At 39.1% G+C, this 144,179-nt stretch overlaps 1 protein-coding gene and 3 long non-coding RNA genes across 5 annotated transcripts; 2 read left to right on the top strand and 2 right to left on the bottom strand.

The window, feature by feature from the left end:
- Nucleotides 1-14,138: 14,138 nt before the first annotated feature.
- Nucleotides 14,139-18,889, bottom strand: LOC127076841 (uncharacterized). 2 transcript variants are annotated; one of them, XR_007786897.1, is made up of 5 exons: nucleotides 18,347-18,889; nucleotides 15,841-15,882; nucleotides 15,693-15,760; nucleotides 14,959-15,035; nucleotides 14,139-14,609 (listed from the first exon to the last, which is right to left on the bottom strand). It is a non-coding gene; the product is annotated as an uncharacterized LOC127076841 (long non-coding RNA). The 2 variants fall into 2 exon arrangements; XR_007786896.1 differs by lacking the exon at nucleotides 14,139-14,609 and having other exon boundaries at nucleotides 14,803-15,035.
- Nucleotides 18,890-50,947: 32,058 nt separating this feature from the next.
- LOC127076840 (uncharacterized) lies at nucleotides 50,948-52,239 on the top strand. Its single transcript, XR_007786895.1, has 5 exons — nucleotides 50,948-51,099; nucleotides 51,168-51,641; nucleotides 51,711-51,773; nucleotides 51,860-51,946; nucleotides 52,033-52,239. It is a non-coding gene; the product is annotated as an uncharacterized LOC127076840 (long non-coding RNA).
- A 903-nt stretch (nucleotides 52,240-53,142) lies between these two features.
- LOC127138221 (ras-related protein RABE1c) lies at nucleotides 53,143-53,981 on the top strand. Its single transcript, XM_051064611.1, has 2 exons — nucleotides 53,143-53,386; nucleotides 53,512-53,981. The coding sequence occupies exons 1-2, from the start codon at nucleotides 53,143-53,145 to the stop codon at nucleotides 53,979-53,981; spliced, it is 714 nt and encodes a 237-aa protein (XP_050920568.1).
- Nucleotides 53,982-54,412: 431 nt separating this feature from the next.
- LOC127076839 (uncharacterized) lies at nucleotides 54,413-114,138 on the bottom strand. The gene is made up of 3 exons (XR_007786894.1): nucleotides 113,859-114,138; nucleotides 113,601-113,733; nucleotides 54,413-54,723 (listed from the first exon to the last, which is right to left on the bottom strand). It is a non-coding gene; the product is annotated as an uncharacterized LOC127076839 (long non-coding RNA).
- Between the last annotated feature and the right edge of the window lie 30,041 nt (nucleotides 114,139-144,179).

Genomic DNA, 144,179 nt, shown 5'->3' with positions numbered 1-144,179 from the left:
TGTCGTGGAACCAAGGTTTCTCCTGTACCTTCTCAGTGTTAAGTCCATAACAGTACGCTGGTTCATCTAACCGTCCAATGGTAATCATGGGAGCCTCACTGCCCCATCTGACTCTGAACATAGATGACATGGTAGCTAATGCGTCCGCCAACTGATTCTCCTCTCGTGGGATATGTTCAAATGTTATCTCTTCAAAGTATGGGATCAATGTCATCACCTGCTCTCGATAAGGGATGAGATTTGGATGTTTAGTATCCCATTCCCCTTTGATCTGACTGATTACCAAGGCCGAATCTCCGTACACACTCAAAAGCTTGATTCGCCAGTCTATAGCAGCCTCGAGTCCAAAAATACAGGCTTCATACTCAGCCATATTATTGGTGCAATGAAAACATAGTCTAGCAGTGAGAGGTGTATGGTAACCTCCGGGAGAAATGAGTACAACCCCAACACCATGGCCCAATGCATTAGAAGATCCATCAAAGACCATAGTCCATCGGGATCCCCATTCGGGTCCTTCATCTGGTTTAGGTTTTTCATTATCCGTAACAAACATGACATCCTCATCTGGGAACTCAAAATTCATAGATTGGTAATCATCCACCGCTTGATGAGCCAAATGATCAGCCAGCACGCTTCCTTTGATTGCTTTCTGGGTAGTACATTGGATATCATACTCTGTTAAGATCATCTGCCATCTCGCTATTCTTCCGGAGAGGGCAGGCTTCTCGAACATGTATTTGATGGGATCCATCCTAGAAATCAACAAAGTGGTGTGATTCAACATATACTGTCTTAGTCGGCGAGCGGCCCAGGCCAAAGCACAGCAAGTTCTCTCGAGCAGTGAGTATCTTGTCTCACAGTCGGTAAACTTTTTGCTCAGGTAGTATATGGCATGCTCTTTTCGACCAGACTCGTCATGTTGCCCCAATACGCACCCCATTGAATTTTCTAACACGGCCAAATACATGATTAGAGGTCTTCCTTCGACTGGTGGTATCAGAATTGGAGGTTCCTGGAGATATTTCTTGATTTTGTCAAAGGCTTCTTGGCATTCGTCATTCCATATCATTTCTTGATTTTTCCTCAGTAATTTGAAGATGGGTTTGCAGGTAGCGGTCAAGTGGGAGATAAATCGGGCAATGTAGTTCAAGCGTCCCAAGAAACCTCTGACCTCTTTCTCCGTACGGGGAACTGGCATTTCTTGAATAGCTCTCACTTTAGCCGGGTCAACCTCAATTCCTTTACCACTGACAATAAAACCCAAGAGTTTACCGGATCTTACTCCGAAAGTGCATTTGTTCGGGTTCAATCTCAACTTGTATTTCTTCAACCTCTCAAACAGTTTGTATAAATGACCGAGATGTTCCTCTTCAGTATGAGATCTGGCTATCATGTCATCCACATATACTTCTATCTCATGATGAATCATATCATGGAACAAAACCACCATAGCACGCTGGTATGTTGCCCCGGCGTTCTTTAGACCGAATGGCATTACTTTGTAACAGAAGGTGCCCCATTGCGTCACAAACGTAGTTTTCTCCATGTCCTCAGGTGCCATCTTAATCTGGTTATAACCCGAGAATCCATCCATGAATGAGAATACTTTGTGTTGAGCGGTGTTATCTACCAGAACATCAATGTGTGGGAGTGGAAAGTCGTCTTTGGGACTTGCTTTATTCAGGTCTCGGTAATCTACGCACATTCGCACCTTACCATCCTTCTTTGGCACAGGCACCACATTAGCAACCCATTGAGGATAAGAAGTAACAGCTAGGAAACCGGTCATTGAATTGCTTCATAACCTCGGCTTTGATTTTCTCAGACATTTCAGGACGCATGCGGCGAACCTTTTGCTTGACAGGACGGCAATCTTCCTTCGTAGGCAGCCGATGCACCACTATATCAGTATCCAACCCAGGCATGTCTTCATAAGACCAAGCGAAAACCTCTACATAGTCATGTAACATCCGAATCAATCTTTCCTTGACACTGCTTTCCAATCCTGCTCCTATTTTGACTTCTTTTCTGTCTACCTCAGTACCCAGATTTACAATTTCGAGGGATTCTTCATGTGGCTGTATAGTCCTTTCCTTTTGCAGTAATAGTCTGGCAAGCTCTCCAGGGACTTCACAATCTTCCTCACTTCCATCTTCGGCTTGGTAGATTGGATTTTCAAAGTCATAATGAACAGTAGAGGAATTATTATCAATAGGATCCAGAGTGAGTACGGATCTGCAATTTGTTACGTGAGTGTGTGTAAGAATGCATAGCTTGTTTGAAAGACGACAGGAAAAATAAAGAGCGCAATATTTGAATGCGAAATGTCCATTGAGTTATTGAATATGACAATATGCTTATGAAATGACAAAACCCTTAACAAATTAGCTATTGTGCCCCGGGTATAGACACAATGCTTTACGAAGTTCAATTAAAATTTGCAATGCTAAATAGACAATAACAATTACTCCTGACTAAAGGAGATCGGGATGATGTCTTCAGCCTTCCAATTATTGAGTCCGTTGCCAATTGTTGGGTAGATCCAGCTATCCAGGTCGCAATCACTGTCAGCATCTTCTACAACATTGATTTGATCTTTGACCATCTTTTCAGAGTTGAATCCCAGACCAGCTTTGTCAGACTTGTGGGGTATGCTGATCAGTTGACCCCAGCCAGTACAACCACCATCTTCAACCACAGCTTGAGCGTCCTTCAGGGAAACCATGGCAGGAGGAGCTCGAATAACCTCGGGCCCAAGGGGAGTTGGCTTAAGGACAGGACTAGGCGGAGGAACCACTTCAAATGACTGAGTCGGAGTCTCGAAGAATTCACCATCCATCTCAACGTATCTGAAGGTATGCACACTACTGACAATGTATTCTTCTTCCCCACACACAGTGACGATCTTTCCCTCTACTGGATATCTCAGCTTTTGATGGAGAGACGAAGCTACAGCACCTGCCCCATGAATCCAGGGGCGTCCCAGCAAGCAGGAATAGGCGGGGCGAATGTTCATTACATGAAAGGTAGTGTTGAAGACTTGAGGTCCTATCTTGATAGGGAGAACAACTTCACCGTGGACAACACTCTTTGAACCATCGTAAGCACGCACCACAATGTCACTAGGATTCAATTCAATGCCCTTACAGTCAAGTTTATCAAGCACGACTTTCGGTAGCACATTCAAAGAAGAGCCATTATCAATCAACACATGAGCCAAAGTGATCCCCTTACACTCAATAGAAATATGCAGGGCCTTGTTGTGGTCTTTTCCTGCTGGTGTCAGGTCAGCATTGGAAAAACCTAGGCCACCGTCGACAGTCAGATTGGCAACATAATTTTCGAACTGATCGACGGAGGTCTCCTGAGGTACATGGGCAGTCTTCAGGAATTTCATCAAGGCATTGGCATGAGATTCAGAAGACAACAACAAGGACAACATCGAGATTTTGGAAGGGGTATGCCCCAACTGTTCTACCACATCAAAATCACTCTTGCGGATGATTTTCAGCACTTCTTCCATTTCTCGTTTGGCAACGTCTTCGGTAGTAGCTTCGATCGGTGTCTCTGACGGAGAAGGGTTGACTGGTTCCTTTCCTCGGCTTTCGGGAACTGGAGGTGAGATCTCTGGAGAGAAGATCCTTCCGCTTCGGGTAACCTTACTAGCCCCAACAATATCATTAGGATTAGCAGAATTGCCAACTTGCTTTACACCATGGATGTAAACATCACCTCCATAATTCCACGGAATAGCTTTGCTTGAGGAATACGGGATCGGGCCAGGTGCAGTAATGATCAGGGGAGCTACTCTGGGCTCAGCAATAATCTTCACAGGTATTCTGGGAGCAGTAATCTTCACTGGAACCTTGGACCTTGCAATCACAGATACTTCTTCAACAGGGTTTTCCGTCTTAGAAACCCTTTCAAAGAGAATTGTACGATCGTCTATCAGCTGTTGAATACCATTCTTCAATTTCAAACAGTCCTCGGGCCGGAGTATGCAGAGATTGCAATCTTCAGTACAACCTGGAAATAAACCAGCTTGCAATAAATTCCTCTTTATAATTGGGAGAGGAGATGTTAAGTCTGCTACAGTAGTGATGAGAGGATTGCCATCGAGAGCATTAACAGCCTTGTCATGATTAGGCATAGGAGCGGTGATGACATTAGGAGTCTCCGGAGGCTCGAACTCAATTTCCCCAGCGTCGATCATGTCCTGAATTTTATTCTTTAACAGCCAACAATCGTTTGTATCGTGCCCGGGGCTATCGGAGTGATATGCACACCTGGCATTGGGATTATAACGAGGCGAAGCAGTGTTGACATTTGCAGGAGGACCTCTGAGAGTGATTAAATTTACCTTCAGCATACTTTGCAGTGCTTGTGCTAAAGTCATATTGAGCTTGGTAAACTGCCTTCTTGGTCTGTCTTGTCTTTGCTGGAAGTTTTGAGCTGGCGGGGCTGCAATTGTCACTGCTCCAACGGCATGGTCACCATTTTTCTTACTATGATTCTTCTGACCATACACAGCATTCGATTCATTCTTCCCATGATAGGATTTCTTACTGCTTGTAGAAGTAGCTGCCTGTAACTTTCCACTCCGAATGCCGCTCTCCACCCGTTCACCTGTCAGTATAAGTTCAGTGAAACCTGATGAAGAACTCCCCAGTAGATGGCTGTAGAATGGGCCAGTCAGGGTACCCATGAACAGGTCTACTAATTCTCGGTCAGTCATAGGGGGTTTGACTCTGCCAGCCAAATCTCTCCATTTCTGAGCATACTCTTTGAAGCTTTCTTTAGATCCCATGGCCATATTCTGCAACTGTAGCCGAGTAGGCGCTAATTCAGAATTGTACTGGTACTGCTTATAGAAAGCTGTTGCTAAATCAGTCCAGGTGCGGATGTCAGAGCTCTCGAGCTGATAATACCACTCCAACTGAGTGCCAGACAGACTTTCTTGGAAGAAATGAATCCACAGTTTCTTATCAGTGGTATGCGGCTGAATCTTTCTCGCATAAGCCCTTAAATGCATCTGAGGACAGGATGCACCATCGTACTTAGTGAAAGTGGGGATTTTGAATTTGCGAGGAATGGTCACATCGGAGACCAGACCCAAACTTTCGAAATCCAGACCAGGTGTCTTCTGACCCTCCATGGCTAGCAGGCGTTCTTCCAGCAGTTTGTACTTATCATCTCTTGGAGAGTACTGTTCACTTTCATACTCCTCATCATCATCCTCAGGGTTAGAGAGATCAACATTCTCCTCCTCTGAATCATCTTCCGCCCCCTCTTCTGGACCATTCGGGATTCCAAATTTGATTCCCGTAGCCTGTCCTTTACGCTTTCTGCCCGGGTTAATGAAGCTCACAACTTTCTTGTCCTTCTTCTTTTCGGCCAAAAGAGCCTTCAGTTCCTCCTGCCCCTTGGATAAGCTTAGCATCATCTCCTTGAATTGAGCATTCTGAGTCTGGAGATCTTTGACAGTCTGTTCGAGATCCATTTTTCTGTTTAAGAGGCGGACCGTGAGAATATGGTCCTGTTATGCAATGTTGTGTTATGCGATGCAATGCATGAAATGTTTTCAAGGACTTTTGGAATTTAACTTTGCATAAATCAACAACAAGAGAGAAATGTTTATTGCTACTTTTTTTCAATGTTCATTACAAAAGGAATAATGATAAAATACAATGAAAGTTCAAGTCTCCCAGGGGCGACTTCTTTTTGGGCGAAGATATGCATTGAGTCTTCGTTCCTCATTAAGCTGACTGGTGAGCTCTAATACTTTCTTCCTTTCTGCATTGAACTGAGCTTCGAAAGTATCTCTCTCCTCTCTCAACTGGGTCCAGGATCTTTTCAATTCTTCAGCATCAGTAGGCATATCTGGGTAAGAGATGACCTCTGATTCAACAATCAATGGTCCGACTGCAAGATATGGCATGACAAGTTCACGAGCTCTGGCGCGTACCCATCTGAGATAAGGCTCCATAGGAATAGAATTTCTCTTGCCTAAATTGCTTCTTTTCACCATGCCCCAAGCTCGTACAAACTTTTGACGGAGATTTTGAGAGTCGTTGTCATAGTCAAACACTATACCTTGAATAATCATTTCATGTGGACCATCTCTTCGGGCATACCCAAACTGACGTAGGGCTAAGGCAGGATTATAAGTAATACCCCCTCTTATCCCCATGAGGGGTACATTAGGGAATTCTCCACAACGGTCGATGATGATAACATTTTCTCTGAGGTTAGAACACCACCGGATGTCTGAATGGGAGAGTGCCATTATCCTTTGAGACCATTTCAGATTTTTATCATTCTTCAAGACTGATTGAGGAAGGTGCGAAATAAACCACCTAGACAACAAAGGTACACAGCACATGAGAGTCCCTTGCTTCTTCATAGTACGAGTGTGAAGGGAATGCAAGACATCTCCAAGCAAGGTAGGCACAGGGTTATGAGTGAGGAACACCTTAATAGCATTCATGTCTATGAATTGGTCTGGATTAGGGAATAGCACCAAACCATAGATTATCAATGCTAAAATGTCTTCAAAAGCATGGACATTCATAACTTTTAGGAATTCTCGGGCCTTACTTATCAGAAATTTGGCAAGTAAACCTTTTGTTCCACTCCTTGTTACCCAATTGGTCTCAATGTCAGACTTTGTCATGTGTAAAGCTGCGGCAACTTCTTCAGACTTTGGCATCTTTTCTAAACCACTGAAGGGTATTTGATCCAGGATAGGTATCCCAAGTAGCTGGGAGAATTCTTCTAATGTGGGTACCAGCTGATAATCTGGGAAGGTGAAGCAATGATGTTTAGGATCGAAGAACTGGAATAGAACTCTCATCATATCTTCTTTGAAACCAGTGGTAACCAAATTGAGGAGATAACCATGTTTCTTGATGAACTGAACCTGATCGGGAAGTTCTGACACCAAATCCTTGAGTTGAGGAGAGATTGCTACAAGATTGATCCGGATAGTCTTCCTGGAAGCCATAACCTGTTTAACAGAGCAAAGCTAAATTCCTAAGTCCTTGAAATGGTTAGTATGATGATGTTATGATGTTATGATGTTATGATGTTGTGATGTTATGCAAGCACAAACATGTCACACAACAATTATTCCTAGGTTTTAAGGCTTGCATGAGTTCCATAGGTAAGTACCCTCCCCACTGAAGTTTAGTTGGTTCAACCTGTCCTAGAATAGTAACCGGGTTCTAGAAGGATCTCAGATCATCGACCTTTCTTTAGGTCCACTTCAGTGCAACACCAAGTGGTTGACCGAAGCTTTCCTAAAGTCCAATCTCAAAGAGTGTAGCATCGAGTATCAACCAACCTCAGTCGGAACCGAAGTCAGTTATCTCACTACTTTCTCATGGCTAGGATGAGTCAATTAGGGTTCTAAAGGTCTGGTTAATGCTTTGATGACACCACGCGGAAGCCAAATTTTTCCTCAAGTAACATGAGGAACATCAGGACAACCAAAGTGTCACATTAACCGTAGCTATCATTTTAACCATTCCAGTATACGCCGGATAGTCGCGATGATCCATTGCTACTTACCTAAGGTACACTAGATCCGGGTGTAGGATCTTTCACTCGAAGCCCCCCTTAAAACGGAAGAACACATTAAAACATAAATGATTTTTTTTTTTTTTTTTTTTTTTTTTAAGATGGACCTCTCTTTGTAGTCCCCAGCAGAGTCGCCAGTTCTGTCATACGGTGAACTGACTTGGGGTATTTTGCTTTTTATCGCAATGTCGCGGATAGCAAGAGTCGCCACCGACTTTTCTTTTATCCCATAAGGAAAGGTGGAAAAGAACAGGAAAGACCTTAATTTTAAATTCTTAGGTTCGGGAGGTACTTTATACGAAGGGAAGGTGTTAGGCACCCCTCGTATCCATGGTTATCCATGGGCTCTTAATTGCTCAATCATTTATGTTTTCTTTGTTTGAAAAAAAAGGTGGTTGAGAAATGTATGAAAAATGTTTTGAAAAGGAGAATTTAACTTTGTAATGATTCTTGCATGAATGTATACAAAGTGGTTATCTCATTTAGTTTTTTGAAAGTAGTTTAGAAAAATATAACTTGGCAATGATCCTAGTACGGATGTATGCTAAGTGGTGATTTTCCAAAAAGATGTTTGAAAGGTGTGAGGTGAAAAGTATATTTTTTGGTTATGAATGAGCAATTAAGGTTATACCTGTCCGAGGTCTTTCTGGGCATTTCCCATCCTTATGAGGGTAAAACTGTCCTTACTATTGAGAAGCAAGTAGTTTATCCTTGGGATGTATAAGGGTCATCGTAGGGTCATCGATAGGTCATTGAAGGCAACAGTTGTGAGGATACCTTAGCATTCGAAGGGACTACCATCATTTAACCGTAGGCTACACCGAAGGGTCATCGAGGGACAAAATGGTATTTTCGAAGGCAACATCCGAGGGACTATGATGATTTTACCGAAGGGTCTTTGCTAAGGATATCCCCATATTCGCGGGACATGACCGTATTACGTAATCGTGGGATAATAAAGAGAGGTCCGACGTCATTTATTCAAAGTCCATGTTTTAAGTCCATTAGGTAATTATGGTGCATTTCCACATTAAAACCAATTAAAACCAACACATTACAGTCAATCAATACATTAAAAATAGATATATTAAAATCAATAATCAATAGGAATCTTCGCATTGAGGTGAAGTAATTTGGAATCCATCTCCACGAAAGTCTCTCACACGTAAGGGTACCTAGCCGGCCACTTCATGGAAGCTTTTACATCATTCAACGCACGGGTTAGAGCATAAGGATAAAATATGATTTGATTAATACCATAGAATGCCATAAAATGCACATAACAGTTAGAGTTCAGGCCAAATGATGCAACAATAATGAAACGCACATAAAATGGAACAGCAAAGGGACAAAGCAGCCACTGTCCCGTTCGCTTCTGCCTCGCCTAGCGAAGGCTCAGCGAAGGCTCGCTGCAGGCTCGCCTAGCGATGAGCTGGCGAGCGACTACGGGTTTGGAATTTCAGAACAGTATGACTCCAGCATGTTACATATTTTATCACCTTCAATCACAGAAATAACATGGTCCAATATTCATGATGTTCAGGCACATTTGAGCTTGCATGCAAAGTATGATCTCATATCCAAAAATTCAATATGTCATGAGGTGTTATGCATTTGGAACTTATGGAATGAAGACATAAAACGGTAATGATACACAAACCTGTTTGCAATCTAGTGATGATGCTGAATGGACGGATCCTTGTTGGTGTCGGGTTGAGTTGGGCAGCGGTAACTCCGGTGCGGATACGTGGCCGTCAAAATTCCCGTGCTAGGGTTCCCGTCCGCCTTTCTCTGCTTTTTCCGTGTTGTTTCTCCGTTTTCGTCCGTCTGTCCGTCTGTGTGTGTCCCTTTTTCGTGGCAGAAGAGCATGTATTTATAGTAGTGGCAATGGTGACCTAATGGGCTTGAAATGAGGTCCAAAATTTCCAATTTTCGCAAGCTTCGCTAGGCGAAGGAATTACTCGCCTAGCGAGCAAATTAGGTTTGGGCTTTTTCTGGACCTGACGCTTCGCTGGGCGAGTGGCATGTTGAGATACTCGCTAGGCGAAGGAGCTGCTCGCCTAGCGAGCAAGCTACTTTGGACCGCCTGTGGATTGGGCCTGTAGTGAGCTGGGCTTTTGTCCGTTTGGCATCAGTGCCTTGCGGAACCAGTCAGAGGGTCTTGGAAAATGCTTTGTAACACCAATGGGCAAATTTTGGGGTATGACACTTGTCTAGGAATCTAACATTATAGGAAATTCTCTTTCGTGTTGAAAGGGGAGTGAAGTACTCTCGATCTGTGAGGGGAACCACTATACATCGTGGTGTTCTTTACTTTCCGCACTTTACCGCTTTTCATCACATAAGCATCTCAAGAAAGTAAAAATCAATAAACCGTAAAAATTCCGGACCCCCCCCCCTCTAAGGCACTCCTTAAACTTACAAGGGTATCCATAGTTTGTTTCTCCTCCAGCTATTGCTCAGGCAGCTCCTCAGGGTATTCAACTCCCCAATCATCAAGATAATCCTCAAACTGCTAATCAGATTGTTTTTGGTACAGATCAGAACAGATAAGCAGACTATCAGTTACTAGATGAAAGGATCAGAGCCATTGGAGGTTTCTCTGCTTATGGTATGGATGCTAAGGACTTGTGCCTAGTTCCTAATATGGTTCTTCCTCCTAAGTTCAAAACACCAGACCTGCCAAAATACAAGGGGTTAAGTTGTCCAAGAAGTGATGTCATAATGTATTATAGAACGATGGCATCCTACATTGATAATGATGAACTCCTTATCCATTACTTCCAAAACAGTTTATTTGGGGCATCCTTGAACTGGTACATGAGCTTAGAACGCAATATAATCAGATCTTGGAAGGACTTGTTTAAAGCCTTTCTCAAGCAATAAAAATATAACATCGACATGACTCCCACGAAGTTACAACTGCAAAATCAAGCCTGCAAGCACAACGAAACTTTTAAGGAATACACTCAAAGATGGCGTAAGATGGCTTCTAGAGTTAGACCTGCGTTAACAGATGTTGAATTAATTGATATCTTCATGAGCATACTCCAAGGTTTATACTATGAGAAGATGGTGGGTAGCTCGTCATCCAACTTTTCCGACATAGTAACCATTGGAAAACATATTGAGAATGGGCTGAAAACAAGGAAGATTGCTAGTGTTGACAACCAAACAATGGTCAAGAAATCTCAGGGCTTTTCTAAGAAGAAAGAGGTTGAGGCAAGTGCTGTGATAGTAAATGTTTGCCCTCAAGTTCAAGCACTTGTGGCATCTGTGCCATACTACCATTATCCATACACTACCACTGCTCAATATCAATCGCCTACATACCAACCGCAGTATCAGCAACCTCCAAAGGCTCTAGTTTCACAGAATCAGCAACCTCCACAAGATAACTGAAACCAGAGTCAAGGTTAGGGAAGACGATATGATAAGAAGCGTCCTAAGTATGACTAGATCCCTGTATCATATACTTAGTTGCTACCGTATCTTGTTTAGCAAGGGGCAATTGTGCCAAAAGAAACAACACTAGTTGTTTATCCGTATGCCCCGAAGTACAATCCTAACGTTTCTTGTGCGCTTCACACCGACTATATAGGACACTCAACCGAAGATTGTGGGTTGTTCAAGAGCAGAGTACAAGAGTTGATTGATCAGAAGGTCTTATCTTTCTCTGAGGCAGGGCCCAATATCATAAACAATTCATTGCCAAATCAATGTGGACAAATAGTGAATGCAATTAGTGGTGAAGATTGCTCAAATTTAGTTGCTTCTTCAGAAGAGTATCAAGGCTAGTAATATCATACTGATTCAATTATGTCTCATTTGTAATCTTTTATTGTTTGTTATATGTGGTTCATCTGTAAAACCTGTATGGCTTTAGATGATAATAATAATGAAATAAACATGCATGTTTTGCTTAAATTCATTCGTGTTCACTCATATTTTATTTTATCAGTATCAAACTGTTTGTCAAATAAAATCAAAAGAGCATGATGCAATTAAAATGCGCAAGATCGTTGCATGTATGCTTTTGAATAAGACCGCACTGATGATGTAAGGCATTGTTCAAATCCCTAAACACCTGAGATATAAGGGAGATAATCCCTAGTCAACCCCTTTGGGCCTCGAAGTAGGAGTTTCTTTCTTTACACATAAAACCCTCATGTTTAACTAGGGGCAGGGTAGTCTTTAGTTAGTTTGAACTTGCATTCAAATTTCAGAAGGAAAATATCTCATCAAGTGATCAATCATATCATATCCCTCTCAAGAGGATGAAATCACAAATTCAAAAATGGTTATCCCTGACCTACAAAAGGAGTGAGACATTCACAAACCTTGCAACAAATCCAAATCAATAAAGCAAAATGTCACGGGATTTGCTCTAATACAAAAAGAAAAGATGAAATGAAATGAAAAAAAATCAAAGCAAATCAAAAGGCCGCTAAGTCAAAAGCTTGAAAACAAGAATGACTTAGGCAAAAGTTAGGGCGTTCCGGTGGGATGCAAACCCAAAGGATCATCCCAGGCAAAAATAAGGTAAAGTAAAACAAAAGAAACAAATGGGTCAATATCAAAATCCTCATCAAGAGCAATCTCTGTGACTGCAAACAAAAGCAGTAGGCAGGTGGTTATCACTCTAAACTCTCATAGGTTCCTTAACCGTCATTGATATTCAAAATCATTTTCTGAAAGATGAACGCTTGTTTTAAGCTAATTGAATGTAGGACTGGAGAACAACACGGAGAACGGGTGAGTTAGAATAGGTTTTGAGCATTATACCCTTTCTTTCCGAAACCGTGAATCAGACCGCGTTACAACCCTCAAGAGACCTAATTAAAGCAGAGTTTATTTCAAAATCATAATCGCGTCAAAGCTGACTCCTAAAGATTTTCTTGTCATTTGTATTGGTACTGATATGGCATTCTAATCAGTGATTCATTCACTATATATCGTAATCTTAGTGAACACACTTGAGTTTCAAAACTTGCATGAGTATGAAATTACAATTATCATTTTTAAAATGAGCATTTTACATGAGAACATTCATTTGACATCTAGGAAGCTCGCACAATGTGAAAGTTGATCAGTTTCATGATATTCCATAGCTCAGATCTCTTCAAGAGTCAGTCAATCTGGGACAAGCACGTCGAGATTCTACAAATCTCTTTGAATCAGCTGTATACGGGTAAAATTACTTCAAAGCTCATATTGCGGAAAGCCACCCCAAGAGAATGAGAAGTCAATCATTCCTAAGATGGTTAATCAAGAGAATACAGTTTCAAGCGCTGGGGCAAGCTAGTTGAGATCTCCAGTTGATGAGACTACTTCATAGCTCGTAAGTGGGGCAGTTGGTGCAGATATTCAGTATATTGGGGCAGAGGTAGGCTACACAGGTACAAACTCTTTCCATGTTTCAGACATAATCCAAAGGTATTACAACAACTGTTCAGCTTGAAGTAGGTGTCGGAGAATCACGTCTGGATGATCCCATATCCTAGCCCAAAATTCTCACCTCCCTCTATATGAGCATCTGACTTAACCATTACCTAAATCATCATTATATATCACGTCACTTGACTTATGCATATCATTCATCTAGCATAACATGAAGTTGTGTGTGCAAATCTGAAGAATTAAAGCCCAATATTTTTTTGGCACCTTCAAATTCCAAACTTGTCTGATACCTTTTAAAATCAGCTGGTTTGGTACTTCTTCCAAAATCCAACTTGCTTGGCAACTTTTAAAGCCCATTTTTCTTGGTATCTTTTTCCAACCTTTAAGTTTGATAACCTTTTGTTTCCAGCCTTCGTCGTTGGTAAACCCTTTTTCAACCTTTATGGTTTATAACCCTTTTCTTCCAACCTTTAGGATTGATGATCCTTTGTTTCCAACCTTCGTGGATGTTGAATCTTTTTCCAACCTTCGTGATTGATGAATCTTTTTCAATCTACATGATTGATAGAATTTTTCTAACCTTTAAGGTTGATGATATTTTCTTCTTTTCTAAACCTCCGTGGTTGACTTTGTTTCTAGTCTTTGAACTGATGACTCATTATTGAAACCCATTGTCTACAATGGTATTCTGGACCTTTCATGCTTAAGCTTATATGTTCCCTATTCTCATACCAGGCCCAAAGCCTTCCTCCAATAGTGTTTATTTAGCATACATGGCTTCACGTGTCATAAAAAATAAAACATACAAATGACATGCATATCATGACTTAGGCTTGCAGTAAATATCCCCGCAGTACATCAAAAATCCCCAGCAGATAAATCCGAAAGTCTACCTACCATTCCATATTCCATAACCGTACTCTACAGGATTTTTTTTGGATACTTTTGTATTTAATCCTCTTCTACCTTGAATACTCGAAAAACTTTCGCAATTCATACATTCAGGTTTAAGTTAATTAAATAGGGGCAGTTGTCATATCCCAAAATTTGCCCTATCTTTTTTTTAAATTCAATTCACATAGTTTATAGCGACTCTGTTGTATATTTTAGCGTGCGATACGTTCGGGTATAATTCCGCTAGCTTCACTCATCTTCTAACATTTCTATATGGCTCCTCTCCACATACGTTACACTCTTGGAGAGTGTCATTCTCGTTATAATACAACATAATCCTTTCACACAATATTCAATTTTTAAACTCACTAATCCTAGTTCTAACAATCGATTTATCTTCTTGATAAAAACTTTTAGGCATACAATTACTCTATGGCAAAGCATTTCCCATAAATTGCATCCATCCATTAAAACAGCCTTGAGAAAACCCATAGTCGGCTTTCAAACTTAATGTTGTTAAAGAACCCAACAACACAAAATATCTATCACATCCATCCCATAAAGGTGATTGTGAGGCTTTCAACATTGCAAAGAACTTTTGTGCTTCTTCATTAGGACATTCTTCCATTATATCTTCTTCGTCTTAACCTTCTTGCTTTACATAGTTTCCAATTTCTGGTTCTGCAATTCTTACATGGGCATCTAATATTCCCTCCTCCAATGTTTTTTTTTATCTTATGCCAAAGCAAACATAATAAACGCATGAACTCCAATATTAAATTCTGCAGTGATATTCTTATGATAATCAACTTTATTATTCACCCACTTTCTATTTTCAGGTATTTCAATTTCTGAGCATTATTTACACAATGAAGAATTAATCATTGGTCATGTATCACTTCAAAATTTAACATCAAACGATATAAATAACTAAAAGCTATAAGTTGTAGAATATATGATAAGGTTCAAAAGGACAAAATTTAACATCACTTAACAAGCAATAACATATCATATCATAAGATGAATCGAGGAATTTATTTTACAATCACAGTATCCAAATTACAAATAAACTATCAAACATACCTTCCTTCAGAAACAATCGAATCTAATATAGCATCAGGAATTACTTCGATAGTTTGTTCAAAATATGACTTTATTGCCTACATAGTTCAAAAGTTCAATTAGCACTTGAATCAATTTGTGGAATAAAATGAATTATAAAATAACATTTTTAGCATATATAGCATGCACACCTTAAACATATTCTTATAAATAATTATATTTGTATGTATTTGATTTGTTAGGAGCCATTTAAACATACAGTCGTATTAATATAGTCAGTGAGTTTGGCCAGGTGAGCATATCTGTGAAATTTGTTTATTATCTTTTGGGGAAATTTCTACTAATTTTTTTCTTTTAGCTATATGCAAGTAAGGTATCTCACCTTCTATCGACCAAATGCCAATGATTATATGTAAAACAAGTTACATTCTAATTTACAGTTTTGTAGCAACTACCCTTCTCAATTGATGTGATTGTTTTCTCCGGTTACATAGTCTCTATTATATGTGGTAAATGATACAAAATTAATAGTAAGGGGAAATCATTGACAATACTTGATACCATCATTGACAACTCCATGATATTATCTTCAAATTTATCAAGACTACTACTAGCGTAACTTATAATATCAATTAACAAATCAATTACTGAATCATTTACGAAATCATTTAATCCTTTGCCAATAGGACCACCATTTTAAAACATATTTTCACTTAAACATAACCTAAAAGAAAAGAAAATCAAGAAATTCATACCTCTAATGTTATTACTCTTAAAAATGTCTCTCATTATTTTTCTTCTTTATCTTTTTTTTATATCCAAGCTGGAAAAAAACATTAATACCATCGAATTAAAGAAATCATGAAATTGAAAAAAGTCAGAAGAAAAAGGGGAAATTGCTACCTTGAAATCGCAGGAGTGTTACTTCTGAGTGGTGGAAGCTTTCTGAGTGAGAGAGAAAACGAAATCGAAATTAAAAGGTGTGGTGCCGCAAAAAAATACCTAAGTCCATGGCACGCTTGAAATATAAGAGAGTCGCCACTGAATTTTATTTATTCTAAAAGAAAGAGAAAATATCAATAAAATTCAAGGGGAAGAGAAAAAAGGTAAGAGAGTCGGTTATGCAAAGGGAAGATATTAGCATCCCTAACATTTTTTGCGCAAATAGGTGTTATTATCTAAAGTTACTCGTGACTGGTCTAATTAAGGGGAAAATATGTTTTTAATTAATGTGTTCGCCAAAGATTTAAACCCTCGTGCCTACATATTCTCATAGTGCAATGAAAAAATCAGAGTTTCGTAGTTCATGGTAGAAAACTATGTATTTGTTGGTTGTTTTTAGGGAACGGTGTTATAATCCTATCCTATAAGTATTTTGATGTTAGCTGATTATGATCTTTCTTTGAATGCTTTAAGCTTTTAATCTAACTTCTAAGGAATAAAATATAACAATTGTTTTTTGAAAATTTGTTTTGAAAAGGTGATGATTGAATTGAATTGAAAAAAAGGTTTGTGTATGAATTGGATTAAAATAGAGTTTGTGAATGAATTGGATTAAGAAAGAGTTTCTTAATGAATTGGAAAATATTTGTGAAATGGTGAAGGTATTATTTGGACCAAGATTGTATTGTTTGAACCCATAGAGTGGTGTCTAAACCAGAAGTGTGGAACTGAAAGTGCTTCTTAAACCAAAGGGGAAAATGGTGTTTAAACCAAAGAGTGTGGCATTTATCCAATAACGGGTGATTAGCCAAAGAGGAAATAAAAGTGGTCTTTGAACCAAATGGGAAATAAAGTGTTGTTTAAACCAAAGAGAAAATAAGAGTGGTGTTTAAACCAAAGAGAAAAATAAGAGTGATATTTAAACCAAAGAGAAAAGTAACAGTGATGTTTAAACCAAAGAGAAAATAAGAGTGATGTTTAAACCAAAGAGAAAAATAAGATTGGTGTTTAAACTAAAGAGAAAAATAAGAGTGGTCTTTAAACCAAAGATAAAAATAACAGTGGTATTTAAACCAAAGGGTGTGGCGTTCAACCAATAAGTGGTGATTAGCCAGTGTAGAGTTGTAGGATTTTGCCTAGATCCGGAGATCAAGACCTACAAAGAGGGAGCATGTCTAAGCTTGACTCTCACAAGGCAGATATGCATGAAAAGGGTTTTAACCAAGAGAAGTTTATTAACCCATGAATGAGGTGTTTAACCAGAGAATGTGATTAACCTCAAGAGTTGTATATGGTTCAGAGATGGGTGCTTAATCTAGAGAAGGTCATTAATCCATGTAGAAGGTGATTAACTTCAAAATTGTATGGGTATCAAGAGAATATTGTGTTTGGTCCAAAGAGAAAAGTATTATTGATAGGGGGTTGTTTAAGTGTTGTCTGAGATTGAAAGTTGACAATTGTTTGATTTCAATTGCACTAAAGTCTAGAGGAACTCTAGACAAGGATATGAATGATTCCTCTCATCATTCTTCGTTGATTAAGGCTCGTTGCTTAATCAATCGGGGGTAGGATCAAATTATAAATTACAAGCACATGAGTTTTTAAGCCTAAAAATCCAAGGAAATCAAAACAATATCATGCATCAAAAGTCTAGATATAAGGTGAACATGTACATTATCGGCTAAAACCTAATTAGAAATCAATTTTAACAATTAGTGATTAATTTCTAACTAAGGAATTATTTTTATTATTTATTAAAATGGATTAACAAATCAAAATCTAAAATCTAAGTATGTGATCATTTTTTTATGACTTAAAGGTGTTAAAATGCATATTAAAATCAAAGAAGAAAAATCTTAAAAATAAATAACAAAACGACTGATCCGACCAGGGGGCATAAAGCGCAATAAAGAGTGTGAATGTAAATGGGCGCATGCCCATGTGGTTAAGGCCTAAGATCAATGGTTGTTGATTGTTTTTATTTTTAGAATGGGGGATTGTGCTTGTAGGTGGAGTGCAAATAGCGAATTGCTTTGGGCTTGAGGCCCAACCGAGCAAGGCCAAATGAGAGGGGGAGATTTCCGACATCTCAAATTCAAATCACTCATGTGCGTTCTTCACTCACTTTTAATGCCTGGGCACTAAACACGAGTCAACAAATCCGCCGTGCCGAAAATCGCCTCCTGCGGAGGTCAAAACAAGCTCAAACATACACCAATTTAACTGTCCCCATCTCTTCTATCTCAATCCTCCATCAACTTTTCCCAATGCTTACTCTAAAACTCATACCGTAGCGAAAACACAATGAAACCTAACTCAAAGATCATAAGTTAAACGCTGAAAAATGAGGAATTGAAGCCTCCTATGCTAGGGATTTGATTCCTTAAATAAAACCATACATGGTGGTAGACGTTTGGAGGCACGCATAAGGAAGAAAATACAACTAACCTATAAGGATGAGGCTTACCGGTGGTGATGAGAAGCGTTCCGGCGAATTTCGGAGTGAGGAGAAAAAGATGACACAAGCAGTACAAGAACACCCTCCAGCTACCAGGTAAACTAATACCTGACTCGATGTTTCCTCAATCCTCTTCTTTCCTTTCCTTTTATGTTCAATTTTTACCTTGTGTACTTTTGTGTTTTTGTTATGGTTATGAGTCTTGAGCGAAGCGAGAGTGTTGAGAACTTTGTAGAGATGTCTGATCCTGTTGTAGGGAGAAGAAATGGTTGAAGGTGTGAATGGTGGCGTGAGGCTGAGCTCGGTTGTTTAGAGTTTCAGATGTTGAAACACTAACAATAATGGTGATTAAGAGCCTTTTTTATCGGTGAGGGAGATGAAGATGGAAGTTGAGATAAAAGAGTGTGGGAATGAGTGTATGAAGGGTAATAGAAGGAGAATGAGTTTCAGAAAAGTCACACGTCACTTGTGGATGCTCTAATGTCAACTTTTTCAGAGGTTTATATTGTTCAAAACCAATTTTGCAAGATGTTTGGCCTTGTAGAGGGTTGTAGGTATAAACTCTTGGAGTGACATAATATATATATATATATATATATATATATATATATATATATATATATATATATAAAATTTATTTTATTATCCTCTATTAAACATTTATTAAAACAAAACAAATATGCAAATTCAAAAAATCAAGAACGTAAGTTCAATTAACTCTTTGATACAAGATAGAATGCAACAAAAATGACAAAAAGAAGCAAGTGAACCTTGAATCAATTGTACATGAATTAGTAACAAAAGTCAACCGAGTCAACTGATGGATGTTAATATTTTAATAAATGGTGATTGAATAAGGGTAGAGGAATGTAGCAATAAGCCAATGTATGTATGTAGCAATAAGCCAGATAAAAATAGAAGGGTAGAGCAAATTTTGGGGTATGATAGTTGCCATATTCAATCGTCTTAGACCCGAATGTACGAAAGGCGACAGCTTTTCAGGCATTCAAGGTAGAAGATGATTAAATACCAAAATATCCAAAAATTTGTCCGTTTGGAATGTATTAATATGAGGAAGGTAAGTGTATTATTGGGAATTTGTTTATTGGCAGACAAACTTTTGTAGGTTTATCTGCTAAGGATTGACTATAATGTTCTGTTGGGGAAATAGATTGACACAGACGAGCTTCGGAAAAGGGATTAACACATACGAGTGTCGGAAGTCAATATGGGTGAGTATTGGAAAGGTAAAAATAACACGAGTGAATGTTATGGATCAACACGGATGAGTATTGAGAGAGTAATCTTAACACAATCGAGTGTTGGATGAGTATTGCAAAATGAGTGTCAATACAAACGAGTGTTGGAAATCAATTGGAGGAGTACTGAAAAGTGATTGTCAACACGGATGAGTATTAGAAATCAATATAGACAAGTACTGAAAACACAGACGAGTGTCTGAAAGCAATACAAACAAGTTCTTAAGAGATAAGGTCAACACTGACGAGCGTTGGGAAGAAATACATACGAGTTTTAAAAATGTGATGTCAACACGAACGAGTGTTGGAAATCAATACGTATGGGTATTGAAGAGATAAAACCAGAACAGACGAGCGTTGGAAATAAATACAAACGAATATTAAAAAAAAGGATCAACACCGACAAGTGTTAAACGTTAATACGGACGGGTATTAAAAAAAGTGATGTCAATACGGACGAGTGTTGGAGATTAATACAGATGAGTATTGAAAAAAGATATCAACATGAAATGGGTGTTAGAGATCATTACGGACGAGTATTGAAAAAGTGATATCAATACAGATGAATGTTAAAGATCAATACGGACGAGTATTGAAAAAAGGGATCTCAACACAAACGAGTGTTGGAGATCAATACAAACAAGTATTGAAAAAAAAGATCAACACACACGAGTGTTAGAAATCAATACGAACGAGTATTGAAAAGGCTTTAACACAAACGAGTGTTGGAGATTAATACATATGAGTATTGAAAAAAGATATCAATACAGACGAGTGTTAGAGGTCAATACATAAGAGTATTGAAAAAAAAGGATATCAACACGGACAGGTGTTGGAGATCAATACGGACAAGTATTGAAAAAAGAGATCTCAAGGCAGATGAGTATTGGAGATCAATACGAACAAGTATTGAAAAAAGGGATCAATACAGGCGAGTGTTGGAAATCAATACAGACGAATATTGAAAAGGCTTCAGGAAAAACACAAATGAGTGTTTAAAGAAAGATGTGGTCAACACATATGAGTGTTAAAAAAAATGTGGTCAACACAAATGAGTGTTAAAAAAGGTCAACATATAATAGTATTGGAAAGAAATAGGGTCAACACGAACATGTGTCTGACTTATACTTCAGATGCATGCCTGAATTTACATGGCGTAATGCTCTATCTTGATGGATATGCTACGCATTCGAGGATGCAATGCTACGTAATGATGATTACTACATGAAGAATGCAAGTATAGTTAAGCTTTGTGGGATTCCAAGCAAGTTGGGCTTTAAGGGAGGTGCCAAGTATTATTGAGCTTTGAGGGAGGTGCTAAGTATGATTGGGCTTTGAAGGTGCCAATAAGAATTGGGATTTGGATGTGCTAATAGGGATTGGGCTTTGGAAGTGCCAAACGAAGTTAGGCTTTGGCTTTTTTATTTTGTTTTTTAAGGTTTCATGATATGCATGAGTGAAGCGACATGATTAACGCATGGTGATGATTTACGCAATGATTCATCAAATACTCACGTGGTGGGAGGTGGAACATTTGAGGTTATGATAAGGGTTATGAAGACATGATTTTGTGACACCTACTTCAGACTCAACAATTGTTAACTCACCTCTGCATTTGATTTGAAACATGGAAAGAACTTATACCTTCATAATCTGTCTCTGCCCCTGTCTTGAAATTGTATGCCCCTGATTAATTGTTCCTTGGAACGATTGACTTCTTGTGCTTTTGAGGTGGTTTGCCTCGGTACGATCCTTAAAGTAATTTTGCACACGAATGGCTAATCTTTGAGAGATTTATAGAAACTCGACGTGATTATCCCAAATTGACTTTATGACTTAGTGAAATTGACTTTTAAACCTTGATCACGTAACTGAATAATGCTGATGAGATTTGCAGTCAGTACTTTCACAGCAGAATATCATTTAGTATAAGAAGACCAGTGTAACTTATCTTTCCTATACCTTTGACTTCACCTTTATCTCCATCACCAATCGTGACAAAACTAGAGGAATAAGAATTAATGTCCACCAAATACTTCTTGAACCCTGTCATGTGTCTTGAACAACCACTATCAAAGTACCAGTATTGTCTAGTTGAATATCTAAGAGAAGTATGGGTTATGAGACTAGAGACAACAACCTTAGGTTTCCACTCCTTTCTAGTTTTAATCATTACATAGTCTTCAACCGGCACTCTGCAGCCAAGTGACCACCTTTGCCACACTTGAAACACTTCTTCTCAGCACTGGTACACTCATGGATACGATGTCCAGCCTGACCACATCTGTAACACTTAGCAGGGGCACTGGAGTCTCCCCCACTAGGTCTCCTCATCCCACTCTGTCTCTGGAAACCTTTGCCAGCTGCATACGGTTTCCCACGATCATTCTGATTCTTGACTTTCCTATCAACCCTCTGCTGATAGCTCTCCGCTCTGGCCTTGGTATCCTGTTCAAAAATCCTGCAACAGTCAACCAAGTCAGAAAACACTCTAATCCGCTGATACCCAATGGCCTGCTTGATCTCGGGACGTAACCCGTTCTCAAACTTCACACATTTTGAAAATTCCCCAGTAGCCTCATCATAAGGAGTGTAATACTTCGACAACTCTGAGAACTTAGCAGCATACTCAGTAACAGACCGGTTGCCCTGCTTCAATTCTAAGAACTCTATCTCTTTCTTTCCTCTGACATCCTCTGGAAAGTACTTCCTCAGGAATCTCTTTCTGAACACCGCCCAAGTGATCTCAGCACTCCCAGCAGCTTCCAACTCAGTGCGGGCAGCAACCCACCAATCATCTGCTTCCTCTGACAGCATATGCGTACCGAACCTGACCTTCTGGTTATCGGCACACTCAGTCACTCGGAAGATCCTCTCGATCTCCTTCACCCACTTCTAAGCACCATCTGGATCGTATGCTCCCTTGAACATTGGAGGATTGTTCTTCTGGAACTCACTCAGTTGACGAGCAGCTCCCATTCCCACAACATTCGGATTCCCTCCAAGTACTCCAGCTAGCATACCCAGAGCCTCAGCAATTGCAGCATCATCTCTACCTCTTCCAGCCATCTTTATTCTGAAAGCCCAACAAGCTAAAACAATAAGTACTGATAGGGTTACACAACACCTATCCCGTACAGGGAAACAGAATAATTACGACTCGACTCGACCGACTATGCTCTGATACCACTAATGTAACACCCTTCTAAAATACCCCAATAATTAATTAATTCAACCAAATATAAATCAGAGTAGATATGCAATTTAAGGGCGTCACACTTAACACTTCACACCATTCATCAAAATAGTTTGTCATGCTCATTTATTAATCAAAACAAGGCATTGCACAATCCGCAGCGGATAGAAATCTAATCAATCATGCAAACCATGTAACACATTACATGTAAAACTGTTCAACAACCAACAAATGAAACAAGGTAAAACATCCCGTCCCGATGTTACATCTACCAGAGCATGACCCACTAAGGAACTACACTAGACTCCAAGCACTAGCTTCTACTCAATCACTGCTCGTTACCTGAAACATAGTTGTAAGGGTGAGTTCCTCAATCGATATAATAAGCATTATAAAATATCATGTAATGCTAAGTAAATTAACACATTTCATCACCCTAATCATATCACACATTCAGCAACGGCAACATCAACTCATAATCATACTCAACACAACACAACACAAACACACGTATAATATTGGAATACATCCATTCATATTATACGCCACACATACATTATGCAATGAGACTCCATGCATGCGGTACCGACTATTCGTGAACACATAGTTCAACCTCACCGATCAAATCCAGATACGGCTACCAAGCTCACTAGTCCCACTCATTTGAGACCTAGTGACTCACTCACTAATTCCTCACCATGGGAATTAGCTACCACCCCAAGGGCTATGCTATGCACGCTAAATCACCTAGCATGCAAACATCAACAACAATCCACAATAACTCACTCACTAATTCCTCACCATGGGAATTAGCTACCACCATAAAGGCCATACTATGCACGCTAAATCACCTAGCATGCAACCATCAACAACAATCTACAATGGACATATGCTCACACTCTAAGCCATAAACAGTCCATTCATAATTTGCATACATAACAGATACATTCACAGTATTATGCATACCATCATACATCATCAGCATATTTATCACAAAATCATATTCATATCATGCCAAATAATAAATCACAGTATTAGCACACTCTACTAATACCTATACTGCTCAAAACAACGGGAAATGATCCCTACTATATCATACACCAATATAGGCCAATCATCAAATATGTCCACAACATTTAAATATCAAATTTTCACTTTTCCAACAGTGTTAACCGGTTAACGCCCTGGGTTAACCGGTTAACGCAAAACAGAACACGCTTCCTGACACATTTTAACAGTGTTAACCGGTTAACGCCCTGGGTTAACCGGTTAACGCAAGACAGACAACAATATTTCACAATTCATAACAGTGTTAACCGGTTAACACCCTGGGTTAACCGGTTAACGCAAGACAGAAAGCTGTTCCTGCGCTAACACGAAGCAGAATGCAGAATTCTCCGCATTTTCCGCCGTTGGAGGACTTCCGGACCTCCGATTCCAATTCCGTAAAAAGCTACACGTTCGGAAAATCACAACTCACCCAAATATAGATTCAATTACAGCCTTAACATAACTTATTCATCACAATTTTTCAGCACTCATCATCCCAATTAGGGTCAATTCAACGGCTTATTACTACCCATTACATGTTAACCTATAATACCCATTAAACGACGATAAACCCCCCTTACTTGAGTTAATCCGGCAAATCCTTTAGCTTCAAGCTCTTCCTTCTTCAACCTTCTTCTCCTGCTCTTCCTCTTTGCCCTTTTTTCACTTTCTGTCGCTTCTCTGGTTTTCACGTGAAAAAACCCTTTTTACCAAATGGAACTCTTTATATATATATATTCCAACTTTATTATTCCAATTTATATTATTCCAATAATAATAATAATTCCAATAATAATCCAATTATTTAATTAAATTAATAAATATACTATTAACTTAATTTAAATAATTATCATATTTTATCGGGGTGTTACAACTCTCCCCCACTAAAAGAGTTTTCGTCCTCGAAAACATACCTCAAGCGAATAACTCCGGATAAGACTCCTTCATCTGACTCTCAAGTTCCCAAGTCACATTCCACCTGCTGGTCCTCCCCAAGCTACCTTTACCAAAGCAATCTCTTTACCCCGCAACTGCTTCAACTCTCGATCCTCGATCCTCATAGGTGATGTTTCAACAGTCAGGTTATCTCTCACCTGTACATCATCTACTTGGACTACATGCGACGGATCAGGAATGTACCTCCTCAACTGAGACACATGAAAAACCTCATGCAAATTCGCAAGTGACGGCGGTAAAGCGATACGATAGGCTACCTCCCCTATCCTCTCCAAAATCTGATAAGGACCAATAAATCGAGGTGTCAACTTCTTCGACTTCAAAGCTCGACCAACCCCAGTTATCGGAGTAACACGAAGAAACACATGATCTCCCTCTTGAAACTCAAGTGACTTCCTCCTCTTGTCGTGATAACTCTTCTGACGACTCTGAGCAATCCTCATCTTCTCCTGAATCATCTTAATCTTTTCCGTAGTTTGTTGAACAATCTCCGGTCCAACCACAGCACTCTCACCGGACTCATACCAACATAAAGGTGTCCGATATCTCCTACCATACAAAGCTTCAAACGGTGCCATACCAATGCTCGAATGAAAACTATTGTTGTAGGTAAACTCAATCAAAGGTAAATAACAATCCCAAGCACCTCCCTTTTCCAAAACACACGCCCTCAAAAGATCCTCCAGTGACTGAATCGTCCTCTCAGTCTGACCATCAGTCTGCGGATGATATGCAGAACTCAATCTCAGCTTAGTTCCCAAAGCCCTCTGCAAACCTTCCCAGAACTTCGATGTAAATCTAGGATCTCTGTCCGAAACAATACTCGACGGAATACCATGCAAACTTACAATTTTCTCAATATACAACTCAGTTAATCTCTCTAACGGATAATCCATTCTGATCGGAATGAAATGAGCCGATTTTGTCAATCTGTCAACAATCACCCAAATAGCTTCAAAATTCTTAATTGTCCTCGGTAAACCAGAAACAAAATCCATACTGATACTATCCCCCTTCCACTCTGGAATAGCCAACGGTTGCATTAGCCCAGACGGCTTCTGATGCTCAATCTTCGACTTCTGACAAGTCAAACAAGAATAAACAAAACTCGCAATTTCTCTTTTCATTCCCGGCCACCAAAATAACTTTTTCAAATCATGATACATCTTCGTAGCCCCAGGATGAATACTCAGGCCACTACGATGTCCTTCCTCAAGAATACTCTTCTTAAGTTCGGTAACATCCGGAATACACACCCGATTACCAAATTTCAAAACACCATTCTCATCAACTCTGAATTCACCACCTTGACCTTGATTCACTAGAGTCAACTTATCAACCAAAAGCACATCGGATTTCTGACCCTCTCTAATCTCATCCAGAATACCACTCGTTAACTTCAACATTCCCAATTTAACACTATTGTGAGTACTCTCACACACCAAACTCAAGTCTCTAAACTGCTCAATTAAATCCAATTCCTTAACCATTAACATAGACATATGCAATGATTTCCGACTCAATGCATCAGCCACTACGTTTGCTTTACCCGGATGGTAATTCAAACCAAAGTCATAATCCTTCAGAAACTCTAACCATCTCCTCTGTCTCATATTCAGCTCTTTCTGATCAAACAAATACTTTAAACTTTTATGGTCACTGAAAACCTCAAATCTTGACCCGTACAAGTAATGCCTCCATAACTTCAGAACAAATACCACAGCTGCCAACTCTAAATCGTGTGTCGGATAGTTCCCCTCATGAACCTTCAGTTGTCTCGAAGCATAAGCTACAACCTGCTTATTCTGCATCAAAACACCACCCAAACCCAACAATGAAGCATCACAGTAAACCTCAAATGGTTCCGATGGACTCGGTAATATCAGAATAGGAGCAGTAGTTAACCTTCTCTTTAACTCTTGGAAACCTTCTTCACATTTTGAGTCCCAAACAAACGCTGCCCCTTTCTAGTCAACATCGTCAACGGTAACGCCAACTTAGAAAATCCCTCAATGAATTTCCTATAATAACCTGCAAGTCCAAGAAAACTCCTTATCTCAGAAACTGACTTCGGAGCTTCCCACTTAGATACCGCTTCTATCTTAGAAGGATCAACAGCAACACCACCTCTTGAAACCACATGACCAAGAAAACTAACCTCTTCTAACCAAAATTCACACTTGGACAGTTTAGCAAATAACTTCTTTTCTCGTAGAACTCCTAAAACCACTCTCAAATGTTCAGCATGCTCTTCTTCAAATTTCGAATACACCAAAATATCGTCAATAAACTCCACAACAAACTTGTCTAGGTACGGATGGAAAATCCTATTCATATACTCCATAAATACCCCAGGCGCATTAGTCACACCAAAAGGCATTACAGAATACTCATAATGTCCATACCTTGTTCTGAAAGCAGTCTTCTGAATATCCTCAGTTTTCACACGTATCTGATGATACCCCGATCTCAAATCTATTTTGCTGAACACACTCGCACCAACCAACTGATCCATCAAATCATCAATCCTCGGCAACGGATACCGATTCTTGATCGTCACTTTATTCAGTTGCCTGTAGTCCACACACAACCTCATAGTACCTTCTTTCTTCTTAACCAATAACACTGGTGCGCCCCACGGTGACACACTCGGACGAATAAATTTCTTATCCAACAGATCTTCCAACTGACTCTTCAATTCAGCTAACTCAACAGCAGACATACGGTACGGAGCCATCGACATCGGCCTAGTACCAGGTGCTAAATCAATCGAGAACTCAACTTCACGCTCTGGCGGTAATTCATTCACTTCTTCAGGAAACACATCAGGAAAATCACACACCACTGCTAGATCGCAAATCACCAGTTTATCTTTAGCCTCCAAAGTCGCTAACAGCATAAACAACTCTGCCCCCTCTGCTACTGCCTCATTCACCTGCCTTGCTGATAGAAACAAACTCTTTCCTTCCTCAATCTCAGGAAAGATCACAGTCTTATCAAAACAGTTGATATAAACTCGGTTAAACACCAACCAGTTCATACCCAGGATAACATCAATTTGCACTAGTGGAAGACACACAAGGTCCATCCCAAAGTCTCTACCAAAAATACTCAAAGGGCAATTTAAACAAACTGAAGTAGTAGTCACTGAACCCTTCGCAGGAGTATCAATCACCATACTCCCATGCATCTCAGATATCTCTAATTTAAGTTTCACAGCACAATCCAAAGATATAAAGGAATGAGTCGCACCTGTGTCAATAATAGCTACAAGAGGAAAGCCATTAACATAACACGTACCTCAGATCAAACGATCATCTGCAGAAGTCTCAGAACCCGATAAAGCAAAGACCTTGCCTCCCGATTGGTTCTCTTTCTTCGGCTTAGGACACTGTGGACTGATATGACCCACCTCTCCACAGTTGAAACAAGTCATAGTCTTCAACCGGCACTCTGCAGCCAAGTGACCACCTTTGCCACACTTGAAACACTTCTTCTCAGCACTGGTACACTCATGGATACGATGTCCAGCCTGACCACATCTGTAACACTTAGCAGGGGCACTGGAGTCTCCCCCACTAGGTCTCCTCATCCCACTCTGTCTCTGGAAACCTTTGCCAGCTGCATACGGTTTCCCACGATCATTCTGATTCTTGACTTTCCTATCAACCCTCTGCTGATAGCTCTCCGCTCTGGCCTTGGTATCCTGTTCAAAAATCCTGCAATAGTCAACCAAGTCAGAAAACACTCTAATCCGCTGATACCCAATGGCCTGCTTGATCTCGGGACGTAACCCGTTCTCAAACTTCACACATTTTGAAAATTCCCCAGTAGCCTCATCATAAGAAGTGTAATACTTCGACAGCTCTGAGAACTTAGCAGCATACTCAGTAACAGACCGGTTGCCCTGCTTCAATTCTAAGAACTCTATCTCTTTCTTTCCTCTGACATCCTCTGGAAAGTACTTCCTCAGGAATCTCTCTCTGTCATACGGTGAACTGACTTTTGGGTGTTTTGCTTTTTATCGCAATGTCGCGGATAGCAAGAGTCGCCACCGACTTTTCTTTTATCCAATAAGGAAAGGTGGAAAAGAACAGGAAAGACCTCAATAGATTTTGGGTTCGGGAGGTACATTATACAAAGGGAAGGTGTTAGCACCCTTTGTATCCATGGTTATCCATGGGCTCTTAATTACTGGATCACTTATATTTTTGTCTGAAAAGTGTCGGTGAATTGCTTAAAAAATGTTTGAAAGAGAGTTTAACTTTGTAATGATTCTCGTATGAATGTATACAAAGTATTTATCTCATTTGATTTTGAAAATGGTTTAGAAAAATATAACTCGGTAATGATTCTAGTACGAATGTATACCAAGTGGTGATTTTCTAGGATTTGTAAAGTGTAAAGTGTGAGGGGTGGAAAATGTTGTAGGTTATGATCCAGTAATTGAGAGTTATACCTTCCCGAGGTCGTTATGGGCATTTCCTATCCTTATGAGGGTAAAACTGTCCTTACTATTGAGAAGTAAGTAATTTTACCCTTTGGATGTTTAAGGGTCATCGTAGGGTCATCGATAGGTCATTGAAGGCAACAGTTGTAAGGATACCTTAGCATTCGAAGGGACGATCATCATTTAACCGTAGGCTACACCGAAGGGTCATCGAGGGACAAAATCGTAATTTCGAAGGCAACATCCGAGGGACCATGATTTATTTTATGATGATTTAACCGAAGGGTCTTTGCTAAGTGTATCCCTACATTCGCGGGACATGACCGTTATACCGTAATATCATAAGGCAAAAGAGGGGTCCAAGATCACATATTTAAAGGCCACATTTTAAAGTTAATTAGGTGATTATGATGAATCTCCACATTAAAATCAATACATTAAAAATAATACATTAAAATTAATACATTAAAATTAATTATTAAAATTAACACATTAAAATTAATTAAGCAATTTAGGGTGAGCCTCCACAAGGGTATCCCACAAATAAAGTGGAAGACCTAACGGCGGTCTTTTTTTCTGGGACATATGAACCTTTGCAAAATTCAACAAACGGGTTAGCATACCAAATCAGGGTGCAATCGAGGATTACACCGCAAAAGAAATCACAACAGTAATAGGATCAAATAAACAATGCCTGGTTATGATAAAACATGAATGAAAAGTCAGAACAGAAAAGCTGGCTACTGTCGGATTCGCGCCTGCCTCGCCTAGCGAAGGCTTAGCGAATACTCGCTGCATGCTCGCTTAGCGATGTGCTAGCGAGCGGCTGCGGATTCCGGTTTTAATAACGATATGATGGCAGCAAGCTTCACACTTTATAGCATTCATTACAGAGATTATGTGGTTAGACATTCAACGGTTCATGCATACTTAAATTCATATGTAAAACTTAAGATAGTTTCATAAATTCAATCATGATACCATGTGCAAATTAAGAACATAGGGTAGTAATAGCAATGCCAACCTGTTTGTAATCGAATTGTAACCTTGAATTGGCTGATCGGATCGAATTGAGCGGAAGTGACCTGGCCGCCGCCGGCTTTTCCCTCAGGGCTTCCTTTAGGGTTTTCCGTCTGTGAGCGCTAGGGTTTGCTTGCTAGAGTTCTCCCCTCTCCTTTTTCGTTCCCTTTTCATTACTGAAGTGCTGGTATTTATAATGCCCTTTTTCATGACCTAATGGGCTCAGAACGAAGCCCGAATTTTTTTGTTGTCTGTCAGCTTCGCTAGGCGAGCTGGTAGCGAACGTTTGCTTCGCTAGGCGAGCGTGTAGCGAACGTTCGCTAGGCGAGCGTGTAGCGAACGTAACGTTCGCTAGGCGAGCGTGTAGCGAACAGGCCAGTTTGGGCCATTTTTTGGATTGGGCCATTCGTGAGCTGGGCCTTCGTTCCTTTGGGATCAGTGTCATAAAAATGAGTCAGAGTGCCCTGACAAATGTCTTGAAATATTAATGGGCAAATTTTGGGGTATGACAGCTGCCCCTGTTCAATATTCTTGAACCGAGAGAGTAGAATGGTATGTGCCGTTCGTGGTCTGGAGGTGAAAGATTATTGAACACTAGAATGCCCCAAAAATTTGTGCTTGTCAATCAGGAGCTAGTCTTGATGGAGATGGGCTTAGAGATGCCATCCAGGAAGTTTGATGACGAGCTTCCGATTGTGTCGTACGTTAGACGATGTCTGAAGACATGGATGTCATACCGGGTCATACGCTAGACCGTATAGTGGATCCTCCATCATGCTGTTGACTTCGCTGGGGAGTCAGAGTATGCTATATACTGCTGGGGATAAGGGATCAGAATGGATCATACACTAGATCATATCTGAGTACCAGAGTGAGCTGTTCGTTAGGCGGATGACTTTGATGGGGATGAAAGATCAGAATGGATCGTACGCTAGATCGTCTCTGAGTTGCAGAATGAGCCGTCCGTTAGGCTGAATCTGCTGAAGAGGGAGTAGTCGTATACCAGACTACCATTCAGAAATGTACCTGTCCGAAGGTAGCATCTGAGTAACAGAACGAGCCGTCCGTTAGGTTGAATCTGCTTAAAAGGGAGTAGTCGCATACTAGACTACCATTCAGAAATGTACCTGTCCGAAGGTAGCATCTGAGGGGATGAAGGTCTAACTTGGTCGTACATTAAACCATATCTGAGCAGAATGAGCCGTCCATTAGGCTGTGTTTACTTTAAAGGGAGTAGTCGTGTACTAGACTACCATTCAGAAATGTACCTGTCCGAAGGTAGCATCTGAGGAGATGAAGGTTTAACTTGGTCGTACATTAAACCATATCTGAGCCGAACGAGCCGTCCGTTAGGCTGAATCTGCTGAAAAGGGAGTAGTCGTATACTAGACTACCATTCAGAAATGTACCTGTCCGAAGGTAGCATCTGAGTAAGGGAGTAGCCGTATACTAGACTACCATTCAGAAATGTACCTGTCCGAAGGTAGCATCTGAGTAAGGGAGTAGCCGTATACTAGACTACCATTCAGAAATGTACCTGTCCGAAGGTAGCATCTGAGTAAGGGAGTAGCCGTATACTAGACTACCATTCAGAAATGTACCTGTCCGAAGGTAGCATCTGAGTAAGGGAGTAGCCGTATACTAGACTACCATTCAGAAATGTACCTGTCCGAAGGTAGCATCTGAGTAAGGGAGTAGCCGTATACTAGACTACCATTCAGAAATGTACCTGTCCGAAGGTAGCATCTGAGTAAGGGAGTAGCCGTATACTAGACTACCATTCATAAATGTACCTGTCCGAAGGTAGCATCTGAGTAAGGGATGAAGGTTTAACTTGGTCGTACATTAAACCATACTTGAGTTGTTGAAGATCAGAATGGATCGTACGTTAGATCGTATCTGAGCTGAAGATCCAAATGGGTCGTACGTTAGACCGTATTGGAGTTGCAGAATGAGCCGTACGTTAGGCCGTATCTGAGGATTTGAGTATCCAAATGGGTCGTACGTTAGACCGTATTGGAGTTGCAGAATGAACCGTACGTTAGGTTGTATCTGAAGAAGAAAGCAGTCGTACGCTAGACTACACCCCGGAATATACCGTACGCTAGGCAGTATCTGGGGATTTGAAGGTCCAAATGGGTCGTACGTTAGACCGTGTTGGAGTTGGTTGAAAGTCAGAATGGATCGTACGTTAGACCGTATTTGAGCTAAAAGAGTCATATGTTGGGCTGAATCAGAATGAACCGTACGTTAGGCTGTATCTGATAATATTTGTTGTATTTGCAGCGAATATCTGAGGTGGGCTTAGAGATGCCACCATTGGGAGGACGTCAGAATGAATGTTGACATGGGGTATATCTGAAGGCCGTATTTGTAATTGAGAAGGATGTCCGTCTGAATGGATCTTTATTTTGACTGTATCAGGAGGATAATTAACCTGAAACATGAAATTAGTTTCATGCAATGTCATGATGCATGAGATGCAAATGTTGTATGCATGCGTGTGCTGTGAAACGATGTGACGAGTGAATTATGCGTCTGGAATAAATGCGAGCATTGTGTGCATGTATATGAAATGATGTAATGTATATGATGCGGAATGAAAATTGTATATAGGTATGTGATGTGAAATGATGTAATGAATGCATTAGGCGTCTGAAACATTCTTCCAGGGGACACTACTGGGGAGATAAATCTCAGTCTGCTGGTCGGAGACATTGGTATTGATGACCCTGTCTCGGCTGGGGGATACTTGATTTCTGTCTGATGGTGGAAACACTCAACAGAGCCTGGCTGGGGATGGAAGAGATGACCTTTCGGTATGGTGGTGCCGACCTCTTCTGGGGAATAATTGGCGTTGCCGGGGAATCGAATTAGCAACGGATTCATTGGAAAGCATGGTTAGACCTTCTCCTTGGTCCTGAAGTCTTGTAGTAATCGCTATTTCTATTTTAGGCATGTATTTTTGTAAACATTGATCATATTCAAATGCATATATCAATTCAAATTAAATCAATGGACGTTTATGCAATCAAAACAGAAAAAGTGAAAACAAAAGCATCTTTTTTGGGGATAAAATTGTATTGATTTTTGAAAGAGGGCCTATAAACAGGCAATTTGTGTACAAGGAGACAGAAATCCTAGTAAGAGGAAATTGTCAAGACAACAAAGAGAAAGCCATGCAGAGAAAGTCCTATTTATTTTAATTCCACTACTGTCATCATGTCTTCAAGCATCTCATCTCCTGCTGTCGGATAGAGGTGATTGGCTTGTTCAGTCCCTTGGAACATGGTTGAAGCTGACAGAGAACGGGACATAGTTATACGCTTTAATCCCTAATTTTTGCCTGGACCGCCTTTTCAGGTTTTCAGTCCACCGGGATACCCTTTTTTTTGCCCAAGCCGCCTTTTCAGGTTTTCGACTTGCCGGGTGTACATTTTTATAGGTTTATCCCTAATTTTTGCCCGAACCCTTTTGGTTCGCCGGGATGCCCTTACTTTTGCCTAGGTACGTCGCCCTAGCGGGTCTCTGTTATGCGTAGTATTTTTTAACTACGTCCGCGTTCACAGGATGCGGGAAGTCTTCGCCATCCATTGTAGCAAGTATCATGGCTCCACCGGAGAATACCTTCTTAACCACAAATGGCCCTTCGTATGTGGGAGTCCACTTGCCTCTGGGATCCCCTTGTGGTAGAATGATACGCTTGATCACTAAGTCGCCAATTTGATACACCTGTCTCTTGACTCTTTTGTTAAACGCCTGGGTCATGCGTTTCTGATATATCTGCCCGTGACAAACAGCCGCAAGTCTCTTCTCATCAATCAAATTTATCTGATCGAGCCGAGTCTGAATCCATTCATCCTCGCCTAAACCCGCCTCTTTCATGATCCTTAGGGAGGGAATCTGAACTTCCACTGGTAAAACGGCTTCCATTCCGTAGACTAAAGAGAAAGGAGTTGCCCCTGTCGAAGTGCGTACTGAAGTGCGATAACCGTGAAGAGCAAACGGTAACATCTCATGCCAGTCTTTGTACGTTACTGTCATCTTTTGTATGATCTTCTTGATGTTCTTATTAGCAGCCTCTACGGCGCCATTCATCTTTGGTCGGTACGGAGAGGAGTTATGGTGCTTAATTTTGAACTGCGTGCAGAGTTCAGTAATCATCTTGTTGTTCAAATTAGTACCATTATCAGTGATAATTCTTTCAGGGATGCCATATCGACAAATAAGACTATTCTTGATGAACCGTGCCACCACATTCTTGGTGACAGAAGCGAATGAGGCCGCCTCTACCCACTTTGTGAAGTAATCAATAGCGACGAGAATGAAGCGATGTCCATTAGAAGCCGTAGGTTTAATCTCTCCGATCATATCGATGCCCCACATTGCAAAGGGCCAAGGAGCTGTCAACACGTTCAATGGAGCAGGAGGCACATGTACTTTGTCCGCATAGATCTGACACTTGTGACAGGTTCTGGAGTGATGGTGGCAATCCGCTTCCATGGTAGACCAATAATACCCTGATCTCAGAATCTTCTTGGCCATTGTATGTCCATTAGAATGAGTCCCAAAAATACCGTCATGCATGTCTTCCATAATCCTTTCTGCTTCCTTTTTATCCACACAGCGAAGCAGAGTCGAATCATGATTACGTTTGTATAATACTCCGTTACTCAGAAAGAATTTAGCGGAGAACTTCCTCAGGAATTTTCTGTCATTGATGGATGCCCCTTCAGGGTATTCCTGAGCTTCTAAATATCTTCTTACGTCGTGGAACCAAGGTTTCTCCGGTACCTTCTCAGTGTTAAGTTCATAACAGTATGCTGGTTCATCTAACCGTCCAATGGTGATCCTGGGAGCTTCATTATCCCATCTGACTCTGAACATAGATGACATGGTAGCTAATGCGTCTGCCAACTGGTTCTCTTCTCGTGGGATATGTTCGAATGTTATCTCTTCAAAGTATGGGATTAATGTCATCACCAGTTCTCGGTAAGGGATGAGATTCGGATGCTTAGTGTCCCATTCTCCTTTGATCTGACTGATTACTAATGCTGAGTCTCCGTACACACTCAAAAATCTGACCCGTCGGTCTATAGCAGCCTTGAGTCCCAAAATACATGCTTCATACTCAGCCATATTATTGGTACAATGAAAACATAGTCTAGCAGTGAAAGGCGTATGGTAACCCTCGGGAGAAATGATTACCACACCAACACCATTGCCCAATGCATTAGAAGACCCATCAAAAACCATAGTCCATCGGGATCCCCATTCGGGTCCTTCATCCGGTCTAGGTTTTTCATAATCAGTGACAAGCATGACATCCTCATCTGGAAACTCAAAATTCATAGATTGGTAATCGTCCACCGCTTGATGAGCCAGATGATCAGCTAGCACGCTTCCTTTGATTGCTTTCTGGGTAGTATACTGGATATCGTACTCTGTTAAGATCATCTGCCATCTCGCTATTCTTCCGGAGAGGGCAGGTTTCTCGAATATGTATTTGATGGGATCCATCTTAGAAATCAACAAAGTGGTATGATTCAACATATACTGTCTTAGTCGGCGAGCAACCCAGGCCAAAGCACAGCAAGTTCTCTCGAGCAATGAGTATCTTGTTTCACAGTCGGTAAACTTTTTGCTAAGGTAGTATATGGCATGCTCTTTTCGACCAGACTCGTCATGTTGCCCCAACACACACCCCATTGAATTTTCTAACACGGTCAAATACATGATTAGAGGTCTTCCTTCAACGGGCGGTACCAGAATTGGAGGTTCTTGGAGATATTTCTTGATTTTGTCAAAAGCTTCTTGACATTCCTCATTCCATATCATCTCTTGATTTTTCCTCAGTAGCTTGAAGATGGGTTTGCAAGTAGCGGTCAAGTGGGAGATAAATCGAGCAATGTAGTTCAAGCGTCCCAAGAAACCTCTGACTTCTTTCTCCGTACGGGGAACTGGCATTTCTTGAATAGCTCTCACTTTAGCCGGGTCAACCTCAATTCCTTTACCGCTGACAATAAAGCCCAAGAGTTTACCGGATCTTACTCCAAAAGTGCATTTGTTTGGATTCAATCTCAACTTGTACTTCTTCAACCTCTCGAACAGTTTGTATAAATGATCGAGATGTTCTTCTTCAGTATGATATCTAGCTATCATGTCATCCACATATACTTCTATCTCATGATGAATCATATCATGGAACAAAACCACCATAGCACGCTGGTACGTTGCCCCTGCATTCTTTAAACCAAATGGCATTACTTTATAACAGAACGTGCCCCATTGCGTCACAAACGTAGTTTTCTCCATGTCCTCAGGCGCCATCTTAATCTGGTTGTAACCTGAGAATCCATCCATGAATGAGAACACTTCGTGTTGAGCGGTGTTATCTACCAGAACATCAATGTGCGGGAGTGGAAAGTCATCTTTGGGACTCGCTTTATTCAAATCTCTGTAATCTACGCACATTCGCACCTTACCATCCTTCTTTGGCACTGGCACCACATTAGCAACCCATTGAGGATAAGAAGTAACGGCTAGGAAACCGGCATTGAATTGTTTCATAACCTCGGCTTTGATTTTCTCAGACATTTCGGGACGCATGCGGCGAACCTTTTGCTTGACAGGACGGCAGTTTTCCTTCGTAGGCAGCCGATGCACCACTATATCAGTATCCAACCCGGGCATGTCTTCATAAGACCAGGCGAAAACCTCTACATAGTCGTGCAACATCTGAATCAATCTTTCTTTTACACTGTTTTCCAAATCTGCTCCTATTTTGACTTCTTTTCTGTCTACCTCAGTACCCAGATTTACAATTTCGAGGGACTCTTCATGCGGCTGTATAGTCCTTTCCTCTTGCAGTAATAGTCTGGCAAGCTCTCCAGGGACTTCACAATCTTCCTCACTTCCATCTTCGGCTTGGTAGATTGGATTTTCAAAGTCATAATGAACAGTAGCGGAATTATTATCAATAGGATCCAGAGTGGATACGGATCTGCAATTTGTTACGTGAGTGTGTGTAAGAAAGCATAACTTGTTTGAAAGACGACAGGAAAAATAAAGAGCGCAATATTCGAATGCGAAAAAGTCCATTGATTTATTGAATATGAATATGCTTATGAAATGACAAAACCCTTAACAAATTAGCTATTGTGCCCCGGGCGTAGACACAATGCTTTAAGAAGTTCACTTGAAAAATTAAAGATTTGCAATACTAAATGGACAATAACAATTACTCCTGACTAAAGGAGATCGGGATAGTGTCTTCAGCCTTCCAATTATTGAGTTCGTCGCCAATTGTTGGGTAGATCCAGCTATCCAGGTCGCAATCACTGTCAGCATCTTCTACAGCATTGATTTGATCTTTGACCATCTTTTCAGAGCTAAATCCCAGACCAGATTTATCAGACTTGTAGGGTATGCTGATCAGTTGACCCCAGCCAGTACAGCCACCATCTTCAACCACAGCTTGAGCGTCCTTCAGGGAAACCATGGCAGGAGGAGCTCGAATAACCTCGGGCACAAGGGGAGTTGGCTTAAGGACAGGACTAGGCGGAGGAACCACTTCAAATGACTGAGTCGGAGTCTCGAAGAATTCACCATCCATCTCAACGTATCTGAAGGTATGCACACTACTGACAATGTATTCTTCTTCCCCACACACAGTGACGATCTTACCCTCTATTGGATACCTCAGCTTTTGATGGAGAGACGAAGCTACAACACCTGCCTCATGAATCCAAGGGCGTCCCAGTAAGCAGGAATAAGCGGGGCGAATGTTCATTACGTGAAAAGTAGTGTCGAAAACCTGAGGTCCTATCTTGATAGGGAGAACCACTTCACCATGGACAACACTCTTTGCACCATCGTAAGCACGTACCACAATGTCACTAGGCTTCAATTCAATGCTCTTGCGGTCAAGTTTATCGAGCACGGCTTTCGGTAACACATTCAAAGAGGATCCATTATCGATCAACACATGAGACAGGGTGATCCCTTTACACTCAATGGAGATATGCAGGGCTTTATTGTGGTTCTTTCCCGCCGGCGTCAGGTCAGCATTGGAAAAACCTAGGCCACCGTCGACAGTCAGATTAGCAACATAGTTTTCGAACTGATCGACGGAGGTCTCCTGAGGTACATGGGCAGTCTTCAGGAATTTTATCAAGGCATTGGCATGAGATTCGGAAGATAACCACAAGGACAACATTGAGATTTTGGAAGGAGTATGCCCCAACTGTTCTACCACATCGAAATCACTCTTGCGGATGATTTTCAGCATTTCTTCCATTTCTCGTTTGGCAACATCTTCAGTAGTAGCTTTGATCGGTATCTCTGACTGAGAAGGGTTGACTGGTTCCTTTCCTCGGTTTTCGGGAACCGGAGGTGAGATTTCTGGAGAGAAGATCCTTCCGCTTCGAGTAACTTTACTAGTCCCAACAATATCATTAGGATTAGCAGAATTGCCAACTTGCTTTACACCATGGATGTAAACATCACCTCCATAATTCCACGGAATGGCTTTGCTCGAGGAATATGGTACTGGGCCAGGTGTAGTAATGATCAGGGGGGCTACCTTGGGCTCAGCAATGATCTTCACAGGTACTCTGGGAGCAGTAATCTTTACTGGACCTTTGGACCTTGCAATCACAGATACTTCTTCAATAGGGTTTTCCGCCTTAGAAACCCTTTCAAAGAGGATTGTACGATCGTCCATCAGTCGTTGGATACCATTCTTCAATTTCAAACAGTCTTCGGGCCGGAGTATGCAGAGATTGCAATCTTCAGTACAACCTGGAAATAAACCAGCTTGCAATAAATTCCTCTTTATGATCGGGAGAGGAGATGTTAAGTCCGCTACAGTAGTGATGAGAGGATTGTCATCGAGAGCATTAACAGCCTTGTCATGATTAGGCATAGGAGCAGTGATGACATTAGGAGTCTCCGGAGGCTCGAACTCAATTTCCCCAGCGTCGATCATGTCCTGAATTTTATTCTTTAACAGCCAACAATCGTTTGTATCGTGCCCGGGGCTATCGGAGTGATATGCACACCTGGCATTGGGATTATAACGAGGCGAAGCAGTGTTGACATTTGCTGGAGGGCCTTTGAGAGTGATTAAGTTTACCTTTAGCATACTTTGCAGTGCTTGTGCTAAAGTCATATTGAGCTTGGTAAACTGCCTTCTTGGTCTGTCTTGTCTTTGCTGGAAGTTTTGAGCCGGCGGGGCTGCGATCGTCACTACTCCAATGGCATGGTCACCATTTTTCTTATTATGATTCTTCTGACCATACACAGCATTCGATTCATTCTTCCCATGGTAGGACTTTTTGCTGCTTGTAGAAGTAGCTGCCTATAACTTCCCACTCCGAATGCCGCTCTCCACCCGTTCACCCGTCAGTATAAGTTCAGTGAAACCTGATGAAGAACTCCCCAGTAGGTGGCTGTAGAATGGGCCAGTCAGGGTACCCATGAACAGGTCTACTAATTCTCGGTCAGTCATAGGGGGTTTGACCCTGCCGGCCAAATCTCTCCATTTCTGAGCATACTCTTTGAAGCTTTCTTTAGATCCCATGGCCATACTCTGCAACTGCAGCCGAGTAGGCGCTAGCTCAGAATTGTACTGGTACTGCTTATAGAAGGCTGTTGCTAAATCAGTCCAGGTGCGGATGTCAGAGCTCTCGAGCTGATAATACCATTCCAACTGAGCGCCAGACAAACTTTCTTGGAAGAAATGGATCCATAGTTTCTTATCAGTGGTATGCGGCTGGATCTTTCTCACATAAGCCCTTAGATGCATCTGAGGACAAGACGCACCATCGTACTTAGTGAAAGTGGGGATTTTGAATTTGCGAGGAATGGTCACATCGGAGACCAGACCCAAACTTTCGAAATCCAGACCAGGCGCCTTCTGACCCTCCATGGCTAGCATGCGTTCTTCCAGCAATTTGTACTTATCATCTCTTGGAGAGTACTGTTCATTTTCATAGTTCTCATCGTCATCCTCAGGGTTGGAGAAATCAGCATTCTCTTCCTCTGAGTCATTCTCCGCCCCCTCTTCTGGACCATTCGGGATTCCAAATTTGATTCCCGTAGCCTGTCCTTTACGCCTTCTTCCCGGGTTAATGAAACTCACAGCTTTCTTGTCTTTCTTCTTTTCAACCAAAAGAGCCTTCAGTTCCTCCTGCCCCTTGGATAAGCTTAGCATCATCTCCTTGAACTGAGCATTCTGAGTCTGGAGATCTTTGACAGTTTGTTCGAGATCCATTTTTCTGTTTAAGAGGCAGACCGTGAGAATATGGTCCTTTAGAACACCTGTTATGCAATGTTATGTTATGCGATGCAATGTATGAAATGTTTTCAAGGACTTTTGGAATTTAACTTTGCGTAAATCACCAACAAGGGAGAAATGTTTATTGCTAATTTTTTTTTTGACCAATATTCATTACAAAAAGAAAAATAATAAAAATACAATGAAAGCTCAAGTCTCCCAGGGGCGACTTCTTTTTGGGCGAAGATATGCATTGAGTCTTCGTTCCTCATTGAGCTGACTGGTAAGTTCTAACACTTTCTTCCTTTCTGCGACGAACTGAGTCTCGAAAGTATCCCTTTCTTCTCTCAACTGGATCCAGGTTCTCTTTAGTTCCTCAACGTTGGTAGGCATATCTGGATAAGGAATGATCTGAGGAGCATCTCCTTCAGCTTCAGGTTCGACAATCTGAGGTCCGATTGCAAGATATGGCATGACAAGTTCACGAGCTCTGGCGCGTACCCATCTGAGATAAGGTTCCATAGGAATAAAGTTTTTCTGTCCTAAAGTGCTTCTTTTCACCATGCCCCAAGCTCGTACAAACCTTTGACGGAGACCTTGAGAATCGTTGTCATAGTCGAACACAATGCCTTCGATGATCATTTCATGTGGACCATCTCTTCGAGCATGCCCGAACTGACGTAGGGCTAAGGCAGGATTATAAGTAATACCTCCCCTTATCCCCAGGAGTGGTACATTAGGGAATTCTCCACAACGGTCGATGATGATAACATTTTCTCTGAGGTTAGAACACCAACGGATGTCTGAATGGGAGAGTGCCATTATCCTTTGAGACCACTTCAGATTTTGATCATTCTTTAAAACTGATTGAGGAAGGTGCGAAATAAACCACCTAGACAATAGAGGTATGCAGCACATGAGAGTCCCTTGCCTCTTCATGGTACGAGTGTGGAGGGAATACAAAATGTCTCCCAGCAAGGTAGGTACAGGGTTATGAGTGAGAAATATCTTAATAGCATTCATGTCTATGAATTGGTCTGGATTAGGGAATAACACCAAGCCATAGATTAGCAATGCCAGGATGTCTTTGAAAGCACGGACATTCATAACTTTTAAGAATTCTCGGGCCTTATTTGTCAGGAATTTGGCAAGTAAACCCTTAACTCCACTCCTTGTTACCCAATTAGCTTCAATGTCGGACTTCGTCATGTGTAAAGCTGCGGCAACTTCTTCAGACTTCGGAACCTTTTCTAAACCACTGAAAGGTATTTGATCAAGGATAGGTATCCCAAGCAGCTGGGAAAATTCTTCTAATGTGGGTACCAACTGATAATCTGGGAAAGTGAAGCAATGATGTTTAGGATCGAAGAACTGGAATAGGACTCTCATCATATCTTCCTTGAAACCAGTGGTAACTAAGTTGAGAAGATGACCATGTTTCTTGTTGAACTGAGCATGATCGGGGAGTTCTGACACCAAATCCTTGAGTTGAGGAGAGATTGCTACAAGATTGACCCGGATAGTCTTCCTGGAAGCCATAACCTGTTTAACAGAGCAAAGCTAAATTCCTAAGTCCTTGAAATGGTTAGTATAATGCCATGATGTTATGATGTTATGATGTGATGCTGTTATGCAAGCAAAGACATGTCACACAACAATCAATCCTAGGTTTTAAGGCTTGCATGAGTTCCATAGGTAAGTACCCTCCCCACTGAAGTTTGGTTGGTTCAACCTGTCCTAGAATAGTAACCGGGTTCTAGAAGGATCTCAGATCATCGACCTTTCTTTCAGTCCACTTCAGTGCAACGCCAAGTGGTTGACCGAAGCTTCCCTAAAGTCCAATCTCAAAGAGTGTAGTATCGAGTATCAACCAACCCCAGTCGGAACCGAAGTCAGTTATCTCACTACTTTCTAATGGCCAGGATGAGTCAATTAGGGTTCTAAAGGTCTGGTTAATGCTTTAATGACACCACGCGGAAGCCAAATTTTTCCTCAAGTAACATGAGGAACATCAGGACAACCAAAGTGTCACATTAACCGTAGCCACCATTTTAACCATTCCAGTATACGCCGGATAGTCGCGATGATCTATTGCTACTTACCTAAGGTACACTAGATCCGGGTGTAGGATCTTTCACTCAAGAATACCCAAGCAATCCCTTAAAAGTAAATCAGACAATTTTAAATAAGTGATCTTGTTTTTTAAGGTAACCTCTCTTTTTAAAGTGTCCCCAGCAGAGTCGCCAGTTCTGTCATACGGTGAACTGACTTTTGGGGTGTTTTGCTTTTTATCGCAATGTCGCGGATAGCAAGAGTCGCCACCGACTTTTCTTTTATCCAATAAGGAAAGGTGGAAAAGAACAGGAAAGACCTCAATAGATTTTGGGTTCGGGAGGTACATTATACAAAGGGAAGGTGTTAGCACCCTTTGTATCCATGGTTATCCATGGGCTCTTAATTACTGGATCACTTATATTTTTGTCTGAAAAGTGTCGGTGAATTGCTTAAAAAATGTTTGAAAGAGAGTTTAACTTTGTAATGATTCTCGTATGAATGTATACAAAGTATTTATCTCATTTGATTTTGAAAATGGTTTAGAAAAATATAACTCGGTAATGATTCTAGTATGAATGTATACCAAGTGGTGATTTTCTAGGATTTGTAAAGTGTAAAGTGTGAGGGGTGGAAAATGTTGTAGGTTATGATCCAGTAATTGAGAGTTATACCTTCCTGAGGTCGTTATGGGCATTTCCTATCCTTATGAGGGTAAAACTGTCCTTACTATTGAGAAGTAAGTAATTTTACCCTTTGGATGTTTAAGGGTCATCGTAGGGTCATCGATAGGTCATTGAAGGCAACAGTTGTAAGGATACCTTAGCATTCGAAGGGACGATCATCATTTAACCGTAGGCTACACCGAAGGGTCATCGAGGGACAAAATCATAATTTCGAAGACAACATCCGAGGGACCATGATTTATTTTATGATGATTTAACCGAAGGGTCTTTGCTAAGTGTATCCCTACATTCGCGGGACATGACCGTTATACCGTAATATCATAAGGCAAAAGAGGGGTCCAAGATCACATATTTAAAGGCCACATTTTAAAGTTAATTAGGTGATTATGATGAATCTCCACATTAAAATCAATACATTAAAAATAATACATTAAAATTAATACATTAAAATTAATTATTAAAATTAACACATTAAAATTAATTAAGCAATTTAGGGTGAGCCTCCACAAGGGTATCCCACAAATAAAGTGGAAGACCTAACGGCGGTCTTTTTTTCTGGGACATATGAACCTTTGCAAAATTCAACAAACGGGTTAGCATACCAAATCAGGGTGCAATCGAGGATTACACCGCAAAAGAAATCACAACAGTAATAGGATCAAATAAACAATGCCTGGTTATGATAAAACATGAATGAAAAGTCAGAACAGAAAAGCTGGCTACTGTCGGATTCGCGCCTGCCTCGCCTAGCGAAGGCTTAGCGAATACTCGCTGCATGCTCGCTTAGCGATGTGCTAGCGAGCGGCTGCGGATTCCGGTTTTAATAACGATATGATGGCAGCAAGCTTCACACTTTATAGCATTCATTACAGAGATTATGTGGTTAGACATTCAACGGTTCATGCATACTTAAATTCATATGTAAAACTTAAGATAGTTTCATAAATTCAATCATGATACCATGTGCAAATTAAGAACATAGGGTAGTAATAGCAATGCCAACCTGTTTGTAATCGAATTGTAACCTTGAATTGGCTGATCGGATCGAATTGAGCGGAAGTGACCTGGCCGCCGCCGGCTTTTCCCTCAGGGCTTCCTTTAGGGTTTTCCGTCTGTGAGCGCTAGGGTTTGCTTGCTAGAGTTCTCCCCTCTCCTTTTTCGTTCCCTTTTCATTACTGAAGTGCTGGTATTTATAATGCCCTTTTTCATGACCTAATGGGCTCAGAACGAAGCCCGAAATTTTTTGTTGTCTGTCAGCTTCGCTAGGCGAGCTGGTAGCGAACGTTTGCTTCGCTAGGCGAGCGTGTAGCGAACGTTCGCTAGGCGAGCGTGTAGCGAACGTAACGTTCGCTAGGCGAGCGTGTAGCGAACAGGCCAGTTTGGGCCATTTTCTGGATTGGGCCATTCGTGAGCTGGGCCTTCGTTCCTTTGGGATCAGTGTCATAAAAATGAGTCAGAGTGCCCTGACAAATGTCTTGAAATATTAATGGGCAAATTTTGGGGTATGACACTCTCTGAACACCGCCCAAGTGATCTCAGCACTCCCAGCAACTTCCAACTCAGTGCGGGCAGCAACCCACCAATCATCTGCTTCCTCTGACAGCATATGCGTACCGAACCTGACCTTCTGGTTATCGGCACACTCAGTCACTCGGAAGATCCTCTCGATCTCCTTCACCCACTTCTAAGCACCATCTGGATCGTATGCTCCCTTGAACATTGGAGGATTGTTCTTCTGGAACTCACTCAGTTGACGAGCAGCTCCCATTCCCACAACATTCGGATTCCCTCCAAGTACTCCAGCTAGCATACCCAGAGCCTCAGCAATTGCAGCATCATCTCTACCTCTTCCAGCCATCTTTATTCTGAAAGCCCAACAAGCTAAAACAATAAGTACTGATAGGGTTACACAACACCTATCCCGTACAGGGAAACAGAATAATTACGACTCGACTCGACCGACTATGCTCTGATACCACTAATGTAACACCCTTCTAAAATACCCCAATAATTAATTAATTCAACCAAATATAAATCAGAGTAGATATGCAATTTAAGGGCGTCACACTTAACACTTCACACCATTCATCAAAATAGTTTGTCATGCTCATTTATTAATCAAAACAAGGCATTGCACAATCCGCAGCGGATAGAAATCTAATCAATCATGCAAACCATGTAACACATTACATGTAAAACTGTTCAACAACCAACAAATGAAACAAGGTAAAACATCCCGTCCCGATGTTACATCTACCAGAGCATGACTCACTAAGGAACTACACTAGACTCCAAGCACTAGCTTCTACTCAATCACTGCTCGTTACCTGAAACATAGTTGTAAAGGTGAGTTCCTCAATCGATATAATAAGCATTATAAAATATCATGTAATGCTAAGTAAATTAACACATTTCGTCACCCTAATCATATCACACATTCAGCAACGGCAACATCAACTCATAATCATACTCAACACAACACAACACAAACACACGTATAATATTGGAATACATCCATTCATATTATACGCCACACATACATTATGCAATGAGACTCCATGCATGCGGTACCGACTATTCGTGAACACATAGTTCAACCTCACCGATCAAATCCAGATACGGCTACCAAGCTCACTAGTCCCACTCATTTGAGACCTAGTGACTCACTCACTAATTCCTCACCATGGGAATTAGCTACCACCCTAAGGGCTATGCTATGCACGCTAAATCACCTAGCATGCAAACATCAACAACAATCCACAATAACTCACTCACTAATTCCTCACCATGGGAATTAGCTACCACCATAAAGGCCATACTATGCACGCTAAATCACCTAGCATGCAACCATCAACAACAATCTACAATGGACATATGCTCACACTCTAAGCCATAAACAGTCCATTCACAATTTGCATACATAACAGATACATTCACAGTATTATGCATACCATCATACATCATCAGCATATTTATCACATAATCATATTCATATCATGCCAAATAATAAATCACAGTATTAGCACACTCTACTAATACCTATACTGCTCAAAACAACGGGAAATGATCCCTACTATATCATACACCAATATAGGCCAATCATCAAATATGTCCACAACATTTAAATATCAAATTTTCACTTTTCCAACAGTGTTAACCGGTTAACGCCCTGGGTTAACCGGTTAACGCAAAACAGAACACGCTTCCTGACACATTTTAACAGTGTTAACCGGTTAACGCCCTGGGTTAACCGGTTAACGCAAGACAGACAGCAATATTTCACAATTCATAACAGTGTTAACCGATTAACACCCTGGGTTAACCGGTTAACGCAAGACAGAAAGCTGTTCCTGCGCTAACACGAAGCAGAATGCAGAATTCTCCGCATTTTCCGCCGTTGGAGGACTTCCGGACCTCCGATTCCAATTCCGTAAAAAGCTACACGTTCGGAAAATCACAACTCACCCAAATATAGATTCAATTACAGCCTTAACATAACTTATTCATCACAATTTTTCAGCACTCATCATCCCAATTAGGGTCAATTCAACGGCTTATTACTACCCATTACATGTTAACCCATAATACCCATTAAACGACGATAAACCCCCCTTACTTGAGTTAATCCGGCAAATCCTTTAGCTTCAAGCTCTTCCTTCTTCAACCTTCTTCTCCTGCTCTTCCTCTTTGCCCTTTTTTCACTTTCTGTCGCTTCTCTGGTTTTCACGTGAAAAAACCCTTTTTACCAAATGGAACTCTTTATATATATATTCCAACTTTATTATTCCAATTTATATTATTCCAATAATAATAATAATTCCAATAATAATCCAATTATTTAATTAAATTAATAAATATACTATTAACTTAATTTAAATAATTATCATATTTTATCGGGGCGTTACAAACATCATGGGCTCATACTTCCTTTCTGGAGGAATAAATTTTGTCACTGGGGTTTTTCCTTGTTTATTTTGATATTGGTAATTAAAATACCTTTTAAGTTTCCAGCCCATTTTCCAACTTGAAGAATTTCATCTAGCATATTACACCCATTGTCTAACATTCCTATGGATTCAGTCATGTTTTCAAGTTTAGAAGACAATAGAGTTACCTCATTTTCAAGATCAGTGATAGTAGATAAAAGTTTCTCTTTTTCAGTCTGTAGTTGAGCTATGACTCTCTTCTAGGGCGTTACAGTATCCATAAATAGCAATTGTCTTTAGACTTAATTCCTCTCATCGGAACATCATTCTTCTCATTTGTAACCAAACATTCTGACTTGTGAAATTGACTTTTAAACCTTGATCACATAACTGACTAATGCTGATGAGATTTGCAGTCAGTCCTTTCACAAGCAGAATATCATTTAGTCTAGGAAGACCAGTCCAACCTATCTTTCCTATACCATTGATTTCACCTTTATCTCCATCACCAATTGTGACAAAACTAGAGGAATACGAATTAATGTCCACCAAATACTTCTTGAAACCTGTCATGTGTCTTGAACAATCATTTTCGAAGTACCATTCTTGTCTAGATGAAGATCTAAGAGAAGTATGGGTTATGAGACTAGAAACACAACCTTAGGTTTCCACTCCTTTCTAGTTTTAATCATTACATGATTAGCCCTAAGATATGTTAGATGTTTTGGATAACCATATAGTATGTAGCAGAACGACTTTATATGTCCATATTTACCATAATAATGAATATCCAAGGCAAAAAAATTACTTTAGTTTGAGTTTCCTGATGTCTGGTAGAATGTTGTAACATTAGGTCAGACATCATGGGCTCATACTTCCTTTCTGGAGGAATAAATTTTGTCATTGGGGTTTTTCCTTGTTTATTTTGATATTGGTAATTAAACATATTGTCGCACCTCGAAAAATTGAGAACACGACCTAGCGAGGCGCGATCGCACGCTCGCATTGATGGACTGAACAGAGTCGCCACCGAACTTTATTTATTCCTAAAAAGGAAAGGGGAAATATCGATAAAACCCAAGACAAAACGACAATGATTATGGTCGTCGCAACCAATATCAGGGTTCGGGAGTCGGTTACGTAAGGGGAAGGTATTAGCACCCCTCACGTCCGTTATATTCAACGGGAACCGTTTAGTTAGTTTCGTTTTGAATGTTAGCTTATGTTAGTCTTCTCAAGTTATTATGAGGGAGACAATAAATAGAATCAAAAGAAAAGAGAATATGTTTTTGGATTTTTGCAATAAAGGGGACTAAACCTAAGTTTTTTATTAATGGGTCTGACAAGATTTACAAATCCTGCTCCTACGTATCTCAAAAGAGAAATCAAGGCTTACGTAGTTCTGGGTAGAAAAATGTTTGTTTGTTGGTCGACTTTAGCGAAAGCTATATTGTATTAATCAACGAAAACATTGTTTTACCCAAAACAGATGAGGAGTGGACGTATACCACACATCAAATGGATTTACAAATCATCATTCGGAAAAACGTCACTTATCTTGACTCAACAATCGTGGTCGGAACATTATTTTGCATCACCTTAAGACAATATATCTTTCGTTTATGAAAAAAGGTTTTAAAGACCGCATTGCAGCGAGAAAGAGTTTGATTGGTTGGATTTATTTTGAGTAATGGCGAGAACTTGGATGGGCGAGATATCCATCTCGAATCCTAGTCTCAGGAGTGCACGGCATACACCATGTTCCATTTCCATCTTTATTGGCAAAAATGTTTAATAAAGATTAAGTATTTTGAATTTGATTGAGAAAGGGGTTTGAAGAAACCGCATTGACAAATTTAGACGATGGCGAGAGCTAAGATAGGTAAGGCATCCACCTTGAATCTTAATCTCAGGAGTGCACGGTATACACCATATTCCATTCCCATCTTTATTGAAAAAAGTGTTAAGGTAGGAATCAAGTATTTTTTGAGTTTGAAAGACGAATATTTAAGAACGAGACATAAGCCCCGAGATTAATAATTCAGGGTTCCACCAGAATGCTAGATTCCAATGGTCCTTTTTCATTCGAATTATTTAAGAAAATTATTTAATGGACAACGAACACTTGATAAGAATCAATTGTTCAACGAGTTACACCAGAACGCTTGATCCCAACGGCCCTTATTTTGTCCACGTTAATTAAAGTGTTTTATGGACGAAAGAAAAGAATGAATGGTTAACCCAAAACGCGTGGCTCATAATCAATCATTCGAGAGTTCCCACCAGAATGCTAGATTCTAATGGGAGGAAATGAAATAAAATGTTGAAACTATGGAAAGTTAGTGAAATTTAACTCGAAAATTTTGTGAATTTGAATGTGATTATTTACATGTGTAAAGGTATGAACATAGATACCAATAACCTAATTAAATTAACTAACACATGGAAATCAATTAACCGTACAAAATCACATATAAAAAACAAGTCAATAATTAAGAAAATCTAAAAAAAACTAAACATTTAAAATCTAAACAACTAATTAACGATTAAATTAAATTAATCAAATAAAAATATAAAAGTAAAATAAATAGTAATAAGTTATAAAAAATTTAAATGAAATAGTAAGCATAAAAAATAAAAATATGAAGATATGCTATTCCCAAGTATCAAACTCATCCCATTAAAGAAAGTGAAATTGCTTCCTCTCCACTCAGCCACTTGTGTTCATTTGTTACCTTAATAACAACTTGAATATATAAACAAGAATAGATTAAAATAAAAGTTAAAAAAAAACTAGAATGAGATGGTCCGTTGGACTAATCAAAGCCCATAAAAAATGGTGAGAGGGATCCCAAAGATCAACCCTAGCCGCCTGGCTGTTGGGTGGGAATAACAACACTTCAATTAACATTAATACCAGCAGACAAAAGTTAATAACAAATTGCAAGAAAAAACTAAACGACAGGTAGACTTTAATGAGATTTTAAATGCTCGTTTAAAATAAATAAAAGAAAAGGAAATGAATGAATACGTAGCAAAACCAGAATCCTCATTCGTCTTCCTCACGAAGACGGCTCCCATTCCCTCAATCTCACTCGTCTTCTCAACCTCTCGCACCAAACCAAACTCTCGCACCCTACTCTCCCTCTAAATGCAAAAATCCATGGCTTTAAAGAAATTAACAAAAAGCACTCACCTTTGTCACTTGTTCTTCACCTCTCCGCTTCGTCAATCGCCGGTGGAAGGAGGAAACGAATTTCGGTGGAAGATTACTAGCTTTCGCTACAGTAGCCGTCCAGATTCTTAGGGTTCTTTCCTGGTCGCCGCTCTCTAACCTTTTTCTCTTTTCTAGGGTTTTTCCGCCGTTATCTCCTCTCCGCTGAATCGTGGTCGCTCCTCTTTTTATACTCAACTTGCTAGGGTTTTAGATTCGGCTTATGGAGATCAAAAAGGCATCTCTTGGAAGTGCTTTAAGGTGCTTCAGCTTTGTCTTCCTCATTTGACGTTTGATTTGGAAAAGGTAACATGAGCTCTATGCTTTCTTTCTTTGAATTTGTCTCAATTCCTTTTTTTGGACTTTTATTTGTTGAATCTTAACGCCTTGCTAATTTATTTGTTTTTACTGTAGTGAAAATCGGTGAAAATTAAAACTTCAATTATCACAAAGTCTTTCGATCATGATTTGGGTTGAGTGATGTGATTTCATTATGGATTTGTTGCAGGGTTCTTGTGTATCAACTGAAAGTTGAACAAATTGATTTGAAATCTGGTTAGAAGTAATGACACCGTTATTTATAATAGCACGTTGAGATGACTGTGGTTGTTTCTGCGGTTGCCGTCCCAGCTGCTGAGTCACCTGGATTGGTGGAATAACTGGTCATGTTAAGGTTATGGTTGCAACTTCCATTTAGTTTTGGTTTTGTACTGTGTTTGATCTTGGCTTTGATTTTTACAGGGTTGCGGTTGTTCTGCTGCAATGACATTCGTGTGATAACACTTGCCATTGGTGTCGGCAGTCGTGAAGTTTTGGACTTGCTAATGAGTTTGTTACCGCTGTAAATGCTCACATGCCGTGATGGGAAGTCCGTTTTTACCTTTAGGCAAAACTCACTTTTACTTATGTATTTGAAAATGCTCAATTTAAACACTTCTTGACTCCTTGTTTTCAAACACTTGAGTTGAGTTTCTATTTTGATTCTTTTTGTTTTGGGTATTGACTTTTGTGACATTTGCTATTGCTTTCACCAAACAAATTGCATCAAAACCAACTGGAATGGGAGCAACAACAATCACAGTTCAAATCTCAGTAATTCATCAAGTCCCACATGGAAAACCTTTCCACCTTGATTTCGTCGCCAGCAATCATGCGTTATTGATTTCAATTTCAACGGAAAGAGGTAAACAGCAGAGCCAGCTTTTGATTCCTCAGGTAATTTCAGTCTTCACTTTTTCTATAACACTGCTTCTCATTTTTGAACATGGTGCTCTTTGGTAATAGGCAAGAGATGCATATTACAAAGGAGAGCCTTTGATTGTTGATGACATGTTTGATAGAGTTGAGGTATCTTTCTTTCCCAATTCATATATGCTTCTTAACTTGTTATATTTACACTGCTCTTATGAATCTTACTCATATTATGGAAACAGTTGAAGCTTAAGTGGTATGGTTCCAAGTCAGTTGTTAAGTATCCTTGATGCAGTATCAAAAGGCAATCGACCTATGCGGATGCTGAGGTAATTTCTTCACAAGTTTAGATTAATAACTTCTTATTTACTCTACTTATGACATCATAATATTCATGAAAATTCAACAATTTCAGTTGTTGATACTTTAAGTTGTGGTCGGAGAGGCGGATATTTTGGCATCCTGGTTTTCAATCCTGGAAGCCCTTGCAGCAAGAAGCATAACAGGCAACCATTGAGCTTGGTAACTATCATACCCCGATTTTGGTCCTAAATTTTTTCCATTTTTTCATTTTTATTTGGCACTTGTCCTAAAGTTCATTTGCATACATTCAGGACCAAAGGCAACCATCCATTCCCAAATCCATATTTTGTGATAAACATTGGTTATTATTTAGCTTTTTGATCATGGTGCTTTGTGATTACAAAATGGATTTTAGTTATTTGATTTTAATTTTCAATTTTAATTTAATTTCAAAGTAAATCTAATTCCAAATTTCAAGTTAATTTTAATTGTGTTTTACTAATGATTCAAACTCTAATTGATTTTAATTTCCAAATAAATGTTAGAGTTGATATCAAAGTAATTTTAACAAATTATAGATTAATTTGATTTTAATTGGTTTTATTTGATTTTTTTGATTTTAAATTTACATTTTGATTAGTCTCAGATTATTTCTAAAATCCATATCCATTTCTACAACCACAAATTCATTTCATTCAAACCAAATTCAAACATTCATTACACCATTCAAATGTCCAAATAATCATTTCATTCATTAACAATCCAATTACCTTAGAATAACCATGTCAAAAAAAAAAATAATAATAACAAAGCAAAATCTCACAAACATGATCCATTTTCCATCCATAGCTCTTTTCAAATTAAAATAGTACATACACACATTTCATAACATTCAATAATATTTAGCTTTCAAACATTTCCAAACTCATTTTCATACATACATTTTCATGTCCAATTACATTTAATTACCATTGCATATCCATTTCCATATCCTACAACTAACTTCTACATTACAACCAATTCCCAAATTTCACCAAAAAATCACAACAAAATTCCATAATAGTTCAACTTGATATGATAGCCAAACTCCTAGCTCATTAGCAATAATCCCAAGATAGGAAGATTCCGAGCATCCATGAGCGGACGGTGTGTCTCCAAATGTGATCACGGTCCAAACTCTTTGACCAATACCTTTCCACAAAACCAACGGTTCAGAACTGTTATGACTTGTTTTCTGCAACAAATAACAAACTGCTTGCACAATATTAACCACAACGGTATCAGTAACAAGCAAGCAATTCTTCAACAGAGAGCTTTAGGTAGAGAACTTGGTTTAGTGGTTGATCTAACAAATACTACTCGTTACTATCCATTATCAGATTGGACAAAGGAAGGGATTGGCCATGTCAAGATAAGATGCAAGGGAAGAGATTTTGTACCTGATGATGAATCTGTACAAAAGCTTTGCAACGAGGTTCTGAACTTTTGCTCCCAGAGACCAAACACAAAGAAATATATACTCGTACACTGCATTCACAATCATATTACACAGAGATAAATGAGAAAGAATAAGAAAAACGAAAACATAAAGTTGATTTCAAGATAATAACCATTGAATTTGATGGCAAACGCATTAAGTTGCAAACCTGGGATACAGCTGGCCAGGAGAGATTCAGAACTATTACTACAGCTTATTACCGTGGAGCCATGGGTATCTTGCTGGTTTATGATGTTACTGATAAAGCATCTTTCAATAATATTAGGAATTGGGTTCGCAATATTGAACAACATGCTTCTGACAATGTAAACAAGATACTTGTGGGAAACAAGGCTGATATGGATGAAAGTAAAAGGGCTGTACCTACCTCCAAAGGTCAAGCTCTTGCTGATGAGTATGGTATCAAGTTCTTTGAAACCAGTGCAAAAACAAACATGAACGTGGAGGAGGTTTTCTTTTCAATAGCAAGAGACATCAAGCAAAGGCTTGCAGACACAGATTCAGGATCCGAACCACCGGCAGCCTTTCCAAATGCAACAATAGGATTGCAATGCGCCCCTTGACACCTCAACAGAAGAGAAGATAGTAGCAATTTCATTAGATGATCCAAAAGCTTCATTTGTGAACAACGTTGATGAGGTTAAGAAGCACTCTCCAATTTTCTCCAATTCGAAAATACTCAACAGAAATTCCAATACATGTTGAACTTAACCAAACAACTCACAAAACAATCTCAACTGAATCCCCAACAGACATTAACCACTTCTCAACTTCTAACTGAATGAACAATTGAATTTCTAACCAATTCACAACTCAACCTCCGTTCAAAACCTGCAAAGATTCACTACGACAATCAAGAAAATATCCAACCTCAAGCTGCTGTTGCTGTTGCAGCAACCAGTTCGCCTAATGAAACCGTCAAACTCGCAAGAGAAAATTAGAGGAAATTTCGGAGCATGTTTTAGAGAAAAAACAGAAATTGAAGTTACTCTGCAATTGCCGAATCCTGTCAACAGCGGTTCAGTGAACTTCTCTTCTGTTTGAATCTTGATGCGTAAGTTCAGTCCAACTCCCTCAATTGGAATTTTGATGCGACAGCAGACGAGGTTTTTGAAAGGATTTCTCAATGTTTTCAAATGCAACCCTTGGCCTATTACGCATTCTTTGCAACTGCATCACAACTTCTAAGCATTGCATGCTCTACCTATCTGTCACGGGCCTGATATGGGAAGCTTTCTGGCGCCAAGGTATCTGCCTCTCCGACCTGAACCAATCCGCAATCCGATCATTTAACAGACCTCAAACCTGTAGCGGAAACGTGTTACAAAAATATAATCAACCATCGACCAAAAGCCACAAATTAACAAAATTCATAACTAGCTAACCACTTCCCTAATCGTTGGTCAAGGAGCTCCATGACAGTTTAACCACTATTGTTGTCGCAGCTTATGTCATCTTGCTTTGCAACAGCATCACACCATCATTATCCTGCAGGAAATGGCCATGTATTAGTCCTGCATCCATTAGTACCTGTCATAGCACAACCAAGCTTAGTCGTTTCAAACAAGTTTTCAAACCGAGGCACATCAGTTAAGCATACCGAATGCAGCCACAACACAACAGAAGCAACAGAGAATAACGAGTCGGTTATATACAAAGATGTGTCTATGGAAAGAGTTTCTTTCTTAGTACAACAGGCCATGAGGGCATTCCATGCTCAGAATTTAGGAAGTGCCAAATCAAGACTCAACCTATGTGCAGAAGACATTCGTAGTTAGATAGAAAAAGTTGGTAACAATTCAGAGTTATGTTCACAACTTGGAGCAGTCTTGGGTATGCTCGGCGACTGCTGCCGAGCAATGGGTAATAGCAGTTCTGCCAAACTTATTTTGAATGTTCATGTTGGAAGAGGATTCGTGGGCTTGCAATCCGGAAGAATTCTGCACAAACATCAGATGCAACAATTATTCATAAGCTCACCGACTCGGCGATAAACGTGAAAGGCGGGGTTAAAGACAAGTGATAAGAAACAGATACTAACCAAAGAAAGAAGTTTGATCCACGGAGTCTCGTACCGTATAAGCCGTAATGTGAGAGCATTGAGCACCATAAACAGACCAAAATCCCAAACTAATCCAATTGTTACTCGAACAAGGCAACTTCATCACTTCAACATAAAATTACAGCATTAACACAAGGAAAGTCAAAGCTAAGCTCGACCAAGGACTTGCACTCGTCATAAAGCAACACCAACCTCAATGCATTGCAAAGAACCCCTCTCCATTCATTTGATCGTGTTTCACTGCAGTAAAAGGACACATTAACTCAGCAAGGCAGTAAAATTCAGAAGATTACCCAAAATAGAGTTGAGACAAAAGCGAAGAAGAAAGCTTGAGTTCAGAATACCGTTTTCGGTTTTAGCATTAAACAGGTCAATCCAAACTGAGCAGATAAAAGAGGATTTTACAGAGATACGCTTTTGAACACAAGGGTACCAATTGAAACCCTAATTCACAGAGCATAAATAGGAGAAAGAAATCAGTGAAAAAAAAGGAGATTGGGGGAGGCGGAAAGGAAAAATTTCAAAGCAAATCAAAACCCTAATCCTAAAGTAAAAGAAATCCAGTACTTGAAGAGGCGAAGAAAAAGGTTCGATTGTTACCTGAGCTATCGTCGCCATCGAAGGTCCGAAGGTGAGCTCCCTCTTTTGTCTCAACCATGGGTTTGCTCTCTCTGGTTAACGAGGGTAATCGATGAGGGCGAGAGATAGACATTGAGAGCGATTGAGAGCGATGAGAGACGAGAGAGAGACGTTGAGAGACGTGGAGAGCGAGTCTGAAGCGAGGAAGAGCGATTTTTTTTGTGTGAAGTAGAGTGAGAGACAACGAAGATGATGAATGTCTGTTACTTTTCTTTTTTCTTTTTTTCTCTAATTTATTTTAGATAGAATAAGTCATTTTTTTAAAAACTATTAAAATTCATTTAATTTTCCTAGGTATTAGTTAATAAATGTTTTTTATATTTTCAATTTATACCCCATTGAAAAATCCAACAGCCAAGCGGCTCGGTTTAATTAGGGTAGTCCACCGGATTTCTCTTTTATTAGTTTTTTATTTTAATTCTATTTTTTTAATTTATCTTGGTGTATATATCCAAACTAGCATTAAAATAATAACTAGTCATGAGTGGTCTGGTGGAGAGGGGTGATTTTTATGGTCTTTAGTGTAGTGGGTTCGATACCCGTATTGAACATTTTATTTTCTTTTAGCATTTTATTTTTATAGCATTTTATTATATGTTTGTGTTTTTATTATACTCATGGTTGATCTGCTTTCTTTTAATTTCATCATTCATTCAAAACCATTTTAAAACTATATTTCTCTCGATTCAATGTCGAGCCCATTTCCACACCCTTGTAAGTCGATTGCTTTTAAGCATCGCCATCAACCTCACATAGCTTACTCTTGGGCTTTCTTACAATGAGCCGGTTCTCTTGCACTTACACTCATGCATTGCATTATTTGTTGTTTGGGCCCGATTTAATTATTTCATGATTTTGAATCCCCCATTCGACAAAATGTACCCCACTCCCCCGATGTGTAATAATCTTGTACTATTTTATTTCTTTATTGCTTGGTTGTTTAGTTAGATACTAACACAAGAATAAAATCAACAATTTCAAAAAATGCAAAAAATATGACTCGACCCAACGTCGAGTATTTTCTCAATAAACAAATCAATTCATTTCTCCCTCCAATTCTATCCCATTTCTTTCAAACTTTCATCAAACGCTTGATTCAACGTCAAGCCATTTTTTCTAATAAAAAATCAAAAAATATTAATTCATATTCAAGACCTTTTCAATAAAGATGGAAATGGAACGTGGTGTATACCGCGCACTCCTGAGACTAGGATTCGAGATGTATATCTCGCCAATCCTAGCTCTCGTCATCATCCAAATTTATCCACTTTGTTTTCCCTCAAACACTCATTCAAATTCCTTTTAAACGTCCATCAACACTTGATCTAGGTCAAGTCATTTTCACAACAAAACTCAAGATACATAATTCTTATTTAACACTTTTCCAATAAAGGTGGAAATGGAACATGGTGTATACCATGCACTCCTGAGGTTAAGATTCGAGACGTATGCCTCGCCAATCTTAACTCTCGCCATCGTCTAAAATTGTCAATGTGGTTTCGTCAAACCCTTTCTCAATCAAATCTAAGATACCTAAATCTTATTTAACACTTTTTCAATAAAGGTGGAAATGGAACATGGTGTATACCATGCACTCCTGAGGTTAAGATTCGAGACGTATGCCTCGCCAATCTTAACTCTCGCCATCGTCTAAAATTGTCAATGCGGTTTCTTCAAACCCTTTCTCAATCAAATTCCAAAATACTTAATTCCTATCTTAACCTCTTTCAATAAAGATGGAAATGGAACATGGTGTATACCATGCACTCCTGAGGCTAGGATTCGAGATGTATATCTCGCTCATCCAAGTTCTCGCCATCACTCAAAATACCTCCAACTGATCAAACTCTTTTCTCGCCGCCATGCGATTAATCAAAAACCTTTTTCATAAATGAAAGATATATTGTCTTAAGTGATATAAAACAATGTTTCGGCCACGATTGTTGAGTAGAGATAAATGACGCTTTTCCGAATGTAGATTTATAAATCCGTTCGATGTGTGGTATGCGTCCACTCCTCATCTGTTTTGGGTAAAACAATGTTTTCGTCGATTAATACAGTATAGCTTTCGCTAAAATCGACCAACAAACAAACATTTTTCTACCCAGAACTACGTAAGCCTTGATTTCTCTGTTGAGATACGTAGGAGCAGGATTTGTAAATCTTGTCAGGCCCATTAATAAAAAACTTAGGTTTAGTCCTTCGTCAAAAATCCAAAAACATTCTTTTCTCATCCTTTTTTCTTTCTTTCCCACTTAATAACTTGAAAAGCCTAACATTTCAAACTAACACTAACGCACACAACTAACCTAATGGTTCCCGTTGAGTACAACGGACGTGAGGGGTGCTAATACCTTCCCCTTGCGTAATCGACTCCCGAACCCTGATATTGGTTGCGATGACCATATCTTATCCTTTCCTTTGTCTTGGGTTTTATCGATATTTCCCCTTTCCTTTTTAGGAATAAATAAAGTTCGGTCGTGACTCTGTTCAGTCCATCATTGCGAGCGTGCGATCGCGCTTCGCTTTGAAGTCGTATCCCCATTTTTTCGAGGTGCGACAGATGGCGACTCTGCTGGGGACTACATCCAATCCCTAAGTGAGTCAAGCCTAGTTAGGACGTTTGTGTGCCTTTGTTTGTTTAATTATGTGGCTTTTCTTTATTGTTTTTACTATCTCTATTGTCATATTGATACGAATATGTTGTATTGGTTCAATTATGGTTTGGTATTTGGATACTCTGATTGCAAACAATGTGGGAAAGACTCTACACCCGAGTAGAGAGTGAAAAAACATAAGATAGGACGATGGTTGAGTAGTACAGACTCCCGAGGTGTATACTTCGTAAGAGTCGGTACGAGAACCTCACTTAGAGTAGATCCTTTTGCAAATATTGTCGCCCGAGGTGTATACCTTGTAAGCTTCGATGTTTCAAAGGGGTCCATGACTCTAAGAACCTTTTAGAACATTGAAACTTTGGCCAACTAGAAATGATGGTTGCGTAGTATGGATTCCCGAGGTGAATACTTCGTAAGAATCGATACGAGAACCTCGCTCAGAATAGATTCCCTAGATGGAGTTGATGACCGGAAAGTATTTTCCGTAAGCGTCAAATAGTCTTTTGAATCCATGACTCTGAGTACCCTGTCTAGAACCCAGTCGATGGTTGCGTAGTACGGACTCCCGAGGTGAATACTTCGTAAGGGTCGGTACGAGAACCTCACCCAGAATAGATTCCCTTGATGGAGTTGACGACCGGAAAGTATTTCCCGTAAGCGTCAAACATTCTTGTGAATCAATGACACTAGGGATCCTTTGTAACAAAGCCCTAGACCATACCCGGTGAGAACCCCGTTTTGGAAAAGCAATCAAATTTATCAGTACCTCGGACTTTTGAACCCGTGTATTGAAGAAAAAACACAAATATGCATGGCTTGTGTAACACCCCGATAAAATATGATAATTATTTAATTTAAGTTTAATAGTATATTATGATGATAATATGAATGAGAGGGTATTATTTTTCAAAATAAAAGATAAACCATTCATATATATTATTATTAGTATATTTATTAATTTAATTAAATAATTGGAATATTATTATTGGAATAATAAAGTTGGAATTGGAACGATTTTTGGAATCAGTAAAGAGTCCCATTTAGTAAAAAGGTTTTTACACGTGAAAACGGAGAAGCGACTAAAAAGTGGAAAAAGGGCAAAAAGGAAGAGCAAGAGAAAAAGGGTTGAAGAAGGGAAAAGCTTGAAGTTAAAGGATTTTCCGGATTAACTCAGGTAAGGGGGGAAATCCTTATTATTATGGGTTAGTATGATTGGGTCAATGGGTAGGAACATGTTTTAGGTTGAAATCCTTAATTGGCTTGAATTGGAATTATTAGGTTTTGATAAATACCCTTGAATTGTGATGAATAAATTACGTTAAAACTGTGAATGAATCTATATTTGGATGAGTCGTAATTTTCTGGACGTGTAGCTTTTTACGGAATCGAAATCGGAGGTCCGGAAGTCCTCCAACGGCGAAAAATACGGGTAATTATGCATTCTGTTCGTTGTTAGCGCATGAACAGCTTTCTGTCTTGCGTTAACCGGTTAACCCAGGGCGTTAACCGGTTAACACTGTTATGATAATTAAAAAAAATTAATTTCTGTCTTGCGTTAACAGGTTAACCCAGAGCGTTAACCGGTTAACACTGTTGAAATACTGTTAGAATTGTATTCTGTCTTGCGTTAACAGGTTAACCAATTGCGTTAACAGGTTAACACTGTTTGAAAAGTGAAAAATTGATATTTAAATATTGTGTACGTTTTGGAATTGAATTATGTGTACATATTGTATGGGCTTGGCTAGGAAATGTGCCATACGCGTATGGGCATGAGGCATACGTGTATGGGCAGAAGTTTGATTTTTCTGAGCTGTTGTTGTGCAGTTTTGGTCGTTTCAGCTGAGTGATGTAATTTAGTTGATGTATGATATAGTAGGGATCATTTCCCGTTGTTTTGAGCAGTATAGGTATTAGTAGAGTGTGTTAATACTGTGATTTATTATTTGGCATGACATGATATGATTCTGTGATAAATATGCTGATGATGTATGATGGTATGCATAATGCTGTGAATATATCTATTATGTATGCAATTGTGGATGGACTGTTTATGGCTTAGAGTGTGAGCATATGTCCATTGTGGATTGTTGTTGATGTTTGCATGCTAGGTGATTTAGCGTGCATAGCATAGCCTTTATGGTGGTAGCTAATTCCCATGGTAAGGAATTAGTGAGGGAGTCACTAGGTCTCAAATGAGTGGGACTAGTGAGCTTGGTAGCCGTATCTGGGTTTGATCGGTGAGGTTGAACTATGTGTTCACGAATAGTCGGTACCGCATGCATGGAGTCTCATTTCATAATGTATGTATGGCGTATAATATGAATGGATGTATTCCAATATTATATGTGTGTTTTGTGTTTGTGTTGAGTATGATTATGAGTTGATGTTGTCGTTGCTGAATGTGTGATATGATTAGGGTGATGAATGTGTTAATTTACTTAGCATTACATGATATTTTATAATGCTTATTATATCGATTGAGGAACTCACCCTTACAACTATGTTTCAGGTAACGAGCAGTGATTGAGTAGAAGCTAGTGCTTGGAGTCTAGTGTAGTTCCTTAGTGGGTCATGCTCTGGTATATGTAACATCGGGACTGGATGTTTTACTTTGTTTTCATTTTTGGTTGTTGAACAATTTTACATGAAATGTGTTACATGGTTTGCATGTTGTTAGATTTCTATCCGCTGCGAATTGTGCAATGTTTTATTTTGATTAATAAATGAGCATGACAAGTTATTTTGGTGAATGGTGTGAAGTGTCAAGTGTGACACCCTGAAATTGCATATCTACTCTGATTCATATTTTGTTGTTTTAATTAATTATTGGGGTATTTTGGAAGGGTGTTACATTAGTGGTATCAGAGCATAGTCGGTCGAGTCGAGTCGTAATTATTCTGTTTCCCTGTATGTGATAGGTGTTGTGTAACCCTATCAGTACTTATTGTTTTAGCTTGTTGGGTTTTCAGAATAGAGATGGCTGGAAGAGGTAGAGACGATGCTGCGATTGCTGAGGCTCTGGGTATGCTAGCTGGAGTACTTGGAGGGAATCCGAATGTTGTGGGATTGGGAGCTGCTCGTCAACTGAGTGAGTTCCAGAAGAACAATCCTCTAATGTTCAAGGGAGCATACGATCCAGATGGTGCTCAGAAGTGGTTGAAGGAGATCGAGAGGATCTTCCGAGTGACTGAGTGTGCCGATAACCAGAAGGTCAGGTTCGGTACGCATATGCTGTCAGAGGAAGCAGATGATTGGTGGGTTGCTGCCCGCACTGAGTTGGAAGCTGCTGGGAGTGCTGAGATTACTTGGGCGGTGTTCAGAGAGAGATTCCTGAGGAAGTACTTTCCAGAGGATGTCAGAGGAAAGAAAGAGATAGAGTTCTTAGAATTGAAGCAGGGCAACCGGTCTGTTACTGAGTATGCTGCTAAGTTCACAGAGCTGTCGAAGTATTACACTCCCTATGATGAGGCTACTGGGGAATTTTCAAAATGTGTGAAGTTTGAGAACGGGTTACGTCCCGAGATCAAGCAGGCTATTGGGTATCAGTGGAATAGAGTGTTTTCTGACTTGGTTGACTGTTGCAGGATTTTTGAACAGGATACCAAGGCCAGAGCGGAGAGCTATCAGCAGAGGGTTGATAGGAAAGGCAAGAATCAGAATGATCGTGGGAAGCCGTATGCAGCTGGCAAAGGTTTCCAGAGGCAGAGTGGGATGAAGAGACCTAGTGGGGGAGACTCCAGTGCCCCTGCTAAGTGTTACAGATGTGGTCAGGCTGGACATCGTATCCCTGAGTGTACCAGTACTGAGAAGAAGTGTTTCAAGTGTGGCAAAGGTGGTCACTTGGCTGCAGAGTGCCGGTTGAAGACTATGACTTGTTTCAACTGTGGAGAGGTGGGTCATATCAGTCCACAGTGTCCTAAGCCAAAGAAAGAGAACCAGTCGGGAGGCAAGGTCTTTGCTTTATCGGGTTCTGAGACTTCTGCAGATGATCGTTTGATCCGAGGTACGTGTTATATTAATGGCTTTCCTCTTGTAGCTATTATTGACACAGGTGCGACTCATTCCTTTATATCTTTGGATTGTGTTGTGAAACTTAAATTAGAGATATCTGAGACGCATGGGAGTATGGTGATTGATACTCCTGCGAAGGGTTCAGTGACTACTACTTCAGTTTGTTTAAATTGTCCATTGAGTATTTTTGGTAGAGACTTTGGGATGGACCTCGTGTGTCTTCCACTAGTGCGGATTGATGTTATCCTGGGTATGAACTGGTTGGTGTTTAACCGAGTTTATATCAACTGTTTTGATAAGACTGTGATCTTTCCTGAGATTGAGGAAGGAAAGAGTTTGTTTCTATCAGCAAGGCAGGTGAATGAGGCAGTAGCAGATGGGGCAAAGTTGTTTATGCTGTTAGCGACTTTGGAGGCTAAAGATAAACTAGCGATTTGCGATCTAGCCGTGGTGTGTGATTTTCCTGATGTGTTTCCTGAAGAAGTGAATGAATTACCGCCAGAGCGTGAAGTTGAGTTCTCGATTGATTTGGTACCTGGTACTAGGCCGATATCGATGGCTCCGTACCGTATGTCTGCTGTTGAGTTAACTGAATTGAAGAGTCAGCTGGAAGATCTGTTGGATAAGAAATTTATTCGTCCGAGTGTGTCACCATGGGGCGCACCAGTGTTATTGGTTAAGAAGAAAGAAGGTACGATGAGGTTGTGTGTGGACTACAGGCAACTGAATAAAGTGACGATCAAGAATCGGTATCCTTTGTCGAGGATTGATGATTTGATGGATCAGTTGGTTGGTGCGAGTGTGTTCAGCAAAATAGATTTGAGATCGGGGTATCATCAGATACGTGTGAAAACTGAGGATATTCAGAAGACTGCTTTCAGAACAAGGTATGGACATTATGAGTATTCTGTAATGCCTTTTGGTGTGACTAATGCTCCTGGGGTATTTATGGAGTATATGAATAGGATTTTCCATCTGTACCTAGACAAGTTTGTTGTGGTGTTTATTGACGATATTTTGGTGTATTCGAAATTTGAAGAAGAGCATGCTGAACATTTGAGAGTGGTTTTAGGAGTTCTACGAGAAAAGAAGTTATTTGCTAAACTGTCCAAGTGTGAATTTTGGTTAGAAGAGGTTAGTTTTCTTGGTCATGTGGTTTCAAGAGGTGGTGTTGCTGTTGATCCTTCTAAGATAGAAGCGGTATCTAAGTGGGAAGCTCCGAAGTCAGTTTCTGAGATAAGGAGTTTTCTTGGACTTGCAGGTTATTATAGGAAATTCATTGAGGGATTTTCTAAGTTGGCGTTACCGTTGACGATGTTGACTAGAAAGGGGCAGCGTTTGTTTGGGACTCAAAATGTGAAGAAGGTTTCCAAGAGTTAAAGAGAAGGTTAACTACTGCTCCTATTCTGATATTACCAAGTCCGTCGGAACCATTTGAGTTTTACTGTGATGCTTCATTGTTGGGTTTGGGTGGTGTTTTGATGCAGAATAAGCAGGTTGTAGCTTATGCTTCGAGACAACTGAAGGTTCATGAGAGGAACTATCCGACACACGATTTAGAGTTGGCAGCTGTGGTATTTATTCTGAAGTTATGGAGGCATTACTTGTACGGGTCAAGATTTGAGGTTTTCAGTGACCATAAAAGTTTAAAGTATTTGTTTGATTAGAAAGGGCTGAATATGAGACAGAGGAGATGGTTAGAGTTTCTGAAGGATTATGACTTTGGTTTGAATTACCATCCGGGTAAAGCAAACGTAGTGGCTGATGCATTGAGTCGGAAATAATTGCATATGTCTATGTTAATGGTTAAGGAATTGGATTTAATTGAGCAGTTTAGAGACTTGAGTTTGGTGTGTGAGAGTACTCACAATAGTGTTAAATTGGGAATGTTGAAGTTAACGAGTGGTATTCTGGATGAGATTAGAGAGGGTCAGAAATCCGATGTGCTTTTGGTTGATAAGTTGACTCTAGTGAATCAAGGTCAAGGTGGTGAATTCAGAGTTGATGAGAATGGTGTTTTGAAATTTGGTAATCGGGTGTGTATTCCGGATGTTACCGAACTTAAGAAGAGTATTCTTGAGGAAGGACATCGTAGTGGCCTGAGTATTCATCCTGGGGCTACGAAGATGTATCATGATTTGAAAAAGTTATTTTGGTGGCCGGGAATGAAAAGAGAAATTGCGAGTTTTGTTTATTCTTGTTTGACTTGTCAGAAGTCAAAGATTGAGCATCAGAAGCCGTCTGGGCTAATGCAACCGTTGACTATTCCATAGTGGAAGTGGGATAGTATCAGTATGGATTTTGTTTCTGGTTTACCTAGGACAATTAAGAATTTTGAAGCTATTTGGGTGATTGTTGACAGATTGACAAAATCGGCTCATTTCATTCCGATCAGAATGGATTATCCGTTAGAGAGATTAGCTGAGTTGTATATTGAGAAAATTGTAAGTTTGCATGGTATTCCGTCGAGTATTGTTTCGGACAGAGATCCTAGATTTACATCGAAGTTCTGGGAAGGTTTGCAGAGGGCTTTGGGAACTAAGCTGAGATTAAGTTCTGCATATCATCCGCAGACTGATGGTCAGACTGAGAGGACGATTCAGTCACTGGGGGATCTTTTGAGGGCTTGTGTTTTGGAAAAGGGAGGTGCTTGGGATTGTTATTTACCTTTGATTGAGTTTACCTACAACAATAGTTTTCATTCGAGCATTGGTATGGCACCGTTTGAAGCTTTGTATGGTAGGAGATGTCGGACACCTTTATGTTGGTATGAGTCCGGTGAGAGTGTTGTGGTTGGACCGGAGATTGTTCAACAAACTACGGAAAAGATTAAGATGATTCAGGAGAAGATGAGGATTGCTCAGAGTCGTCAGAAGAGTTATCACGACAAGTGGAGGAAGTCACTTGAGTTTCAAGAGGGAGATCATGTGTTTCTTCGTGTTACTCCGATAACTGGGGTTGGTCGAGCTTTGAAGTCGAAGAAGTTGACACCTCGATTTATTGGTCCTTATCAGATTTTGGAGAGGATAGGGGAGGTAGCCTATCGTATCGCTTTACCGCCGTCACTTGCGAATTTGCATGAGGTTTTTCATGTGTCTCAGTTGAGGAGGTACATTCCTGATCCGTCGCATGTGGTCCAAGTAGATGATGTACAGGTGAGAGATAACCTGACTGTTAAAACATCACCTATGAGGATCGAGGATCGAGAGTTGAAGCAGTTGCGGGGTAAAGAGATTGCTTTGATAAAGGTAGCTTGGGGAGGACCAGCAGGTGGCAATGTGACTTGGGAACTTGAGAGTCAGATGAAGGAGTCTTATTCAGAGTTATTCGCTTGAGGTATGTTTTCGAGGACGAAAACTCTTTTAGTGGGGGAGAGTTGTAACACCCCGATAAAATATGATAATTATTTAATTTAAGTTTAATAGTATATTATGATGATAATATGAATGAGAGGGTATTATTTTTCAAAATAAAAGATAAACCATTCATATATATTATTATTAGTATATTTATTAATTTAATTAAATAATTGGAATATTATTATTGGAATAATAAAGTTGGAATTGGAACGATTTTTGGAATCAGTAAAGAGTCCCATTTAGTAAAAAGGTTTTTACACGTGAAAACGGAGAAGCGACTAAAAAGTGGAAAAAGGGCAAAAAGGAAGAGCAAGAGAAAAAGGGTTGAAGAAGGGAAAAGCTTGAAGTTAAAGGATTTGCCGGATTAACTCAGGTAAGGGGGGAAATCCTTATTATTATGGGTTAGTATGATTGGGTCAATGGGTAGGAACATGTTTTAGGTTGAAATCCTTAATTGGCTTGAATTGGAATTATTAGGTTTTGATAAATACCCTTGAATTGTGATGAATAAATTACGTTAAAACTGTGAATGAATCTATATTTGGATGAGTCGTAATTTTCTGGACGTGTAGCTTTTTACGGAATCGAAATCGGAGGTCCGGAAGTCCTCCAACGGCGAAAAATGCGGGTAATTCTACATTCTGTTCGTTGTTAGCGCAGGAACAGCTTTCTGTCTTGCGTTAACCGGTTAACCCAGGGCGTTAACCGGTTAACACTGTTATGATAATTAAAAAAAATTAATTTCTGTCTTGCGTTAACAGGTTAACCCAGGGCGTTAACCGGTTAACACTGTTGAAATACTGTTAGAATTGTATTCTGTCTTGCGTTAACAGGTTAACCAATTGCGTTAACAGGTTAACACTGTTTGAAAAGTGAAAAATTGATATTTAAATATTGTGTACATTTTGGAATTGAATTATGTGTACATATTGTATGGGCTTGGCTAGGAAATGTGCCATACGCGTATGGGCATGAGGCATACGTGTATGGGCAGAAGTTTGATTTTTCTGAGCTGTTGTTGTGCAGTTTTGGTCGTTTCAGCTGAGTGATGTAATTTAGCTGATGTATGATATAGTAGGGATCATTTCCCGTTGTTTTGAGCAGTATAGGTATTAGTAGAGTGTGCTAATACTGTGATTTATTATTTGGCATGACATGATATGATTCTGTGATAAATATGCTGATGATGTATGATGGTATGCATAATGCTGTGAATATATCTATTATGTATGCAATTGTGGATGGACTGTTTATGGCTTAGAGTGTGAGCATATGTCCATTGTGGATTGTTGTTGATGTTTGCATGCTAGGTGATTTAGCGTGCATAACATAGCCTTTATGGTGGTAGCTAATTCCCATGGTGAGGAATTAGTGAGGGAGTCACTAGGTCTCAAATGAGTGGGACTAGTGAGCTTGGTAGCCGTATCTGGGTTTGATCGGTGAGGTTGAACTATGTGTTCACGAATAGTCGGTACCGCATGCATGGAGTCTCATTTCATAATGTATGTATGGCGTATAATATGAATGGATGTATTCCAATATTATACGTGTGTTTTGTGTTTGTGTTGAGTATGATTATGAGTTGATGTTGCCGTTGCTGAATGTGTGATATGATTAGGGTGATGAATGTGTTAATTTACTTTGCATTACATGATATTTTATAATGCTTATTATATCGATTGAGGAACTCACCCTTACAACTATGTTTCAGGTAACGAGCAGTGATTGAGTAGAAGCTAGTGCTTGGAGTCTAGTGTAGTTCCTTAGTGGGTCATGCTCTGGTATATGTAACATCGGGACGGGATGTTTTACTTTGTTTTCATTTTTGGTTGTTGAACAATTTTACATGAAATGTGTTACATGGTTTGCATGTTGTTAGATTTCTATCCGCTGCGAATTGTGCAATGTTTTATTTTGATTAATAAATGAGCATGACAAGTTATTTTGGTGAATGGTGTGAAGTGTCAAGTGTGACACCCTGAAATTGCATATCTACTCTGATTCATATTTTGTTGTTTTAATTAATTATTGGGGTATTTTAGAAGGGTGTTACAACTTGCATTGCATTCATTCACATTTCATTGCATCTGCATCTCATCATAACGCATGTCATTTTCCAGACAAAATAAAAAAAAAACTCATCCATCCTTTGTCCGTTGAAGCAAAGTGATTCCCAACACGCGTTTAGAACAAAGAACCATGTCTAAGGAAAATTCAAGAAGCATTGGAGGAGGAAGGCTCAGGTACATATACCTTGATCTCTGGGCCAGGTAATGAGAAAAGGAAAGGACCCTTGAAACCCCTCAAGGTTTTGTTCCACAAGGAAGATGACAGGGATGTGGCTAATGAGCTATCATTGTTTCCTGGTAAGAGCATTGAGATATCATCTTGGATTTCCAATGTCACGACCCATACCAACGAAAGAAAAGGAGAAGTGAGTAGTGGATTCAAGAGGGTTGCGTTCAACGATGAGAATGAAGGAAAAGAATTTGAAGATCATCATGCCAATGTCAAAAAGCTTGTTGATCGCAACCTTCAAGTTTGAAGAAGTCAATTCCCTAAAGCTGGCAGTCATTTGGGTGTTTCAACACTTCTTTTGTAGCTTCTTTGCATGTTGTTTGTTATTTGCTTTTAAACATTGTTGTTTTATTTGAATTGGTAAGATTAATGAAATGTTTATGCATCTTTTGAATTAATCCATTCGTATTCACTCGTTTTTCATTTATGTTAAAAAACAAAAACAAAAAATACTCCTCTCATTCACTTTTGTTTATCAAACCGTTGTGTTAACAAAGATTGGAGGGAGGATGATGAAAACGAAACACCTGAAATTATTGTGGTATGCTTTTGAGTAAAACCTTGTCGATGATGTAAGGCATTGTTTCAAATCCCCAAACACTGAAGAGATAAGGAGTTAATCCCTAGTCAACCACTTTGAGCCTAGAAGTTGGTGTTTATTTTGGATCTAAAACCCTTAATCTTAACCTGGGGCAGGGTAGTTATGTTCAGATAGTTTGATCATGCAGTCGATCTTTCAAAAAATCGTCCATATGTACACCCTCCAATTAGGTTCAACCACATGTTATCCTTCGCGCACATGTTGAAGTGTCGAAGAAGTTGAGAAAAGATAAAATTAATGTTGGTTGATCCTCATCCACCAATAATATGGCAGTCAACACCTTTTTAAAAAAATAGAAAAAAGCCCACTAGGTCAAATACCACAAGATGACTTAGGCAAAGTTAGGGTATCCCGATGGACCAAAAGCTTCAAAAAAGCGGTCCAGGCAAAATTAGGGATAAAATAAATCAATCAAAAGAGGTCATTAAATCCTCGACAAAAACAAAATAAGGTGACTGCCATTTCAAGAAAATCTCACCTTGAACCCTCATTTTCACTTTCGCACCTTCGAGATCGAATGCGTGTGTTGAATTAACTGAACGTAGGAATTGGAGATCATTAAGAAGAAGGGGTGGGTAAAAATAACTTTTGAGCCTTATATCCTTTTGTTTAAAAAACCATGAACCAGACCACGTTACAACCCTTAAAAGACCTAATTGAGACATGGTTTATTTTGAAAGCATACCATAACAAGGTTGTGTTAACTTGACTCCAAACGATTTTTGTTAATCATTTGATGGCGCCAATTTGCATACTGTGAATGACTTGATCACCATTGTGTTCTTATCAATGACTCTTTCACTGTATTTCACCCATTCATATCAATAAACTTTGAATTCAAATTTTTGCATAAACATTGCATTAAAATTACCATTTTTTGAATGCACAATCTTATTTGCGAGTCAACACTAAGCATCAAAGAAATGCCAAATACAGTTGAGGAACTTGATGGAGTGAAAGAAGTCTAAATAGGGGCAAATCACTTTGAGCATCAGTTAATTCGAGCTAATCACCCTAAGGGTCATCTAGCCAAGAGTAATCTGCTTCAAGACTTAGACTGGGGCAAGCCACCTCAGAGCTCAGTAAGTCCAATCACTCCGAGGTTCAGTTAGCCAAGAGTAATTTGCTTCAAGACTTAGACCGGGGCAAGCCACCTCAGAGCTCAATGAGTCCAACTATCCAAAGGACAGTCAATCAAGAGTCTACCATTCCAACATTTGGTTAGTCAAGTTCAAACCATTGCAAGTTTCAAACACTTGGGGCAAGCCATCTCGAGGTAGTCTCATGGCAATTTGTTTCCAAACCCACTTTCAAGGTGAACATTTCCAAAGACCCAACAAACTGGGGCAAGATGAGCCACAGAGGGGCAGAACCTCTTTCTTCATGCTTTCAAACTGCTCAAACAAATTCTACCATACGTCAACAACTGTTGTGTTTAAGACGAGTGCCCGAAAATTATGCTAGCACGATTCATTAATCCTCCAAAAGGATCCATTAGCTAAGTTGTGGCTATCAAACTGGATAGAATCCTCCTTTGACAACATCTATCATAAAATATTTGGTTGAGTTCTCGGTGTTAAGGAATCATGAGCTTCCATAAAAAGCCTTTACAAACTCCCAGTCTGCCCAGTGTCAGCATTCTCATAATCATGATCATTCATATATCATGCATAAAAGGAAATTCAAATCATGCATAGCCGAAATGTACTTCGTGCTCATTTTGCATTGACTCAGGTCTTGTTGTCGATCCTATGATCCTTTGACCTTTGATTCCAGTTTGTATTTGGTGCCCTTCAACTCACATCCGGTTTTCGCAGTCATTTTCAAATCCAGTTTTCGTTCAATACTATTCAGGTCATGTATGAACCTGTTGTTGAACCTTTATTCCGGTATCAGGTCATACTTGAACCTGTTCTGAAGATTTTTTCTCTGTTTGTTCAATACCATTCAGGTCATGTATGAACCTGTTGTTGAACCCTCATTCCGGGGACCGGTCATACTTGAACCTGCTCTGAAGAGTTTTTCCAATTTTTGTTCAATACTATTCAGGTCATGTATGAACCTGTTGTTGAGCTTTTATTCTGGGGTCAGGTCATACTTGAACCTGCTCTGAAGAGTTTTTCCAATTTTTGTTCAATACTATTCAGGTCATGTATGAACCTGTTGTTGAGCTTTTATTCCGGGGTCAGGTCATACTTGAACCTACTCTGAAGAGTTTTTCCTTTTGTTCAATACCATTCAGGTCATGTATGAACCTGTTGTTGATCTTTATTCCGGGGTCAGGTCATACATGAACCTGTACTGAAGATTTTTTTTCTCTCTGTTTGTTCAATACTATTCAGGTCATGTATGAACCTGTTGTTGAGCCTTATTCCAGTATCAGGTCATACTTGAACCTGTTCTGAAGATTCTTTCTTTTTGTTCAATACTATTCAGGTCATGTATGAACCTGCTATTGAGCTTTGTTCCGGTGTCAGGTCATACTTGAACATGTTCTGAAGATTCTTTCTTTGTTTGTTCAATACTATTCAGGTCATGTATGAACCTGTTGTTGAGCTTTGTTCCGGTGTCGGGTCATACATGAACCTGTTCTGAAGAGTTTTTCTCCATGATTATTCCCCAGCATTGTCAGGTCATACATGAACCTGTTGTGGAAATTTCCGTATTCGGGCTTAGTAAGTCAAATTGTGAACTTACTCTCTTGTACTCTAAGTACTGCTTATCAAATTCCACTCAGATTACTCCCCAGTGTGTGTCTGATTCTCCAGCAGGACTGTTTCCCCAGCAAGTTGTTTTTTTACCCCACTTGTCTGTCTCCCTGTGGATCATCAGTATTCCCCAGCTTGGTCTGTTTAGTAGCATCTCCTGTCAGGGGTCCACCATATCCCTAGCAGATAAAAATTACAAAAAAAGATTCATGCATCCATGCATATCATATCATATCATATCATATCATATCATATCATATCACATCATGTCATGGGGATTCAGGATCAAAATCTGGGTCTTCTTAGTATTTAACCATCTCCCACTAGGATCATATGAAGAATGTCCTGCTTCATATTCTCTAGTTGAAGACGCTTAAATAGGGGCAACTGTCATACCCCGATTTTGGTCCTAAATTTTTTCCATTTTTTCATTTTTATTTGGCACTTGGCCTAAAGTTCATTTGCATACATTCAGGACCAAAGGCAACCATCCATTCCCAAATCCATATTTTGTGATAAACATTGGTTATTATTTAGCTTTTTGATCATGGTGCTTTGTGATTACAAAATGGATTTTAGTTATTTGATTTTAATTTTCAATTTTAATTTAATTTCAAAGTAAATCTAATTCCAAATTTCAAGTTAATTTTAATTGTGTTTTACTAATGATTCAAACTCTAATTGATTTTAATTTCCAAATAAATGTTAGAGTTGATATCAAAGTAATTTTAACAAATTATAGATTAATTTGATTTTAATTGGTTTTATTTGATTTTTTTGATTTTAAATTTACATTTTGATTAGTCTCAGATTATTTCTAAAATCCATATCCATTTCTACAACCACAAATTCATTTCATTCAAACCAAATTCAAACATTCATTACACCATTCAAATGTCCAAATAATCATTTCATTCATTAACAATCCAATTACCTTAGAATAACCATGTCAAAAAAAAAAAAAAATAACAAAGCAAAATCTCACAAACATGATCCATTTTCCATCCATAGCTCTTTTCAAATTAAAATAGTACATACACACATTTCATAACATTCAATAATATTTAGCTTTCAAACATTTCCAAACTCATTTTCATACATACATTTTCATGTCCAATTACATTTAATTACCATTGCATATCCATTTCCATATCCTACAACTAACTTCTACATTACAACCAATTCCCAAATTTCACCAAAAAATCACAACAAAATTCCATAATAGTTCAACTTGATATGATAGCCAAACTCCTAGCTCATTAGCAATAATCCCAAGATAGGAAGATTCCGAGCATCCATGAGCAGACGGTGTGTCTCCAAATGTGATCACGGTCCAAACTCTTTGACCAATACCTTTCCACAAAACCAACGGTTCAGAACTGTTATGACTTGTTTTCTGCAACAAATAACAAACTGCCTGCACAATATTAACCACAACGGTATCAGTAACAAGCAAGCAATTCTTCAACAGAGAGCTTTAGGTAGAGAACTTGGTTTAGTGGTTGATCTGACAAATACTACTCGTTACTATCCATTATCAGATTGGACAAAGGAAGGGATTGGCCATGTCAAGATAAGATGCAAGGGAAGAGATTTTGTACCTGATGATGAATCTGTACAAAAGCTTTGCAACGAGGTTCTGAACTTTTGCTCCCAGAGGCCAAACACAAAGAAATATATACTCGTACACTGCATTCACAATCATATTACACAGAGATAAATGAGAAAGAATAAGAAAAACGAAAACATAAAGTTGATTTCAAGATAATAACCATTGAATTTGATGGCAAACGCATTAAGTTGCAAACCTGGGATACAGCTGGCCAGGAGAGATTCAGAACTATTACTACAGCTTATTACCGTGGAGCCATGGGTATCTTGCTGGTTTATGATGTTACTGATAAAGCATCTTTCAATAATATTAGGAATTGGGTTCGCAATATTGAACAACATGCTTCTGACAATGTAAACAAGATACTTGTGCGAAACAAGGCTGATATGGATGAAAGTAAAAGGGCTGTACCTACCTCCAAAGGTCAAGCTCTTCGAGAAATGTTTTGCGCGATTAATGGGCAAATTTTGGGGTATGACAGCTGCCCCTGTTCAATATTCTTGAACCGAGAGAGTTAGGATGGCAGGTATGCCATTCGTGGTCTGGAGGTGGAAGATTATTGAACACTAGAATGCCCCAAAAATTTGCACTTGTCAATTAGTCTTGATGGAGATGGGCTTAAAGATGCCATCCAGGAAGTTTGATGATGAGAGCTTCAGATTGTATCGTACGTTAGACGATATCTGAAGACATGGGTGTCATACCGGGTCATACGCCAGACCGTATAGTGAGTCATCCATTAGGCTGTCGACTTCGCTGGGGAGTCGGAGTGTGTTATACGTTGCTGGGGATAAGAGATCAGAATGGATCATACGCTAGACCGTATCTGAATAGCAGTGTGAGTCGTTCATTAGGCGGGTGACTTCACTGGGGATGAAAGATCGGAATGGATCATACACTAGATCGTATCTGAGTTGCGGAATGAGCCGTTTGTTAGGCTGTATCTGACGAAGGTAGAATCAGAATGGATCGTCCGCTAGATCGTATCTGAGTTGAAGATCCAAATGGGTCGTACGTTAGACCGTATTGGAGTTGCAATAGGAGCCGTCTATTGGGCTGTATCCGAAGAAATAAGGATCAGAATGGATCGTATGCCAGATTGTATCTGAATAGCAGAGTGAAACGTCCCTTAGGCTGCATCTGGAGAGGTAAAGGTCAGAATGGATCGTACGCTAGATCGTGTCTGAGTAACAGAATGACCCGTGCGTTAGGCTGTTTCTGATGACGAAAGGGGTAGTCATATGCTAGACTACACTTCAGAAATGTACCGTACGCTAGGTAGCATCTGAGGGAATGAACATCCAAACGGGTCGTACGCTAGACCGTCTCTGAGCAGAATGAGCCGTCCGTTAGGCTGAATCTGATGATGAAAGGGGTAGTCATATGCTAGACTACGCTTCAGAAATGTACCGTACACTAGGTAGCATCTGAGGAGATGAAGGTCCAAACGGGTCGTACGCTAGACCGTCTCTGAGCAGAACGAGTCGTCCGTTAGGCTGAATCTGATGATGAAAGGGGTAGTCATATGCTAGACAACGCTTCAGAAATGTACCGTACACTAGGTAGCATCTGAGGCCTTGAAGGTCCAAATGGGTCGTATGCTAGACCGTATTGGAGTTGTTGAAGGTCGGAATGGATCGTACGTTAGATCGCATCTGAGTTGAAAGAGTCATATGTTGAGCTGAATCAGAATGAACCGTACGCTAGGCTATATCTGATAGTATTTGTATATGTTGTATTTGCAATAAATGTCTGGGATGGGCTTATAGATGCCATCGTTAGGAGGATGTCAGAATGAATGTTGACATGGAGTATATCTGAAAGATGTAGTTGAATCCTGAACGTAATTGATGAGGATGTCCGTCTGAATGGACCTTTGTTTTGACTGTATCAGGGGAATAATTAACCTGAAAAATAAAGTTAGCTTCATGCTATGTCATGATGCATGAGATATTTTATGTTTATGAAAATAAATGCGAACAATGTATGCATGCGTATGCTGTGAAATGATGTAATGAATGAATTATGCATCTGAAAAGTTCTTCCCAAGGACTCTACTGGGGAAATAAATCTCAGTCTTCTGGTTGGAGATACTGGTATCGGTGATCCTTTCTTAGCTAGGGATATTTGATTTCTGTCTGATGGTGGAAATACTTAACAGAAGCCTGGCTGAGGGTGGAAGAGATGACCAATTTGTCTAGTAATGCCAATTGCTTCTGGGGAATAACTGGCTTTGCTGGGGAATAGAATTAGCAATAGATTCATTGGAAAGCATGGTTAGACCTTCTCCTCGATCCTGAAGTCTTTCGTAATTGCTACTTCTATTTTATGCATGCATTTTTGGTAAACATCGATAATATTCACATGCACATATCAATTCAAATTAAATCAATGGACGTTTATGCAAGCAAAACAGAGAAAGTAAAACAAAACACCTTTTTGGAAATGAAATTGTATTGATTTTGAAAGAGGGCCTATAGACAGGCAATTTTGTGTACAAGGAGACAGAAATCCTAGTAAGAGGAAATTGCCAAGAAAACGAAGAGAAAGCTATGCAGAAAAAGTCCTATTGATTCTAATTCTGCTACTGTCATTATGTCTTCAAGCATCTCATCTCCTGCTGTCGGATAGAAGTGATTGGCTTGTTCAGTCCCTTTGACTTGGGTGAAGCTGACCGAGAACGGGACATAGTCATACGCTTTAATCCCTAATTTTTGCCTGGACCGCCTTTTCAGGTTTTCAGTCCACCAGGATACCCTTTTTTGCCCAAGCCGCCTTTTCAGGTTTTCGACTTGCCGGGTGTACATGTGTAGTATTTTTTAACTATGTCCGTGTTCACGGGATGCGGGGACTCTTCGTCATCCACTGTAACAAGCATCATGGCTCCACCAGAGAATACCTTCTTAACTACAAATGGCCCTTCGCATGTGGGAGTCCATTTGCCTCTAGAATCACCTTGTGGTAGAATCATACGCTTTATTACCAAATCGCCACTTCAGAATTATGGTGTTTTATTTTGAACTGCGTGCAGAGTTCAGTAATCATCTGGTTGTTCAAATTAGCACCTTTATCAGTGATAGCTCTTTCAGGAGATAGCAGATTTCGCAAATGTGTATTTGATAAGATCCATCTTAGAAATCAATAAAGCGGTATTGTCATACGGTGAACTGACTTTATGTGTTTTGCTTTGTAAAGCAAATGTCGCCGAAAGCAAGAGTCGCCACCGACTTTTCTTTTATCCAATAAGGAAAGGTGGAAAAGAACAGGAAAGACCTTAATTTAGATTCTTAGGTTCGGGAGGTACATTATACAAAGGGAAGGTATTAGCACCCTTTGTATCCATGGCTATCCATGGGCTCTTAATTGCTGGATCACTTATATTTTTGTCTGAAAAGTGTTGGTGAATTGTTTAAAAATGTTTCGAAAAGAGAGTTTAACTTTGTAATGATTCTCGTATGAATGTATACAAAGTATTTATCTCATTTGATTTTGAAAAACAGTTTAGAAAAATATAACTTGGTAATGATTCTAGTATGAATGTATACCAAGTGGTGATTTTCTAGGACTTGCAAAGTGTGAGGGGAGGAAAATGTTTTAGGTTATGATCCAGTAATTGAGAGTTATACCTTCCTAAGGTCGTCATGGGCATTTCCTATCCTTATGAGGGTAAAACTGTCCTTACTATTGAGAAGTAAGTAGTTTTATCCTTTGGATGTAAAAGGGTCATTGTAGGGTCATCGATAGGTCATTGAAGGCAACAGTTGTAAGGATACCTTAGCATTCGAAGGGACGATCATCATTTAACCATAGGCTACACCGAAGGGTCATCGAGGGACAAAATCGTATTTTCGAAGGCAACATCCGAGGGACCATGATTTATTTTATGATGATTTAACCGATGGGTCTTTGCTAAGTGTATCCCTACATTCGCGGGACACGACCGTTATACCATAATACCTTAGGGCAGCAAAGAGAGGTCCAAGATCACATATTTAAAGGCCATATTTTAAAGTTAATTAGGTAATTAGGATGAATCTCCACACTAAAATCAATACATTAAAAATAATACATTAAAATTACTACATTAAAATTAATTAAGCAATTTAGGGTAGATCTTCACAAGGGTATCCCACAAATGAAGTGGAAGACCTAAACAGCAATCTTTTCCTGGCGTGTGTGAACCTTTGAAACATTCAGCAAACGGGTTAGAATACCAAATCAGGGTGCAATCGAGAATTACACCGCAAAACGAACACAGCAGTATGCATGTCAGGCAAACAACGTAGAATTAACATAGAATAGATCAGATAAGCATAAGACATAACAACCAAAATATTAGCGACTGTCACGTTCGCCTCTGCCTCGCCTAGCGAGGGCCTAGCGAATATTCGCTACATGCTCGCTTAGCGATGTGCTAGCAAGCGGCTACGGGTTTTGAATTTCAGAACAGTATAATCTCAGCATGCTGCAAGCCTTATGGTATTCAATTACAAAAATAATATGGTCAAACATTCAGGATAGGCAGGCATATTTAAACTCACATGCAAAATCTAACTACATATCCAAAAATTCGATTATGATGCATTATGTATTTAGAGATTACAACTTGGAAGCATAAAACAATAGTGATGCGCAAACCTGTTGCAGCTGAATTGTAACACTGAACTGGCAGATCGCTTTTGGTATCGGGTGGAGTTGGACGGCGGTAACTTCGGTGCGGATGAGCGGCCGTCAGGGTTTCTTTACTTCGACCTCTCTGGATTAGTCTTTAGGGTTTCTATGCCAGGGTTTCCGTCCGTCGTCGTCTGTTTTTTTCGTTCTCCTTTTTTCTGACTGAAGCTTGGCTATTTATAATGCTCTTGTTGTGACCTAATGGGCTCAGAATGAAGCCCGAAAATTCTGTTATTCGCAAGCTTCGCTAGGCGAGCTGTATAGCGAAGGGTTCGCCAGGCGAAGGAATTGCTCGCCTAGCGAGCAAGCTAGTTTGGGCCTTTTCTGGATTGGGCCTGTTGTGAGCTGGGCTTTGTTCCTTTAAGGTCAATGCCTTGAAAAATAAGTCGGAGTGCCTAAGAAATGCCTTGTAATATTAATGGGCAAATTTTGGGGTATGACAGCTGCCCCTGTTCAAGATTCTTGAACCGAGAGAGTTAGGATGGCAAGTGCGCCATTCGTGGTCCGGAGGTGGAAGATTATTGAACACTAGAATGCCCCAAGAATTTGCACTTGTTAATTAATCTTGATGGAGATGGGCTTAAAGATGCCATCCAGGTAGTTTGATGATGAGAGCTTCGGAGTGCGTCGTGCGTTAGACGATATCTGAAACCATGTGTGTCATACTAGGTCATACGCTAGACCGTATAGGCTGTCGACTTTACTGGGGAGTCAGAGTGTGTCATACGCCGCTGGGGTAAAAGATCAGAATGGACCATATGTTAGATCGTATCTGAATCGCAGAATGAGTTGTCCCTTAGGCGGGTGACTTTATTGAGGATGAAACATCGGAATGGATCGTACGCTGGATCGTATCCGAGTTGCAGAATGAGCCGTCCATCAGGCCGGTGATTCCGCTGGGGATGAAATACCAGACTGAATCGTACGCTAGACTGTATCCGTCCCTTAGGCAGTATCCGGGAGGGGTAGTCGTATGCTAGACTACCCGCTGGGTAGCCTCTGAGAAATGACAAGTCCTAATGGGTCGTAAGTTAGACCGTATTGGAGTAGTTGAAGGTCAGAATGGATCGTCCGTTAGCTCATATCTGAGTGGAAGGAGTCATATGTTGAGCTGAATCAGAATAAACCGTACGTAGACTGTATCTGATCGTATTTGTAGATGCTGTATTCGCGATAAATGGCCGGGATGGGCTTAAAGATACCATCCTTAGGAGGAAAATTATCCTGAAAAATAAAGTTAGCTTCATGCCATGTCATGATGCATGAGATGTTTTATGCTTTCGACAATAAATGCGAGCAACGTATGCATGCGTATGCTGTGAACTGATGTAATGAATGAATTATGCATCTGAAAGGTTCCTCCCGAGGGCTCTACTGGGGAAAATAAATCCCCATATTACGATTGGAGATATTTGTACTGATGACCATTCCTTAGCTGGGGATACTCAATTTCTGTCTGATGGCAGAAACATCCGACAGAGCCCGGCTGGGGATAGAAGAGATGACTAGTCTGTCCGGTGATGCCAACCTCTTCTGGGGAATAACTGGTTTCGCTGGGGAATAGAATTAGCAACGGATTCCTTGGAGAGCATGGTTAGACCTTCTCCTCGATCCTGAAGTCTCGTAGTAATCGCTATTTCTATTTTATGCATGCATTTTTGGTAAACATCAATCATATTCAAATGCATATATCAATTCAAACTAAATCAATGGACGTTCATGCAAACAAAACAGAGCGAGTAAAGCAAAAGCATCCTTTTTGGAAATAACATTGTATTGATTTTGGAAGAGGGCCTATAACAGGCAATTCGTGTACAAGGAGACAGAAATACTAGTAAGAGGAAATCGTCAAGAAAGCTATGCGGAAAAAGTCCTATTGATTTTAATCCCACTACTGTCATTATGTCTTCAAGCCTCTCATCTCCTGCTGTCGGATAAAGGTGATTGGCTTGTTCAGTCCCTTGAAGCTGTCTGAGAACGGGACATAGTCATACGCTTTTAATCCCTAATTTTTGCCTGGACCGCCTTTTCAGGTTTTCAGTCCACCAGGATACCCTTTTTTGCCCAAGCCGCCTTTTCAGGTTTTCGACTCGTCGGGTGTACATTTTTATATGTTTATCCCTAATTTTTGCCCGAACCCTTTTGGTTCGCCGGGATGCCCTTACTTTTGCCTAGGTACGTCGACCTAGCGGGTCTCTTTTATGCGTAGTATTTTTTGACTATGTCTGCGTTCACGGGATGCGGGAAGTCTTCGCCGTCCATTGTAGCAAGTATCATGGCTCCACCAGAGAATACCTTCTTAACTACAAATGGCCCTTCGTAGGTGGGAGTCCATTTGCCCCTGGGATCACCTTGTGGTAGAATGATACGCTTTATCACTAATTCGCCGATTTGATGCACCCGTCTCTTGACCTTTTTGTTGAATGCCTGGGTCATGCGCTTCTGATATATCTGCCCATGACAAACAGCCGCAAGTCTCTTCTCATCAATCAAATTTATCTGATCGAGTCGAGTCTGAATCCATTCATCCTCGTCTAGACCTGCCTCTCTCATGATTCTAGAGAGGGAATCTGAACTTCCACCGGTAAGACGGCTTCCATTCCGTAGACTAAAGAGAAAGGAGTTGCCCCTGTCGAAGTGCGTACTGAAGTGCGATAACCATGAAGAGCAAATGGTAACATCTTATGCCAGTCTTTGTACGTTACTGTCATCTTTTGTATGATCTTCTTGATATTCTTATTAGCAGCCTCCACGGCGCCGTTCATCTTTGGCCGGTACGGAGAAGAGTTATGGTGTTTTATTTTGAACTGCGTGCAGAGTTCAGTAATCATCTTGTTGTTCAAATTAGTGCCATTATCAGTGATAACTCTTTCGGGGATGCCATATCGACAAATGAGATTATTCTTGATGAATCGTGCCACCACATTCTTAGTGACAGAAGCAAATGAGGCTGCCTCTACCCACTTTGTAAAGTAGTCAATAGCCACGAGGATGAAACGATGTCCATTAGAAGCAGTAGGTTTAATCTCTCCGATCATATCAATGCCCCACATTGCAAAGGGCCAAGGGGCTGTCAACACGTTTAAATGAGCAGGAGGCACATGTACTTTATCCGCATAGATCTGGCACTTGTGACAAGTTCTGGAGTGGTGGTGGCAATCAGCTTCCATGGTGGACCAATAATACCCTGATCTCAGAATCTTCTTGGCCATTGTATGTCCACTAGAGTGAGTCCCAAAAATACCGTCATGCATGTCTTCCGTAATCTTTTCTGCTTCCTTTTTATCCACACAACGAAGCAAAGTCGAATCATGATTACGCTTGTATAATATTCCATTACTCAAAAGGAATTTAGCGGAGAACTTCCTCAGGAATTTTCTGTCATTGATGGACGCCCCTTCAGGGTATTCCCGAGCTTCTAAATATCTTTTTACTTCGTGGAACCAAGGTTTCTCTTCTACTTCATCAGCGTTAAGTTCATAACAATATGCTGGTTCATCTAGTCGTTCAATGGTGATCCTGGGAGCTTCATTGTCCCATCTGACTCTGAACATAGATGACATGGTGGCCAATGCGTCTGCCAACTGATTCTCCTCTCGTGGAATATGTTCGAATGTAATCTCTTCAAAGTATGGGATTAATGTCAACACCCGCTCTCGATAAGGGATGAGATTCGGATGTTTAGTGTCCCATTCTCCTTTGATCTGACTGATTACTAATGTTAAGTCTCCGTACACACTCAAAAACTTGATTCTCAGGTCTATAGCAGCTCTGAGTCCCAAAATACATGCTTCATACTCGGCCATATTGTTGGTACAATCGAAACATAGTCTAGCAGTGAAAGGTGTAACAACCCAAACTGCTTTCAGGATTATCGACTAACCCCACAAACCAACACGAGTCTTTTCGGCATGTTTTGTCCTCACTCACACACTTTCCGGGAAACTTCCCAGAAGGTCACCCATCCCAATACTACTCCAAGTCAAGCACGCTTAACTATGGAGTTCTTATCTATTGGGCTACCGAAAAGAAGATGCATCTTGTTGGTATAGGTAGTACCAATTAATCCTTATAAGCCTTCACTCAACCATGCAGTCCCATACCTGCATAGCCTCAGGATCCCTCTCATTCCGATGTGAATTCGGTTTTTCCCCTAGAAGCTGCTAGGAGTGTCTCATTGTCATGCCTCATGCATAAACAACCACTCCCTCGCCCTCGGGTGTCACATGTAACCACTCTTCGGCCTCTCCGACCTCGGGTGTTACATGCCCACCAACTTCCGCTTGGTTCGTCCCCGAACCACATCGTACTGGGAGAGGTTTGGCTCTGATACCATTTGTAACAGCCCAAACTGCTTTCAGGATTATCGACTAACCCCACAAACCAACACGAGTCTTTTCGGCATGTTTTGTCCTCACTCACACACTTTCCGGGAAACTTCCCAGAAGGTCACCCATCCCAATACTACTCCAAGTCAAGCACGCTTAACTATGGAGTTCTTATCTATTGGGCTACCGAAAAGAAGATGCATCTTGTTGGTATAGGTAGTACCAATTAATCCTTATAAGCCTTCACTCAACCATGCAGTCCCATACCTGCATAGCCTCAGGATCCCTCTCATTCCGATGTGAATTCGGTTTTTCCCCTAGAAGCTGCTAGGAGTGTCTCATTGTCATGCCTCATGCATAAACAACCACTCCCTCGCCCTCGGGTGTCACATGTAACCACTCTTCGGCCTCTCCGACCTCGGGTGTTACAAAAGGCGTATGGCAACCCTTGGGAGAAATAATTACAACACCAACACCATTACCCAACGCATTAGAAGATCCATCGAAAACCATAGTCCATCGGGATCCTAGTTCGGGTCCTTCATCCGGTCCAGGTTCTTCATAATCAGTAACAAGCATGACATCCTCATCCGGGAACTCAAAATTCATAGATTGGTAATCATCCACTACTTGATGAGCCAAATGATCGGCCAGCACGCTTCCTTTGATTGCTTTCTGGGTAGTATACTGGATATCATACTCTGTTAAAATCATCTGCCATCTCGCTATTCTTCCGGAGAGGGCAGGTTTCTCAAATATGTATTTGATGGGATCCATCTTAGAAATCAACAAAGTGGTATGATTCAACATATACTGTCTTAGTCGGCGAGCAGCCCAGGCCAAAGCACAGCAAGTTCTCTCGAGCAGTGAGTATCTTATTTCACAGTCGGTAAACTTTTTGCTAAGGTAGTATATGGCATGCTCTTTTCGACCAGACTCGTCATGTTGCCCCAACACACACCCCATTGAATTTTCTAACACGGTCAAATACATGATTAGAGGTCTTCCTTCAACTGGTGGCATCAGGATCGGAGGTTCCTGGAGATACTTCTTGATTTTGTCAAAAGCTTCTTGACATTCATCATTCCATATCATCTCTTGATTCTTCTTCAGTAGTTTGAATATGGGTTTGCAGGTAGCAGTTAAATGGGAGATAAACCGGGCGATGTAATTCAAACGTCCCAAGAAACCTCTGACATCCTTATCTGTACGGGGCACTGGCATTTCTTGAATAGCTCTCGCCTTAGCCGGGTCAACCTCAATTCCTTTACCACTGACAATAAATCCCAAGAGTTTACCAGATCTTACTCCAAAGGTGCATTTGTTCGGGTTCAGTCTCAGCTTGTATTTCTTCAACCTCTCAAACAATTTGTACAAATGATCGAGATGTTCTTCTTCAGTATGAGATCTGGCTATCATGTCATCCACATATACTTCTATTTCGTGATGAATCATATCATGGAACAAAACTACCATAGCACGCTGGTATGTTGCTCCTGCATTCTTCAAACCGAATGGCATTACTTTGTAACAGAAAGTGCCCCATTGCGTCACAAACGTAGTTTTCTCCATGTCTTCGGGTGCCATCTTAATCTGGTTATAACCCGAGAATCCATCCATGAAGGAGAATACTTTGTGTTGGGCGGTGTTGTCTACCAGAACATCAATGTGCGGGAGTGGAAAGTCGTCTTTGGGACTCGCTTTGTTCAAATCTCTGTAATCTACACACATTCGCACCTTACCATCCTTTTTCGGTACTGGTACCACATTAGCAACCCATTGCGGATAAGAAGTAACGGCCAGAAAACCTGCATTAAATTGTTTCATAACCTCGGCTTTGATTTTCTCAGACATTTCAGGACGCATGCGCCGAACCTTTTGCTTGACGGGACGACAATCTTCCTTTGTCGGCAAACGATGCACTACTATGTCAGTATCCAGTCCTGGCATGTCTTCGTAGGACCAAGCAAAAATCTCTATGTAGTCATGTAACATCTGAATCAATTTTCCCTTGACACTGTTTTCCAAGCCTGCTCCTATTTTGACTTCTTTCTTATCTATTTCTGTACCCAGATTTACAGTCTCAATGGATTCCTCATGCGGCTGTATAGTCCTTTCTTCTTGCAGTAACAGTCTGGCAAGTTCTCCGGGTACTTCACAATCTTCCTCACTCCCATCCTCAGCTTGGTAGATCGGATCTTCAAAATCATAATGAACAGTAGTAGAACTATTATCAACAGGATCCAGAGTGGGTATGGATCTGCAATTCGTTACGTGAGTGTGTGTAAGAAAACATAGCTTGTTTGGAAGATGACAGGAAAGATAAAGAACGCAACATTTTAATGCAAAAAGTCCATTGATTTATTGAATGTGAATATGCTTATGAAAATGACAAAACCCTTAACAAATTAGCTATTGTGCCCCGGGCATAGACACAAGGCTTTAAGTTCAATTGTAAAAATTAAAGAAATGCAATACTAAAACAGGCAATAACAATTACTCCTGACTAAAGGAAATCGGGATAGTGTTTTCAGCCTTCAAATTATTGAGTCCGTCACCAATTGTTGGGAAAATCCAGCTATCCAGGTCACAGTCGCTGTCAGCATCTTCCATGGCATTAACCTGATCTTGGACTATCTTCTCAGAGTTGAACCCCAGGCCAAATTTATCAGACTTGTATGGTACGTTGATCAGTTGACCCCAACTAGTACAACCACCATTTTCAACCACGGCTTGAGCGTCCTTCAGAGAAATCATGGCAGGAGGAGCATGAATAACCTTGGGCACAAGGGGAGTCGGCTTAAGGACAGAACTGGGCGGAGGGACCACTTCAAATGACTGAGAAGGAGTCTCGACGAACTCGCCATCCATCTCGACGTATCTGAAGGCCTGCACACTACTGACAATATACTCTTCTTCTCCACACACAGTGACGATTTTACCCTCTACTGGATACTTCAGCTTTTGATGGAGAGATGAAGCTACAGCACTTGCCCCATGGATCCAAGGTCGTCCCAACAAGCATGAATAGGCAGGACGGATGTTCATCACGTGAAAGGTAGTATTGAAGACTTGAGGTCCTATCTTGATAGGGAGAAACACTTCACCATGGACAACACTTTTCGCACCGTCGTACGCACGCACCACAGTATCACTAGGTTTCAATTCGATGCTCTTACAGTCAAGCTTATCGAGTACAGCTTTCGGTAGCACATTCAAAGAAGAGCCATTGTCGATCAACACATGAGCCAAGGTGATCCCCTTACACTCAATGGAGACGTGCAGAGCTTTATTATGATTATTTCCTGCTGGTGTCAGGTCAGCATCGGAAAAGCCTAAGCCATTGTCAACAGTCAGGTTGGCAACATAGTTTTCGAACTGATCGACAGATGTCTCCTGAGGTACATGGGCAGTCTTCAAGAGTTTTATCAATGCTTTGGCATGAGATTCAGAAGATAACAGCAAGGATAACATCGAAATTTTAGACGGAGTATGCCCCAACTGCTCTACCACATCAAAATCACTCTTACGGATGATTTTCAGCATTTCCTCCATTTCCTGCTTGGCAACATTTTCAGCAGTAACTTCGACCGGTGTCTTTGACTGAGGAGGGTTGACTGGTTCCTCGCCTCGAGTTTTAGGGGCGGGAGGTGAGATTTCTGGAGAGAAGATCCTTCCACTTCGAGTAACTTTACTAGTCCCAACGATGTCATTAGGATTAGGAGAATTACCAACTTGCTTTATGCCATGGATGTAAACATCACCTCCATAATTCCACGGAATGGCTTTGCTGGAGGAATGAAGCCCGAAAATTCTGATATATCGCAAGCTTCGCTAGGCGAGCGTTGTAGCGAAGGGTTCGCTAGACGAAGGATTTGCTCGCCTAGCGAGCATGCCAGTTTGGGCCTTTTTCTGGATTGGGTCGGTTGTGAGCTGGACTTTTGTTCCTTTAAGGTCAGTGCCTTGCAGAATAAGTTGGAGTGCTTCGAGAAATGTTTTACGCGATTAATGGGCAAATTTTGGGGTATGACAGTATGGTATCAAGTTCTTTGAAACCAGTGCAAAAACAAACATGAACGTGGAGGAGGTTTTCTTTTCAATAGCAAGAGACATCAAGCAAAGGCTTGCAGACACAGATTCAGGATCCGAACCACCGGCAGCCTTTCCAAATGCAACAATAGGATTGCAATGCGCCCCTTGACACCTCAACAGAAGAGAAGATAGTAGCAATTTCATTAGATGATCCAAAAGCTTCACTTGTGAACAACGTTGATGAGGTTAAGAAGCACTCTCCAATTTTCTCCAATTCGAAAATACTCAACAGAAATTCCAATACATGTTGAACTTAACCAAACAACTCACAAAACAATCTCAACTGAATCCCCAACAGATATTAACCACTTCTCAACTTCTAACCGAATGAACAATTGAATTTCTAACCAATTCACAACTCAACCTCCGTTCAAAACCTGCAAAGATTCACTACGACAATCAAGAAAATATCCAACCTCAAGCTGTTGTTGCTGTTGCAGCAACCAGTTCGCCTAATGAAACCGTCAAACTCGCAAGAGAAAATTAGAGGAAATTTCGGAGCATGTTTTAGAGAAAAAACAGAAATTGAAGTTACCCTGCAATTGCCGAATCCTGTCAACAGTGGTTCAGTGAACTTCTCTTCTGTTTGAATCTTGATGCGTAAGTTCAGTCCAACTCCCTCAATTGGAATTTTGATGCGACAGCAGACGAGGTTTTTGAAAGGATTTCTCAATGTTTTCAAATGCAACCCTTGGCCTATTACGCATTCTTTGCAACTGCATCACAACTTCTAAGCATTGCATGCTCTACCTATCTGTCACGGGCCTGATATGGGAAGCTTTCTGGCACCAAGGTATCTGCCTCTCCGACCTGAACCAATCCGCAATCCGGTCATTTAACAGACCTCAAACCTGCAGCGGAAACGTGTTACAAAAATATAATCAACCATCGACCAAAAGCCACAAATTAACAAAATTCATAACTAGCTAACCAATTCCCTAACCGTTGGTCAAGGAGCTCCATGACAGTTTAACCACTATTGTTGTCGCAACTTATGTCATCTTGCTTTGCAACAGCATCACACCATCATTATCCTGCAGGAAATGGCCATGGATTAGTCCTGCATCCATTAGTACCTGTCATAGCACAACCAAGCTTAGTCGTTTCAAACAAGTTTTCAAACCGAGGCACATCAGTTAAGCATACCGAATGCAGCCACAACACAATAGAAGCAACAGAGAATAACGAGTCGGTTATATACAAAGATGTGTCTATGGAAAGAGTTTCTTTCTTAGTACAACAGGCCATGAGGGCATTCCATGCTCAGAATTTAGGAAGTGCCAAATCAAGACTCAACCTATGTGCAGAAGACATTCGTAGTTAGATAGAAAAAGTTGGTAACAATTCAGAGTTATGTTCACAACTTGGAGCAGTCTTGGGTATGCTCGACGACTGCTGCCGAGCAATGGGTAATAGCAGTTCTGCCGAACTTATTTTGAATGTTCATGTTGGAAGAGGATTCGTGGGCTTGCAATCCGGAAGAATTCTGCACAAACATCAGATGCAACAATTATTCATAAGCTCACCGACTCGGCGATAAACGTGAAAGGTGGGGTTAAAGACAAGTGATAAGAAACAGATACTAACCAAAGAAAGAAGTTTGATCCACGGAGTCTCGTACCGTATAAGCCGTAATGTGAGAGCATTGAGCACCATAAACAGACCAAAATCCCAAACTAATCCAATTGTTACTCGAACAAGGCAACTTCATCACTTCAACATAAAATTACAGCATTAACACAAGGAAAGTCAAAGCTAAGCTCGACCAAGGACTTGCACTCGTCGTAAAGCAACACCAACCTCAATGCATTGCAAAGAACCCCTATCCATTCATTTGATCGTGTTTCACTGCAGTAAAAGGACACATTAACTCAGTAAGGCAGTAAAATTCAGAAGATTACCCAAAATAGAGTTGAGACAAAAGCGAAGAAGAAAGCTTGAGTTCAGAATACCGTTTTTGGTTTTAGCATTAAACAGGTCAATCCAAACTGAGCAGATAAAAGAGGATTTTACAGAGATACGCTTTTGAACACAAGGGCACCAATTGAAACCCTAATTCACAGAGCATAAATAGGAGAAAGAAATCAGTGAAAAAAAAGGAGATTGGGGGAGGCGGAAAGGAAAAATTTCAAAGCAAATCAAAACCCTAATCCTAAAGTAAAAGAAATCCAGTACTTGAAGAGGCGAAGAAAAAGGTTCGATTGTTACCTGAGCTATCGTCGCCATCGAAGGTCCGAAGGTGAGCTCCCTCTTTTGTCTCAACCATGGGTTTGCTCTCTCTGGTTAACGAGGGTAATCGATGAGGGCGAGAGATAGACATTGAGAGCGATTGAGAGCGATGAGAGACGAGAGAGAGACGTGGAGAGCGAGTCTGAAGCGAGGAAGAGCGATTTTTTTTTGTGAAGTAGAGTGAGAGACAACGAAGATGATGAATGTCTGTTACTTTTCTTTTTTCTTTTTTTCTCTAATTTATTTTAGATAGAATAAGTCATTTTTTTAAAAACTATTAAAATTCATTTAATTTTCCTAGGTATTAGTTAATAAATGTTTTTTATATTTTCAATTTATACCCCATTGAAAAACCCAACAGCCAAGCGGCTCGGTTTAATTAGGGTAGTCCACCGGATTTCTCTTTTATTAGTTTTTTATTTTAATTCTATTTTTTTAATTTATCTTGGTGTATATATCCAAACTAGCATTAAAATAATAACTACTCATGAGTGGTCTGGTGGAGAGGGGTGATTTTTATGGTCTTTAGTGTAGTGGGTTCGATACCCGTATTGAGCATTTTATTTTCTTTTAGCATTTTATTTTTATAGCATTTTATTATATGTTTGTGTTTTTATTATACTCATGGTTGATCTGCTTTCTTTTAATTTCATCATTCATTCAAAACCATTTTAAAACTATATTTCTCTCGATTCAATGTCGAGCCCATTTCCACACCCTTGTAAGTCGATTGCTTTTAAGCATCGCCATCAACCTCACATAGCTTACTCTTGGGCTTTCTTACAATGAGCCGGTTCTCTTGCACTTACACTCATGCATTGCATTATTTGTTGTTTGGGCCCGATTTAATTATTTCATGATTTTGAATCCCCCATTCGACAAAATGTACCCCACTCCCCCGATGTGTAATAATCTTGTACTATTTTATTTCTTTATTGCTTGGTTGTTTAGTTAGATACTAACACAAGAATAAAATCAACAATTTCAAAAAATGAAAAAAATATGACCCGACCCAACGTCGAGTATTTTCTCAATAAACAAATCAATTCATTTCTCCCTCCAATTCTATCCCATTTCTTTCGAACTTTCATCAAACACTTGATTCAACGTCAAGCCATTTTTTCTAATAAAAAATCAAAAAATATTAATTCATATTCAAGACCTTTTCAATAAAGATGGAAATGGAACGTGGTGTATACCGCGCACTCCTGAGACTAGGATTCGAGATGTATATCTCGCCAATCCTAGCTCTCGTCATCATCCAAATTTATCCACTTTGTTTTCCCTCAAACACTCATTCAAATTCCTTTTAAACGTCCATCAACACTTGATCTAGGTCAAGTCATTTTCACAACAAAACTCAAGATACATAATTCTTATTTAACACTTTTCCAATAAAGGTGGAAATGAAACATCGTGTATACAATGCACTCCTGAGGTTAAGATTCGAGACGTATGCCTCGCCAATCTTAACTCTCGCCATCGTCTAAAATTGTCAATGTGGTTTCGTCAAACCCTTTCTCAATCAAATCTAAGATACCTAAATCTTATTTAACACTTTTTCAATAAAGGTGGAAATGGAACATGGTGTATACCATGCACTCCTGAGGTTAAGATTCGAGACGTATGCCTCGCCAATCTTAACTCTTGCCATCGTCTAAAATTTTCAATGCGGTGTCTAAAATTGTCAATTGCCAACGATGTCATTAGGATTAGGAGAATTACCAACTTGCTTTATGCCATGGATGTAAACATCACCTCCATAATTCCACGGAATGGCTTTGCTGGAGGAATACGGTACTGGGCCAGGTGCAGTAATGATTAGAGGAGCTACTTTGGGCTCAGCAGTAATCTTCACAGGTGCTCTGGTAGCGGTAATCTTCACTGGAAATTTGGACCTAGCAATCACAGATACTTCTTCAATAGGGTTCTCCGCCTTGGGAATCTTTTCGAAGAGAATTGTACGATCATCTATCAGCCGTTGAATACCAATTCTCAACTTCAAGCAATCCTTGGGTCGGGATAGACAGAGATCGCAATTTTCAGCACAGCCTGGAAATAAACCAGCTTGTACTAAATTCTTCTTGATGATCAGGAGAGGAGATGCTAAGTCAGCTACATTAGAAATGTGAGAATAGTCATCCACAACATTAACAGTTTTGTCATGATTAGGCATAGGTGCAGTGATGACGTTAGGAGTCTCCGGAGGCTCAAATTCAATTTCTCCAGCTTCGATCATATCCTGAACCTTATTCTTCAATGACCAGCAATCGTTTGTATCATGCCCGGGGCTATCGGAATGATATGCACACCTGGCATTAGGATTATAACGAGGAGAAGTAGTGTTGGGTTTCGTAGGAGGATCTCTGAGGGTGATCAGATTTGCCTTTAGCATTCCCTGTAGTGCCTGTGCCAAGGTCATATTGATCCTGGTAAACTGCCTTCTTGGCTTGTCTTGTTTGGGCTGGAAGTTTTGAGATGGCGGTGCTGCAATCGTAACCGCTCCAATGGTATGGTCACGATTTTTCTTGTTACGACCCTTTTGACCGTACACAGCATTTGATTCATTCCTCCCCTGATAGGACCTTTTGGTGCTTGCAGAGGTAGCCGCCTGTATCTTTCCACTTCGGATGCCGCTTTCAACACGCTCACCTGTCAATATAAGTTCAGTGAAACCTGATGAAGAACTTCCCAGTAGATGGCTGTAGAATGGGCCAGTCAATGTGCCCATGAACATGTCCACTAATTCTCGGTCAGTCATAGGGGGTTTGACTCTGCCAGCCAAATCTCTCCATTTCTGAGCATATTCCTTGAAGCTTTCTTTGGATCCCATAGTCATATTCTGCAACTGTAGCCGAGTAGGCGCTAGTTCAGAGTTATACTGGTACTGTTTATAGAAAGCTGTTGCTAAATCAGTCCAGGTGCGGATGTCAGAGCTCTCGAGCTGATAATACCATTCCAACTGTGTGCCAGATAGACTCTCTTGGAAGAAATGGATCCATAGCTTCCTATCAGTGGTATGCGGCTGAATCTTTCTCACATAAGCTCTCAGATGCATCTGAGGACAGGACGCACCATCGTACTTGGTGAAAGTTGGGATCTTGAATTTGCGAGGAATGGTCACATCGGAGACCAGACCCAAACTTTCGAAATCCAGACCGAGCACCTTCTGACCCTCCATGGCTAGCATACGTTCTTCCAGCAACTTGTACTTATCATCCCTCGGAGAGTACTGTTCATTTTCATAATCTTCATCGTCATCCTTAGGGTTGGAGAAATCAACATTCTCCTCCTCTGAATCATTCTCCGGCTCCTCCGCTGGACCATTCGGAATTCCAAACTTGACTCCCGCGGCCTGTCTTTTAAGCCTTCTTCCCGTGTTAATGTAACTCACAGCTTTCTTATCTTTCTTCTTTTCGAGCAAAAGAGCCTTCAGTTCCTCCTGCCCTTTGGATAAGCTCAGCATCATCTCCTGGAATTGAGCATTCTGAGCCTGGAGACCTTTGACAGTTTGTTCGAGGTCCATTTTTCTGCTCAGAGGGAAGACCGTAAGAACATTGATCTTTTAGAATACCTGTTATGCAATGTTATGTTATGCTATGCAATGTATGAAATGTTTTCAAGGACTTTTGGAATTTAACTTTGCGTAAACGAACCAAAAAGAGAGGAACTTTTTATTAATAATTTCTTTAATCAATGTTCATTACAAAAGGAATAATAATAATAAAAATACAATGAAAGCTCAAGTCTCCCAGGGGCGACTTCTTTTTGGGCGAAGATATGTATTGAGTCTTCGTTCCTCATTAAGCTGACTGGTAAGTTCTAACACTTTCTTCCTTTCTGCAACGAACTGAGTCTCAAAAGTATCCCTTTCTTCTCTCAACTGGATCCAGGATCTCTTTAGTTCTTCAACATTGGTAGGCATATCTGGATAAGGAATGATCTGAGGAGTACCTCCTTCAGCCTCGGGTTCGACAATCTGAGGTCCGATTGCAAGATATGGCATGACAAGTTCACGAGCTCTGGCGCGTACCCATCTGAGATAAGGTTCCATAGGAATGGAGTTTTTCTGTCCTAAAGTGCTTCTTTTCACCATGCCCCAGGCTCGTACAAGCCTTTGACGGAGACCTTGAGAATCATTGTCATAGTCAAACACAGTGCCCTGGATAATTATTTCATGTGGACCATCTCTTCGAGCATAACCAAACTGGCGTAGGGCTAAAGCTGGGTTATAAGTAATACCTCCTCTTATCCCCAGGAGTGGTACATTAGAGAATTCTCCACAACGGTCAATGAGGGTAACATTTCCTTCGAGATGAGGACACCAACGGATGTCTGAATGGGAGAGTGACATTATCCTTTGAGACCATTTCAGATTTTGCTCATTCTTCAAGACTGATTGAGGAAGGTGCGAAATAAACCACCTAGATAATAAAGGTATGCAGCACATGAGAGTCCCTTGCCTTTTCATAGTACGGGTGTGAAGGGAATGCAAAATGTCTCCAAGCAAGGTAGGCACAGGGTTATGAGTGAGAAATATCTTAATAGCATTCATGTCTATGAATTGATCCGGGTTAGGAAATAGCACCAAACCATAGATTAGCAATGCTAGAACATCTTCGAAAGCATGGACATTCATATCCTTTAAGAATTCTCGGGCCTTATTTATCAGAAACTTGGCAAGTAAACCCTTAACTCCACTTCTTGCTACGCAATTGGTTTCAATATCGGACTTTGTCATGTGTAAAGTTGCGGCAACCTCTTCAGACTTCGGAATCTTTTCTAAACCACTGAAAGGTGTTTGATCAAGGATGGGCGTCCCAAGCATCCTGGAGAATTCTTCTAATGTGGGTACCAACTGATAATCTGGGAATGTGAAGCAATGATGTTTAGGATCAAAGAACTGGAAAAGAACTCTCATCATATCTTCTTTGAAACCAATGGTAACCAAATTGAGGAGATGACCATGTTTCTTGATGAACTGAACCTGATCGGGAAGTTCTGACACTAAATCCTTGAGTTGAGGAGAGATTGCCACAAGATTAATCCGGATAGTCTTCCTGGAAGCCATAACCTGTTTAACAGAGCAAAGCTAAATTTAGATCCTTGAAATGGTTGGTACAATGTTATGATGTTATGATGTTATGATGTTATGATGTTATGTAAATAACAAGCATAAGGAAGTCACACAACAATCATTCCTAGGTTTTAAGGCTTGCATGAGTTCCATAGGTAAGTACCCTCCCCACTGAAGTTTGGTTGGTTCAACCTGTCCTAGAATAGTAACCGGGTTCTAGAAGGATCTCAAGTCATCGACCTTCCTTTAAGTCCACTTCAGTGCAACACCAAGTGGTTGACCGAAGCTTCCCTAAAGTCCAATCTCAAAGAGTGTAGTATCGAGTATCAACCAACCCCAGTCGGAACCGAAGTCAGTTATCTCACTACTTTCTAATGGCTAGGATGAGACAATTAGGGTTCTAAAGGTCTGGTTAATGCTTTGATGACATCACGCGGGAGCCAAATTTTTCCTCAAGTAAACATGAGGAACATCAGGACATCCAAAGTGTCACATTAACCGTAGCCATCATTTTAACCATTCCAGTATACGCCGGATAGTCGCGATGATCTATTGCTACTTACCTAAGGTACGCTAGATCCGGGTGTAGGATCTTTCACTCAAGCGTAAAATACCCAAGCCATCCCTTAAAAGTAAATCAGACAATTTAAATAAGTGATCTCGTTTTTAAGGTAACCTCTCTTTATATCCCCAGCAGAGTCGCCAGTTCTGTCATACGGTGAACTGACTTTATGTGTTTTGCTTTGTAAAGCAAATGTCGCGGATAGCAAGAGTCGCCACCGACTTTTCTTTTATCCAATAAGGAAAGGTGGAAAAGAACAGGAAAGACCTTAATTTAGATTCTTAGGTTCGGGAGGTACATTATACAAAGGGAAGGTATTAGCACCCTTTGTATCCATGGCTATCCATGGGCTCTTAATTGCTGGATCACTTATATTTTTGTCTGAAAAGTGTTGGTGAATTGTTTAAAAATGTTTCGAAAAGAGAGTTTAACTTTGTAATGATTCTCGTATGAATGTATACAAAGTATTTATCTCATTTGATTTTGAAAAACAGTTTAGAAAAATATAACTTGGTAATGATTCTAGTATGAATGTATACCAAGTGGTGATTTTCTAGGACTTGCAAAGTGTGAGGGGAGGAAAATGTTTTAGGTTATGATCCAGTAATTGAGAGTTATACCTTCCTAAGGTCGTCATGGGCATTTCCTATCCTTATGAGGGTAAAACTGTCCTTACTATTGAGAAGTAAGTAGTTTTATCCTTTGGATGTAAAAGGGTCATTGTAGGGTCATCGATAGGTCATTGAAGGCAACAGTTGTAAGGATACCTTAGCATTCGAAGGGACGATCATCATTTAACCGTAGGCTACACTGAAGGGTCATCGAGGGACAAAATCGTATTTTCGAAGGCAACATCCGAGGGACCATGATTTATTTTATGATGATTTAACCGACGGGTCTTTGCTAAGTGTATCCCTACATTCGCGGGACACGACCGTTATACCGTAATACCGTAGGGCAGCAAAGAGAGGTCCAAGATCACATATTTAAAGGCCATATTTTAAAGTTAATTAGGTAATTAGGATGAATCTCCACACTAAAATCAATACATTAAAAATAATACATTAAAATTACTACATTAAAATTAATTAAGCAATTTAGGGTAGATCTTCACAAGGGTATCCCACAAATGAAGTGGAAGACCTAAACAGCAATCTTTTCCTGGCGTGTGTGAACCTTTGCAACATTCAGCAAACGGGTTAGAATACCAAATCAGGGTGCAATCGAGAATTGCACCGCAAAACGAACACAGCAGTACGCATGTCAGGCAAACAACGCAGAATTAACATAGAATAGATCAGATAAGCATAGGACATAACAACCAAAATATTAGCGACTGTCACGTTCGCCTCTGCCTGGCCTAGCGAGGGCCTAGCGAATATTCGCTACATGTTCGCTTAGCGATGTGCTAGCTAGCGGCTACGGGTTTTGAATTTCAGAACAGTATAATCTCAGCATGCTGCAAGCCTTATGGTATTCAATTACAGAAATAATATGGTCAAACATTCAGGATAGGCAGGCATATTTAAACTCACATGCAAAATCTAACTACATATCCAAAAATTCGATTATGATGCATTATGTATTTAGAGATTACAACTTGGAAGCATAAAACAATAGTGATGCGCAAACCTGTTGCAGCTGAATTGTAACACTGAACTGGCAGATCGCTTTTGGTATCGGGTGGAGTTGGACGGCGGTAACTTCGGTGCGGATGAGCGGCCGTCAGGGTTTCTTTACTTCGACCTCTCTGGATTAGTCTTTAGGGTTTCTATGCCAGGGTTTCCGTCCGTCGTCGTCTGTTTTTTTCGTTCTCCTTTTTTCTGACTGAAGCTTGGCTATTTATAATGCTCTTGTTGTGACCTAATGGGCTCAGAATGAAGCCCGAAAATTCTGTTATTCGCAAGCTTCGCTAGGCGAGCTGTATAGCGAAGGGTTCGCCAGGCGAAGGAATTGCTCACCTAGCGAGCAAGCTAGTTTGGGCCTTTTCTGGATTGGGCCTGTTGTGAGCTGGGCTTTGTTCCTTTAAGGTCAATGCCTTGAAAAATAAGTCGGAGTGCCTAAGAAATGCCTTGTAATATTAATGGGCAAATTTTGGGGTATGACAGGTACGATTCAACATATACTGTCTTAGTCGGCGAGCAGCCCAGGCCAAAGCACAGCAAGCTTTCTCGAGCTGTGAGTATCTTGTTTCACAGTCGGTACCTTTTTGCTAAGGTGGTATATTGCATGCTCTTTTCGGCCAGATTCGTCATGTTGCCCCAACACACACCCTATTGAATTTTCTAACACGGTCAAATACATGATTAGAGGTCTTCTTTCAACGGGTGGCATCAGAATCGGAGGTTCTTGGAGATACTCCTTGATTTTGTCTCGGTAATTTGGAGATGGATTCGCAAGTAGCGGTCAAATGGGAGTTAAATCGGGCGACGTGGTCCAGATTTACGATTTCGATCGATGCCCCATGCGGCTGAATAGTCTTTTTTTCTTGCAGTAGTCTGGCAAGCTCTCCAGGTACTTCATAATCTTCCTCACTTCCATCCTCGATTTGGTAGATCGGATTTTCAAAGTCATAATGAACAGTAGCAGAGTTATTACCAACAGGATCCAGAGTGGATATGGATCGACAAATTGTTACGTGAGTGTGTGCAAGAAAACATAGCTTGTTTGAAAAATGACAGGAAAGATAAAGAGCGCAATATTTGAATGCAAAAAGGTCCGTTGATTTATTGAATATGAATGTGCTTATGAAAATGACAAAACCTTTAACAAAATTTAATACATTAAAATAAGCAATAACAATTACTCCTGACTAAAGGAAATCGTGATAGTGTCTTCAGCCTTCCAATTATTGAGTCCGTCACCAATTGTTGGGAAAATCCAGCTATCCAAGTCATAATCATTATCAGTATCTTCCACAGCATTGACAGTCTCGTCATGATTAGGCAGAGGAGCAATGATGACATTAGGAGTCTCCGGAGGATCAGAGGTAGCCGCCTGTATCTTTCCACTTCGAATGCCGCTTTCAACATGTTCACCTGTTAATATAAGTTCAGTGAAACCCAATGAGGAACTCCTTAATAGATGGCTGTAGAATGGGCCAGTCAGTGTGCTCATGAACATGTCCACTAACTCTCTGTCAGTCAGAGGAGGTTTGACGCTGCCAGCCAAATCTCTCCATTTTTGAGCATATTCTTTCAAGCTTTCTTTAGATCCCATAGTCATATTCTGCAACTGTAACCGAGTAGGTGCTAATTCAGAATTATACTGGTAATGCTTGTAGAAAGCTGTCGCTAAGTCAGTCCAGGTGTGGATGTCAGAGCTCTCGAGCCGATAGTACCATTCTAACTGTGTGCCAAACAGACTCTCTTGGAAGAAATGGATCCATAGTTTCCTATTAGTGGTATATGGCTGAATCTTTCTCACATAAGCTCTCAGATGCATCTGAGGACAAGATGCCCCATCATACTTAGTGAAAGCAGGGACCTTGAATTTGCGGGGAATGACCACATCAGAGACCAGACCTAAGCTTTCGAAATCCAGACTGGGCGTCTTTTGACCCTCCATAGCTAGCATGCGTTCTTCCAGCAAGTTATACTTATCCTCTTTTGGAGAGTACAGTTCATTTTCATAATCTTCATCATCGTCCTCATGGTTGAAAGGATTAGCATTCTCATCTTCCGAATCATTTTCTGTTTCCTCTTCTTGATCCTTTGGAAGTCTAATCTTGACTCCCGCAGCCTGTCCTTTAAGCCTTCTTCCCGGGTTAATGTAACTCACAGGTTTCTTGTCTTTCTTCTCGAGCAATAAAGCCTTTAGTTCCTCCTGCCCCTTGGATAAGTTCAAGAGCATCTCCTGGAATTGAGCACTCTGAGCCTGGAGATCTTTGACAGTTTGTTCGAGGTCCATTTTTCTGTTTGGAGGAAAACCGTGAGAACATTGATCCCTTTAGAGTACCTGTTATGCAATGTGATGTTATGCTATGCAATGTATGAAATGTTTTCAAGGTTTAAAGTCCTTGAAATGGTTAGTACAATGTCACGATGTCATGATGTCATGATGTTATGATGTTATGATGTTATGATGTTAAGTAAATAACAAGCACAAGCAAGTCACACAACCATCATTCCTGAGTTTTAAGGCTTGCATGAGTTCCATAGGTAAGTACCCTCCCCACTGAAGTTTGGTTGGTTCCACCTGTCCTAGAATAGTAACCGGGTTATAGAAGGATCTCCAATCATTGACCTTCCTTTAAGTCCACCTCAGTGCAACACCAAGTGGTTGATCGAAGCTTCCCTAAAGTCCAATCTCAAAGAGTGTAGTATCGAGTCTCAACCAACCCCAGTCGGAACCGAAGTCAGTTATCTCACTACTTTCTAATGGCTAGGATGAGTCAATTAGGGTTCTAAAGGTCTGGTTAATGCTTTGATGACACCACGCAGACGCCAAATTTCTCCTCAAGTAAACATGAGGAACATCAGGACATCCAAAGTGTCACATTAACCATAGCCATCATTTTAACCATTCCAGTATACGCCGGATAGTCGCGATGATCTATTGCTACTTACCTAAGGTACACTAGATCCGGGTGTAGGATCTTTCACTCAAGCATAAAATACCCAAGCAATCCCTTAAAAGTAAATCAGACAATTTAAATAAGTGATCTTGTTTTTAAGGTAACCTCTCTTTATGTTCCCCAGCAGAGTCGCCAGTTCTGTCATACGGTGAACTGACTTGGGGTATTTTGCTTTTTATCGCAATGTCGTGGATAGCAAGAGTCGCCACCGACTTTTCTTTTATCCAATAAGGAAAGGTGGAAAAGAACAGGAAAGACCTCAATAGATTTTGGGTTCGGGAGGTACATTATACAAAGGGAAGGTATTAACACCCTTTGTATCCATGGTTATCCATGGGCTCTTAATTGCTGGATCACTTATATTTTTGTCTGAAAAGTGTTGGTGAATTGTTTAAAAATGTTTCGAAAAGAGAGTTTAACTTTGTAATGATTCTCGTATGAATGTATACAAAGTATTTATCTCGTTTGATTTTGAAAAACAGTTTAGAAAAATATAACTTGGTAATGATTCTAGTATGAATGTATACCAAGTGGTGATTTTCTAGGACTTGCAAAGTGTGAGGGGTGGAAAATGTTTTAGGTTATGATCCAGTAATTGAGAGTTATACCTTCCTAAGGTCGTTATGGGCATTTCCTATCCTTATGAGGGTAAAACTGTCCTTATTATTGAGAAATAAGTAGTTTTATCCTTTGGATGTAAAAGGGTCATTGTAGGGTCATCGATTGGTCATTGAAAGCAACGGTTGTAAGGATACCTTAGCATTCGAAGGGACTATCATCATTTAACCATAGGCTACACCGAAGGGTCATCGAGGGGCAAAATCATATATTTGAAGGCAACATCCGAGGGACTATGATTTATTTTATGATGATTTAATCGAAGGGTCTTGGCTAAGGGTATCCCCACATTCGCGGGACATGACCATAATACCGTAATATCGTAGGGTAACAAAGAGAGGTCCAAGATCGCATATTTAAAGGCAAAGTTTTACAATTAATTAGATAGCCGTAATCGATTAAGTAATTAGGTCCACATTAAAATCGATGAAATCAATACATTAAAATCAGCTAGATAATTTAGGATGTATCTCCACATTAAAATTAAGTGATTCGGAATCCATCTCCATAAGGGTATCCCACAAATAAAGTGGAATACTTAGCCGGCCGTTTCTTCGGGAATGTGTAAGCCTTTACACAATTCAGCACACGGGTTAGAACAACGAGATAAAGTACAATTGAAAATTGCATCACAAAATAAACACAACAGTCATAAAGTCAGGCCAAATAATGCAGAATTATAATAAATCTTGATTAGATAAACATAAGGCAGAACAGAAAAGAAACAAAACAGCCATTGTCCCGTTCGCTCCTGCTTCGCCTAGCGAAGGCTTAGCGAGTGCTCGCTACAGACTCGCTTAGCGATGTGCTAGCGAGCTGCTACGGGTTTTGAGTTTGATAGCAGCATGATCTCCGGCACCCTGAACTTTATGGCATTTAATTACAGGAATAGCATGGACAAACATTCAGGATATTCAGGCATATTTAAATTCACATGTGAAATCAAATTACATATCCGAAAATTTAATCATGATGCCTTATGTATGTAGCGATTACCGATTAAAATCATAAAACAGTAGTGATGCGCAAACCTGTTTGCAATGGAATTGCAGCTTTGGATTGGCAAATCGGGTCGAATTGGGCGGAGGCAACCTTGGTGCGGATGAGCGGCCTTCAGGGTTTCTTTACTCGGAATTCTCTGAGTTGGTCTCCAGGGTTTCTATGCCAGGGTTTCTGTCCGTCTTAGTCTGTCCATTTTCGTGACTGAAGTGTCGGTATTTATAGTGATTGTGGTGACCTAATGGGCTCAGAATGAAGCCCGAAAATTCTGATATATCGCAAGCTTCGCTAGGCGAGCGTTGTAGCGAAGGGTTCGCTAGGCGAAGGATTTGCTCGCCTAACGAGCATGCCAGTTTGGGCCTTTTCTGGATTGGGTCGGTTGTGAGCTGGACTTTTGTTCCTTTAAGGTCAGTGCCTTGAAGAATAAGTTGGAGTGCTTCGAGAAATGTTTTGCGCGATTAATGGGCAAATTTTAGGGTATGACAGCTGCCCCTGTTCAATATTCTTGAACCGAGAGAGTTAGGATGGCAGGTATGCCATTCGTGGTCTGGAGGTGGAAGATTATTGAACACTAGAATGCCCCAAAAATTTGCACTTGTCAATTAGTCTTGATGGAGATGGGCTTAAAGATGCCATCCAGGAAGTTTGATGATGAGAGCTTCAGATTGTGTCGTACGTTAGACGATATCTGAAGACATGGGTGTCATACCGGGTCATACGTCAGACCGTATAGTGAGTCATCCATTAGGCTGTCGACTTCGCTGGGGAGTCGGAGTGTGTTATACATTGCTGGGGATAAGGGATCAAAATGGATCATACGCTAGACTGTATCTGAATAGCAGAGTGAGTCGTTCATTAGGCGGGTGACTTCACTGGGGATGAAAGATCGGAATGGATCATACACTAGATCGTATCTGAGTTGCGGAATGAGCCGTTTGTTAGGCTGTATCTGACGAAGGTAGAATCAGAATGGATCGTCCGCTAGATCGTATCTGAGTTGAAGATCCAAATGGGTCGTACGTTAGACCGTATTGGAGTTGTAATAGGAGCCGTCTATTGGGCTGTATCCGAAGAAATAAGGATCAGAATGGATCGTATGCCAGATCGTATCTGAATTGCAGAGTGAAACGTCCCTTAGGCTGCATCTGGAGAGGTAAAGGTCAGAATGGATCGTACGCTAGATCGTGTCTGAGTAACAGAATGACCCGTCCGTTAGGCTGTTTCTGATGACGAAAGGGGTAGTCATATGCTAGACTACACTTCAGAAATGTATCGTACGCTAGGTAGCATCTGAGGGAATGAACATCCAAACGGGTCGTACGCTAGACCGTCTCTGAGCAGAATGAGCCGTCCGTTAGGCTGAATCTGATGATGAAAGGGGTAGTCATATGCTAGACTACGCTTCAGAAATGTACCGTACACTAGGTAGCATCTGAGGAGATGAAGGTCCAAACGGGTCGTACGCTAGACCGTCTCTGAGCAGAACGAGTCGTCCGTTAGGCTGAATCTGATGATGAAAGGGGTAGTCATATGCTAGACTACGCTTCAGAAATGTACCGTACACTAGGTAGCATCTGAGGCCTTGAAGGTCCAAATGGGTCGTATGCTAGACCGTATTGGAGTTGTTGAAGGTCGGAATGGATCGTACGTTAGATCGCATCTGAGTTGAAAGAGTCATATGTTGAGCTGAATCAGAATGAACCGTACGCTAGGCTATATCTGATAGTATTTGTATATGTTGTATTTGCAATAAATGTCTGGGATGGGCTTATAGATGCCATCGTTAGGAGGATGTCAGAATGAATGTTGACATGGAGTATATCTGAAAGATGTAGTTGAATCCTGAACGTAATTGATGAGGATGTCCGTCTGAATGGACCTTTGTTTTGACTGTATCAGGGGAATAATTAACCTGAAAAATAAAGTTAGCTTCATGCTATGTCATGATGCATGAGATATTTTATGTTTATGAAAATAAATGCGAACAATGTATGCATGCGTATGCTGTGAAATGATGTAATGAATGAATTATGCATCTGAAAAGTTCTTCCCGAGGACTCTACTGGGGAAATAAATCTCAGTCTTCTGGTTGGAGATACTGGTATCGGTGATCCTTTCTTAGCTAGGGATATTTGATTTCTGTCTGATGGTGGAAATACTTAACAGAAGCCTGGCTGAGGGTGGAAGAGATGACCAATTTGTCTAGTAATGCCAATTGCTTCTGGGGAATAACTGGCTTTGCTGGGGAATAGAATTAGCAATAGATTCATTGGAAAGCATGGTTAGACCTTCTCCTCGATCCTGAAGTCTTTCGTAATTGCTACTTCTATTTTATGCATGCATTTTTGGTAAACATCGATCATATTCACATGCACATATCAATTCAAATTAAATCAATGGACGTTTATGCAAGCAAAATAGAGAAAGTAAAACAAAACACCTTTTTGGAAATGAAATTGTATTGATTTTGAAAGAGTGCCTATAGACAGGCAATTTTGTGTACAAGGAGACAGAAATCCTAGTAAGAGGAAATTGCCAAGAAAACGAAGAGAAAGCTATGCAGAAAAAGTCCTATTGATTCTAATTCTGCTACTGTCATTATGTCTTCAAGCATCTCATCTCCTGCTGTCGGATAGAAGTGATTGGCTTGTTCAGTCCCTTTGACTTGGGTGAAGCTGACCGAGAACGGGACATAGTCATACGCTTTAATCCCTAATTTTTGCCTGGACCTCCTTTTCAGGTTTTCAGTCCACCAGGATACCCTTTTTTGCCCAAGCCGCCTTTTCAGGTTTTCGACTTGCCGGGTGTACATGCGTAGTATTTTTTAACTATGTCCGTGTTCACGGGATGCGGGGACTCTTCGTCATCCACTGTAACAAGCATCATGGCTCCACCAGAGAATACCTTCTTAACTACAAATGGCCCTTCGCATGTGGGAGTCCATTTGCCTCTAGAATCACCTTGTGGTAGAATGATACGCTTTATTACCAAATCGCCACTTCGGAATTATGGTGTTTTATTTTGAACTGCGTGCAGAGTTCAGTAATCATCTGGTTGTTCAAATTAGCACCATTATCAGTGATAGCTCTTTCAGGAGATAGCAGATTTCGCAAATGTGTATTTGATAAGATCCATCTTAGAAATCAATAAAGTGGTACTGTCATACGATGAACTGACTTTATGTGTTTTGCTTTGTAAAGCAAATGTCGCGGAAAGCAAGAGTCGCCACCGACTTTTCTTTTATCCAATAAGGAAAGGTGGAAAAGAACAGGAAAGACCTTAATTTAGATTCTTAGGTTCGGGAGGTACATTATACAAAGGGAAGGTATTAGCACCCTTTGTATCCATGGCTATCCATGGGCTCTTAATTGCTGGATCACTTATATTTTTGTCTGAAAAGTGTTGGTGAATTGTTTAAAAATGTTTCGAAAAGAGAGTTTAACTTTGTAATGATTCTCGTATGAATGTATACAAAGTATTTATCTCATTTGATTTTGAAAAACAGTTTAGAAAAATATAACTTGGTAATGATTCTAGTATGAATGTATACCAAGTGGTGATTTTCTAGGACTTGTAAAGTGTGAGGGGAGGAAAATGTTTTAGGTTATGATCCAGTAATTGAGAGTTATACCTTCCTAAGGTCGTCATGGGCATTTCCTATCCTTATGAGGGTAAAACTGTCCTTACTATTGAGAAGTAAGTAGTTTTATCCTTTGGATGTAAAAGGGTCATTGTAGGGTCATCGATAGGTCATTGAAGGCAACAGTTGTAAGGATACCTTAGCATTCGAAGGGACGATCATCATTTAACCGTAGGCTACACTGAAGGGTCATCGAGGGACAAAATCGTATTTTCGAAGGCAACATCCGAGGGACCATGATTTATTTTATGATGATTTAACCGACGGGTCTTTGCTAAGTGTATCCCTACATTCGCGGGACACGACCGTTATACCGTAATACCGTAGGGCAGCAAAGAGAGGTCCAAGATCACATATTTAAAGGCCATATTTTAAAGTTAATTAGGTAATTAGGATGAATCTCCACACTAAAATCAATACATTAAAAATAATACATTAAAATTACTACATTAAAATTAATTAAGCAATTTAGGGTAGATCTTCACAAGGGTATCCCACAAATGAAGTGGAAGACCTAAACAACAATCTTTTCCTGGCGTGTGTGAACCTTTGCAACATTCAGCAAACGGGTTAGAATACCAAATCAGGGTGCAATCGAGAATTACACCGCAAAACGAACACAGCAGTATGCATGTCAGGCAAACAACGCAGAATTAACATAGAATAGATCAGATAAGCATAGGACATAACAACTAAAATATTAGCGACTGTCACGTTCGCCTCTGCCTCGCCTAGCGAGGGCCTAGCGAATATTCTCTACATGCTCGCTTAGCGATGTGCTAGCGAGCGGCTACGGGTTTTGAATTTCAGAACAGTATAATCTCAGCATGCTGCAAGCCTTATGGTATTCAATTACAGAAATAATATGGTCAAACATTCAGGATAGGCAGGCATATTTAAACTCACATGCAAAATCTAACTACATATCCAAAAATTCGATTATGATGCATTATGTATTTAGAGATTACAACTTGGAAGCATAAAACAATAGTGATGCGCAAACCTGTTGCAGCTGAATTTTAACACTGAACTGGCAAATCGCTTTTGGTATCGGGTGGAGTTGGACGGCGGTAACTTTGGTGCGGATGAGCGGCCGTCAGGGTTTCTTTACTTCGACCTCTCTGGATTAGTCTTTAGGGTTTCTATGCCAGGGTTTCCGTCTGTCGTCGTCTGTTTTTTTCGTTCTCCTTTTTTCTGACTGAAGCTTGGCTATTTATAATGCTCTTGTTGTGACCTAATGGGCTCAGAATGAAGCCCGAAAATTCTGTTATTCGCAAGCTTCGCTAGGCGAGCTGTATAGCGAAGGGTTCGCCAGGCGAAGGAATTGCTCGCCTAGCGAGCAAGCTAGTTTGGGCCTTTTCTGGATTGGGCCTGTTGTGAGTTGGGCTTTGTTCCTTTAAGGTCAATGCCTTGAAAAATAAGTCGGAGTGCCTAAGAAATGCCTTGTAATATTAATGGGCAAATTTTGGGGTATGACAGCTGCCCCTGTTCAAGATTCTTGAACCGAGAGAGTTAGGATGGCAAGTGCGCCATTCGTGGTCCGGAGGTGGAAGATTATTGAACACTAGAATGCCCCAAGAATTTGCACTTGTTAATTAATCTTGATGGAGATGGGCTTAAAGATGCCATCCAGGTAGTTTGATGATGAGAGCTTCGGAGTGCGTCGTGCGTTAGACGATATCTGAAACCATGTGTGTCATACTAGGTCATACGCTAGACCGTATAGGCTGTCGACTTTACTGGGGAGTCAGAGTGTGTCATACGCCGCTGGGGTAAAAGATCAGAATGGACCATATGTTAGATCGTATCTGAATCGCAGAATGAGTTGTCCCTTAGGCGGGTGACTTTATTGAGGATGAAACATCGGAATGGATCGTACGCTGGATCGTATCCGAGTTGCAGAATGAGCCGTCCATCAGGCCGGTGATTCCGCTGGGGATGAAATACCAGACTGAATCGTACACTAGACTGTATCCGTCCCTTAGGCAGTATCCGGGAGGGGTAGTCGTATGCTAGTCTACCCGCTGGGTAGCCTCTGAGAAATGACAGGTCCTACTGGGTCGTAAGTTAGACCGTATTGGAGCAGTTGAAGGTCAGAATGGATCGTCCGTTAGCTCATATCTGAGTGGAAGGAGTCATATGTTGAGCTGAATCAGAATAAACCGTACGTAGACTGTATCTGATCGTATTTGTAGATGCTGTATTCGCGATAAATGGTCGGGATGGGCTTAAAGATACCATCCTTAGGAGGAAAATTATCCTGAAAAATAAAGTTAGCTTCATGCCATGTCATGATGCATGAGATGTTTTATGCTTTCGACAATAAATGCGAGCAACGTATGCATGCGTATGCTGTGAACTGATGTAATGAATGAATTATGCATCTGAAAGGTTCCTCCCGAGGGCTCTACTGGGGAAAATAAATCCCCATATTACGATTGGAGATATTTGTACTGATGACCATTCCTTAGCTGGGGATACTCAATTTCTGTCTGATGGCAGAAACATCCGACAGAGCCCGGCTGGGGATAGAAGAGATGACTAGTCTGTCCGGTGATGCCAACCTCTTCTGGGGAATAACTGGTTTCGCTGGGGAATAGAATTAGCAACGGATTCCTTGGAGAGCATGGTTAGACCTTCTCCTCGATCCTGAAGTCTCGTAGTAATCGCTATTTCTATTTTATGCATGCATTTTTGGTAAACATCAATCATATTCAAATGCATATATCAATTCAAACTAAATCAATGGACGTTCATGCAAACAAAACAGAGCGAGTAAAGCAAAAGCATCCTTTTTGGAAATAACATTGTATTGATTTTGGAAGAGGGCCTATAAACAGGCAATTCGTGTACAAGGAGACAGAAATACTAGTAAGAGGAAATCGTCAAGAAAGCTATGCGGAAAAAGTCCTATTGATTTTAATCCCACTACTGTCATTATGTCTTCAAGCCTCTCATCTCCTGCTGTCGGATAAAGGTGATTGGCTTGTTCAGTCCCTTGAAGCTGTCTGAGAACGGGACATAGTCATACGCTTTTAATCCCTAATTTTTGCCTGGACCGCCTTTTCAGGTTTTCAGTCCACCAGGATACCCTTTTTTGCCCAAGCCGCCTTTTCAGGTTTTCGACTCGTCGGGTGTACATTTTTATATGTTTATCCCTAATTTTTGCCCGAACCCTTTTGGTTCGCCGGGATGCCCTTACTTTTGCCTAGGTACGTCGACCTAGCGGGTCTCTTTTATGCGTAGTATTTTTTGACTATGTCTGCGTTCACGGGATGCGGGAAGTCTTCGCCGTCCATTGTAGCAAGTATCATGGCTCCACCAGAGAATACCTTCTTAACTACAAATGGCCCTTCGTAGGTGGGAGTCCATTTGCCCATGGGATCACCTTGTGGTAGAATGATACGCTTTATCACTAATTCGCCGATTGCACCCGTCTCTTGACCTTTTTGTTGAATGCCTGGGTCATGCGCTTCTGATATATCTGCCCATGACAAACAGCCGCAAGTCTCTTCTCATCAATCAAATTTATCTGATCGAGTCGAGTCTGAATCCATTCATCCTCGTCTAGACCTGCCTCTCTCATGATTCTTAGAGAGGGAATCTGAACTTCCACCGGTAAGACGGCTTCCATTCCGTAGACTAAAGAGAAAGGAGTTGCCCCTGTCGAAGTGCGTACTGAAGTGCGATAACCATGAAGAGCAAATGGTAACATCTCATGCCAGTCTTTGTACGTTACTGTCATCTTTTGTATGATCTTCTTGATATTCTTATTAGCAGCCTCCACGGCGCCGTTCATCTTTGGCCGGTACGGAGAAGAGTTATGGTGTTTTATTTTGAACTGCGTGCAGAGTTCAGTAATCATCTTGTTGTTCAAATTAGTGCCATTATCAGTGATAACTCTTTCGGGGATGCCATATCGACAAATGAGATTATTCTTGATGAATCGTGCCACCACATTCTTAGTGACAGAAGCAAAGGAGGCTGCCTCTACCCACTTTGTAAAGTAGTCAATAGCCACGAGGATGAAACGATGTCCATTAGAAGCAGTAGGTTTAATCTCTCCGATCATATCAATGCCCCACATTGCAAAGGGCCAAGGGGCTGTCAACACGTTTAAATGAGCAGGAGGCACATGTACTTTATCCGCATAGATCTGGCACTTGTGACAAGTTCTGGAGTGGTGGTGGCAATCAGCTTCCATGGTGGACCAATAATACCCTGATCTCAGAATCTTCTTGGCCATTGTATGTCCACTAGAGTGAGTCCCAAAAATACCGTCATGCATGTCTTCCATAATCTTTTCTGCTTCCTTTTTATCCACACAACGAAGCAAAGTCGAATCATGATTACGCTTGTATAATATTCCATTACTCAAAAGGAATTTAGCGGAGAACTTCCTCAGGAATTTTCTGTCATTGATGGACGCCCCTTCAGGGTATTCCCGAGCTTCTAAATATCTTTTTACTTCGTGGAACCAAGGTTTCTCTTCTACTTCATCAGCGTTAAGTTCATAACAATATGCTGGTTCATCTAGTCGTTCAATGGTGATCCTGGGAGCTTCATTGTCCCATCTGACTCTGAACATAGATGACATGGTGGCCAATGCGTCTGCCAACTGATTCTCCTCTCGTGGAATATGTTCGAATGTAATCTCTTCAAAGTATGGGATTAATGTCAACACCCGCTCTCGATAAGGGATGAGATTCGGATGTTTAGTGTCCCATTCTCCTTTGATCTGACTGATTACTAATGTTAAGTCTCCGTACACACTCAAAAACTTGATTCTCAGGTCTATAGCAGCTCTGAGTCCCAAAATACATGCTTCATACTCGGCCATATTGTTGGTACAATCGAAACATAGTCTAGCAGTGAAAGGCGTATGGCAACCCTTGGGAGAAATAATTACAACACCAACACCATTACCCAACGCATTAGAAGATCCATCGAAAACCATAGTCCATCGGGATCCTAGTTCGGGTCCTTCATCCGGTCCAGGTTCTTCATAATCAGTAACAAGCATGACATCCTCATCCGGGAACTCAAAATTCATAGATTGGTAATCATCCACTACTTGATGAGCCAAATGATCGGCCAGCACGCTTCCTTTGATTGCTTTCTAGGTAGTATACTGGATATCATACTCTGTTAAAATCATCTGCCATCTCGCTATTCTTCCGGAGAGGGCAGGTTTCTCAAATATGTATTTGATGGGATCCATCTTAGAAATCAACAAAGTGGTATGATTCAACATATACTGTCTTAGTCGGCGAGCAGCCCAAGCCAAAGCACAGCAAGTTCTCTCGAGCAGTGAGTATCTTATTTCACAGTCGGTAAACTTTTTGCTAAGGTAGTATATGGCATGCTCTTTTCGACCAGACTCGTCATGTTGCCCCAACACACACCCCATTGAATTTTCTAACACGGTCAAATACATGATTAGAGGTCTTCCTTCAACTGGTGGCATCAGGATCGGAGGTTCCTGGAGATACTTCTTGATTTTGTCAAAAGCTTCTTGACATTCATCATTCCATATCATCTCTTGATTCTTCTTCAGTAGTTTGAATATGGGTTTGCAGGTAGCAGTTAAATGGGAGATAAACCGGGCGATGTAATTCAAACGTCCCAAGAAACCTCTGACATCCTTATCTGTACGGGGCACTGGCATTTCTTGAATAGCTCTCACCTTAGCCGGGTCAACCTCAATTCCTTTACCACTGACAATAAATCCCAAGAGTTTACCAGATCTTACTCCAAAGGTGCATTTGTTCGGGTTCAGTCTCAGCTTGTATTTCTTCAACCTCTCAAACAATTTGTACAAATGATCGAGATGTTCTTCTTCAGTATGAGATCTGGCTATCATGTCATCCACATATACTTCTATTTCGTGATGAATCATATCATGGAACAAAACTACCATAGCACGCTGGTATGTTGCTCCTGCATTCTTCAAACCGAATGGCATTACTTTGTAACAGAAAGTGCCCCATTGCGTCACAAACGTAGTTTTCTCCATGTCTTCGGGTGCCATCTTAATCTGGTTATAACCCGAGAATCCATCCATGAAGGAGAATACTTTGTGTTGGGCGGTGTTGTCTACCAGAACATCAATGTGCGGGAGTGGAAAGTCGTCTTTGGGACTCGCTTTGTTCAAATCTCTGTAATCTACACACATTCGCACCTTACCATCCTTTTTCGGTACTGGTACCACATTAGCAACCCATTGCGGATAAGAAGTAACGGCCAGAAAACCTGCATTAAATTGTTTCATAACCTCGGCTTTGATTTTCTCAGACATTTCAGGACGCATGCGCCGAACCTTTTGCTTGACGGGACGACAATCTTCCTTTGTCGGCAAACGATGCACTACTATGTCAGTATCCAGTCCTGGCATGTCTTCGTAGGACCAAGCAAAAATCTCTATGTAGTCATGTAACATCTGAATCAATTTTCCCTTGACACTGTTTTCCAAGCCTGCTCCTATTTTGACTTCTTTCTTATCTATTTCTGTACCCAGATTTACAGTCTCAATGGATTCCTCATGCGGCTGTATAGTCCTTTCTTCTTGCAGTAACAGTCTGGCAAGTTCTCCGGGTACTTCACAATCTTCCTCACTCCCATCCTCAGCTTGGTAGATCGGATCTTCAAAATCATAATGAACAGTAGTAGAACTATTATCAACAGGATCCAGAGTGGGTATGGATCTGCAATTCGTTACGTGAGTGTGTGTAAGAAAACATAGCTTGTTTGGAAGATGACAGGAAAGATAAAGAACGCAACATTTTAATGCAAAAAGTCCATTGATTTATTGAATGTGAATATGCTTATGAAAATGACAAAACCCTTAACAAATTAGCTATTGTGCCCCGGGCATAGACACAAGGCTTTAAGTTCAATTGTAAAAATTAAAGAAATGCAATACTAAAACAGGCAATAACAATTACTCCTGACTAAAGGAAATCGGGATAGTGTTTTCAGCCTTCAAATTATTGAGTCCGTCACCAATTGTTGGGAAAATCCAGCTATCCAGGTCACAGTCGCTGTCAGCATCTTCCATGGCATTAACCTGATCTTGGACTATCTTCTCAGAGTTGAACCCCAGGCCAAATTTATCAGACTTGTATGGTACGTTGATCAGTTGACCCCAACTAGTACAACCACCATTTTCAACCACGGCTTGAGCGTCCTTCAGAGAAATCATGGCAGGAGGAGCATGAATAACCTTGGGCACAAGGGGAGTCGGCTTAAGGACAGAACTGGGCGGAGGGACCACTTCAAATGACTGAGAAGGAGTCTCGACGAACTCGCCATCCATCTCGACGTATCTGAAGGCCTGCACACTACTGACAATATACTCTTCTTCTCCACACACAGTGACGATTTTACCCTCTACTGGATACTTCAGCTTTTGATGGAGAGATGAAGCTACAGCACTTGCCCCATGGATCCAAGGTCGTCCCAACAAGCATGAATAGGCAGGACGGATGTTCATCACGTGAAAGGTAGTATTGAAGACTTGAGGTCCTATCTTGATAGGGAGAAACACTTCACCATGGACAACACTTTTCGCACCGTCGTACGCACGCACCACAGTATCACTAGGTTTCAATTCGATGCTCTTACAGTCAAGCTTATCAAGTACAGCTTTCGGTAGCACATTCAAAGAAGAGCCATTATCGATCAACACATGAGCCAAGGTGATCCCCTTACACTCAATGGAGACGTGCAGAGCTTTATTGTGATTATTTCCTGCTGGTGTCAGGTCAGCATCGGAAAAGCCTAAGCCATTGTGAACAGTCAGGTTGGCAACATAGTTTTCGAACTGATCGACAGATGTCTCCTGAGGTACATGGGCAGTCTTCAAGAGTTTTATCAATGCTTTGGCATGAGATTCAGAAGATAACAGCAAGGATAACATCGAAATTTTAGACGGAGTATGCCCCAACTGCTCTACCACATCAAAATCACTCTTACGGATGATTTTCAGCATTTCCTCCATTTCCTGCTTGGCAACATTTTCAGCAGTAACTTCGACCGGTGTCTTTGACTGAGGAGGGTTGACTGGTTCCTCGCCTCGAGTTTTAGGGGCGGGAGGTGAGATTTCTGGAGAGAAGATCCTTCCACTTCGAGTGACTTTACTAGTCCCAACGATGTCATTAGGATTAGGAGAATTACCAACTTGCTTTATGCCATGGATGTAAACATCACCTCCATAATTCCACGGAATGGCTTTGCTGGAGGAATGAAGCCCGAAAATTCTGATATATCGCAAGCTTCGCTAGGCGAGCGTTGTAGCGAAGGGTTCGCTAGGCGAAGGATTTGCTCGCCTAGCGAGCATGCCAGTTTGGGCCTTTTTCTGGATTGGGTCGGTTGTGAGCTGGACTTTTGTTCCTTTAAGGTCCGTGCCTTGCAGAATAAGTTGGAGTGCTTCGAGAAATGTTTTACGCGATTAATGGGCAAATTTTAGGGTATGACAGTATGGTATCAAGTTCTTTGAAACCAGTGCAAAAACAAACATGAACGTGGAGGAGGTTTTCTTTTCAATAGCAAGAGACATCAAGCAAAGGCTTGCAGACACAGATTCAGGATCCGAACCACCGGCAGCCTTTCCAAATGCAACAATAGGATTGCAATGCGCCCCTTGACACCTCAACAGAAGAGAAGATAGTAGCAATTTCATTAGATGATCCAAAAGCTTCACTTGTGAACAACGTTGATGAGGTTAAGAAGCACTCTCCAATTTTCTCCAATTCGAAAATACTCAACAGAAATTCCAATACATGTTGAACTTAACCAAACAACTCACAAAACAATCTCAACTGAATCCCCAACAGATATTAACCACTTCTCAACTTCTAACCGAATGAACAATTGAATTTCTAACCAATTCACAACTCAACCTCCGTTCAAAACCTGCAAAGATTCACTACGACAATCAAGAAAATATCCAACCTCAAGCTGCTGTTGCTGTTGCAGCAACCAGTTCGCCTAATGAAACCGTCAAACTCGCAAGAGAAAATTAGAGGAAATTTCGGAGCATGTTTTAGAGAAAAAACAGAAATTGAAGTTACCCTGCAATTGCCGAATCCTGTCAACAGTGGTTCAGTGAACTTCTCTTCTGTTTGAATCTTGATGCGTAAGTTCAGTCCAACTCCCTCAATTGGAATTTTGATGCGACAGCAGACGAGGTTTTTGAAAGGATTTCTCAATGTTTTCAAATGCAACCCTTGGCCTATTACGCATTCTTTGCAACTGCATCACAACTTCTAAGCATTGCATGCTCTACCTATCTGTCACGGGCCTGATATGGGAAGCTTTCTGGCGCCAAGGTATCTGCCTCTCCGACCTGAACCAATCCGCAATCCGGTCATTTAACAGACCTCAAACCTGCAGCGGAAACGTGTTACAAAAATATAATCAACCATCGACCAAAAGCCACAAATTAACAAAATTCATAACTAGCTAACCAATTCCCTAACCGTTGGTCAAGGAGCTCCATGACAGTTTAACCACTATTGTTGTCGCAACTTATGTCATCTTGCTTTGCAACAGCATCACACCATCATTATCCTGCAGGAAATGGCCATGGATTAGTCCTGCATCCATTAGTACCTGTCATAGCACAACCAAGCTTAGTCGTTTCAAACAAGTTTTCAAACCGAGGCACATCAGTTAAGCATACCGAATGCAGCCACAACACAATAGAAGCAACAGAGAATAACGAGTCGGTTATATACAAAGATGTGTCTATGGAAAGAGTTTCTTTCTTAGTACAACAGGCCATGAGGGCATTCCATGCTCAGAATTTAGGAAGTGCCAAATCAAGACTCAACCTATGTGCAGAAGACATTCGTAGTTAGATAGAAAAAGTTGGTAACAATTCAGAGTTATGTTCACAACTTGGAGCAGTCTTGGGTATGCTCGACGACTGCTGCCGAGCAATGGGTAATAGCAGTTCTGCCGAACTTATTTTGAATGTTCATGTTGGAAGAGGATTCGTGGGCTTGCAATCCGGAAGAATTCTGCACAAACATCAGATGCAACAATTATTCATAAGCTCACCGACTCGGCGATAAACGTGAAAGGTGGGGTTAAAGACAAGTGATAAGAAACAGATACTAACCAAAGAAAGAAGTTTGATCCACGGAGTCTCGTACCGTATAAGCCGTAATGTGAGAGCATTGAGCACCATAAACAGACCAAAATCCCAAACTAATCCAATTGTTACTCGAACAAGGCAACTTCATCACTTCAACATAAAATTACAGCATTAACACAAGGAAAGTCAAAGCTAAGCTCGACCAAGGACTTGCACTCGTCGTAAAGCAACACCAACCTCAATGCATTGCAAAGAACCCCTATCCATTCATTTGATCGTGTTTCACTGCAGTAAAAGGACACATTAACTCAGTAAGGCAGTAAAATTCAGAAGATTACCCAAAATAGAGTTGAGACAAAAGCGAAGAAGAAAGCTTGAGTTCAGAATACCGTTTTTGGTTTTAGCATTAAACAGGTCAATCCAAACTGAGCAGATAAAAGAGGATTTTACAGAGATACGCTTTTGAACACAAGGGCACCAATTGAAACCCTAATTCACAGAGCATAAATAGGAGAAAGAAATCAGTGAAAAAAAAGGAGATTGGGGGAGGCGGAAAGGAAAAATTTCAAAGCAAATCAAAACCCTAATCCTAAAGTAAAAGAAATCCAGTACTTGAAGAGGCGAAGAAAAAGGTTCGATTGTTACCTGAGCTATCGTCGCCATCGAAGGTCCGAAGGTGAGCTCCCTCTTTTGTCTCAACCATGGGTTTGCTCTCTCTGGTTAACGAGGGTAATCGATGAGGGCGAGAGATAGACATTGAGAGCGATTGAGAGCGATGAGAGACGAGAGAGAGACGTGGAGAGCGAGTCTGAAGCGAGGAAGAGCGATTTTTTTTTGTGAAGTAGAGTGAGAGACAACGAAGATGATGAATGTCTGTTACTTTTCTTTTTTCTTTTTTTCTCTAATTTATTTTAGATAGAATAAGTCATTTTTTTAAAAACTATTAAAATTCATTTAATTTTCCTAGGTATTAGTTAATAAATGTTTTTTATATTTTCAATTTATACCCCATTGAAAAACCCAACAGCCAAGCGGCTCGGTTTAATTAGGGTAGTCCACCGGATTTCTCTTTTATTAGTTTTTTATTTTAATTCTATTTTTTTAATTTATCTTGGTGTATATATCCAAACTAGCATTAAAATAATAACTACTCATGAGTGGTCTGGTGGAGAGGGGTGATTTTTATGGTCTTTAGTGTAGTGGGTTCGATACCCGTATTGAGCATTTTATTTTCTTTTAGCATTTTATTTTTATAGCATTTTATTATATGTTTGTGTTTTTATTATACTCATGGTTGATCTGCTTTCTTTTAATTTCATCATTCATTCAAAACCATTTTAAAACTATATTTCTCTCGATTCAATGTCGAGCCCATTTCCACACCCTTGTAAGTCGATTGCTTTTAAGCATCGCCATCAACCTCACATAGCTTACTCTTGGGCTTTCTTACAATGAGCCGGTTCTCTTGCACTTACACTCATGCATTGCATTATTTGTTGTTTGGGCCCGATTTAATTATTTCATGATTTTGAATCCCCCATTCGACAAAATGTACCCCACTCCCCCGATGTGTAATAATCTTGTACTATTTTATTTCTTTATTGCTTGGTTGTTTAGTTAGATACTAACACAAGAATAAAATCAACAATTTCAAAAAATGAAAAAAATATGACCCGACCCAACGTCGAGTATTTTCTCAATAAACAAATCAATTCATTTCTCCCTCCAATTCTATCCCATTTCTTTCGAACTTTCATCAAACACTTGATTCAACGTCAAGCCATTTTTTCTAATAAAAAATCAAAAAATATTAATTCATATTCAAGACCTTTTCAATAAAGATGGAAATGGAACGTGGTGTATACCGCGCACTCCTGAGACTAGGATTCGAGATGTATATCTCGCCAATCCTAGCTCTCGTCATCATCCAAATTTATCCACTTTGTTTTCCCTCAAACACTCATTCAAATTCCTTTTAAACGTCCATCAACACTTGATCTAGGTCAAGTCATTTTCACAACAAAACTCAAGATACATAATTCTTATTTAACACTTTTCCAATAAAGGTGGAAATGGAACATGGTGTATACCATGCACTCCTGAGGTTAAGATTCGAGACGTATGCCTCGCCAATCTTAACTCTCGCCATCGTCTAAAATTGTCAATGTGGTTTCGTCAAACCCTTTCTCAATCAAATCTAAGATACCTAAATCTTATTTAACACTTTTTCAATAAAGGTGGAAATGGAACATGGTGTATACCATGCACTCCTGAGGTTAAGATTCGAGACGCATGCCTCGCCAATCTTAACTCTCGCCATCGTCTAAAATTGTCAATGCGGTTTCTTCAAACCCTTTCTCAATCAAATTCCAAAATACTTAATTCCTATCTTAACCTCTTTCAATAAAGATGGAAATGGAACATGGTGTATACCATGCACTCCTGAGGCTAGGATTCGAGATGTATATCTCGCTCATCCAAGTTCTCGCCATCACTCAAAATACCTCCAACTGATCAAACTCTTTTCTCGCCGCCGTGCGATTAATCAAAAACCTTTTTCATAAATGAAAGATATATTGTCTTAAGTGATATAAAACAATGTTTCGGCCACGATTGTTGAGTAGAGATAAATGATGCTTTTCCGAATGTAGATTTATAAATCCGTTCGATGTATGGTATGCGTCCACTCCTCATCTGTTTTGGGTAAAACAATGTTTTCGTCGATTAATACAGTATAGCTTTCGCTAAAATCGACCAACAAACAAACATTTTTCTACCCAGAACTACGTAAGCCTTGATTTCTCTGTTGAGATACGTAGGAGCAGGATTTGTAAATCTTGTCAGGCCCATTAATAAAAAACTTAGGTTTAGTCCTTCGTCAAAAATCCAAAAACATTCTTTTCTCATCCTTTTTTCTTTCTTTTCCACTTAATAACTTGAAAAGCCTAACATTTCAAACTAACACTAACGCACACAACTAACCTAATGGTTCCCGTTGAGTACAACGGACGTGAGGGGTGCTAATACCTTCCCCTTGCGTAATCGACTCCCGAACCCTGATATTGGTTGCGATGACCATATCTTATCCTTTCCTTTGTCTTGGGTTTTATCGATATTTCCCCTTTCCTTTTTAGGAATAAATAAAGTTCGGTGGCGACTCTGTTCAGTCCATCATTGCGAGCGTGCGATCGCGCTTCGCTTTGAAGTCGTATCCCCATTTTTTCGAGGTGCGACAGTAACAATGAAATTAATCATGAACAAGACCCACTTTCAAACAGTATGAGTGCAACTGTGAAATTATTTGCTCCAAAGCTGGATGGATGTTCGTACAGGATGTGACGACTTAACAGCAAAGAGTAGGTGTTTGTTCATGCTTTTCATGTGTGTCATATAATTGATTAATTTACGCTGGAATTGTTGTATTTGATACCGTGCAAGATTTGGCCAGTTCAAAGGCCATGGCTTCAGTCCAATGATTATAGAATGGCTTCAGTCTGGTTTGAAACGTAGTCAAATCAATAGCATAGGCCGAACCAGCTGCACTAGATTTTCCATTGGAAGCTTGTGCAGTTCCGTTTTGATGGTCTGACATGGTCAACTATTTCTGTAAACAAGTAGCAGTGAGAGGCTTCTGGCGTTTATTGCGAGGATGCCTTGCCGGGATCAAGGTAACTCAAAGTTGGAGTTCTCAACTGAGGAATAGCTACTGCTTTCGAAAACTGAAACTGGGTTGTAGGTTTGGCAATGGAATGCTGCCGACAGAATTTCAACGCTTGTGTATATGCTGCATCACAATGTTCGCTAAGAGCGAAATTGAACACCATTTCTAATGAGAGGTATGTTTCCTTCGTATCCCTTTTGTAAGAAACATTTAAGTCATTAATTTGTCGATGTAATCCCCTCAGTATAAACATGATAAATTCTTCTTTTCTCAATCCTACAGCTCCATCGTGCTGTCAACCCAAGTATGATAGCATCGTGTAACCCCGTAACGTCAACCAGAACGCGATGTCTTCAAGTATTCAAAACAAAACTGCAAAAGTGATCTATCCGGTTCGTTTGGTGGTGAACTCTGCGGAACTCATTGTGTTTGTTACTGTACTGGAACTTAGTTTATGACATAGAATTCGTAGGAAGATCATTTTCCGTTGCGAAAGAAAGACCTTATTGGCGAAGGATGCACCGGTTGATGTTGTGGCTCAAAACTTAATTTTTTGTAACTCTGTAGTTTTGTGACTTGTAATGGCCATAATGTTGATATGAATGAATAATTGGTAACGTTGCAATGATCGAAAATGTATCCATTTCTACAGGTAAATACATTGTATAGTGTCGAGTTGATTTGCTTTCAATAGCACTCGTCCAGAGTGCAACCTTAACAACAAAATTAGGGAATCACCCACCTTTAGAGCTTATTTATTTGTTGCACTACTCGAGAAGACTATAGCAGTGTGGTGCCATTAATAACTGTTTCCATAAACAGTCTTACTTCTTACGCTGCCTATGTTTAATTTTAATATGCTTTCTACCAGACTTATCAATACCATCAGTGCCCAATGAGAAACTCCCTCCCGCATTAAATTCTAGACTACCAGAAGCCTGAAATGGAGATGGATTATGTGGAGCAATATTCTGTTGACCCCCAATCTGGAAAGGGCTGGCTTCAGTTGGAGTTGGTGCTCCAAATACAAAGTTCGATTGAGCTTGGGCTGGTTGCTGACCAAATACAGGAGTGGCGGGTTGAGTTGCTTGAACTGTGTCCTCAGCCATACTGCCCTCCATGCTCATTTGATCATTGTTAGCAGAAGCTGAACCAAATGCGAACACGGGAGCAGAATTCCAAAGGCAGGCTGCGTATTGGTAGTGGCTGCTGCAAAATCTCTGACCATTATTTTTATCACATTTGGATTTGGGTGTTAACTATTTTTTTTCTTGTAAATTGAGTATGCTTTGGACAAACTTATGATTTGTAAAGAATATGACATTGTTGTGAATGGAAAAGTTAACGTCTCTCATAGCAAGTCAAAAGAAACCTTTCCTTGTATCTTGTAGACTTCATGTATTCAAGTGGTGATATTTAAAGGTTACGAGTTAATCCACTTGCCATGGGAACGATGGTTGTGAGTGAGTGGATGTGGTAAAAATGAATGAAGTAATTAAAATATGAATGAGTATGTGTATGGATGAATGGAAGTCTTTCCAATGTGAATGAAAAAATGTGAATGCAAATTTGAACATGATATATAGAAATATGAGATGGAATATAGATGGAATCTCCTTGAATTAAGATTGAAAAGGAAAAATGATGTTCCATGAGAGAGACAAAACATGGATTGAATTTAGACATGAGAATGACATTCAAACTAATTCTATCAAAATGTATTAAACATCTAAAGCCAAATAGAGGTGAAAATCTAATAATCATGGAATGGCCAGTAGTGGCAATGTCTAAACAATCAATGTAGGTGGATAGATTCATGACCAAATGAAATGGTCATGAGGAGGAAAGAAAATGAATGATTGATGAAAAATTTTCAGGACCAAAATCGGGGTATGACACATATACCTTTTAAGCTTCCAGCCCCTTTTTCAACTTGAAGAATTTCATCTCGCATATCAGACCCATTGTTCAACATTCTTATGGATTCAATCATGTTTTCAAGTTTATAAGACAATAGAGTTACCTCGTTTTCAAGATTAGTGACAATAGATAAAAGTTTCTCTTTTCTAGCTTGTAGTTGAGTGATGACTCTCTTCTGCTTTTCTCCTGTCTTACACACCTCTTCACTTTTGACATAAAGCTCTTTGTAGGAAACAACCAGTTCTTCATAAGAGACATACTCATCACAAGAATCTTCATCAGATTCATATATACTAGTGAAAGATGTAACATGCTTAGTAGTTTCACCTTCAGAATCATCAGACCTAGAAACAAACAAGCCCTTATTTTGTTTCTTAAGATACGTGGGACATTATGATCTAATATGACCAAAACCCTCACATTCATGACGCTGAATACCTTTTCCTTGTTTGAGCTTTTCTTATGTTCTTGCTTTTCTCTTACATTCATTTTTCTTACTAATGTCAAATGACATGTTCTTGACATCAGGTTTTGACTTCATATCCATTTTCTTCAACACCTTATTGAAATGGCATTAGAAATTCCTCCATTAGTCTCCAAGTCACATTGATCCTCTTCATCCTCCATATTGGAGATAAAATCTATGCTCTTGTTCTTCTTTTCAGATCTATCACTTGTAGCCAATTAAAAAGTCTGAAGTGACCCGATAACATCATCCACTCTCATGTTGCAAATATCTTGGGATCCTTTAATAGTTGTGACCTTCATGTCAAACTTCTTAGGCAACGATATGAGAATTTTGCTAACCAGCTTCTCTTCTGACATCTTCTCTCCCAAGGCACTAGATGAATTGTAAATATCAAGAATATTCATGTGAAAATCATGAATACACTCATCATTTTTCGTCCTGAGATTCTCAAATTTGGTGGTGAGAAGTTGAAGTCTTGACATTTTTACTTTATATATGCCTTCATGATTGGTCCTGATTTCCCATGCATCTTTGGCCATAATACAAGAATTTATTAACCTAAATATATTTTTGTCAACTCCGTTGAACAAGGCATTCAAAGCTTTGGAGTTTCCAAGAGAAAGTTCATCTTCTTCCTTTGACCAATCCTCTCCAGGCTTCAAATTAGTTGTGTCCTTCCCATTTTTGTCCTACACCACAATATGTTCCCAACCTTTGATAACTACTTTCCAGGTTCTGTTATCCATAGATTTTAGAAAATCCATCATACGTGCTTCCAGTAATCATAGTTGGTGCCATCCAGAATAGGTGGTATGTTGATAAATCCTCCTTCCTTGTTCATAGTACTAGAAAATATCTCCCTATAACTCACCAAAAACAGAACAGGGTGCATGCTCTGATGCCAATTGAGATTCTGGTACATAGATAACAAATGTCGTATACGATATCACGACACCAAGATTAGGACATGTCACACCAGAAACAATTACGCAGATAACAGATGTCGTATACGATGTCACGACACCAGGATCAGGACATGTCACACCAAAAACAATTACAATGTTAAAGTAAATAGCAGAAAGTAAATAACACAATTTAATTGTTAACCAAGTTCGATGCAACGTCACCTACATCTGGGGGCATTCAAGCCAGGAGGGAAATCCACTATAATAGTATTAGTTTGAGGTTCTAAACAACCTCTGGTTTTAAAAACTTCTCACCTAATCACTACCCTTGGAATTTCTATCTAAGATTCTCCTAGATATGAGACCCTTCTCACTTCCCTTCAATCACACAACAGTGATATCAACTTCTAACAATAAATAGAAGACACACTTCCAATGAAACATAATACACTCTTGCTTAAAAGCTTATGAGTGATTCACAATTACAACTCAAAAACCCAATCCAATTCAAGCATCTAAGTGATACAAGAATGTCTCACAAATAATAATGAACAAACTAAACCATAACAAATACTATGACATATGCAACTTCATTAATTTCTTATGTTTAGAATCGTACTTTAAATAGCCCTAGAAAAGCATGGCTTCAGGCTAAAAAACAAGCAGATCAAATCAAATCAAATATGATGTCTCCTTAAATGTTTTGACATCCATTACGCATAATCAAATATAATGTTTCCTTAAATGTTTTGACATTCATTCTGCACAATCTTCTACAGAATCAAATTGAATATGTTTCTTTAAATGTTTCAACATCTATTTTGCATAACTTCTGCATAATCAAATCAAATATTTCCTTAAATGTTTCGACATCCATTATGCACAATCTTCTGCAGATTCAAATCAAATTTTATATAATGTCTCCTTAAATGTTTTGACAACCATTCTTAGAAAATATTGCACATTTGAAGTCGATCTTTAAGCTTCTAAAATAAGCACTTTGAACCATAAAATACGTGAATTAAATCAATAAAGAATCTTCACAAATCTCATGCTAAAAACAAATCTTCCAAGAATGTAAAACCACAACACGCCATGATATCGTACAAGCATGTCAAGACATCTTGTCCAACATCTTGCTATTTCACTTGTTTTAACAAAATATTGTCAATCACAATACAAGAAACCTAACAATAAGTAACATTGAGACATGCATCAATGAATTAGCAAAACAATTGTTTTGCCAAAAAAAGACACATTAATGCCAACACCCAAACTAATCAAATGAGCATTGTGATGTTGTTATCGATAAAATCATTGTTGTTGAGACTAAGAAGAAAGAAACAGAAAACCCATATGAGTTGCATGAGGAAAACTACGAGATTATCCAACAAATGTTACCCCATAAAGAAGCAGATCATGATGCAGTCATGTTACCTATATCCATATGTAATATAGAAGTTGGAAATGAACTCATCGACTTAGGTGCAAGTGTAAATGTAATTCCATTGTCAGTGGTAAAGAAAGTTAGTGACCTCCAAATAAAGCCAAATGCGACAACAATGCATATGGCAGATAAAACATACATGAAGCCAATGGGAACAATCAAAGATATCTTGATTAAATTTGACAAGTTCTTATTTCGTTTATATTTCATGGTACTAAATATCGAGGCAGATCAAGAGATACCACTCATTCTTGAAAGAGTATTCATGAAAACCATAAGAATGTTGGTGAACATTTATGGAGGTCATGTGACAATCAAAATCAAAGGCTATGAGGTATGTTTTAAAATAATTGGTATTACGTAACATTGACAACTCTCAAGCTATTAATGTTAAACACGTGTTTGTTAGAAGGAAACCCAACCCAATTTACAGTCGTTTTAGTTAGTTCTTAAAAAAAATCTCAAAAATCACAGTTATGGAAGTAAGATGTGACAAAGAATGCAAAACATCTCACTAAGCGCACTTTGGCACGTGCCAACGCTTGCTTAGCAAGCCCAATGCAAAATCACTAAGCCAATTTTCACTTAGCCAAGTATAATATCACTTAGCGAGAAAGTGGTTAAGCAACATTAATTATTGAGTTCATAAACTTAAAATCTTACTTAAAATATTTTTGCCATTATTTGCATGGCTAAATCTACGAAAAAGCAGTGCAAAAAGAACCTACAAACATCTTGAACTAAAATAAACTTACATTCATTTAAGACACACTCAAACATCAAGTTCCTCCCACATTTTTTCTTCAGGCTTCAAAGGAAAACCAGGTATGATAATATATTCACACTTTTTGCATATCTACACATATTCATGTTAACCTCATTCACATGTTCTTATTTAGAATCTTCAATGCATGCCATTAAAATAAGCATTATAATAAAAAGCACAACATGAATGTATTCTTAAACAAATTGCATGTTAAAAAGATGTTGATCTTATAAAAAAGTTGCGAGTTAAGCGAGTTGCAAGCCTCGCTTAGATATAAAACACCAAAATCGGATATCCAATCTTTGATGATGAGATATGGATGCCAAGTTCATGTGTATCCTTGAGCTAACTAACAAAACTAAAAATATATAATTTTCAATGTTGAATATGAATCCAAAGAAATCAGTCATTGGAAGAAAAAGTTATTCAAGCATTAAATCTTCACAAGTACCTTACAATCGTAATAGGTTTAAGAGTCGTGCCAATGAAGAAGTCTATAACCAATTAAGCAGTATACATTTGATTATGGAAAGAAAAGTACAATTAGAATACCCAGGTGAGTTTTATAGCTTTATGCAAGAACTCGATAACAAAGGATGTGGAACACTATGAAACCATTTATGAGAAATTAATCTTAATATTAGAAGAGAATTATATGCAAATGATAAACCCTCATTAGATGATGTCATGATATCAAGGGTATCCTAGGTAAGAGGGAGATAAGTTCCATACGATTGGGAAACTATAGATGAATACTTAGAAGACACTTTAGTGGAAAATCCATATGAGGTGAACTCCTACTCGAGGGAAGTTGTGAGAAATAATTGGGATTATGATAGGATAACAACTAGAATATGCATTGGATTTGAAACCTATGAAGTAGGATGAGTTGGACGACCTATCCAATTAAAAAGATTCAATATCACCATAAAATCCCAAATGTGGTTAAACTTTATCCTATTTAATGTCACCCTTAAACTCAATACCTTTTCAGTAACCCTTAAGTCGGCTTAACTTATTTCGTGTATTTTGACCAAACATCAGATAAACATATAAAAAATCATCTCAGATAAGATTTGGGAATCGTGTACTCAATTTTAAAGCCTTATTTAGCATTCTTGGGATTGATCACTGGACTCTACATAACATTTGAAGTAGATCTACCAGACTATTACTATTGTTGCCTTGATACAAAAATGGACAAAGATTTTGTTCATAATTATTGTATCGGAAGAAACCATAGAGAACATATATGTTAAACCATTCCACCTACAACACCTCAATAAGAACTTGTAAGTTTGGATGTTGTGAATCATAATATGCATACCTACTTTACTCATACATGTGATATTAGTGATGCATACCACAAGGGTTTGCTTTCCATTCATGATTCTATGAGTTGATTGAAACTGCAGATTAAGAACCTTATTCTTCATATGACCATCTACTTGCACATGACAATTTTATTAGTGATCTACACTGGCCTATGAATATGCTATTTTATCCTAAAAATCAAGGAGGTGATACAAGAGGAGGTGAAAGATGCAATGGTAAAAGTAAGGTCGAAGAAGAAGACGATGAGGATGAATAGGAAAGTGAAAATGAAGAAGAATAAGAAGAATGGGTCAAGTGTGAAGAAGATAATGATTTAGTTGTTGCTGCATTCTGCCACAGTCATTGTGAACTTTATCTATTTTCAAATTTTTTCTTTTTGGTTAATTATGTTTTGAATAATTTGTGTGTTCTTATATGTAGTTCTAACAAATGCCATGGACAAGTGGAATTTCAGACATGTTGGTCATTTTCTACTGAGTACATGAGCGTGTTAAAACTCCCAAAACATCTAAGTATATTATGGACCTAATCTATGAATGAATGTGTGATCTTAATATATATTTGGTGTGAATTTTGAGATGATTTTAAATAAGTATTGCATGTAATGAGAAATATTGCAAGAGGCCCAATAAGCAAGTCATATTGCGAGCTTAACGCACTCTACTGCATTTTAATGGCTTAACAAGAATTCCTATGGCTAAGCGGGGATCTATGTAAAATCGTTCTTACTCTAATGACCCGAGGACATGCCAAAATTTTCTAAAGGGATTGAAATGCAAGGAGGATCAAAGTTTGATTTCATAAAACCTATGATATTTAAATTGTTTTCATGATTAAGTTCTTGTTAAAAAAGTTTGAAAGTTTTCAAAAAAATATATTTAAAATTGTTTTTCTGCAAATGGTTCAATTGATTTGAAAAATAAAATGCATAGGAATCACAAAAGTCAGGTTGATAACAAAAGTTGGAGAAAATAGCATTATAAAAAGGTTTTTCTTTTTAAATGTTTCATTCATGATTGATGTTTGATTATCTATGAACTATAACATGACCATGAACTAATTTCTTACAAAAAGTTTAATTTCACTATTGTCTAGTGAAAATATGTCAATGAAAGTCAAGAATCATACAAGCTTATCCAAGTGAGATGTACGCAACCTCATGTTATACATAAATAAAAGAGGTTAAAATGTCAAAACATACAAATACAATAAAGTCACAAAACATAAAGTGTTGTAAAGTGTAAAGAAAATAAATGTGAATGTTCAAGAACAAAGAAAAATCAATATTTTTTTAGCCCAACCATGTTACCAAAAGAAAGACTTCAGTGATCCATGACTGATTATGTATCTTGTGGAACTACTTAGATGAAATAAAAAATGTTTATATAGTTTATGCATTGTACAACAATGGGAGAAACACTAACCTTTTTTAGGGATAATCAGTGAGAATATGATTCTAATGAATAATTAACTGTTGGTCTCGACATGTTTTGAAATCTTAATTTGTTAAAGCAATTTTTTCATCTTCATGCCAGGGTTTGATGATAATTATAATATTGATTATGAACTTGCATTGTAAATAAATCATGTCATAAAATAATGATTTTGCAAAAGTTCATGATAAAGTCATTAAACTTCTTATGAAATATGCATATTGAATTTTTTTCCAAACCATTTGAATGGACTTTTTTAAGGACAAACAAAAGGATATGTCAGGAAGAGTTGATAAGTTCCAAAAATATGTTAAATATGTATACACTCATTAACTCATTTTGCAAGTAATCAATGGAAAAAAAACCTAATTAATCAATAAAAAGTGATAAAGCATTTGTTTGGATATTTTAACGGTACGTTAACTAAAAATAGGTAGAAAGGACTAAGAAATCACCAAAGTAACACAAATACCTTGCTAAAGCATTTTACAAACAAGTAGGACTCATTGAGCCAAGAACATAGGCGCACTTAGCGAGTAAAAGTGGCAAAAGAAAACTTCATGGCCAAGCAACTTCAAGGTTAAACGACTAATTTGGCTAAGCTAATAACATATGTGTGCTTAGCGAACAAAGGAGGTTCATGACTTTTGGGCTATGTTACTTCAAGGTAAAGGAAGGGTTTGTGCATTAGGCGGGGATGAACGACATTCTTAACGAGCTAAGGTTGCAAAGAAAGTTGCATGTGAGATGACATTCTTTAGTTGGGAAGAAAGTATATGAACTAAGCGAGCACGGGCAGTACACTTAGTCAGCCTATAACTTCAAACCCTATAAATAGGATTGTCATTCAATCCAAAAAAAGACCATTAGTGAATTTGAGGTAGTTCTTAGAGAAATTAACCACAAATTACAATATGAGAAAATATGAGAGAAAGATTGAGGACGAAAGTGCTGCTCAAGGAATTGTCATAGATGGTGTTCAACTTCTTTCTTTTAGGGTTTAATTGTAAACCTACAATGAGTAAGCGTAACTAATTTTATATTTTATTGGGGTTAGATGTAGTTTTCCTAGTATTCATGTTTTTATTCCTACCATACGGTTCTATGTAACTCTTATTAAGTTTCAATATTGATGAATTTTTTGTTCTTAATGCTTGTTTTTTATTAGCTATCTGAAACATGTTTTCACGGTATAATTTGATATTCGAAAGATATTGGTCATTATTATATCTAAGTATTTCATATATTATATATGTTAAAGTCTAAACGTTGATTTAGGTTTAGCATATGTATTATTTGTTGAACGATTTTTTAAAAAAAGTTATTCCTTGTGGAGACGATAAAAAATGTACTTGATATATATGCTTGCAATAATTGGTCATTAACTTGAGTATCAAAGTATTTTGAGATACTAGCTGACGTGAAACGAGACACCAATTAACTATTTGGAAGTTTTCTCTCAATCTAGTCTAGTTTAAAGTGGTTTAATTCCTAGAAACATCTTTATTTTCATGTGAATGCTTCTTCAAAATAAACTTCTATCTATAGAGAAGCTCCATATAAGGGATGTGTTGAGGGAGGATAGTTCGAATTGTACTTTCAGGTGCCTCGAAATTGAATCTACCAAGCATATCTTTTGTTGTTGTAGCCACATTAAACATGTTTGGTCCTATTTTTTGCAATGGACCAGTTGTATTGTTAACTCCCAAGTAGATTCTACTGCTTTTTTCAATAATTTGCAGGGTTTCTCGGTCTCGGTTTAGCGCCTGCTAAGAGACTCACTTGCATCTGATCGCCAACTGCTTGGAAGATATTGAAGGCCAAAAATAATAAAATATTTATCAACCAAGACCTCCATCAAGAATCTTTATTGGATGGGATTGAAATTTTGTCGTGGCGATGGCTAAAACATAAAGCTAAAGGTTTCAACCTCTCGTTAGGCGTTTGGTTGGTCAAACCTTTGGAGTGGTTAATTTTTTGACCTCGAGTTGATTTTGATTTTGAGTTTAGGCGCAACCGGAAGTTTTCGTTCATTTTTTCATCATGGTTTGGGGAGTTGTTTGCTTTTGATTTGTCTGACTTTGATTTCTGTTTGGCTTTGATGTAGCTTTTCTTTTAATGTTTGTTTTGGTTTTGCGGTGAAGTGAAATGTGTGGTGGGTCTTTTGGCTTGGGTCATTGGAGGTAGCATCTGTTGCTTGTGATCCCTCTTCTCTGCTTCTCTCTGTTATATCAAAAGCTTTTTTGCGATTATTACTTGTTCAAAATTAGTGTTTTAGCTTCTATGCCTTGCTGTTTGTTGTTTAGTTAGACTTGTTGTTTTGTATTTCACTGATAAATTATGAAGCTTTTGGATTGGGTGCCTTTTGTTCCATAACTTACTTTGGTTGCATTTACCCAATGGCAGACCCACGTTTGGGTCAGGGGTCATCTGAAGTTTTAGTTTAATTTTTTCTTATAATAATCACTTTGCACTCCCTGAAATATTACAATTTGCACTCAATATCATGCTTCTCTCTCTACACATCCGTTTATCCTACTCTCTCACACCAAATTAGATTCTCTCCAACTTTTTCTCTCATGCCCTCTCTTTTGTGCAATTCTAAACCATTTGATTAATCAACGGTTAAAATACAAGAAAGAAAAAAATATTATTTAAAAAGAGAGAAATATATCATTTTAATTTTCATTTTATTTTTTCGTCTACTAAATAACTTAATTTAAGAGGACAAACGACCATAAAAAAGACTACATCACTTCATATAATTTGTTGCTTCAAACATGTTGTTCTTTTTATTTTAATATTTTTTATCAAATAAATACTTTACAGACAATAATTACATTATTTAAACTATATATACCAAATAAATATTATATATATATATATATATATATATATATATATATATATATATATATATATATATATATATTTGTATTTGATGATAATTAAATTATTTAAATTATCTGTACCAAATAAGTATTTTATACATTTTTATTTCATGATAATTAAATTATTTAAATATTATTTACCGAATAAATATTTATACATTTTTATTTGATAAATTATTTTTTAGGAATTTGATCCTCTGCCATTTTTTCTCTCATTTCTCCTCTCATGTGCAATTATGATTTGTTGGATTAGTCCAATAGTTAACAACAAAGAAAAAAACATCATTTAAAAAAGAGATAGAATTTATATTAATTTTAATTTTCTTTTATTAATCTAATATTTAAGAGGAAAAATTAAGTAATAATGAGAACACTTCACATGTCTGTTGTTATTTTCTTTAATTTTTGTGATACTCATCATCGTCTGTATTATTATTAGAACAATCAACTCACATTGATTATGACTAAATGAAGAACATTTCAAAATTAATTAAAAAAGATTAAAATCATCATCTTCACTATTAAAAAGATTAAAAGTTTCCCAAAAAATAAATTCTATTTTCAATACAATAACAAGATTATGGTGTCTCATTTCAATGATAAATTATTTAAAAACAATTATTTTAATAAATTCTTTAGTCACAACATTTGTTTCGTGTATATTTTTATAATATATTATAATAAATATATTATAATAAATATATTATAACTATTCTATTTTTAACTAGAGAATATATAATGATAAGTTAACTAAATAATTATTATTTATGAAAAACAAAACAAAAAATTAACGTAAAAGTTATATGCTTCAACAATTTATATAATGATTCATTTTCAAATAAAATAGATTTAAAAATTAAAAGTCTGAAAAATAATAATTAATATATTATATATTTTATTCATTTTTATGTTGACAATATAAAAGAAAGATATTAAATTTATTCTTTAACCACAAATATGCATATCAAATATAATTTTATAATATATTAAAATAAAAATAGTAAATATTGACTAATTAAATTAATTACAAATGGTTTAAATAATTTAATTATTATCAAATAAAAATATATAAAATATTTATTTGGTAAAGAATATTAAAATAAAAGAACAATGTGCTTTTAAAAACAAATTATATGGGATGTGGTCTTTTATTAATCTTTTATTTTCTTAAGTTAAGTTATTTAGTAAAAAAAAATTTAATATATTTCTGTCTTTTCTTTAAATAATATTATATTCTCTTTCTTGCATTTTTAATATTTGAATTAATTAAATGATTTAGAATTGCATATGAGAAAGAAACTTAAGAGATAAAAATTGAAGAGGATTCAATTCTCCCACACACATGTAATGTAAGTGTTCATATTTTATAAATTCTCTCTCTCAATATTACTTATTCGTATAATAAATGTTTTCTTTCTCTATGTCAACATTAGTCTATGCTACTCTCTTGTACGTTACTTTTCACTTTTCAACAATTACTTATTAAAATAAATTAACATTTTTATATAAAACTTAAAGTAAAAAAAAAGTAAAATTTGGGAAATTTTAAAAATATAAACATATATATATATATATATATATATATATATATATATATATATATATATATATATAAACATATATATATATATATATATATATATATATATATATATATATATATATATATAATATATATATATATATATATATATATATATATATATATATATATATATATATATATATATATAATATATATAATATATATATATATATATATATATATTATATATATATATATATATATATAAAAGAAAGAAAGTATTTTCTGTAAAAAGAATCATGTACCCTTTAAATTGGAGTTTATTTTTATCTCTCAAATAAAACTAAAATAAGTAACTACCACTTTCAGTTAATTTCGCTATATTAATCTTAACAATGAAAATATATGTAAAATTTTTGTTGTGGTCAACCAACGATTGTTGTATTAACATTTTAATGATTATGGTATTTGCATTCTTTAGGTATCAACTCCAATTTAACTGTTAAAATTATATGTTATAAAATTTTAGATTTAAGATTTTGATATTATGATTTTTATAGTGTTTTAATTTTTATGAAAAAACCATAAAAATATATATAAATTTATAATGATGATTTTTATTCCATTTTTTATTTATTGAGTCGAATTCTTCTTAAAATTGGTGTTGTTTTCCTAATAATGTTTATTTATAAATATTTTATTTCAATCAAATCTTATTTCAAGAGTCATGTCTCAATAATTTAATTTAATTTTAAAATTCAAAATAAAAATTTTATTGATTTAATTATTATAAAATTCAAACAATTATCAAATTAATATATCTTTTATTTAAGTCCTAAATTTCATTTTTATGAATTATTTTTAATAAATTAATTCTACGTTCTTTCTTTCAAAATGTTAATTTTCGAATTGTCTTCAATTTCAAATTGTTTCCCACACAATTTTTTTTTTCATTTTGTCTATAGAAACTATATTTTCTCCTAATTAATTGTGGATCATTCTTCTTCTCTTAAACGGGTCGACTCTTCTCAATGTTTGTCTTCCGACCACACTTCCCATGTCATGGTCAAGCATCGACCTATACCTTGAAACTTTGCCATTAATATTAAGTCAAAATTTCTTTAATAATATGATTATTTAAAACAAGAATAAAAGAAAATAAATAAAAGATTCTATATGAAATGAAATTGAAAGGTGGTAAAAATGGGTCCCTCACCCACAGAATGAAGATAACAACAAACAGCTTATGTCGATGAGAGCCAGCTGTATGAGAGTTGGATCCCGACATATTCGTTTGTGACCAAATAAAGATAACGTATGTACGTGCACACTTCAAATCCATTACTACAATATACGACAAAACTTTTCTAATCACTTGCTGGCTTTCTAATCTCTGCATCACAGCTCATTCCTTCAATCTCCATTATCTCTAAAAAGAACCATAAAAATATAATAAAATTGAATCATGGATTCAGTTTTCGGTTTCTTCTAATCAATGAAGAGGTGGTTATGAAAATTATTACCTTATGAAAATTACCAAAATTTCGTAATTAAGATTTTGTGTCTTGGTTAAGATGGTCGTTTTATAAATTAATATATGAATATTCTTTTAAGAGAATGACGGCTACAAAAAGGATTCAAAGTTACAATGATTGACACCCTATTTATAAGCTAAAACTAGGGTTACTACAATAGGATAAAAATACTAAAATACCCTCTAACAAACTTAGGGGCTAAGAAAATAATACAATTTAAATATGAATTAAATCTAATAAAATCTAATACCATCCCTTAATTCATATTCCATCAAAACTTATAACACCAATTCCATCCCTTAATCTGAGAAATTGGTCAGTCTTGATAGCTTTCGTCAGAACATCTGCCAACTGCTTCTGAGTGCTACAGTGTACAACTTCTAACACTCCCCTCTGAACTTGATGTCTCAGAAAATGATACTTGGTCTCAATGTGCTTGCTTCTCCCATGCAACACTGGGTTTCTGGCAAGATTGATTGCAGACTTGTTGTCAATCATCAGCTTCAGAGGTTTGTTTACTTTAATCTTCAGATCCTGCAATAGATTCAGAATCCACACAGCTTGGCATGCAGTAACAGCACCTGCAATATATTCAGCTTCACAAGTTGACAACGCCACAACAGGTTGCTTCTTGGAACACCAAGAAACGGGACCTCCCAGAAATTTGAATAAGTACCCAGACGTACTTCTTCTGTCAACTCTGTCTCCACACCAATCAGAATCTGAATAACTCAGAAGTTCTGACTCATCCTTTCTTCCAGAGGGAAATAATACTCCATACTTCAGAGTTCCCTTGATATACCTCAGAATCCTGACTGCAGCTTGGTAATGGGACCACTTAGGTTTACTCATGAACCTACTAATCATCCCAACTGAATAACAAATATCAGGTCTGGTATTGCACAAATACCTCAGAGAACCAACCAACTGTTTGAAGATTGTAGCGTCCACATCCTTTCCATCAGAGTCAGAGTCCAGCTTCTGATTTGTATCAGAAGGTGTGACAGCAATCTTACAATTCTTCAGTTCAAATCTCTTCAGAAGTTCTAATTCATACTTGAGCTGATGCAAAATAATACCTTTCTCAGAGTATCTGAACTCCATCCCTAGAAAGTATGTCATTTTGCCTAGATCAGTCATTTCGAATTCATTAATCAGAACTTTCTTGAACTTGGCTATCTCCTGTTCAGAACTTCCAGTCAACAGTATATCATCAACATATAAACATACCAGAGTCATATTTCCTTCAGAAGTATGCTGAACATAGACACCGTACTCCATCTCACATTTCTGAAAGCCTTGCTTCTTGAAAAAAGAATCAATCTTCTTATTCCAAGCTCTGGGCGCTTGTTTCAATCCATATAGAGCTTTGTATAATCTGTACACCATCCCTTCCTGATTCTTTTTCACAAATCCAGGAGGTTGTGACACGTAAACTTCTTCTTCTAATGGACCGTTCAGAAATGCAGATTTTACATCTAAATGCATCAGAGGCCAATTCCTGTTAGCAGCTATTGCAATCACCATTCTGATTGTTTCATGTCTTGCTACAGGTGCAAACACTTCAGAGTAATCCAGCCCAGGTTTCTGTAGAAATCCTCTGGCTACCAACCTTGCTTTATGTTTGCCAATTGAACCATCTGGCTTTAACTTCTGCTTGAAAACCCATCTGACGCTGATGGCTTTCTTGTCTTTTGGAAGTTCTGTTAGCTTCCAAGTCTTGTTCCTCTCTATAGCATCAAGTTCTTCTTTCATGGCCTTCAGCCAGAGCTTCTGCTTAAGAGCCTCTTCTGTACTTATGGGTTCAGAGTCTACTAACATGGCACACTGAATAACTTCTCCTTCAGAGTCTACTTCAGTGTCTTGCAGCATGTCAAATTCTGCATATCTTCTAGGGATGTTTCTGACTCTTTGTGGTCTCTGAACTTGTTCAGAGTCTTCAACTTCAGAGTTTCTACCTTCAGATGGTTGACTTCCTCCAGAGCTTTGACCATCTGAAGGTTCTGGCATATTTCCAGAGTCTGAATTGCCACCAGAATCTGGATTACCATCAGAGTCTGGGTCATCAGAGTCTGGATCATCAGAGTCTGGATCATCAGAGTCTGAAACATCAGAGTCTGGAACATCAGATTCTGGATCACTATCAGAGTCAGAATCAACGTCAGAGTTTACTCCAACCTCAGAAATTCTGAACTCTGACCTTTCTTCAGAAGTTCTAACATCAGAATCAGATTGAGACTTATCCCAATTCCAAACTTCTGATTCCTTCACAATCACATCTCTGCTGAATTCAATTTTATTGGTTTCTGGACAATAGAGCTTGTATGCACCTGTACTGTGGTACCCTATCAGAATCATCACTTTGCTTCTATCATCCAGCTTCTGTCTTCTGGCTTCTGGAACATGTTTATAGCAAACAGAACCAAACACCTTCAGATGACTAACACTTTGCTTATCTCCAGTCCACTTCTGTATTGGAACTATTTCCTTCAACTTCTTCGTAGGACATCGGTTGAGTACATACGTTGCGGTGGCAACAGCTTCTCCCCAGAGCTTCTGAGGAAGCTTCTTCTCCTTTAGCATGCTTCTCACCATATCAAGCAAAATGCGGTTTCTTCTTTCAGCAAGACCATTGTGTTGAGGGGTATAAGGAGCAGTAACCTCATGCTCAATTCCATTCTCCTCACAGAACTTCTGGAACTCTTTGGAGTTATACTCACCTCCACCGTCAGTTCTAAGAATCTTCAACTTCTGACCACTCTGATTCTCAGCCTTCATTCTGAACTTCTTGAATTCATCAAACACCTCGTGTTTAAACTTAATAAGGGATACCCATGTCATTCTTGTGAATTCATCAACAAATAACACAAAGTATTTATTCCCTCCAATCGATGCTACTGGAAATGGACCACACACATCAGAATGTACAACTCCCAAGGCATGTTTTGCTCTTGGAGCAGTTTCTGACGCAAATGGCAATCGTGGTTGTTTTCCTTCCATGCAAACTTTGCATGACTTTTCAGGCTTCTTAATTGCAGGAATTCCATGTACCAACTTCTTTGAATTCAGATGTTTTAAGCTTCTGAAATTCAAATGACCAAATCTTCTGTGCCACAGCTCACTCTCCTTCTCAGCACTTGTTGCACTAAGACATTCTGAGTCTGCAGTTCTGACATTCACCTTGAATGTTCTATTCCTTCCCTGTTCTGACTCCATAATCAACTTCTGATTGCAGTCATACAGCTTCAAAAGATTGTCCTTCATGGTAACTGAAAAGCCTTTCTCAATTAATTGTCCCACACTCATCAGATTGCTTCTGATGCCAGGTACATACCACACGTTCTGAATCAATGCTGTTTTCCCATTGTTCAGAATCACTCTGACGTTTCCCATACCTTCTGCATTAAGATATTTGTCATCAGCACATCTGATCTTTGTCCTCTTTTCAGAGTCAAAGTCAACCAGCCATTTCTTGTTTCCAGTAAGATGATTTGAACAGCCAGTGTCCATATACCACCAGTCTATCAGATCCAAATCATCAGATTCAGAGGCCATCAATAGCACAGATTCGTCATCAGAACTTCTGGCTATATTTGCTTCTTCTGATTTTCTCTCCTTGTTTGACCAACAGTCTCTAGCAAAGTGACCAAACTTCTTACAGCAGTAACATTGGATTTTCTTCTTGTCATACTTCTCTTTTCCCTTCTGAGCATTCTTTTGTCTATCAGAGGTTGAGCTTTCTGACTTCTGACCACCATCAGATCTTCTCCTGGCTTCTGACTGCTTCTGATACCTCCTATCAGAAGTTGCTTTCAGAGCCTGCTGCTCTACTTCCCTTTCAGAAGTTCTTTCAGTCAAACGCAACTCTTGCGCTTCTAGACTGCTCTGCAGCTCTTCAATTCTCATGGTGCTCAGATCTTTGGAATGTTCTATTGCTACCACAATGTAATCAAATTGAGAGGTAAGCGATCTCAATACCTTCTCCATGATTGTTTCTTCAGAAAGAGTTTCTCCACACGCTTTCATCTCATTAGTGATCAGAATCACTCTGGAGATGTATTCAGAAACTTTCTCATTATTCTTCATGTTGAGATTCTCATATTGCTTTCTCAAGGACTGAAGCTTCACCTTCTTCACTGATGCGTCACCACCATAACATCTAACCAGTGTGTCCCACGCAGCCTTTGCTGTCGTTGAATCTGCAATCTTCTCAAACACATTTACATCAACACATTGATGAATGAAGAACAATGCTTTCTGATCCTTCTTCCTTACTTCCTTCTGCGCGTTTTTCTGTTCATCCGCCGCATCTGCTGCTACCTGAACATAACCATCAGTGACAAGATCTAGAACATCTTGAGCACCGAACAGTACACGCATTTGGATCATCCAACGATTCCAGTTTTTGCCGTCAAATACTGGAAGTTTGGTGTTCATGTTGCCGTTTCCGTTCATCTTTCTACCTTGCACAGTACACTCAGATTTCTCACACAGTGTTTCCCAACCCACAGAATTAAAATTCTGATCAGATTTTGTTCAAAATTCAACACGAATCTAAGAATCAAAATCAAACACACAAGACCTCACGTTCACTCGTGTTTCCCGTGTTTCCCAATGAATCTGAACCGGAGCTCTAGATACCAATTGTTGGTGCAAAGGTAGAATAAAAGATGAATATTCTTTTAAGAGAATGACGGCTACAAAAAGGATTCAAAGTTACAATGATTGACACCCTATTTATAAGCTAAAACTAGGGTTACTACAATAGGATAAAAATACTAAAATACCCTCTAACAAACTTAGGGGCTAAGAAAATAATACAATTTAAATATGAATTAAATCTAATAAAATCTAATAAAGATGGTCGTTTTATAAATTAATAGTTTTTATATATTGAGAAACAAATATAAAATTTTATTATGTTTTTTATAAAGAAACTTATTTTATTTATATATATATATATATATATATATATATATATATATATATATATATATATATATATATATATATATATATATATATATATATATATATATAATTACTATGTGGTTAAAATATAAAATAAGTACAAATATTAAATTATATATTATTTTATAAATATTTATATAAATAATAACAATTATTATGCTTTATTTTCTGAAAAATTATTATAGAGTTGTAAATTTTTTATATAAAAAAATGACATATGGTGAATATCACTAATGTCAGTATCATGAATTATTATGAGATAAGTTTATAATATTATTTTACATTACATGGCATGTACATTAAACTTTTTTTATATTATGAATATGTTTTGTATTTTTAAAATATTTTTCTTTTAAAAAAAAAGTGAAATGTTTGGTGATAAAAAAGTGATTTTTTTTATGTGCGCTTTTCTATTGAAGATAAAATAAAAAGAGTGATTAATTTTTGATGAGGATTTTGATTAATTAGTAATTGGTAATATAAGGTTATTAAACTTATCATGTACAATACATTTAAATGTAAATTTGAGTTATTGAATTGAATTAAAATAAAAATTAAGATTTTGTATGTGTTTCGTTAAGATATCATAGTTGATCATAGACCGGAGGCTGCAAGGTGCAATGGTAGACTTGAGTTTCTGATGCGATGAAGAAAAAAACGAACCTGCAAGGTTTGCATTCCAACGCTTAAGTCAGTATTTGAGTAAGATGAGTGAATGAAGTTTGAATTTGAATTGTATACCTAGAGAATGACGCGATTTTTCCTTATATAGTGGGACGGTTGTAACAACCCACTATAGCGTATGATGTGGGGAGCCGTTGGATGTATCTTGAACCTAAATCTTTTCTTCTCTTCCCCCAGATAACACTCCTACCCCGCGAGTGAGTTGGCAAAGTATTTCCTTCTCTGGCTCGTGGTCGTTGGCCCTTCTATGAGGCTCAGACAATTGCCTTTAAGCCCATCGTCTCTGCTCGACAGTGAGAGGGTTTTTGTCGTATTCACCCTTTCTTGCAGGCCACATATAAGCTTGAACGGAAAGCAAATATGGGACATTGATGTCCTTGACAATTCACACCTTAAATGCCCATCATGCTACATATGTCTTTTTCTTAGGTTATATCATAACGATCTCTGAAGAGATCTAGAGTGTTGGTAGTGCTTATTACTTTTTGGTAAGTCATCACGTGATCTCTGAAGAGTCAATTATGCAGTTTCTTGAAACGTTCACTACCTTTGCTTATTTGTCATCTGTATTTCTACAACATATTATTTTTCTGTAAGTGAAGAAAATAATGCCCATCATGAGTTAAAATCAAAAGAAGATGTTTTCGCTTCTTGGGTTGATCTTGCCATTTCAACAATTTCCTTTACCTTTGCTCGAAAAGGTATTATTGATATGGCATTTCTGGATGTAGGTCCTTCTACGGATTAGGGTGTACTAACCATTGAGGAAAACAAAAGGATATGTAGTGAGTATGGTAGATGCGTCATTCATTTATATGAGTGCACCTTTCAATCCCATGTCTTTGTTTTCCCTTCAATAACTTTAAGATATAAGTTTTAAATCATTTGATGATCGCTCATTTACAACTGAACCCCGTGAGTTGGGCGTACATTAAAGTCTTCCAGTATTTGGTGTGAATATAAAGGGAAAATCCTCTTTGTAATTTTCTTCCATCTTTTCATAGTACAACATAGTTCAGCAAACCAAATGCAAAGTCAGGGCTTGATTACTCTTATGCATGTTGCTTGTTGCTTCAGATTATTTTTGGAGATCATGAAGCATTTTGAATATCAGTTCTTCTTGGTTGTTCTTCTCTACAAAAAGGTTCATGCGATAGTATGTACCATAGGGTTTTGGGAAGGAAGACATGTGTACCCGTTTATTTTATAAGTATTAAAACAAAGGTAATTTCTTGATGGGGAATGGATCATACGTATACAAGGAGAGTGATTTGTCCCCAGAAGGAGCTTTATCTTAAGAAACTATTAGTTACCTTTGTCAAAGAGTTGAGTAATGTCAGGGGCGTCACTCTCCGGGATGAAACTTCAAAGAAACGTTTGGAGTGACTTGTTGAAACCCACCTATTGATGAACGCTCGTACCAAGAAGGAGAGCAGTGTTATTTTTTGTGAGCTTCTCGTATTCTTGCTTTCTGCCGCCAGTTTGGTTATCTGCAATGCTCTTAAGTTTGGTAATCGTTATTTGTAGATTAAATGAAGAATGAAGAAGCAATCTACCAACTAAGACGGGGAATTTGAGTCGCGTCGATTATTGTTGGTCCTTTAAACACTTCAATGACAATCGACATTCTCCTCTGGCAGGGATGAAAAGTATTTTGCCTTGTCCCATTCATCTAGATTCTCGAGAGTAAACCTCCTCAGGGCATGCAAGAGGCATTAATAACCTTGGCGATTCTTAGCGACCGTCACATATGTAAAGTCCTTCAGCTATTGTCTTCTTGGATATGCTAGGACCATGTACTCCGAAAGAACACTAGGTGTCTACTTCAGAGGAAGATTGCTCATACCTTTCCAACTTAATCGAAGAGGCTCTTGAGGAGGAGTTTCTGATTCTGGCGTATTATACTCGATATGCTTCTACCGTTCTGGTCATTGGTGGGCTAGGTCATTGGTATGTTTTCCTATCTGATCAACGTCGTAAGAAGAAGCGATTAGTGGATGAAAGTGTCTCTAACCTGACGCTTCAGTGATATACGTACATTCAGAAACTGCATAAGGTTTATGTTTCTCTTACCGGGATAGGTGATGCCTTGAGTGATTTCAATCTCTCTGGATTGTTAGTTGATCACGTGAAGCTCTTAACGAGAGACGTAGAAACAAAGGATAAAGCTTTTGGCCTCCGCACGAGTTACTTTATCTACTATAAAGGCATATATTTCCCCTGTTAAGGAATATCTTGAAATTTTATGCCTTTAAAATTCCTTTTTATCCCATAAATTAAATGAACCATCCATTCCCGATCTCGCGGTCATTTCTGAGTCCTTAGAGAACGCTTTTAAAGAGAAAGCACGACCATATCTTATGCTTAAAGATGGAACGGTCATCTCACTTAGGGATTAGTTGTGTACTTCTCCATTTTTTTAATTTAATACTATGCACTGGGAAATGTGAATAAATGAATTTGAAGTTGTGATATTTCTTTGGCCTATTCAAGACTCGTGCATTTGACCCCAAGTTAACTGCTCTAGACTTTGCATCAACTGATGAGGTTTTCACTCAAAGCTCATTGGACGTCTCTAGGGTCATGCCTCGTCAAGGATCAATACCCATTCCCCCTGGGTGAAACCTAGTAAGAGGTTGAAGTATTGAAGACCCACCGCAACCTCTAAAATGGTTAGCTGACAAGAGGGGGGTGGGTCGATTATAGAAGATTTAGTGGTTTTGCCACTTTCTTTGTGTGTATTTTGCATTGTGAGGTTTTGATTGATTTAGTCACACACTTCTGACGTTTATGACAACACCCATGAGTCTTTGCGTTGGAGCTTAAATCCCTTTAGTTGTACCTCATACTCGTCATTACCTTATAAGATCACAAAGAAAAGAGATATTTCAGAAGTTGTGCTTTGTTCGTTAATAATGGAGAGATCAGTATACACTTTGTGAGGTAATTAGTTATACAAGAAATAACGTCAAAGATAAAGATGTAAACATTACTAAATGGGATGACCACCACTTATTCTCCATGGTTTGTAGCTCGTCAGGCCATCCACTCTCTCCTATCGGGCTGACATGGATTGTTTTTTCAGTGGTAAGTCAAATTTTTATCCTCCATAGTTGGTATGTGAGGGAAGCTAAATTGATCTCAATGGCCTCCTATTTCCACTAGTATTGTTGCACTTCCCGGTAGATCATTTTGGCTCCCCTGAGGTCAACATTAGTCGTGACAGGTTCACCGTGAATATCTTTGATTTTGAGTTTGAGGTGGACCGATTAATTCACGATATTTAGGGCTGTAGTGAAAGGTATGTCGAGAATGCAGTTGTAGACGCTCTTGAAAGGAACTACAAGGAATTACTATTCCACGATTTTGGCATCTCTTCCCCATCCCCCATCCCCCCACCCACCACACACAAATATCATTAATTCAATGTATCCCCACGGGCGGGTGGTCATGTCGTTGAACGCTTGCAAGTGTTACCTTTCATATGGCCACAATTTTTCTTTCTTTAGGCCCATCTTTTCAAATAGCTTTGAATATATTATGTCATATGTTGAAATAGCCGACCGTGGAGGTCATTACTAGAGGGACAATATCATTCAAGGCCCCCGAACTTTCTCGCTATCCCGAAACCCGAGCATTGGTCTACTCAGGGTCTTGGATGTGACGTTTCTGTCTTTCTTATAGACGACTATCAATTTTGCAATATTCATATTCATCACCCCCTTTGATAGGATGTTCGCCAGGGGCATTCTCCAAGTAATGACCGTAATGTGTGGCTTTTCCCCCTACTTGCTCCTTTATCTTCATTATTGGTGATGCTGACACATGTGCACGACTTTGTCGATTTTAATGTAAAAGACTTTGAATCCCATAGACACCAATAGACAACTACCATATTATGTTATTGCTTTGTTTATCTAAGATGACGCGATTGAGTATGTTCGCGTAATTTAGAAAAATGGCCTGGTTTTAAATTAATTATAATAACGAGAGATCATAATGAGATTCTATCCGACCTATGGTACTCGCAAAATTGCATTTCAAAATTATAACAAGGAAATGTTTTAATTGTAGGAAATTATTACATTAAAGGGATCGTCCGCTTTCGCGAGACCAGTACCGAATTTCGACTCTATAATTTAATTGACCACTTTCAAGTGTACGTGTTATATTTATAAATCTTGTTTTAAAATTATCAATTCTTACTTCAAAAAAAAAAGTAGAAAAGTAATTTAAAGGTGGTGCGCGCTTTCACGTGACCGATACCGGATTTTAAGCGTATAAATGATCATTTTCGCGTGTCTGCTTATAATCTTAAAACACTTTTTTGAAAATTATATTTTGATAAATTAATTAGAAAAGCGCTTTCACTGTATTTTTAAATCAATTTATGAATTTTCTACATTTAGATACAGGTTTCACTCTTTCGAGCTGAAGCCGATATCACCTTATTTCTACTTTCGCAACAAACTTTTACCGCTAAAAAAAAATTCAGACTTAAAAATATTCCTTGTTTTAATTATTACTTCTACGATTTATTGGGTATCGTCGATACAACGGTCCTCACATTTCGAACTTAATTGATTTAAGCTGAGATGCTAAAAACGGTAAAAATAAAGCATGTATTATTAATAGTAAAAGACATGTTAAGCATAAAGAAAATAGAAGTAAAAGAAAAGCAATAAAATGTAAACCTGAATAGAAAATGAACTTGAATAAATAGAATGCTCAAATTAGAGACTTTAATTCTCGTATATAAATGAAAGCGGCAGCAGTAAAAATATCTTGAAAATAAAATGCAGCAACAAGGCTTGAAGAAAAAGTGCACGGAACTTGAAATAATGCTCTAAAATGTGCTCCAAACTTAAAATCTAAAGTTGCAATAATCACTCAATGCGAGCAATTACTACTTTTTACAAGTGAAATTTCTGCTAAAAAAATAAGCTTGGATGCCTTAAATTAAGAACTAAAGGCATATTTATAGTGTCTAATTAGTACAGGGAATTGTCTAAAACGTGTTGAAGTGGTAGAGAAAGTGTTGGAGGTGGAAAAACATATTTATGCATTGTGGGCAAAAAAATCGGGTTTTAGCGTAATGACAGGCGTCACGCTGATGACGTTCTGTTCGTCATGACCATGACGGTCGTCATACAGTTAACAGACCAACTATCACTCTTCTCAAGTTTTTCTTCTTTGTTTTGTTGATCGAATACTTACGAGTTGACTTTCTAAGGGGCTAACGACTTTCATGACAGTAGTGCACCCGTCATGACGTCATTGTTTCGTTGTGGAGCCAGAGTTGATTAAAGACTGGAGGTTGTGATATGCAACGACATATTTGAGTTTTCGATGCAAAGAAGAAGAGGAGTTGACCTGCAAGGTTATCATTCTAACGCTTAAGCCAGTATCTAGGTAAGATAAATTGCGTACCTAGAGAATAACAACTTTCTCTTTATATAGTAGGGCAGTTGTAACAACTCGTTATTCTTCAAACATTTAATGCGGAGGCCCGTTGAATTTATCTTGGACCTAAATCTCGTATGTTCTTCACTAGGATAACATTCCTATCCTACAAGCAAAGTGACAAATTATTGCCATCTCTAAATGTGTTTGACCTAAAACTCCTCTATTTTTCACTAGGATAATATTCCTACTCTACAAGAAAACTGGTAAATTATTGTCTTCTCTCTGTACCGTAGTCTTTTGGCCAAACAAAAACAATATCAATTTAACTTTGATATGTTTTTTTAATGATTTATAAATATATGTGTCAAATTTAAACACTTATATACTTTAATTACTATTTATAGAAGATAAATTAAATTACTTTAGTTGTTGAATCGATAGTAATAACTACTAGCTCCGTATTTTATTATATGTCACTTTGGAAAAATATTTTGTACCACAATATAAGTCGTTTTATAATACCAATGAGTCATTAATGTTATTTTTCCTATTGTACCCTTAAATATTTATTATTCTCTCTCCTTTTAATTATGGCAATTTGTCTTTTCAATATTATTAATGAAGGATAATTTTGTAAAATCCTTCGTAATTTATCTTTTTCATACCATAATTATTACATTTCTTAATACGTGTGAAAAGTCAAAAACGACTTATAATAAAAAACGGAGGGAGTATTATTAACTAGTAGTATAATAATGGAGAGAGAAAATGAGAGGATCCCAACCTATAATAATATGTAAAAAAATAATAAATTGATGTATATAAATAATTATCTAGTTTTAATGTATTATTTTTCTTTTAATTATACATTTTTTAAATTATTATATTTATAATTTTATAATATTTTTAAAATATGTAATTAAAAAGCAATTAATTCTTACAAATAAAAATAACCTTAGTCAAATAGAAAATTATTAAAAGTCTTATATAAAAATATCAAAAGTCTTATAT

The sequence above is a fragment of the Lathyrus oleraceus genome, chromosome 4, assembly GCF_024323335.1.
Source record: "Lathyrus oleraceus cultivar Zhongwan6 chromosome 4, CAAS_Psat_ZW6_1.0, whole genome shotgun sequence".
In the NCBI taxonomy this organism is placed as follows: Eukaryota; Viridiplantae; Streptophyta; class Magnoliopsida; order Fabales; family Fabaceae; genus Lathyrus; species Lathyrus oleraceus.
The sequence above is the reverse complement of the archived record's forward strand: the minus strand, read 5'-3'. Positions and strand labels throughout refer to the sequence as shown.

Excerpts from the sequence above, each read along its gene's own strand:
- LOC127138221 (XM_051064611.1), top strand. The coding sequence starts at position 53,143 with ATGACTTGTTTTCTGCAACAAATAACAAACTGCTTGCACAATATTAAC. Across the intron at positions 53,387-53,511 it reads TGAATCTGTACAAAAGCTTT|TTGATTTCAAGATAATAACC; the intron begins GCAACGAGGTTC and ends GAAAACATAAAG.